This window comes from Dama dama, chromosome 2 (assembly GCF_033118175.1).
Source record: "Dama dama isolate Ldn47 chromosome 2, ASM3311817v1, whole genome shotgun sequence".
Classification (NCBI taxonomy): domain Eukaryota; kingdom Metazoa; phylum Chordata; class Mammalia; order Artiodactyla; family Cervidae; genus Dama; species Dama dama.
The window spans coordinates 22,533,064-22,661,901 of NC_083682.1; the positions used below are offsets into that span (position 1 = coordinate 22,533,064).

Here is a 128,838-nt window from a genome sequence, read left to right on the forward strand (position 1 = left end):
CTGGAGTTCTTAATACCTGAAGACCTCCAAGTCATACCTACCTATCTACATACACAAACACAGTTTCCTAGGTTGTAGGTGGTCTTGATATGTCAGGGAAAGAGAGACCAGAGGCATTCTATTAGTTAATATCTGAGCTAAGGCCCTGCAGATGGTGGGGTTCCAGTTCAGTCAGAGGGCTCTGTGATGAGATCAGCTTTGGGGTGGCTGCTTTCCAAGTGGGAGGAGGCAGGGAAACAGGTCAAGATCGTGAGGGGGCGTGAGTACCACACAGAGGTAGACTCCAGACTAAGGTAAATCGAGTTGAGTATTTCAAGCAGGCAGCTCTCAAGTGAACCAGAGACTTGGTCAAGGGGTGAGAGCTTGTCCCAAAACACCTCCCTCAGTCCTTAGGGCAAATGAACAAATGTTTGGGTGTCTTCCTATCGCAGTCCCCTCCCTCTCCCCCAGCTCTGCCCCAAGCACGAGGTGCAGAGGTGGGGGATGGGGGAGAGAAGGTCACTCCCCCACACACCCGCCAATCGGAGGCTGCACCCTCGGAACTGTTCTTTCAGCACCCCATCTGCCCTTGCTGGACTACGGATCTGGGGCCCCCCATATGACTTAAATCCGAGCCGACCTTGAGATGGGGTAGGTGGGAGAGGGGCTGGTGACACATTCATTCGAAAGCACTGGATACTAAGAGATAGGATCAGGTCCTTGCTCCAGGGCGAAGTTGCATTCAGATAAGAGAAGTGGTAAGGGATAGATTTTTCCTTCGGAAATCAACCCCTTCAGGAATGACAAACCCAAATACAATGCTGTATTTGCCTATGGAAAGACTTCACACTCCGGACCTGTCTGCTGGTCTGTTCAGGAGAAATTGGACCACTAGCCCTGCTCTGATGCTTCAGGAGCCCTCTGCTCCCACTCCTGTGGACGCACCCAGGTCACCTGGGTTCCATCACACCAGAGGCTGAGCTGGGACAGGAATCTAGCTTCCTGGCCCCAATCCTGCTCCAGGGTGGGGAGGGCTGCGGCAGACAGGAATCCACATCCCGCCATGTGGCTCCTGCCCTATCCTAATCCCCTGATTTGCTCCCGGTCGGCCTCTCAGCAAACACAGGGCCTGCCAGCGTCTGGGGGCTTGTCACCCTGTTAGCGGATTTGTTCCCGGAGACAGCACAGTTAATTGGCCCTTTATGTGGGGATCAGGACTATTTGCTCAGGGTTCCCTGAGCGGAGGCTGTGACTCAGCCCATGGGCAAGGCTGCCTCCTAATGCCTCGCATCCTAGGTGTGGAGGCTGGACAAAGTGGGGCCACTCTCTTCCTTTCCCAGACTCTCCTGGCCCAAACCTCCTGGCCCTCTTCTACACCTCACCTCTTCTCCATACCCCTTTCTCTCTCTCCCAACTTTTTGTTCTTGTTTCTCTCTGCTCTTTTCCTCCTTGTACTTCTTTGTATCTCTAGAATATGCTCCCTTTGAATCAGCTCAACTGAATACCAAGAGGGTGCAGTACTCAGCTGGGGTGTACTGAAGAATAAATACTTCCCAACCACAGCCTAATTCCCAGCCCCTCCAGGCAGGGTCCCTAGAGCCATGGACGTAGTGGAGGGTGGGGCAGAGGGTGGGCAGAAAAAAGCTCAGCCTCCGTTTCTTAAGGTCAGATGGACAGCCTTGACAGTAGCCCTGCACCATTTTTTCCCTTTTTTTCTTTTTTGGCCACCCTTCATGGTACATGGGATCATAGTTCCCTGACCATCCGATCGAACCTTGGCCCCTGCAGTGGGAGCTCAGAGCCTTAACCACTTGACCACCAGCCAAGTCTCTGCCCTGTGCCTTTTCAGCTGTTCCCACAGGCAGTTCTGGAAGGAGCTGGCCTCCTCTCTGTCTCCTCACTGCTTGTGCCCCACCACCTCGCCCCGCACACGACCAATACAATTCTGGTTTCTACCTCTTTCTTAGAGAGAGTAGGTAACTCACTGCATCTGTCTCTGTTTCCTAACCTATAGTACATGGGCACTGGGACAGCATCTAAAGCACTCCAAAAGCTGGTAAAAAGAAGAGAGAGTGGCAAGAAGCAGGGAGTGTGGGGACAGCAGAGACTATGGAGAGAGAGGGTAAGTTTCCTCTGATGGGTTATGGCAGCTGGTGGGAAGAAATGCGTGTCTGGGGCAGGGGTGCGTGGCCATGGCCGTGGGTGTCTATGGAGAGAACAGCTACCCCAGGCCAACCTCCTTGGCCTCGTGCCATCACATGAGGCCGGAGAATGTAGCTGGGGGTTTTCAGCGACTGAGCTGGGGGCTGCATGGGAAGCTTCTTGGAGGTTCAAAGCCTGAATGCCAGCTGGTCGTGGATGAGCTGCTGGCATGTAATTGTCCTCAGAGTGCCCTCCTCTCTCACACTGATTACTGCCCCTGCCTCCCTCTCCCCAGTACACACACACACACACACACACACACACACACACACACACACGCCCAGTCCATTTACATCCCCCCAGAGCCTGTAGCCCCCCATCACTCTCTCTGCCTGGATCCCTTCCCGGGGCACTGATACTCAGTGAGCATATGTGTGTGTTTTGGTTGGGGGAGGGGGACAAGGATCGAACATCTGTCCCCCACCCCTACCAGGCTATGCCTGTGAATGGCCCAGCAGGCTTGCTGGCTTCAGAGCAGTGATGCCAGGGGGCAGTGACCCAGCCAGCAGGGTCCAGAGGGCCAAACAGGAGGGGGGATCAGAGAGCAAAGAACAGGCCCCCGGCTGGAAAGCAGACAGCAGGAGCCTTCCCCCGCCAGGAGCTAGGGTCTGTTGGCTCAGCCCCTGGAGTTGCTGAGATAATAGGCCGGGGCCCCCTGTCCTAGAGCGCCCCCGCCCCCCCACCCCCAGGGTTCCAGTGGAGGAGCCTGATGGGAGTTTACTGTGCAACGCATACCACCAGGTCTGGAAATCTGGAGGCAACTGGGTAGAAATGTCCACATCCCAGTGCAGGTGGAACAAAGGCTAGGGAGGACAAGAGCTTCCCTGGTTCCTGTTGTTAAACTTGGTACAGAGCAAGCACTCCATAAATATTTGTTTAGTGACTAAATCCAATAAACAAATATTTGTTTAGTAATTCCTCATAACAACTGCCCCCTCAGAGCCCACTAACCTGCTCTCTCTGCCTCCCATTCATTCTCATTCTCCTTCTCTCCCCTCAGCCTTTCTCCCTCTCATTTTCCTAGGGCTGGTATAACAGGAAACCACAAACTGGGTGCAGTCGTAACAGTGAAAGTCGTGTCCAACTTTTGCGACCCCATGGACTGTAGCCCACCAGGATTCTCTGTCCATGGGATTCTCCAGGCCAGAAAACTGGAATGGGTTGCCATTCCCTTCTCCAGGGGAGCTTCCTGACCTAGGGATTGAACCTGGGTCTCCTGCATTGCAGGCAGATTCTTGACCAGATGTCTGAGCCACCTAGGAAGCCCTAGGTAGACTACAGCAACACAAATTTATTCTCTTTCGCAGGCTGCAAGTCTGAGCTCAAGGGCTGTGCTCATTCTGAAGGCTCTTAGGAAGATTTCTTTCTTGTCTTTTCCAGCTCTGATAGTTGCAGGTAGTCATTGGCATTCTTCAGTTTGCTTATGCATCACTCCAACCTCTTCCTTTTTCTTCACATGGCATTCTGCCCTGTGTGTGTATGTCTAAGGACACCAGTTACTGGATTAGAGCCCAGCCCAATCCACTGTGACCTCTTCTTAACCACTGCAAAGTCCTATTTCCAAATAAGGTCACGTTCTGAAATTTAACCTAATACACCTTCTTTTTCTGTTTTTCTTCCAATAGTAACCCACTCCAGTATTCTTGCCTGGGAAATCACATGGACAGAGGAGCATGGCAGGTTACAGTCCATGGGGTCACAAAGAGTCGGACTCAACCGAGCAACTAACACTTTCACTTTCGCCACTCTATTATTCCTGATACTCTCCCAGGAACCCTATTTTGCTAGTTTAAGATATCAGTTCAGTCGCTCAGTCGTGTCCAAGTCTTTGCAACCCCATGGACTGCAGCACATCAGCCTTCCCTGTCCATCACCACCTCCCAGAGCTTGCTCAAACTCATGTCCATAGAGTCAGTGGTGCCATGCAACCATCTCATCCTCTGGCATCCCCTTCTCCTCCCGCCTTCAATCTCTGCCAGCATCAGGGTCTTTTCAAATGAGTCAGCTCTTCACATCAGGTGGCCAAAGTATTGGAGTTTCAGCTTCAGCATCAGTCCTTCCAATGAATATTCAGGACTGATTTCCTTTAGGATGGACTGGTTGGATCTCCTTGCAGTCCAAGGGACTCTCAAGAGTCTTCTCCAACACCATAGTTCAAAAGCATCAGTTCTTCCGCACTCAGCTTTCTTTATAGTCCAACTCTCACAACCATACATGACTACTGGAAAAACCATAGCTTTGACTAGACGGACCTTTGTTGGCAAAGTAATGTCTTTGCTTCTTAATATGCTGTCTATGTTGGTCATAGCTTTTCTTTCAAGCAGAAAGCGTCTTTTAATTTCATGGCTGCAGTCGCCATCTGCAGTGATTTTGAGCCCCCTAAAATAAAGTCTCTCACTGTTTCCATTGTTTTCCCATCTATTTGCCATGAAGTGATGGGACCAGATGCCATGATCTTAGTTTTCTGAATGTTGAGTGCCAACTTTTTCACTCTCCTCTTTCACTTTCATCAAGAAACTCTTTAGTTCTTGCTTTCTTCCATAAGGGTGGAGTCATCTGCATATCTGAGGCTATTGATATTTCTCCCGGCAATCTTGATTCCAGCTTGTGCTTCATCTAGCCTGGCATTTCGCATGATGTACTCTGCACATAAGTTAAATCAGCAGGGTGACAATATACAGCCTTGACATATTCCTTTCTCAATTTGGAACCAATCTGTTGTTCCATGTCCAATTCTAACTGTTGCTTCTTGACCTGCATACAGATTTCTCAGGAGGCAGGTAAGGCGGTCTGGTATTCCCATCTCTTGAAGAATTTTCCACAGTTTGTTGTGGTCCACACAGTCAAAGGCTTTGGTGTAGTCAATAAAGCAGAAGTAGATATTTTTCTGGAACTCTCTTACTTTCTCGATGATCCAACAGATGTTGGCAGTTTGATCTCTGGTTCCTCTGGCTTTTCTAAATCCAGCTTGAACATCTGGAAGTTCACGGTTCACATACTGTTGAAGCCTGGCTTGGAGAATTTTGAGCGTTACTTTGCTAGCGTGTGAGATGACGAATGCAATTGTGCAGTAGTTTGAATATTCTTTGGCATTGCCTTTCTTTGGGATTGGAAAGAAAACTGACCTTTTCCAGTCCTGTGGCCACTGCTGAGTTTTCCAAATTTGCTGACATATTGAGTGCGGCACTTTCACAGCATCATCTAATAGGATTTGAAATAGCTCAACTGGAATTCCATCACCTCCACTAGCTTTGTTCGTAGTGATGTTTCCTAAGGCCCACTTGACTTCACATTCCAGGATGTCTGGCTCTAGGTGAGTGATCACACCATCATGGTTATCTGGGTCATGAAGATCTTTTTTGTATAGTTCTGTTTATTCTATTTTTTTTTTTTTAGTTCTTTTTTTTAGTTGTGTTTATTCTTGCCACCTCTTCTTAATAGCTTCTGCTTCTGTTAGGTCCATACCATTTCTGTCCTTTATTGTGCCCATCTTTGCATGAAATGTTCCCTTGGTATCTCTAATTTTCTTGAAGAGATGTCTAGTCTTTCCCCTATTTTCCCCTATTTTCCTCTTTCTTTGCACTGATCACTGAGGAAGGCTTTCTTATCTTTCCTTGCTATTCTTTGGAACTCTGAATTCAAATGGGTATATGTGTCCTTTTCTCCTTTGCCTTTAGCGTCTCTTCTTTTCTCAGCTATTTGTAAGACCTCCTCAGAAAACCATTTTGCCTCTTTGCATTTCTTTTTCTTGGGGATGGCCTTGATCACTGCCTCCTATACAATGTCAGGAACCTCTGTCCATAGTTCTTCAGGCACTCTATCAGATCTAATCCCTTGAATCTATTTGTCACTTCCACTCTATAATCGTAAGGGATTTGAATATAGTTTAAAATATTGTTTTATTATTGTAGGCATAATACATGCTCATGGGGCTTCCCAGGTGGCGCAATGGTAAAGAGTCTGCCTGCCAATGCAGGAGATGCAAGAGATGTGAGTTCAACCCTTGGGTCAGGAGGTTCCTCTGACCCACTCCAGTATTCTTGTCTGGAGAATCCAATGGACAGAGGAGCCTAGCAGGGTACAGTCCATGGAGCCACAAAGAGTCAGACAGAACTGAGCGACTGAGTGCACACACACACACACACACACATACACACACATACAATACGTGCTCATGCAAAAATATTCAAGCAGAATAAAAGAGTATAAGGTGAACAAAGTGCTCACACCATTCTTATCCTTCTTTAGCCTGGGGTAACCACAGATGGCTTCTTGTGTATCCTTCCAGATTTTATTTTACTTTTTAAATATTTGTTTCTTTGGCTGTACTGGGTCTTAGATGTGGAACCCTGAATCTCCGATTTTCCTTGCCTCAAGCGGGATCTTTAGCTGCAGCATGCAAACTCTTAGTTGTGGCATGTGGGATCTAGTTCCCTGACCAGGGATTGAACCTAGGCTCCTTCGCATTGAGAATGCAGAGTCTTAGTCACTGGAACATCAGGGAAGTCTCCAGATTTTAAAAAGCTTATATATAATATATATATACACACATATATATATATCCTTCTTAAAACACAAACATGATCATATTATTTGTTCTGTTTTGCAGCCTTTTATTTTTAGCTTACCAATATATTTAGGGTATCCTTTCACATCAGTATATATATATAGTCTCCATCTTTTTTACTTGAATGACTGCCTAATATTGGTCATTGCATAAATTTATCACACACTTGTAATCAGATCCTTATTTATGGAAATTTGGGTTGCTTCTCAATTTTTCGTATAAACAATGCTACAAATAAACAATATATATATATATATATATATATTTGCACATATGTGTACCTGTAAGCTAAAGTCTTAGAAGTGGAAGTATAGAGGTGACTAACAGCTAATGTTTACTGAGTGGTTCTCTTCATTCATCTGTCTAGCAGATGTTCTTGCATGCATGGTAAGTCGCTTCCATCGTGTCTGACTCTGTGCAACCCTATGGACTGTAGCCCACCAGGCTCCTCTGTCTCTGGGATTCTCCAGGCAAGAATACTGGAGTGGGTTCCCATGCCCTCCTCCAGGGAATCTTTCCCACCCAAGGGTGGAACCCGAGTAACCTGCTTGGCAGGCATATTCTTTACTGCTGAGTCACCTGGGAAGCCGCCTTTCTAACCTCCTTATATCCCCCCTCGTAAGTCCTGATCCTGAGCATGCTCGGCCAGTGAGTCTCTGAGCTACTTCACCAGCTCTGTCCCTCCGGCCCATCTCCACGGCCACTGCCTGAGTCTAGGTTCTCACCATCTTTCACTCTGACTCCTGCAAAGTAACTCTGCGTTCAGTCTCCTACTGGGAATCCATCACCTACACTGCTGCTTTGGGGAGCTGTCATCTATTTGTTCAACCCCCATTTAGTAAGCAACTGCCAAGTGCCAGATACTGAGCTATGTGCTCATCTCTGATGTCTAAATCTGATCATGTCAGTTGTCTACTTAAAAATTATAATCCCTAGAGGAAGTGGCAACAAGTGTTGCCATAGTTCAGATAATGTCTGCTGTGTCCTGGTCTTCTCTGTTACCCCTCCCCTCACTCTATCCCTCTGGCCATCTACATCCCACCACCAAGCAGCCTTTTTCCTTTCGCGAACGTCCCCTTCGAGAGCTGGAGCTACATCTTACTCATCCTTGAGCCCTGGGTGCCTAACATAATGTGTAGCATGGCATTTATTGTGAACTTAAAATTGCCAGGTCTGTTCTAGGTGCTTTTTTCGTATAATTCTCCTATTAACTCAATAAATAGGTGCTGTCATTACCTTCATTTTACAGACAGGGAGACGTAGGCACTGATTCAGTTGAGTAACTTGCCCGAAGTTACTTAGGTGGCTACTAAATGGAGGATCCAGAATTTAAACTCAGGCTGTTCCTACACCTGTGTGATTGGTACATCACCTCTCTGTGAAAGACCTACATCTGAGAATAGCGAAGGAAGTCTCCCCTGCTCCCCACCCCCACGTGCTTATGTATAATTCATAATTCTAGTAACAGAATGGCCTCTACAATCACAGCGCTGAGTATAATCCACTAAGACCTCCAGATCTTTTTCTACCGTTCTGTTTTTAGTTCTGAAATCCCTTAGTCCCTGGTATCTATCAGTCTTAAACGTGCTGTTCTTTGTGTTCACGCATCTCTATAATTCCTGGAACTTTTGCAGTTTCAGGGAAGTCAGAAATGGACTATGTTCTTTATCACTATCTGTCTTAATTTCCCAGTCTCAACCTTTCTCCGTCTCTCTCTCTGCCTCTCCCTCTCCCGCTGTCCCTGTGTGTGTGTGTGTCTACATGAGCATAAAATGCACAAAGAAAGAGACCAATTAAGATCTTCATATCCCCTGCCTCCAAGAGAGGGTGTCTCATTTTTCAATTAAAGAGGACTATTCCCCGGCCTCTAATGATTTACATTCAGAGGGAAATGCTTTTGCATTAAATACATGAGAAGGCTTTCCACTTTACCTCACTGGGTCTTTAGTCTCTGTATTCCTTGGGTTGCTACCTGTGTTCATAGATTTCTTCCAATTCATTGTGAATAACAGACTGATTTCCAGTGTCTTCAGGGCTCCCTCTGCCTTGGACCCCTACCTGCCACTGCTCTCCATTGATTTTTGGTTTCCTATGCCAGAAAAGCCTCTGTTTCACCGACATATCCTGGAGCTCAATTCCTTGGAATGAAGATGACTACTAGATCTCTCTCGGCTTCCATGGTAAAGCCATGGAAAAGTCATTGTGATCTCATTCCCCATTTATAAATGCAGAGAAGTCACTATTCTGACAAGTTAGAGGAGTCTAGTCTTCCTTCTCTATGTCCTTCTCCTTTACCATGGCTTTTCTTCCATATCTCTCTCTCCTTCCATCTTCCCTACCCCCATCCTGCTGCCCGTTTATTTTTAAAGCCTTACCTCCTAGTCCTGCTTGCAAGGCTTATAAATATTCAACATTTCCTAGAAGCAGTCCCTGAATGATATTTCACTACTCAGTGTTGTTAACCCATCCAATCAGAAATGGAGCTAGACTTTCCTCAGGGTCGCTTCCCTCCACTCCCTTGAGCCTGCACTACCAGCATGGGGGCCTTATTTTCCTCTCCAAGGTCTTCATCATAAAGGGACGACCCACTGTGACTTTGGAGCCCTTTATGGATTCCAACCTTGACAGGCGCTGAGACCCCCATCTCTAAATGTGAGAATTTCCAAATAGTCCCTCACGAGACGGTTTACTTATTCCAGAGCAATAATCCTGGCATTTAAGGAGGAGAAGGAAAAATAGGTCTGGAGTTATAATCCAGGTAGAAAAACTGTAAGCCCTGAGCCTGGTGCACAGAAGACATTCAGTAAATATTTTAGTTGTGTTGAGTGATTTCTATGCATATGAAAAAAAAGAAAAAAAACTAAACCAAGCTATAAGCAATGGTTGGTTGGGAACGAGGGAACATATGCAAATTTTCATCTTTCTTTCATTTAAAAATATTTTGTTAATAATGGAAAATATGAAATTGTCATTTTTTAAGTTATTTTTTAAATAATTGTATTTATTTACTTATTTTTATTTTTGGCTGTACCAAGTCTTCCTTGCTGCACAGGCTTTTCTCTAGTTATGGCAAGTGGGAGCTACTCTCTCATTGTGGTGCTCCGGCTTCTCATTGCAGTAGCTTCTCTAGTTGCAGAGCATGGGCTATAGTAGCTGCAACATGTGGGCTTGGTAGTTTGGGCTTGCTGGCTTAGTTGCTCTGAGGCATGTGGGATCTTCCGAGATCAGGGATTGAACTCATGTCTCCTGCATTGGCAGGCAGATTCTTTACCACTGAGCCATCAGGGCAGCCCTGAAATTGTCATTTTTAAAAATCTTTATTTTTTGGTAACACCCACGCAGCGTGTGGGATCTTAGTTCCCTGACTGGGGATCGAACCTGCAGCCCTGCCTTAGGAGTGTGGAGTCTTAACCACTGCAACCCCCAGGGAAGTCCCATAAAATGGTCATTTTAAAGGGTTCAGTGCCCAAACCCAGGCAGCAGCCAATCTCTTCTTACTTGCACTGGTTTGGAGAAAGGCTCAGCAAACCCACAGCTCTTTCTATTGGAGGGAAGAGAAATGTGGAAACAGAAAGCAAGTGCAGGGAGTCAGAGAATGGTAGGTCCCTTTGCAAAGATCCTCCCTAAACTTTTCTGCTCATCCAGGCTTGGCTTGAATCCCTCTAGCAACAGGGAGCTCAAAACCTGATGGGAGGGGTTTCCCTGGTGGTCCAGTGGTTAAGAATCTGCCTTGTAATGCAGGGGACACCCGTTCGATTCCTGGCCTGGGAAGATCTCAAATGCTGCAGAGCAACTGCGGCTATGTGCCGCACCTAATGAGCCTGCGCTCTGAAGCCTGCGAGCCACAACTGCTGAGCCCATGCACCACAACTCCTGAAGCTGGCACGCACTGGAGTCTGTGCTCTGCTGCAGGAGAAGCCACTGCAGTGAGAAGCCCATGTACCACAACGAGAGAAAGCCTGCGAGCAGCAATGAAGCCCCAGCACAGCTCAAAATAAATAAATAAAATATTAAAAAAAAAAAAACCCAAAACACCTGATGGGATACCTAGGCCAAGACAGATGGCTCCAACAGAGAGAAGGGCTCTGGTCTGTAGACGCCTGCCTCATCTTTGGGGCTGTGTTCTAGCTCAGCCTCTAACGAAAGAATTGTCTGGGAAATGGGTAGGAAGAGAAGTGAAGTGAGGTGAAATTCGTTCAGTCGTGTCCAACTCTTTGCGACCTCACGGACTATACAGTCCATGGAATTCTCCAGGCCAGAATACTGGAGTGGGTAGCCTTTCCCTTCTCCAGGGAATCTTCCCGACCCAGGGATCGAACCCAGGTCTCCTGCATTGCAGGCAGATTCTTCACCAGCTGAGCCACAGGGGAAGCCCAGGGTAGGAAGAGAAGTAGAACTGAAAAACAGAGATTTAAGTATTTAAGGAAAAGAAAATAGCTCGGTGAGATCCCAACATTAGCTGAGTTAAGCTCATCTTTTAACGCTGTCTTGACCTGTCTTTGCCCAAGACCCACATGGGGACTTAGGTTGGCAGGGGTTGGGGATGGGCTGGGCAGTAATGACTTGTGCCAGCGTCCGAAGAAACAGCTTTTCAGCACAGCTTAGAGGGAGACGGAAGCAGGGAATATTCCACAGGGCTATTTCAGAAGGCCAGGGCAGCTGTCAGAGGAAGCTGCAAAAGTGCGTGTGTGTGGGAGGGGGAGGGTCGGTGTGGGGACAGGGCTCATGTGTTTGGGGCTCTATTAACTAACTCCCTCCCATCCATCACAGCCCCCCTCCCAGGTTGCTGCAGCCCTGGCAGCTGGGCTACCCCGGGGAGGCTGGGCTGAGGGTCCCTAAAGGGAGCCAGGCTTCAGGCAGAGCAGCGGAGACACATGTGTGCCTGGTCGGGTTGGGGCTGGCGCCTCATTGAGAAGGGGGCTCTCCAAGCTGGGCTTCATTAGGGCAGTGGCACTAATAGGGGAGGGGGTGCAGGGGGCTGGGCTGACAGCCAATTACTTGCTCGTCTGCATTATGGATTAACCCATCTGGGTCTGGGAGATTGGCTCTGAAAGGGGCACAAAAGGGGGGGCGTGACCACAATCACACACCGAATTATCCAGTCTGAGCGCAATTGTCGGCCAACAAACGGGGCCTCAGGATGGGTGACCCCCTTGGGTTCTCCCCGTCCCCCACCCCTCACCCTACAGGAAGAGTCAGAGATAAACTGCCGGCTAGTTAAAAGGCAGGATCTGAAAAAAAAAAAAAAAGGCAGGATCTGGCATGAGAAGGAGCAAGGATGCCCCTCCCGAGAAGGAGGGGATTTAGGGGAGACAGGCCAAGTTTGAGATGAAGCCAGAGAAGTCAGAAGCCAAACAAAACTTCTCCCAACAGACTTGATAACTTCAGTTCTCTAGTTCAGAGACAAAGGATGACGTAAGGAACTTGCCCATCTGAAATACCAGACAGAATCAGAGAGCAGAGGGCCTTAGCCAAGTCTAGGGGAAAAGACAGAAGGACTCTCAGAGTCGGGGGTCTCCATCTCACCCATCACCCTTTCTGAGGCTAATTGATTCCAGAGATGAATAAGGGGCTCTCAGACGGGGTCTTGGAGGACCCCTGCCCTGCTCTGGCATCTCTGATGCTCTCCCAGTGGGAGTGCCCTGCACCCTCCCCCACACCTCCTTCTCTAGGAATAAGCCCACCATGCAGGGTGATGGAGGGAAAGATGGGAGGGGGCGGCAGGTAGGGGGGCTCTCTATTCTGGCTAATCCCCTCATTACCATCTCATAATCAGAACCACGCTTTCAATGTAAATGGGGATGTTAAATATTGGTTTCTCTAGACACAAGCTCCTTTGGAAAAAATTATTGATGCTCCTTCTTTTGCCAGCGCTGGCTGGCTCCCACAGTGAGGGGGGTGGTGGTGGCAGCGAGAACTAGTGAGGGCTGGGGACTTCCGAGTCTGGTTGGTGGGGAAGGTGAAGGTGAATGATGAGCAGGGGTGGAATGACTTGGTTTTGGTTGATCTGGGCAGCCTCCATTTTCCTGATTTGGCAGAAGAAACTCACCAGGAGGAAACTGGCTCATTTTGAATCCATCAAGACTTTGTCGGGGCTGATTGGCTTCTGGTCTCCAATCACTCTAGACTGGAGATCAATACGGAGTTGTAGATCCCAAAGTCAGATTACTGAGGGAACAGGAGTGTAGTCATTGGGCAGTTTAGGCACCTTGCCCTTTGCCCATTGCTAGAAACCCCTGGCACACCCCTGGACAGTGACCTGGACTCCCCTTCCAGCCATTTCTAGATAGAAAGCACAACGTAAGGTGACAATGACTTTTCACATGCAAAGGTTCATGCTTGTCCCTTTCCAAGCAGTCCTGTGAAACAGCTATGGCTGTCATCATCCCAACTGGCAGATGGAGTTCGGGGTCACCAAGTGACTCACCGAGGCCCACGTGGCTGCTCAATGGCAGATTCATACTGGAACATGCTTCATCCAGGTCCAAACTCAGCCCCATCCCCTTGTGCATGCTCTAGCCTTTAAAATCAAGACAACTATTCCTGTGCCATTTGTGGGGACACGGAGAGCATTTGGTGTGTCTGCAGTCTGACCATAGAAGTGTGAGCATTGAGAGGTGGGTATGGGGGCTCTGGGCTTCCTCGGTGGCTCAGTGATAAAGAATTTGCCTGCCTGTGCAGGAGACGCAGGAGACAGGGGTACGATCCCTGGGTCAAGAAGATCCCCTGGAGAAGGAAATGGCAACCCACTCCAGTATTCACCCACCTGGAGAATTCCATGGACAGAGGAGCCCGGTGGGCTCTCTGCAGAGTCAAACACGACTGAGTGATTGAGCGCGCATGCACTCATGCGGGCTCTGCCAGTGCAGTTAGGACACAACGCTGCAGGCTGTTGGCAAGGCCATTCACCCCCTGTTCTCTCTCTCTGGTCAGGCGCCCCATCCCTCATGGACCTGTCCCTCTCCTGGGTCCAAAACCGAGTGTGAAAAGAATAATGATGACAACAACAGGGGCTTCTTTTCCCATTTGCTTAGCATCTTACAGTTCGCAGATCTTTTCCACGTGTTATGCGGTTAGACCCTCACAACCGCCTTCAAACTAGCACCGGTGCTTGATGCTAAGGACCCGGGCTCCGTAATCACATGGTAGGTTCACTGCCCAGCAGCACTTAGTAGCTGGGTGGCCTTGGGCAAGTCACCTCAGGTTTCCCGCCCCCATGTCCTTCTCTGTGGAATACGAAGAAAAGACCTGCCTCCTAGAGTCTGGGGGAGCAATAAAGATTACACATGCCATGCGTTTCACCACCTGCTTCCCTGAGCTGCTAACTGGTTTCTTCCCACCTAAAGCAGCAGGAATGTACCTTCAGCTACTGCTTCCTCTTCACGACCATATTCCTATTCTACACATTTCTCTTCCCCAAAGTAGCATCTTTCTTCCCTCTTATTGTAAAGCTGTATTGGAAGGAAACAGACTCACAGACATAGGGAAGAGACTTGTGGTGGTCAAGGGGGAGGAGATGGGGGGAGGTTCAGATTGGGAGTCTGGGGTTAGCAGATGCAAACTATTGCACATAGGATGGATAAACAAGGTCCTACTGTGTAGCACAGGGGACTATATTCAGTACCCTGTGATGAACTGTAATGGAAAAGAACATGAAAAAGAATGTACATATGTAGAGCCATACATCAGCTTTTCCCGTACAGCATAAGCTAACACAACATTTTAAATCAAATATACTTGAATAAAATAAATTTTTTAAAAAAATTATACATGCCGGATGCTTACAGGAGTGTCAGGTACATACTATTAATAAGATCTCAATCAACCTTAGCCATTTTGTGGTGGGGTAGGTAAGGAGTATGATCCCATTTTACAGATGCAGAAACAGAGGCTCACCGGACTAAGTAATTTGTCTACTGGTTTAGTTCAGTCGCTCAGTCACGTCCGACTCTTTGCGACCCCAGGAACCACAGCACGCCAGGCCTCTACTGGTTACTCGGTAAGGGCAGAGCTGGTTCTTAATTCGGGTCCGGAAGGAGACCTGCCGGTGGTCTGGGACTCCTGCCAGACAATGAAAAGGACGGCGTCCCGAGGTCCTTTGTTGGGTTTTAGACAGGAAGGGCAGTTTCTCTCTCAGTTGAGCGAGGCTGGGCACACGCGGAGGAAGGAGAAACGAGTTCTCCAGGGCAGCGACCCCTCCTTTTCCCCCCGGAGGAGCGAGTGGAGCCCGGGGCGCGCTGCGCCTTCCCTGAAAAGAGGGGGTGGGAGATGCCTTCGGAAGCCCCCTCCTCCCTAGGGCCTCAGACGGCTTCCGCTGCTCGGCTCCCTCCGTTTAGCTTTCTTCTCATTAACTCCCCGGCCTCATTAATCAGCCCGGATGAAATGCGCCCCCGGGAACACTGCCCGCCCGCTCCGCCGTTTGGCGCTTTAATTATCCTCCCAGCGGGATGAGGCAGGGTGGGCGACGACCGTGTGGGTACACACATACACCACACACACACACACACACACACCACACACACACACACCACACACACACACACACACACACACCCCTCCAGTCCAGGACCCCGCACACACACACACACACACACACACACACACTCCGGTCCAGGACCCCGCACACATACACACACACACACCACACACACACACACACACACACACACACACACACACACACACACACACACCCTCCGGTCCAGGACCCCGCCGCATCAGCCCCAGGCCCCTCCAGTACGCACGCACACACACACACACACACACACACACACACACACACACACCCCTCCAGTCCAGGACCCCGCACACACACCCACACACACACACACACACACCCACTCCGGTCCAGGACCCCGCACACATACACACACACCCCCCCCCCCCCACACACACACACACACCCCCGACTCCGGTCCAGGACCCCGCCGCATCAGCCCACCACACACACACACACACACACACACACACAGGTCCAGGACCCCGTGGCATCAGCCCCAGGCCCCTCCGGTACACACACACACACACACACATACCCTCCAGTCCAGGACCCTGCCGCATCAGCCCCAGGCCCCTCCAGTACACACACACACACACACACACACACACACACACACCTCCAGTCCAGGACCCCGCACACACACACACACACACACACACACACACTCCGGTCCAGGACCCCGCACACATACACACACACACACCACACACACACACACACACACACACTCCGGTCCAGGACTCCGCTGCATCAGCCCACCACACACACACACACACACACACACACTCCGGTCCAGGACCCCGCCGCATCAGCCCCAGGCCACCCTAGCCTCTGCTTAGCATCTGTCAGTTTACTATCACATAGTGTCATTTGCATCCAGCCCCCTCCTTACTGGAGAAGGGGGAACTTCCTTCTGTCCAAACAACTCCACAAAGCTTCATCTCTCTGATCTAATTTCATTTTCTAACCAAATCCTTGCTGACCTGCCTACTGAGTGCTGCGCTTCTAGTGTTGGAGGTACAGACGTACCGCCTGTGAGGCCTCAGGAAGCGCCCACATCCTCCAGGTGGCAGACAAGTGGAAGGAAAAAACAACCTAACTTAAAAAAGAAAATAGGAAAATAAAAAACCCACACAGGGGCCACATAAGTGCAGAGCAGGACAGTGAATGGAGTCAGGGCCTGCCCAAAGCAGGTTTCCAAAAAGACCAAAGCTTGAAGGGAAACCTAAAAAAAAAAAAAAAAAAAACTTTTTATTTTGTATTGGCGTATGGTGGCTCAGATGGTAAAGAATCTTGCCTGCAATACAGGAGACCCAGGTTTGATACCTGGGTTGGGAAGATCCCCTGGAGTAGGAAATGGCTACTCCCTCCAGTATTCTTGCCTAGAGAATCCCATGAACAGAGTCTGGCAGGCCCATGGGGTCCCCAAGAGTCGGGACACAGAGTGACTAACACTTTCATAGCTGATTAACACTGTGATAGTTTCCAGTGAACAGACAGCAAAGGGACTCAGCCATACATATCCATGTATCCACTCTCCCTCCAAATCCCCTCCCATCCAGGCTGCCACATAACATTGAGCAGAGTTCCGTGTGTTCTACAGTAGGTCCTTGTTGGTTATCCATTTTAAATATAGCAGTGTGCCCATGTCCATCCCAACTTGAAGGGAGACTTTTTTTTTAAATGATTTTATTATCCTTATTTATTTTTATTTTTTGGTCATGCTGCGGGGCATGTGGGATCTTTTCCACTGAACCTGCACCCCCTGCATTGGAAGCATGGACTGTTAACCACTGAACTGCCAGGGAACTCGCCTGAAGGGAGACAAACTATAAAAGAGAATTAGCTGGGGAAGGAATGGGTGCTTAAAGAAGCAAATAGAAAACGCAGAGGACAAAGTACAGACTGCACTGTGTGTGCAAAGTCCTGTGGGTAATTCCCTCTGGCTGGAGGATGGGGTCGTGACAAGGGAATAGCATGTGGTAAGACACAACTCATGGGGAGCCTTGTATGGCATGCAGAGGAGGCTGGCTTGTATCTAACCTGAAGGCAATGGAAGTTACTGACAGATCTTTAAGCCAGAGAATGACATGATTAGATTTATGGTTTGGAACATCCTCTTTTTGATGAGGAGGACAAATGGAGGAGACAGGAATGGAGGCAGGAAGGCTAATTAGCAGGTTAGGTGACTGACTGGGTGTGGGAGGCAAGAAAGAGAGAGAAGGATTTGGAATAGTATCAAGTTTCCTCTGCAAAGTGTGTTTTGGGAATTGGGAGGGAGGTTGTCTTGAGGTGTTTCAAGGTCTCTGACTCAGCTCAAGTGAAAGGTAAGGCAGAGAATTCCCTGGTGGTCCAGTGGTTGAGACTTCACCTTCCATGTAGTGGGTGTGGGTTCAATCCCTGGTCAGGGTGCTAAGATGCCACATGCCTTGTGGCCAAAACATAAAACAGAAGCAATATTGTTGCTAAGTTCTGCCTTACTCTTTGCATCCTCATGAACTGCAGCACCCAGGCTTCCCTGTCCTTCACTATCTCCCAGATTTTGCTCAAACTCATGTCCATTGAGTCAGTGGTGCTATCTAACCATCTCATCCTCTGGCGCCCCCTTCTCCTTTTGCCTTCAATCTTTCCCAGTATCAGGGCCAGGAGACTTGTCTTTTCCTCCTAGGTAGGTAAATTACTTCACCAGCTCTCTCATCTGTAAGATGAAATACAGATTGAATCTGATTTACAAACCCACACCCTCAGTGTCCAGGCAGGTAACAGAAGAGATCCGAGCAGATAAGGAGAAGAACAAATGTCCACTAAGTCTGGATGGAAGGGGAGTTTGGCAAAGGATGGATACATGCCCTTCAACCACAGATTAGCCGTGTTGGGAAAGAGCTCAGGATTGCCATATCATCCTCAGGAGAAGACAGAGCTTGGTATTTTTATTATGGTGTCTCCTAATTTAAAAATACTCATGTAATAAAAAACATACTCGCTGTAAAGTCCATCAAATATATTTAAAGTCTTGAGTTTATAATGAGTTTTTAAAATCTTGCTTACCTTTAGAGGATGCTAAGGAATTGGCTCATTATTTTGAGAAATAATAGGCAAACGAAAAGAATCGAGAATTTATCCTACCTTTTCTATTTGGATATACCCCAACATAAAGAAATAGTTGATGACAGGTTTTCTTTAGAGAAGTATTCCAGCTAATAAATGAAGATGGAATTACAGAATTAGAATGTCACAATTTGGCAACCCCTAATGAAATAGTGGATCCAGGCAATGATTCTTGCTAGATGGTGATATATCACAACAACAAACAAAACAGACAAGCAGACATGACTGCTGTCACAATTACACAATATTGCCTATGAAGTATTCTAGTGAAAAAATATCAAGCATTAATTGATCAAGCCTCTATATCTAACAACCAATTTACAGGAAATATAGGGGCATAAGAACATGTTAAATGACACCATGGGGATACATTCAACAAAATTCAGAGTGTGGAAAAATTTTCAGAACAAATGACCCAGTTTTGTCAACAGATAAATTGCAAAGAAAAAAGAGATAAAGAGGTGGAACATCCAGTTAAAAGAGACATGACACTGTATAGTCTCATCTGGATCCTCATTTGAACAACAATAATGAATAAACATAAAACAGTTGGGGAAGATTCAGTGTTGATTATATATTGGATGATATATTTCAGGTGTGCCAATATTATTATGTTATTTAATGAGACCTTACCTTTTAAGACTACACCAAAATATTTACAGAAGAAATATGATTTCTCACATTTGCTTCAAAATTATGAAGGGAGAGAGATGGGGCCAGATCAAGGAAGACTCTTCAAATGGATAAGTGCTAAAGCTGGGTAATGGGTTCATGGGGTCTCATTCTATTTTTCTAATTTTGTGTCTATTTATTATACAGAATATGCAACTTATCCATAATAGGATGCTGAAAAATACTTAAAGGGTCAAAACGTGTCTGTCCTCTCGATTTGGCCCAGCATCTGCCAGATTGTGGCCTCTATATCTAATGAGCTTCAGCCTCCACTCAACTCTGCCTTCACCCCCCAACCCTAAGTGGTAAGGCCCTTTATCACTAAACCTGGCTGTCCCAACCTTTCTCTGGCCCCTTTTCAGGTCCTTTCCCAGAGACGCCCATCTCCCAGCGACGGTGACATCCTGGCAAAGAGGACCATGAAACAAAGCCACAAAGACCAGGGCGGGTTCCCTGAGACGGAAGACACCCCAGAATTAGGGAGCTGGGTGTCACGGGCCATCACAACCTAGCGCCCTTCTTTCAGTTCCCAACTCCTCTGTCCAATTCTTTAGCCTCAACATCAAAGGTACACACACATCTGTCCAGATCGCCCACCTTTTCCTTCAGCATTCCAAAGCCCAGACAAAGGTATCGACCGACCAGGAAAATCAAATAAAAAGAGGGCATCTCTCCCGGAACAGTTCGGGTTAGAGAAGAGAGTCGTAATCTGGGGAGATGGAGCCTTTGAAGCGTGGGAGGGGAGCGGGTCCCCTGACCCGCAGGCATGAGTCACAGACCGCGTTGGAGACAGGCCGGTACTTTTTTGTGTAGCCTCGGCTAGGTGCATCCCCTCCCCACCCCTCCCCAGGCTCCCTCCTTGAAAGACCCTTCCCCCGGCGCTCCCCACGGCCCTAGCTGCTCATTTCGAACCCACGAGGCCAGCAGAGAGAAGGCTGTTACTCCGGCAGAGCGCGGGGGGCGCAGAGCCGACGCGGACAATGGGCAATCTGCGAACCCGCTGGGCGCGCGCTACTCGGGCGCGCCCGTCTCTGCCCAGCCCCGGAGGGCCTCTCGTGGTTCCCTGGCTCCTCCTCCCGCCAGGCCCTGGGGGCCCAGATTGGCTCAGGCGTCGGGGGTTTGGCTGGGGTCGTAGATCGGCTGTAACTGGACGGGCGTCCACCGTGCAGGCCTCGCCCCTCCACCCTCGCGCGCTCCGGCCCGGGGCTCTGGCGGCCCGCCCTCCCCCGAACCCCCCCTCTTTCCACACCCGCTCCCCGGCCGATCGGGGTAATGAGCCGCCCTCGGCCTGGCCCCCGCCCCATTGTGTACAATATGGGGGTGAAGCCGGGTCTCCGCGTGCGATGGAGGGTGACCGCGCGCGCGGCTGCGACCCCCGCTTCACACCTGCTCCCCGCCCCCAGCCCGGGGCCGCCGGGGGTGTGTCCTCTCCCTCCCCGCGGGAGGGGCCTCAGCTGGGGCTGCACTTGGTAAAGAGGCCGTGGAGAGGCCGGCGGCGGCCCTAGGAGGGGCTATAAATTTGGAACAGATGCGACCTGACAGCCCCCAGCCCGGGGAGGTGGCGGGGGGCGGTGCTCCTGTTCCCCTCCCAGGTCCCATCTTGTCGTCTGCTGCTGAGTTAGACTGCGGACGAGGTGACCCGGGAATTTGGAAGTACGGAGGCCTTCTCCCCCTCAACTACCCACCCCGGCCCCCGTCCGTGTCACCCCTCTTCCGCTCTTTGTGCCCACGTGTGGGGAGGAGGAATGGAAAGCAGGGAGGTGCCTGAATCACCATTGCTTTCCGCTTTAAAAGAGTGACTTCTGCTTAAGAGATTGACAAAGTCTGGCTCTGGCCTGGCACGTTTTGGCAGCAGCTAGAGAAAAATACGGCAGACAGCAGAGCATGCTTCGCCTGTTCATTCCACACCATTTGAAGGCCCGTTTTGGCTTCCCTGGTGGCTCGGCTGGTAAAGAATCCGCCTGCAATGCGGGCAACCTGGGTTCCACCCCTGGGTTGGGAGGATCGCCTGGAGAAGGGAGCCACTCTAGTATTCTGGCCTGGCCATGGGGTTGCAAAGAGTTGGACACGACTAAGCGACTTTCACTTTGTGCTAAAAAACCCAAGGTAGGGAGGCACAGGCAGCCGGGATGCCCGGAGAGTAGGAACCAAGGTCAGAAAAATGCTAAGGAATAATGCCTGCCCCGAGGGCTTCCTAGGTGGCTCATTGTTAAGAATCCTCTGACATTGTCAGGGGATGTGGATTTCATCCCTGAGTGGGGAAGATCCCCTGGGGAAGGAAATGGCAAGGAACTCCAGCATTCTTTCTTGGGAAAGCCCATGGACAGAGAGGCCTGGCAGGCTTCAGCCTATGGGGTCACAAAAGAGTCGGACAAGACTGAGCAACAATGCCTGTCCTGCTCTAGGGACTTTAGGTGATTCGTTGTGTACGTTTAAATAGCATTTCCCTTTGGTAAGTACAGTCCTCCCTGGATATCCTCTGGGGACTGGCTCCAGTACCCCCATATCAAAAATCTGACACTCAAGTCCCTTATATAAAATGTCCTAGTATTTGCATATCGCCTATGCACATCCTCTTATATACTTTAAATTATCTCTAGACTACAACTAATACAACAACTCCTGTATGCACGCATGCTAAGTCACTTCAGTCATGTCCGACTCTTTGAGACGCTATGGACTGTAGCCAACCCTGCCCCCCCCCCCCCCCCCCCCCCCGCCGCGACTCCTCTGTCCATGGGGATTCTCCAGGCAAGAATACTGGAGTGGGTTGCCATGCCCGCCTCCAGGAGATCTTCCTGACCCAGGGATCCAACCTACATCTCTTATGTCTCCTGCACTGGCGGTCGGGTTCTTTACCACTAGTACCACTTGGGAAGCCCACAACAACCCCTACTACAGTGTAAACGCTATGTAAGTATATAGTTGCTTTCCTGCAGCAAATCCAAGGTTTGGTTTTTAGAAATTTTTTTTTCTGAATATTTTCAATCCAGGACTGATGGACTCTGCAACTGCAGAATCAGCCGATCCAGAGGACCCACTGTAGTATTCTCCCCACGCAACAGAGGAGGGAACAAGGTGCTGGTGCTGCTTGGGGTTTAATGGAGTTCGTTTTCAATCCAGGTATCCCAGCCCCACGCGGTGGAGGTGAGGGGGGTGCTGCCTGGGGCCTGCCAGTACATCACACTGCCCAGGAGGTGAGGTGCGCCTGTCATGGATCCGGACGGAAGTGGAGAGAGTTGAAACTGAGTGTCAGTTGGCCCAGCCCTTGCTTATCTTATCAGTCCTGAACACCGTGCAGCTACTATTCTGGAGTAGCATGATTTGAAGGCTGAGCCCATGTCTAAGGATTGTGGTATAGTCACCAATCTGACCTAGGGTAAATTTGGGGGTTAGTGTTTACAACAATGGTGCCAAGCTGAGCTGGCAAAAGGCACTGCGGTGCAGTGTCATCTCCCTTTACAGATGTTCTCTGCTTCCTCTCCTCTTGCAGGAACCATCACTTCTCTTCCACCCCACTAGTCTCCCTGGTCCATACCCACATGGTTTTGTAGACTCAAGGCTCTCAAACTTTGGCATGCATCAAAATCACTTGGAGAAAAGTAATTAGCCTCCAACTAATAAAAATAAATGGAAAAAAAAAATCACCTGGAGAGCTTGTTAAAAACACTCCCAGGGGGAAAAAAAAAAAACACTCCCAGAGGGACTTCCCTGGTGGTTCAGTGGTTGAGAGTCTGCTGGCCAATGCAGGGGACATAGGTTTGATTTCTATGGTCTGGAAAGATCCCACATGCCTCAGAGCAACTAAGCCCAGGAGCCTCAACTACTGAGCCCCTGCCCTAGAGCCCCAGAGCTGCAACTACTGAGCCTGTGTACTTTAGAACCTCTGCTCAGCAGCAAGAGAAGCCACTGCAAGAAGAAGCCTGTGCACCACATCTAGACAGTAGCCCCGGCTTGCCACAACCAGAGAAAGCCCCCATAGAGCAATGATACACAGCAGCTGAAAATAATAAATAAATAGTTTTTTTTTTTAATTGCCAGAGATTCTGATGTATTTAGTCTGGGAAGTCACGGGACCTGGGAATTTGCATTTCTATAAGTTTCCCAGGTGAGGGCAGTGGGGATGCCTGGGGCTGCAATTTGAGAGCACTGGCCTGGGTGGAAGGAAAAGTATGGGCTGGTGAAAGAGGAAAGAAGTGATACATGTGCAGTGCTGGAGGATATTATTGAAAGTTCAAGGTCCCCAGAATCCTGGGGTATCTTTACTTTCTGTGAGGGACAGATAGACTGAAATCCTCAAGCAATCCTGGGCATATTCCAGAATTAGCCTAGGGCATGTGTGTTTTGTCTGGAGATTTAGCACTCCCCCTAATGGACTCAAACAACTCTGCACCCTCCAGTGAAAACCAAAATTACCTAATTTATTTTCCCAACCTAACTTGGTCATCTATTCATCTCTTTGGCACTAAAGGTGCAGGGATGTGATCTTACACATTTTTGTTTCCAAACTGATTTGCATGTTTTTCTTTCCGTGGAAAGGCATTTTATTTTGATGAGCATGGTTTTTGGTGCTCAATGGTGCTCAACTCCATGGATGATGGTGTATGCATGAATGAATGCTTTCTTCTTTAGGAGAAGCCTAACACCTACCAGTCCCCTCCTTCTTACCTTTGCTTCTTCTCCCGGCTGTTCTAAAATACTCTGAAAGTGATTTAAGATCCAGATATTTGCTGAAAAATTCTCCTCAATATGTCAGCATCATTATCAAGGTAGGAGAATTTGACTGGTGGCTAAGCAAGCCCAAGTTAGAGGCTGAGGATGGGTTCTGTAAAAATATGTGTTAAGTCGCCTTAGTCATGTCTGACTCTTTGCGACCCTGTGGACTAAACAGTCCACAGAATTCTCCAGGCCAGAATACTGGAGTGGGTAGCCTTTCCCTTCTTCAGGAGATCTTCCCAACCCAGGTCTCCTGCATTGCAGGCGGATTCATCATCAGCTGAGCCACAAGGGAAGCCCTTGTAAAATATATGATTGCTCAGTTCAGTTCAGTCGTTCAGTCTTGTCTGACTCTGCGACCCCATGAATCGCAGCATGCCAGGCCTCCCTGTCCATCACCAACTCCCGGAGTTTACTCAAATTCATGTCTGTCAAGTTGGTGATGCCATCCAGCCATCTCATCCTCTGTCGTCCCCTTCTCCTTCTTCCCCCAATCCCTCCCAGCATCAGGGTCTTTTCCAATGAGTCAACTCTTCGCATGAGGTGGCCAAAGTATTGGAGTTTCAGCTTCAGCATTGTATATGATTTTAAATATGTATAATTAAAAAAAAAAATCAGTATAGCAAGAAATTAGATGAGAAAAGCAGGTGACATTTTATTTCTTCCCACCAGGTGGCAGACCTTGCCCAATCAATGAGAATTAACCCTGCACTTGGAGCCTGGCCTATACTCTACATTTTTCCACTCAGAACCAGAACAAAGGGCTGTTTCTTTACTTAAATGACTTGGGAATTGAAGCAGGAAGAGCTGTTATTGGAAAATACCTCTGTAACAGCTGCCGAGGTACTTGGTGATCCCTTGAGTTTTCCTCAAGGGCTCTCTGAGACGTCTTAGTTTTTCCTTCTGGGAAAGAGGTCCACCCTGCTCTAGATGTAAGAAAATGGGTTACTTAACTAAGAAAAATGCAAAGAATGTAACTTCAGACCAGAGGTTTCTACATACGAAGCAGCCCTGAACCACTTTAAGGCCCAGGGCTTGGCTTCTTCTTCCCAGGACCCTCGGGCAGTCAGCCTCTATTTCTTACCACCCATGAGTTCTTTGTTCTCTTGCTGGTATTGAATCTTCCTCAAATTATTAATAAAAATGACCGCTTTATTTCAACTCTAAAGTCCACTCTGGGACCTTTTCTTACTAAATTCCAGTTTTCCATCTAATGGACACAAGCATGTTCTCTAATATACACCCAAGTGATCATGACCCTCCCTCAGATGATACTCAACATGTTACAAAACCTAAATCATACAGTAACTTTAGCAAAGTACATGCTCATAGCAAGAATATACATTGTTATTATTGTCCAGTCACTAAGTCCTGTCTGACTCTTTGAGATCTCAAGGACTGTAGCCCACCAGGCTCCTCTGTCCATGGGATTTCCCAGGCAAGAATACTGGTGTGGGTGGCCATGTCTCCTCTAAGGGATCCCTGACCCAAGGATCGAACCCCACATCTCCTACATTGACAGGTGGATTCTTTACCACTCAGCCACCAGGGAAGCCCAAGAATATTCATATGTGTGTTAAAATATATACACAGTGTCTTACAGGAGAACTCAATGAATGCTTTGGGAGATGAGCAGATGAAGATTCTGTTTTATGCACTGTTTTTATCTCAGTTGTATGTGCAACAGATACTGAGAATATAATAGTACCCACTCCAGGGCCAGAGTCAGAGCAGATCAATACCTACACAGGAAACAGGAAATTATGAGGTTGGAATTGACACATATATACTATTGATACTATGTATGAAGTAGATAACCAATGAGAACCTACCCTCTAGCACAGGGAGCTCTACTTAATGCTTTGTGGTGACCTGCAGGGGAAGGAAATCCAAAGAGGAGGGGGATGTATGTACATGTACCACTGATTGATCCTGTTGTATAGTAGAAACTAACACAGCGTCCTAAAGCAGCCACACTCCAATAAAAATTAACTTAAAAAAGAAAGAAAACAGGAAGTTGCCTATACCATTGTCATGTTCTCAAACACAGGTGGGACTCAGCTCATCAGCTTGAAGCACTGTTGTTCCATCGCCAAGTCATGTCTGACTCTTTGTGACCCCATGAACTGCAGCACTCCAGGCTTCCCTGTCCTTCACTATCTCCCTGAGCTTGCCCAAGCTCATGTCCATTGGGTCAGTGATGCCACCTAACCATCTCATCCTCTGTCATCCCCTTCTCCATTTGCCCTCAGTCTCCCACCATCAGGGTCTTTTCTAATGAGTCAAGTCTCCTCATCAGGTGGCCAAAGTATTGGAGCTTCAGCTTCAGCATCAGTCTTTCCAGTGAATATTCAGGGTTGATTCCCTTTAGGGTTGACTGGTTTGATCTCCTTGCAGTCCAAGGCTTGGGGATGTGTAAATCCCAGGTAATAGTGACCACTTTAACTAAAACTCAGCCCAGAAAGCTTCAGTGGGCAGTTCCCTGATTCTGCAGAAGCTCCCTTGGTCATCTTAAATGTTTATAGAAATCTTGCGCTAAAGACAGAGACTATGAGGGAAGAAATTAGATAATTGAAATAGTACCCATTTGGGTTTTTTTCTCTGTGGATTGTTAACAGAGTCCGTCAAACCCATGTTTATGGAATGCCCACAGGGCATATAGTAGAGTACTTCACCCCTCATTGAAAATCCATTAAAACAATTAGTAGACCATGCTTAGAAACTTTTTCTCCACAAAGAAATTTGCTTTAGTTGCTGGGGTAGCAGGAACTAATTTGAGATGTAAAACTAACAACCCCCTTTTGCACTAGGAAGGCTTTATGTAAACTGTCACATACTACAAATTATATATGTGAATTTATTTGTACCTGTGTCTTTGTATATGGACCTAAAAGCTACAAACGTAATAGGATATTGACATAAGGGGAAAACAATGTTAAAAGTTAGTGAATCATCTTCTACTAATGCTCCAAAGTTAAATGTTTACCTGGGAGGTTATGCCCTGGTTATAAGCCATTAATAACCATCAGTAAATAAGATTGTGTTCACATCTACACTTATGGAATGTCATATTGTCTTGACTCACACACAAAAACTAGACTCAAAGAAAACCCACTTTGGGGCTTCCCTGGTGGTCTGTCTAGTGGTTGAGAATCCACCTGCCAATTCAGAGGGCACGGGTTCCATCCCTGGTCTGGGAAGATCCCACATGCCTCAGAGCAACTAAGCCCGGGAACCACAACTACTGAAGCCCACGTGCCCTAGAGCCCATGCTCCCCAACAGTAGAAGCCACCACAAAGAGAAGCCCGAAACTAGAGAGTAGCCCCTGCTCACTACAACTAGAGAAGATCCACGCAGCAAGGAAAACCCAGCACCGCCAAAAATAAATAAATCTTCTTTTAAAAATCCACTTTTACCAAGATACTGTTGATCAATGCAAATGGCTAGACTCATTCAAACCAACATTGGATCATTGAAATTAATTTATAAACATAAGGAGATTTCGTAAGGTTGTTTGTTGCCTTTTCCCACTGCTAACTTTAGCAACCTTTATTAACATATGTACACGTACACAGTTGGTTCTGCCTTTTTTCAATTAGTTCAACAAGGAATTTCCATCACATACTTAGGGCACTGAAACAGAACTTGTTGCAGGGAGGAAACCAATTCTGACTCCACTTGGAACTGTCTCCTTGACTTGCTTTTCGTTGCTTTTGTTTTTATAATCATACAGAATGGTTTGCCTCAGAGAATCCTGCCCCTCCGCCTGACTGTTAAAGTGCCCTTGTTCAGAACCTTGTCCACCTGTGGGTGGCAGGAAGGAAGAAATTAACACATCCCCTGTCTGAGGCTTGCCATTCTAGGAGATGTCTGCAAGATTAATGGCCTTTTTACTTTGCTTCCTCACCTCCCCTCTTCTCTAATCTATAAAAGAACCTGGCATCCAGACCCCATACGATGGTTATTTTGAGGTGCTACCCTGCCATCTTCTTGGTCTGCCAGCTCCCCTATTAAAGTCTCTTCCTTGCCTCAACCCCTGTCTCTTGGATTCATTGGCCTGTCCTGCAGCGAGCAGAGCAAGCTTGGAGTCGGTAACAGACTTACCCCCATATCCTGCAAAGCCCGAGTTATCTAGTAGAGCGTTTCGACTTGAGGGAGATGTGGAGTCTTATTGATGGTGCCTGGTCACAGTAGGGTCCCTCCATGGCTACTCCTGTCCCATGTTCTAGTCCCAAATCTTCTCTGCAAACAGCATCCGACCCAAGATTCTCTACAGAATTCCCTAGATTCTTTAGGGAAGAAGGAGAAAGAAAGCAGACGTGGGCAGAGGGCCTTAGAATTTATTCAAAAAATGTATCCACATGTGAGTGTAAGGATATCTGCTGTATGTATTGAAAACATTGTCATGATATAACTCTTTCCATTAAGAGATGAGTCTCTTTTTTAATACTTTTATTTATTTATTTGTGGCTGCACCGGGTCTTCGTTGCTGTGTGGGCTTTCCTCTAGCTGTGGTAGGGGGGGCTCCTGTCTAGTTGTGGTGCTTGGAGTTCTCATTGTGGTGGCTTCTGTTATTTCGGGGCGCAGGCTCTTGGGCATTCGGGCTTCAACAGTTGTGGCAGGTGGGCTCAGTGGTTGGGGCTCCCGGGCCCTAGAGCACAGGCTCAGTAGTTGTAGCACACTGGATTAGTTGTTCCTCAGCATGTGGGATCCTCTAGGACCAGGGATCAAACCCATCTCTCCTGCATTGGCAGGTGGATTCTTTACCACTGATCCACCAGGGAAGCCCCCAAGAGATGAGTCTTAAAAGTGAAAAGAATACACTTTCCATCAAGTGGTAGAACTGCAGTGACAGACATATGGAAAAGAATATAGGTTTAGAGCATAAGCTGAGGTCAGACAGTCCCAGCATCAAAGTTGAGATTTATCACTTACCAGTGATCTCCTTTTGGAAAAGTGACAACTTCTCTGACCTAAGGCTGAACTTCTCACTTGTTACATGAGGCTTCAATTAGACAAATACGTAAAATGCATAGTATAGTATCCACCAGAACGCATCAGTGAGTGGAAGTTCTAGGCATCCTGCAAAGCTCCATGAGAGTCGAAGCCTACTTCACTTCTGATACTTCAGGTGGCTTCTGGTTGATCTTCACCTCTGATCAAGAAACTATTGGGTTGGCCAAAAGTTCGTTTGGGTTTTCCATGACATCTTATGGCCAAACTTTGTGGCCAACCCACTGTGCATGCAGCATATCAGAAAGCTCACTGATCTGCCAGTAAGTCAGCCTACCCCATCATAGAATTTTCTATTTGGGGAGAAACTCTGTGTGGGATAGGTGTCATAGGTGAGCAAGATCCTTTCCTTTTTTGGTAGGGAAATTATTGGTAAGTTAGATTGGATCTCTCAGAGATAGATGCTGAGATAAGGATTAGAGTGCAAGCAGTTTATCTGGGGAAGACAGTCACCAGCAGGGAAATGGAGGTGTTTGAAAGAAAGGAAGGAGGCAATAAGGGTGAGTGTGGACAACTGGGGTTTAATCCCATCAGGGAGCCCTGGGAGACAGTGTAGGACACACTTTGGAGCTGCTCCACCAGGAAGAGCAAGGAAGTTGGGATATTTATTTACCGACTTCTCATCATCAGTTACGATCTGCTTTCAGGAGCATTATCTGTTGCAGCAGCGCCATGCAGCAAAACCCTGAAGGTCTACACGATAGTTTTCCCAGTGGAGCTTGCAAAAGACTCTACATGGCATACAGCTACAACTAACACCACTAGCACCAAGGAATCTACTGGTCATAGGGCCAGGCAGCAAGGCCACTGAAACTGCTCTCAGGACCTGCTGAAGGTCTGCTCTCGCTCTGGCCCCCCTCCTAGTGTGTGGTCTTCAAAGTCACCTAATACATGGAATGGAGCAGGATTCCCAAACGTGGTACATGTTGTCTCTACAATCCGAAGAAGCCTACCCTTACTGCACCCCCACATGGTATAAGGAGCAAGTCCTCAAGCTTGGAGTGGATCTCTTGGGGATGCCCAAGACAACTGAAACTTAAAAACTTCACTGACGTGGCAGACCTGCCAATCATTTTAGGGCTTATTTCCTCCCTGCTGGTATTCAAGTGATTAACATGCTGCTATCAAAATAGGGGAACTTGGGACTTCCCTGCTGGCCCAGTGGTTAAGAACCCACCTGTCAATGCAGGGGACACAGGTTCGATCCCTGGTCTGGGAACTAGGATCCCACATGCCATGGGGCAAGCCAAAACTACTGAAGCCTGTGCACCCTAGAGCATGTGCTCTGCAACAAGAGAAGCCACCGCAATCAGAAGCCCAATCACCACAGCCCCTGCTCACCGCAACGAGAGAAAGCCCTCAGGCAGCAGCAAAGACGCAGTGACGTCAAAAATAAAAAATTTTTAAAAATATAGGGGAATTTGATGATGTTTTTTGTCATATGTACCAAGACAATCAAGGTCTTTGGGGTAATAATTTGGAGGTGCTGTGGGAAAACATCGTTAGGATTCTCAGAAGCCCTCCATGAGAGGGCATTTATCTTAAATCATTCAGGAGTCTTCCCAGAGGTCCTTCCAGCCATACCCTTGATTTGATATTTGGCCTCGGACTCCTTCAATGCTGAGAAATATTTACCAGCTGGTGAACTGGGAATAACAGTCAGTTCTATCAGCCAAACCAGCCAGTCCTGGCGCTTCTGTGTCTCCTTCAGATTCTGCTTACAAATTGCACGATGCCTTCTCTCGCTCATCCCTCTCTTACTGCATGTTATCAGACTCCGTTAGAAGAAACCAAATGGCACTTTCAACATTCTGTCTGGAAAACTCCTTATCATCTATTTTAAAGTTTACTAGGTACATTTTCTATCTTCCAAGTTGCCACATGCAACATTTCACCAATTATTCCATCACACTTAACACGTGTTGTCCTTTCTCCAGCCTCTAATAACTTTTCTCGCTGCTTCTCAGCCTCCAGCAACTGTTTGCTCACCATCCCTCCAGGCTTTGCTAACAACCTCTTTGGTGTTTTTCCAGCTTCTAACCACCAACTGGTCCAAGGGCAGAATTCCAAGAGCAGGAGAGTGGAAGATACAAGCCTCTTGAGGTTAGGCTCTGGAACACTTCTGCTACATTTTATTGCAAGCAAGCCCCTGGGGCCATTCCAGATTCAAGGAGTGGGGGAAACAGACTCATCTAGTAATGGAAAGAGTTATAAAATATTGTGACAATGTTTTTAGGTATACAGCAGACATCATTACGCATGTATCCATCCACAGGTATCCAACATGTGGATACATCTTTGGAATACATTCCCAAAAGTGAACTTGCTGAGTCAAAGGCTAGTATGCATTTGTGAAGTGTTGCCTAGCCACCCTTCATAGAGGTTATACCAGTTTTGAATTTCACCAGCAAACTAGGAGGATGCCAGATGAGGTTTCCTCAGATTTTCCAAGACAAGGTATTATCCAACTTTTTTTCCCCTGCCATTATAACAGGTAAAAATGACATCTTTGGACTTCCTTGGCAGTAGTACAGTGGATAGGAATCTGCCTGCCAATGCAGGGGACACCGGTTCAGTTCCTGGTCCAAGATTCCACATGCCGCAGAGCAAAGGCCCGTGGGCCTCAACTATTGAAGCCCGCGAGCCTAGAACCTGTGCTCTGCAATAAGAGACATCACAGCAATGAGAAGCCTGTGAACCACAACAAAGAGTAGTCCCCTCTTGCTGCAACTAGAGAGAGCCCCCATGCAGCAATGAAAGACCCAGTGCAACCAAAAATAAAAATTAAAAATAAACAAATAAATAATTTTAAATGACCTCTTATAGTTTTGATTTCTATTTGCATATTATAAGTGTGATTAGAAATATTTTATAAATTTACTTAAGAGCCAATTGCGTTTTCTCCTTGAAACCGGCTACATTTGCAATTTCCTCTTGGTTTGTAAGCTTGGCTTATCATCTTTCAACGCACTCAAGAACTTGCATATGTCAGTAGTGAAATACAATTCTGGAACAGGCTCTCTTGAGTCTCTGAACTGTTTTCTTATATATCTGGTTTTGATCTTTCTAAGGGAAACAAATTCTCTCCTCCCTGGGAAAAGCTAATAGTATGAGACCACAATGAGCTCTAAGGGAATATGTGGTTCTCTAACTGGAGAAGACCTGGGTTTCTAGATATTTTCCCCCAAATTTCACTGTTCCCAAAAGAGAAAGTCACATAGATAGAGGAGAATCCTAAGTCTGGAGGGACCTAATTGCCTTCAATTTCCTAATGGAGGCTTAGGGAGAAGTGATCATAGATATCCGTGTTTATGTGTTATAATTGACTTCTGTACTTCATGCACGCTGCTATAAAGAGTTCTGCACTGGGCTTCCTAGGTGGCACTAGTGGTGAAGAACCCACTTGCCAGTGCAGGAGACATAAGAGATGTGGGTTCAACCCCTGGATCAGGAAGATTCCTTGGAGGAGGCCTGGCACTCCAGTATTCTTGTCTGGGGAATCCCATGGACAGAGGAGCCTGGCGGGCTACAGTCCATAGGGTTGCAAAGAGTCAGACACATCTGAAGCAATGCATGCCCACTAGTGGATGAAAATAGAAATGCCTTAAGGAGTTCTACATTGAAGTAGAACATGAGTCTAGTGACCTTGAACAAGCGTCTCCCTTTCACTTCAGTTTCTTTGCTTGTAAAAGGAGGATGATGTTACCTGTCTAGAAACTCAAAATTGCAATTTGCAAAGGTAAATTTTACAAATATATGGTGTTAGGATGTTCACCTAAAGGTACTGGCTACCATCCAGGATCTAATGCAGGCTGTGGAAACTCAGTGGTGTTTTCAAGGAGTGGGGGAAACAGACTCATCTAGTAATGGAAAGAGTTATAAAATATTGTGATGATGTTTTTCGGTATACAGCAGACATCATTACACATGTATCCATACACATGTATCCAACATGTGGATATGTCTTTGGAATACATTCCTAAAAGTGAACTTGCTGAGTCAAAGGCTAGTATGCATTTGTGAAACATTGCCTAGCCACCCTTCATAGAGGTTATACCAATTTGAATTTCACCAGCAAGGTTAAGAGCGCAGACCCTCTGCCTGAGACTTGAGGCACGGACTGCAAGTTCAGAGATCCCTAGGGCCACCCCCAATTCAGACCAGCTGGTTACAAATTAGGAAGCTCCTATGACCACCTTCAGGTTCCATCCTTTGTTAAAACGACTCAGAGAACTCAGGACTCATGATTGTATAATTTTGTTATAATAAAAGGATACAAATTAGAACCAGCCAAAAGATGCAATACATATGGCAGAATGTAGAATGGAGTGGGTCCCAAATGTGAAATTCTGTGTCTTCAAGAATGTGTTTCCCTCCTGGTATCTGTGTATGGTAATATGCAGATTATTGCCAACCCAAGAAGCTCATCCGCATGCTTTTTATATTCAAGAAACAGCAAGAAGGCCAGTGTGACTGTAGGGAACAGCGATGTGAGATGAGGTCAGAGAGGCAACTGGATGGGAGCAGAACTTAAGCAGCTCTTCAATCTAGGCAAGAAATAATGGTGACTTGGAACTAATACTACTGAAATATTAATATTCTTTGATGTCTGTAGTTTACATTAGCATTGACTTTTTGTACTGTAGAGTTGTATGGGTTTTAACAAATGTATAATGCCATGTATCCTTGTGTGAATGTCAGTATCACAGAGAATAGTTTCAAAGCCCTAAAAATCGGTCACGCTCCACCCATTCATCCCTCCCTCCCTTCCTGCCCCACCTCTGGCTACCACTGACCCTTTTTTTTACTGTCTCCATAGTTTTGACTTTTCCAAAACATCATATAGTTGGAGTCACACTGTATGTAGCTTTTCAGACTGGCTTCCCTCACTTAGCAGTATGCATTCCTCTGTGCCTGTTCATGGTTTGATAACTCACTTCCTTTATTTGTTAAATAATATTCCATCATGTGGATGTACCAGTTTGTTTTTCCATTAACCTATTGAAGGACATTCTGGTTGCTTCCTGTTTTTGGCAATTATAAATAAAGCTGTTACAAACATTCATATCTGAGCGACTAAGCAGAGAGGCACGCACGCAGGTTTCTGTGTGGACGTAAGCACCATTGTTGGACCAGGCAGCAAAAATACATTTAGCTTTGTAAGTGGTTGAATCAATTTGCATTCCCACAAAAAATGAATCAGAGTGCCTGTTGCTCCATAACCTTGTCAGCATTTGGCATTGTCAGTGTTTTAGATTTTAACTATTTTAGTAGGTGTCTGGAGGTATGTTGTCATTGTTTCAATTTGCAGTTCCTCAAAATATATGACATTAAGGATATTATCTGATGCGAAGAGCTGACTCATTTGAAAAGAACCTGATGCTGGGAAAGATTGAGGGCAGGAGGAGAAAGGGATGACAGAGGATGAGATGGTTGGATGGTATCACCGACTCGATGGACATGGGTTTGGGTGAGCTCCGGGAGTTGGTGATGAACAGGGAGGCCTGGCGTGCTGTGGTTCATGGGGTTGCAAAGAGTTGGACATGACTGAGTGACTGAACTGAAGGATATTTTAATGTGCATTTCCATCCATATATCTTCTGTAGTGAGGTGTCCATTCAGGTCATTTGCCCATTTTTTAATTGGGTTGTTTTCTTGTTAAGTTTTAAGTGATCATTGTATATTTTAGATGAATCCTTTATTAAATATTAGATTTATAAATATTTCCTCTCAGCCTTTGGCTTGTCATTTCATTTTCTAGAGCCTATTACTCTTGATTAACAAGGCATACTGTGAACATCTAAGTTAACTTATTTACTACAATACTTTTCTTGTCAGAATAGTATTTCATGGAATGATTATAGCAGTGTTCATTTAGCCAGTATCTTACTGCTGGCTAAATGAACGTCCATTTATACGTCCATTCTAATTGTTGGTATTGCACACCATGTAGTGGCAAACCATCTTGTAACTAAATCTTTGCGTACAATCTTATTTTCTCAGTATATATATTTAGAAGTGGAATAGCTAGCTGGATTAAGGAGTTCTTATTTTTTTTCAAGCTCTTGTAATTTATTTATTTATTGGCTGCCCCATGCAGCACATGGGATCTTAGTTCCCTGATCAGGGATGGAACTCAGGCCCCCCCTGCAGTGGAAGCAGTTTTAACCACTGAACCACCAGGAAAGTACATATTTATTACAACTGCCCAACAGAAAATTTCTCCCAGTGTACATGCTTATCAGCAGTACAGAGAAAGCATCTATTTCCCCAGGCTTTTAAGGAGGTATTACAAAATGCTTCAGAATTTGAAATAGCTTTCTTTTTCCTTCTGGATACAAAAATAACTCATCCTTATGTTATCATTTAAAACTATTTGCAAATTAAAAAGTTAAAACTAGTATTTTATGCCTTTAATTTGTATTTCTTTGATAACTAAGTTAAACATTTGGTCAAGCAAAACATCTTTAGTCCCACTTAAATGACATTAATATAATGGGTATGTAATAAATGTGCCATGATAATATTTATACAGCATCATTTGAATACTTGATATTCAACATGGTACTTTGCTGGTTATTACTAAACATGTATAGAAGAATGAATCCCTAACCACTGTGGTGTTGGGAAAACTAGACAGTTACATGTAAAAGAATGAAATTAGAACATACCCTGACACCATACACAAAAATAAAATAAAAATGGATTAAATACCTGAATGTAAGGCCAAACACTATAAAACTCTTAGAGGAAAATATAGGCAGAACATTCTTTGACATAAATCACAGCAAGATCTTTTTTTGACCTACCTCTTAGAGTAATGAAAATAAACACAAAAAATAAGAAAATGGGACCTAATTAAACTTAAAAACTTTTGAACAGTAAAGGAAACCATAAACAAAATGAAAAGACAGCCTGCAGAATGGGAGAGAATAATTGCAAAGAAAGCAACTAACAAAGGATTAATCTCCAAAATATATAAGCAGCTCATGAAGCTCAATATCAGGAAAAGTGAAGAACCCAATCAAAAAATGGGCAGAAGACCTAAATAGTTATTTCTCCAAAGAAGACATGCAAATGCCCAACAAATACATGAAAAGATGCTCAACATTGCTAATTATTAGAGAAATGCAAATCAAAACTATTATGAGTTATCACCTCACACCAGTCAGAATGGCCATCATCAAAAATCTACAAATAATAAGTGCCGGAGAGAGTGTGGAGAAACAGGAACCCTCATACACTGTTCCTGGGAGTGTAAATTGACACAGCCATTATGGAGAACAGTACGGAGGTTCCTTCAAAACTAAAAACAGAACTGCCATATGACCCAGCAACCCCACTCCTTGGCACAGATACATGCACCCCAAGCTTCATGGCAGCACTGTTTACAACAGCCAGGACATGGGAGCAACCTAGATGTCTATCAACAGGGGAATGGGTAAAGAAGATGTGGTGCAGCTATGCAATGGAATATTACTCAGCCATTAAGGGGAATAAAATTGAGTTACTTGTAGAGACATGGATAGACCTAGAGTGTCATACAGAGTGAAGTAAGTCAGAAAAACAAACATCGTATATTAATGCATGTGTGTGGAATCCAGAAAATGGTGTAGATGATCCTATCTGCAAAGCAGAAGTAGAGACACAGACATAGAGAACAAATGTATGGATCCTAAGGGGGGAAGGGGGTGGGAGGAGTTGGGAGCTTGGGCCTGACACCTGCATGTTATTGATACTATGTATAAAATAGATAACTAACGAGAACATACGTACCGCACAAGGAACTCTACTTAATTCTCCGCGATGACCTGAGCAGTAAGGGAGGCCAACAGAGGGGATACACGTACAAGTATGACTGATTCGTTCTGCTGAACAGTGGGAGCTGATACAACACTGTAAAGCAACCATACTCCAATAAAAATTAATTTAAAAAAATCCCTAACTTCTATGGAATCACAGTCTGAGAAAACCAACAGTCACTCAATAAATGTCTATTGTCTTTCTGGAACTATATTTTCATAGCAACTTTACTGAGATATAATCAACATACAATGAACTGTGCACAATTAAGTGTACGATTTGATAATCACGAACATATGCATGCTCCAGTATTCTTGCCTGGAAAATTCCACGGACAGAGGAGCCTGGTGGTCTACAGTCCACGGGGCCACAAAGAGTCAGACACGACTGAGCGGCTAGGCACACGCACACAAGGAATGCACGCACCTGTGAAACCATCCCCGCAGTCACCTTGTTTGTTTCCCATCTCTTAGGTTCACTGTCCTTTGTTTTCTGATGTCCTTTGTCTCGAAAGCCATTGTTCCATATGTTTTGTCTGGTTTTCTAGTGATTCAAGGGAGGAGGGTGTATCTGGTTCCGGCTGTTCATCTTGGTTGATTATGAAAGCCTGCCTGGACTCTTTTAAGTGCTGGATCCAGTAGGAAGGAACAAAATGGATAAAATCCTTGGTTTCAAACAGCCTACATTCCAGACCGCAGTGACAGTAAGTATATGAAAGAAAAGTAAATTTGCATAAATAAATGATTTCAGAAAATGTGTGTCGATAAAATAAGATGGTAATGTGATAGAGATGCAGAAAGGTTTCTCTCAGGAGGCAACATTTGAGGAGATGACTTATGAGAAACAGGCTGTCACTTGAAGAGCTAAGAGTGTGTTCTAAGATAAGGAGATGTGACAAGTCCAAACAGAAATAAGCTCGGCTTATTTCAGAGGGCAAATACAAGGCCAGTGTGGCTGGAGTGTATTTGAGATGGAAGATGAAGTTGGGGCCGTAGGTAGATTGTTGTTGTTCAGTTGCTCCGTTGTGTCTGACTCTTTGTGATCCTGTGGACTGCAGCACGCCAGTCTTTCCTGTCCTTCACCATCTCCTGGAGCTTGCTCAAAGTCCTGTCCATTGAGTCAGTGATACCATCCAACAATCTTCGTTCTCTGTCGTCCCCTTTTCCTCCTGCCTTCAATCTTTCTCAGCAACAGGGTCTTGAGCTTAGAGTAGAAGAGTCTTGTAGATCAGTGTTCCAACTACCAACTGCTGCATAACATAGAACAACAATCATGAGCTTTATTCATGAATCTAGGGGTGCTTGAGGTCAGCTAAGTGACTTTTGTTATGGGTCTCTTTGGTTGCAATCAAGTCATGGGTGGGACTGGAGTCATCTCAAAGATTCCTCATCCCCCTATTTAGAACCTGGGCTACTTAGACAAATAACTAAAGGATAGAACATTTCTAGTTCCTTGGCGCTCTCTCTCTTAACTTACGTTAGCCCAATTTTTTACATGGTGGCTAAAGGTTTTCAGAGCAGAAACTGGCAAGAGCTTCAGGGTGTTTCCAAACCTAGCCTTAAAGTCACACAATGTCATTCCCACCACATTTGGTTTGTCAAGGTAGTCACAAAGATTCACCCAGGTCCAAGGGGAAGGAACAAAAATTCAACTTCTTATTGGAAGAGCATCAAATAATATGTGGATATGTTTTAAAACTGGGATTCCCAGGTGGCGCTAGTGGTGAAGAACCTGCCTGCCAATGCATGAGACATAAGAGACACAGGTTCAATTCCTGGGTCGGGAAGATCTCCTAGAGGAGGACATGGTAACCCACTCCTGTATTCTTGCCTGAAGAATCCCATGGACAGAGGAGCCTGGTGGGTTACAGTTCATAGGGTTGCAAAGAGTTGGGATACAACTGAAGCAACTTAGAATGCATGCATGTTTTAAAACCATCATACTCATGGCAAAGACTTTGGGTCATATTTTTATAATAGGAAGCCATTGGTGGGTTTTTAACAAGGGAATGATACAAAATGATTTGCAATTTTAAAAGGTCAGTTTGTCAGGATTACTAAGATGCCAAATCAACATGCAAGCATCAATTGTGTTATTATATAACAGCAAAAACAATTAGCAAATTAAGTGTTTAAAATGATACAAGAGTGTTTTGAAAATACCAACTAAAAAAAAGTGAAGTTGCTCAGTCGTGTCCGACTATTTGTGACCCCATGGACTGTAGCCTACCAGGCTTCTCCGTCCATGGAATTTTTGAGGCAAGGGTACTGGAGTGGGTTGCTATTTCCTTCTCCAGGGGATCTTCCTGACCCAGGAATCAAACCTGGGTTTCCTGCATTGCAGGCAGACGCTTTACCCTCTGAGCCACCAGGGAAGCCAACTACCTAGAAATAAATCCAACAAAAATACATGTAAGACTTTTATGCAGAAAACTACAAACCTCTGTTGAGAGAACCTAGAGACTGAATAGATGGATTTACTATTTTCCGGGATTGTGTGACCAATTATTATAAAGATGTCAGTTTTTCTTAAATTGGTCCATAGTTTCAGTGCAATGCCAATCAAAATATCCACAGCTTTTTTCTGTAGAACTTGACAAGCTAATTCTAACAATGTATATGGTAATGTGAAGGATCAAGAATAGTAAGCCACTCTTGAAGGAGGAAGAAGAAAAGTGGAAGAGGGATTTTCTGTCCTTGATATAAGACTTATCATAAAGCCTGTGTCATCTGCTATTAAGGCAGTGTGATACTGCCATGAGGAACACAGATAGAAAAATAAACAGACCAGCGTAATAGAAGAACCCAGAAATAGACTCATGCACATATGGACACTTGATTTATGTCAAAGATAGCATTGTAAAAGAAGGAAAGGATGGTCTTTTCAGTAAATGGAGTTGGAGTAATTATGTATCCACATGGAAAGAAAGAAGGAAAGAAGGGAGGGGGAGGTATATAGTCTGCAGAAATACTTGCGCATATGCACTGGGAGACATGTACAAGAATGTTTGTAGCGGCATTATTCATAATATCCTAATTTAGAGACAACCCAAAGATTCAGCAGTAGGATGGATAAATAAAATGTGATATATTCATAAAACAGAGTATTTTACAGCAACAAAAATGAATAAACTGCAGCCTCATACAGACTAGATGAATCTTAATTGAAAACATAATATTGAATGAAAGAAGCCAGACACAGAATACATGTGATTTCATTTCCAAAAATTTCAAAACTGGGGAAAACTTTTAGCGATGCATAACCATGGACAGAGGAGCATGGTGGGCTAAGTCCATGGGACGCAAAGAGTCAGACACTACTGAGTGACTAACGCTTTCACTTTTTTCAATCATTCGATAAACTGTAAAGAAGGGCAAGCCTGCATAGTGGTTATTTTTATGAGGAAGATAGAGTTTAACATTGGGAAGGGGTTGTAGGGTAGAGCTTCTAGAGTGCTGGCTATATTCTATTTACTGTCTTGGATGTGGTCATATAGTATCAGTTTTATAAAAATTCATTTAGTAGTTGTATATGCATGCTTTATGTACTTCTCTATACATTATATTTCACAAGAAAAAAGTTTTAAAATACCAAGTTCACTCTGGCTACTGTGTGAGCATGCAAGTATGTAAGCAGGAAGTCCAGTTGTCCAGTAAAGACAAGATAGAGGCTTGGACCAGGGTCGAGAAGTAGTCAGATATAGGAAATAGTTTAGAATTAGAGGTAACAGGACTTGATGTGGAATATGAAGGGCAAAAAATACAGCAACAAACACACTGAGTCATAAAACACAGTGAGAGAACGCAACGGAATTAACTAAGCTTCTGAAACAGAAAACGTTAATGTGAAGTGCCAAGTTGTGTGAATGGGTATCAGATGGAGGACTTCTGTCTGACACATTAGGGAAAGCTTCATAGAAAAGCTGGGAAGGAACTTCCCTGGTGGTCCAGTGGCTAAGACTCCGAGCTCCAAAGGTAGCGACCGGCCAGGGTTCCATCCCTGGTCAGGGAACTAGATCCCACATGCCACATCCGAGAGAGTTCACACGCTGCAACTAACACCCGGCACAGCCAAATAATTAAAAATAAATATAGTAAGTATTTTTTAAAAAGCTGGGAAAACAAACAGTTGAGGAAATGGATGAGGGGTTATACAGTTAAAGGAGATTAGTGGATCGCTTACAGGCAGGAGTTTTGTATTGTCCTGTACTCTTTTGCACATTATTTTATTTTTGAGGCATTTCATGCATTATCTCTCAAATAAGTTTTTATCTACTTATGACTACCATTTAGATCCACAATAAAAGGTGTTAGCAAATTACTTCAAAGGCAGCAGCCATTCCACAAGTCCTGATTGAACCATGAAGTCTTGAACAAGTATATTACACAACTCCTAGAAGCCAACACCACGGTCACATGATCCTAGTGATCATATGGCAGTGCTTCTACACTATAGAATGGAATATGTATTAATAGCTTTTACATTATTGGCTTCATTTTACCTTCAAGATGTTACTGGAAGTTTTATTTTTGATACAAGCTTTTCTCATTGGATAGACTGATGGGTGTTGGAATAAAAGGTGGGGGGGATATATAGAAATAATGTCTAAAACAGAAATTAGTGGGAAGGGAGACTTCTCAGTCAACCCACTTTATCTAGGAAGGCTTCCTGCATGAGTCAGAGTGATTTGAGGATCATCCAGAATTAACAATAGGAGGGAACTTTTTTTTTTTCAGGCTTGTGGAAAAATAAGAGTGGGAGAAGCAATGATTTTAAAACTCTGTGGCGTTTCTGATTTCATGTACGATTTTAGGCACATCACTCTCTTTCATCAGGGCTTCCCTGGTGGCTTAGCTGGTAAAGAATCCGCCTGCAATGAAGGAGACCTGGGTTTGATCCCTAGGTTGGAAAGATCCCCTGGAGAAGGGAACAGCTACCCACTGCAGAATCCTGGCCTGGAGAATTTCATGGACTGTATAGTCCATGGGGTCGCAGAGTCAGGCATGACTGAGCAACTTTCACTCACTCTTTCTCTTTCATACACACGATACACCTTGACATTAAAAAAAATTACTGTTGGGCTAAATGAGAGTGAGTTTTACTTTCATAGGTGTCTAAGATTCCACTAGAGCCCATGAGGGAGTTGGGAATGAGAACACTGAAAACCAGAAGTAGGAAGTGAAGGGGGAAGATTAGATTAACTAGAGTACAAGCAAAGTGATGTGACAGCCAGTGCTCACACATGCTTGTGAGAACCAGGAACCGTTGGCAGAGTTTTATCTGTATTAATGCATTTACTCTCATGACAATGCTGTGAGGTCATCCTCACTTTACAGTTGGAGATACCATGACACCAAAAGGTTGGGCAAATAAGTTGGCTGAGGTTACAGAACTGGAATTTGAAGCCAGGCTTTCTGAGTCTAGAATTCATACTCTTAACTGTGGTGCTAGACTATATATATATATATATATATATATATATATATATACTTTGAAAGATGTGAAAAATTTATTGCTTTGAATTTTTTAATTGGAGGATAATTGCTTTACAACATTGTGTTGGTTTCCGTCCTATAACAGCAGGAGTCAGCCAGGAGTATACATACTTCCCCTCCCTCTTGAGCCTCCCTCCCATCCACCCCAGTTTTGAATTTTTATTGGAGGAGAGTTGATTTACATTGTTGTGTTAGTTGCAGGTGTAGAGCAAAAGGAATCAGTTATACATCTACTAGACTGTAACTTTTTCTTAGAAAAAAAGGAAGAGATAGCATAAATGAATTTGTTTCTTCATATTCCTATCTTATGAAGTACAGTGACATTTTAAAATGGCATACAGAGACAATTATCTCCTCTACTTTGTCCCTGTTGCTTATTCCTTTGGCTTTCCAATGACAACCCTGTCATTCTCTGGGGTGATTCTGAGCTTGTTTTTGGCTGTGCTCAGGTCTTCCTTGCTGTACTACTTTTCTCTAGTTGCCAGGAGCCCAGGAGGTCTAGTTGGCCGTGTGTGGGCTTCTCATTCCGGTGGCGTCTCTTGTGGCACACAGGATCTAGAGGCCCTGGCTTCAGTAACAGTGGCAGGTTGGCCTAGCTGCTCCACAGCATGTGGGATCTTCCCCCATCAGGGATTGAACCCACGGCTCCTGCATTGGCAGGTGGATTCTTTACCACTGAGCCACAAAGGGAAGCCCTGATTTTAAGTTTAAAATGAAGTTGACCTCAGCTTTTTTTTTTTTTTTAAACCTAACATATATTTGCCATTAAAAGAAAAAAAAAAAAAAAACCATTGCATAGCTTACTTATATTTGAAAAACAACAACAACAACCAGCTGGGGCCTTCAAGTTTAGCATCTAAGATTAGATGTTTGGCTTTGAAGAGTACTGAAATAGCTAACAGCGATGTATTGGGCTCGGGGTGTTTAACGTTCATTAAACTGCAGCACTCTATGGAACGATTACCACTAATTACTGGAGGTCACAAGAGCCATCATAACTGACAGTCTTTTTTTCGTCGCCTTACCCTGGAGAGTATGAAAAACTGTAGGAAAAACGATGTAACTTCCCAATTAGGGAGATGGAGAACGGTATGGGAAAGTAACTTTTCTGCTGAGGCTGGGAGTTCATACTCATTTAAGCTGTAGACAGATCGTGCAAGCGCAATAAAGACGTCTAACTGTTCTACAAACCGTCACCCCCATCCAGACTAACTGGAAAATAGAACTGGAATAGGAGTTGCTCTTCAAATACTGCGCTTGGGAGTCTCGAAAAGCTATAGAGCACAAACCAAGCCTGGTTCCCAGATGCTTTTTAAAAGTCTTCCCCAGGAATGCTCTCCCAGCAGCCTCGGCGCCTTCCTGGCTGAGCCTGGCGCGGGGCTCCCCAGCCTCCGCCCGGGGCGTCAGCCCCTGCACCCCGAGGCCAGTTCCGAAGAGGGGAGCGGCAGAGCCGAGGGAGGAGAACGAGAGAGCGAAATGGTCAAGTCCTCCTTAACTCCGGGCCCCCTCGCGGGCCTCACCCCTCCTCCCGGGGGCTGAGATTGGAGAGGAAGTGGGAAGGTTTCAATCTGTTCCTCACACCGGCGCCCTCATGCCCCCACCCTTCTCCTCCGCTCGGGGATCCGGCGAGCCTCATTCCCGCCCCTCGCCCCGGGAGAGGAGCGCGCGCCGCAGCCAGGTGCGCGGAGAAAGGCCGGGGACGGCGGGCGGCCTCCAAGCGGCCGCCGGGGCCCGCAGCCGCCCGCCAGCCAGCAAGCCAGGCCCGAGGGCAGCCCCGGAGTCCGGGGCGGCCGGATGTGAGGGCGCGTCACTTCCGGGCGGTGCAGCGGCGGCCGCTTGGAAGATGGCTGCGCCCTGTGGCTCGGAGCTGCCCGCCAACTCGCCGCTAAAAATCCCGAAGATGGAGGTGCTCTCCCCGGCTTCTCCTGGTGGCCTGAGCGACGGAAACCCATCGCTGTCCGACCCTTCCACGCCTCGGGGTGCCTCCCCGCTCGGGCCGGGCAGTGCGGCGGGCTCGGGGGCAGCGGCGTCCGGGGGTCTCGGGCTGGGGCTGGGGGGCCGCAGCGCCGCCTCGTCCTCGGTCTCCTTCTCCCCTGGTGGCGGCGGTGGTGGCGGGGCTGCGGCAGCCGCCGCCGCCGCCTGCCGGGGCATGTCGTGGACGCCGGCAGAGACGAACGCGCTCATCGCAGTGTGGGGCAACGAGCGGCTGGTGGAGGCACGGTACCAGCAGCTGGAGGGAGCCGGCACGGTGTTCGGCAGCAAGGCCCCCGGGCCGGCCATGTACGAGCGCGTGTCCCGGGCCCTGGCCGAGCTGGGCTACGAGCGGACCCCGTCCCAGTGCCGGGAGCGCATCAAGGTAACCGGCCGCCCGGCCTGGGGCAGCAAACCAGAGGCAGAGAGAAGGCGGGGAAGCGGGCCTCGGGGGCGGGGGCCGGTCTGAGCGCAGGGCTCCCCTCCGGGGCCCGGTGGGCCATTCGCATCTCCTCCGCTTTTTTTCTTCTCTCCCTGGGAAGGGGGGGCTTTTTTTTCCAGATGGCCGCCAGCCCGTAGGTTTTCTGAGTTTGAAGTTGGGCGTGCCTGCCGCCGCCCCTCTCTCTTGCCAATCGAGGATGTTCTTGCGCTCTGAAGTTGGTAGTTTCGCATTGTGCTCCCGGCGGCGGTCCCATGCAGCCGGCGCCTCTCGCCCCCGCCGCCCGGGCCCCTCGCTTTGTTCCAGGCCGGGGGGCTCCCAGGCTGAGGCTTACCGTCCGGGGCGGGATGGAGCAGGGATAGACGCGGGGGGGGGGGGGGGTGCTGAGCTCCCCCCGCTACCCCCCAGTTTAGGAATTTTCAAGTGAGTGGCAGGGGCAGAGCCGTACGAAAGGCGCCTTCAGACGATGGCCTTTGTGTCAGTTGTCTTGCTTCTGCCTTGAGCTTGCTTCTAACTCGAAGGGCGATCAAGTCTTGAGATGCTTTGGAGAATTGGAAAGGCTCGGTTGTAGCCAGATACTGTATTGTTTTTGTGGAGTTAGGGCACAGTTAAAGTTGGTCTGGCTGATACTTGGTCCGAAATTTGAGTGTGTTGCCTCCAGAGTTACGTTGGCTTGAGGCCCTGCAGTGTTTCTGACGAAGCTCCTTCTTGAAAGCCTGTGTTTCCCTGCCTTAGCTGTTGTGCCGGATGTGGTGACAAGTGAAGCTCTCACTGTGCGTCTGGCCATCCTTGTGTACCTGAAGGTTTCAGTACAGAGACTTAATTTGGGCTGGAAATGTTACCTCCAGTCGGTTACTGTTTTCTGTTCCTGCTGACTTTTAATCTGGGAGTTCAGGTTTGTAGTATTGGCAGATATCGAGTTGTTTTTTAGGTAAGTTGGTTGGTGCCCTCCTCGCAGTGTCTGCTAAAAGATTCTGGTAGAAGACTTACCCCTTGTTCACGGAACTACTACTTGTTCAGAGTTACAGGATCAGTGTGCTTCGTTTCTGGCAGGGCTGACACTTTTTTGGAACTCCATGGTGGGGTAAAAAACCCAGTAGGAACTGTCATACTCACACTGGAGAAGGAGATGGCTCCAAAATTCTGGAGATCTTGTCTCAAGTGTTCATTTGAGGACATTGTGGCTTAGAAACTTTGGTCCAGAAACCAAGATATTTCAAACCTATTAACTATTTTTAGGGAATCTTGACACCCGTTTCTCAATTAGAAAATTAGATTGGTTTACCTGATAACATGTTATCTTTGGGCTCCCCTCCCTCTCCATTTTAGACAAGGATGTCATGAAAGTAATAGTTTATAGATAGGATAAATAGTAGCTAATAGTAGCCACTGTTCTCTGAATCTCATTCCTTGTTCTATTCAAGGTTGTTAAGGTTAAGTTTAGGGGAGTTTTTGCATTGTGTTGTTTAGCCTCTATCCATGAACTTTTTTGGGTTTAGAAGTGCCCTTTAGGCGTTTGTAATTGTTTTAGCTTCATTGATTTTTTTTTTTTTTTGTCCATAGAAATTTCCCAATCAGAAGGACAAAGGGTGTTATCCAAAGCTGCTTATGAATCTCACTGATTATAAAATTGTTTCTCAAAAAGCCAGGAAATCTCTAGTTGGGTTGCGTCTTTGTCCAGTTATGAGAAGCATAACCTAAAGCAAAGAAAGGAGACTGGGCTTCTCTGAAGAATTTTCAAAAGTGGATGGTTTTCTTTGTCTCCAAGCAGATAAGATCAGATTGACCTCAAGCTCTTAGAATATTTTGAGACTATATGGATGTTGATGATGGATTCTCTAATCCACAGTAGCAGTTGGTGAGGCGACCAGATCACTGTTTTTTGTTTTCTTTTTTAAGTAAACAATTCCTTAAGTGTGATTTCAACCAAGGAACCAGACTTCTTTAATAGCATTGGTCTTTCCTATCGGAATTATAAGCTCCATAAAGACAAGTTCTGATCTCTTATTCCCAATAGTATGTCCAGTGCCTAGGACATAAGTAGGCACTGGATACATATTAAATTCACCAAATAAACAAAGCCTTGAAGGATAATGTTGGAAAGTATAAAAATCTAGAGCAGTGTTCAGATTTTAACCTCAAAACATAGACTTTGAAACCCAATTTGAGAAATACTTCCTTAAAAACTAAACTCTGTCCCTCTTGGAGACTTAAGATGAATGTAATCTTAAACATAGATACACACGTGGTCACTGAAATCATAGGCTTACACAGTTATGAGGTGGATGTTTATGATTATGTTCCGGATTATGATTATGAAAATCAAAAGGCAACCTTAGGAAATTCTCAGAGAATCATCCCAAACCCCTGAAATAAATCTTTCAATCCCAGTTTCAGAAATGCCAATTTAGAACAAGTAATTCAGAGATCTCTTTCACTTGATTCTGTTAATGAGAACCACAAAAAGAAATTCAACAATCCTTTTTGCTTTGGAATTTGCAAAATAGAAACAAAGTAGTTCAGTGAGATATGGACGTGGAGGTATATCTTGTCCAGAATAATGCAGCTCAGTTAAATGTGAACTCACATCAGAGGCTCCTGGGGAGGAGCGCCATGTGCATCAGTTACATTTCTGGTCCAATGGATTTATTTAAATAGCTATCAAGATTCAACTATGAAGACCCAGTAAATAATTTCTTCTAAGTTTGAAAGGAAGGATGATATATAGTAACTTCAGTTTTTCCCTGAAACTTCCCCTGAATCATAGTTTCAATATGTTGATGTAACAACCTTGTCATATGGTGACTCTTGGATTTTGCTGGCAAAGTACTATTTTTAAATACTATCCAAGCGAATATATATATTTCTAAGTGCACAGGATTTTAACTTAAAGTCAGATATAAACTTTTTTTTTTTAATTGCTGCAAAGTCTGACATGTCCTGTTTCTGGTATTTGTTCAGTTTTTTGGATAAAATGGGTGTGTTTGAGACTGGCTTGCTACACATGTTTGGTATCGTTTGGTTCTGAAGTTTTGTTGCTTTCTGTTTGTTTGCCAGGAGAAAATGAATCTGCTAACAATTCCAGCCTAATTTTGGAGTCAGATAAACAAATGGGTGGTTTTCTCTCCTTTTCTTTGCCTTGTCGTCATCTCCATTTTCTAAATGCTTCAGTGTTTACTGTCTGCTTGGTGGAGAGAAGAACTGTAATACAGAGTCCAAGAGCTTTCAGTGTAGTTGAAATTTGTATACCCACACCTAAGAGTTAAAAAGCTGTACCAGACAACACAGGGGGTGGTATGCAGTGTAGTACTTAGTCTCGAATGACAGAAGCAGACCGTAAGTGTGATGACTTACTTCAAAGGAGGAAGAGGGCTCAGCACAGCCCATACTGTAGTAGTTGAGAGACCTACTTGGAATTCGGAGCCAGATGCCGGATTCACACTTAAGTCAGTTAATCGATGCCCTGTAAAACTCGTTCTCAAGTCCCATATTTTTGGGTGTTCTCCAAAAATTTGGCTCTTGAGAGTTGGCTTTTTGTCTCTCAAACAGATGCTTTAGTCTGGCTCTACCTGAAGATGAAATGCAAGGTGATCATATGACCTAAAGAACTTGTCTTTGCTGGGTCAGTGCTGGTTGTTTATCAGATAAACTTATAAGTGGTGGGGAGTCTTCTGCCTAGCAAGCAAGATGATGAACTTTTTAGGGACATTGTCTTGATCTATATTCATCAGTAATTCATCGTAATCTTTGGAACAAATATTGTACTTAGGAGACAAATCACAGTGTGGTATATTTGAACTTTCGCTGTAACTATCAAGACTTGTCATTATCTGTCCTGTGAGAACAAATAGGGCAAAGATAACTTGGAGCCCGCAAATACTGTTGTCCGTGTGTGAACATTTTAAGACTGCCTGTCTCTAAGGACTTTTCTGATGTTAGCACACCAGACTTTCTGCATTATCGTTGAAAGGTTTTTCAGAATGTGGTCTGCCACTCAAAAGTATTCATATGAAAGATTTAGTCAGATTTATCTCCTTCCATTTCTTTCATTCCCAAGCCCTTGCCACCAGAAAACTTGTGTGTTCCAGTTTTCTTGTCTGCTTTTGAATCTGATGAAGATTTGATATATATACTGAAAGAATAGACTCCCAGCCATACAAACGTATATTTAGGCTTTTGGTTTTGGAGGTGAGGACTCCAGTAAGCACATCTTAAAACTGTGCGTGAATAGGCACCTGAGTTTATTTCCTGGCATTTTGGGAGATCTGGAAAGTAGAGTGAAATATTCTGGATCCTTCATTAAGAGGATATGTAAAAAAAGGAAAAAAAAAAAATGAGGAGATCCATAGTATAAAGCGGTGCTGTTCAATAAAACTTTCTGTAATGAGGAAGTGTTCTATATCTGCTGCAGTTCAAGGCAAGAACCACTAGCCAAAGGCTATTAAGCTTTTGGAATGTGGTTAGTGTGCTTGAGGAACTGAATTTTTAATTGTGTTTCATTTTAATTAATTACATTTTAAATTATAAATAGCAACGTGTGGCTAGTGGCTACCATATTGAACAATATAGGTAAAAGTTGTTATTCAGAATATTAAAGAAGGCTTTATTTTATGAAAGGATTCTCTTGGCTACACCCTCAGACCTCCTAGGGGGCGGGGGTCTTGTTGGAAGTTCTTTCTTCTTGCCCTTCCTGTTGCTTTACCCCTGAGTAGGAGGAACCTTGACCAGTCAAGAGATATGGTTCACCATTGTAGGAGGAGGAGCTTTTCCTGTAAGGAATAAAGTATTATAATCTCAGTTGACTGGGGCAAAACATATCTACACTGTCTAGCAGCGACTGTGCAATAGCTGCTGGTCACAGGCAGTAATTGAACACCTGAAAAGTGACCAATGTGACTGTGCCACTGGATTTTTAATCTCAATTTTAATTCATTTATATTTAACTAATACAACATTGTAAAGCAACTATAATCCAATAAAAATTAACTTAACAAAATAAGTAAGTTTAGTGGCTATTACATTGACCAGAACAGCTTTGGGATTATAGTGTTCAGTTTTTTTGCTGTGTACTCCCAAAAGAGTTTTGAAATCCATGCGATCTCTTGAACATTTGAAAGCTGACATTAATATTTTTTCATCATGTGTTTTAAAATTTATGGGACGTTAATGGGAGCTTCCCTGGTGGCTCAGATGGTAAAGAATCTGCCTGCAACGCGGGAGACTCAGGTTCAATTCCTGGGTGGGGAAGATCCCCTGGGGAAGGGAATGGCAACCCACTCCAGTATTCTTGCCTAGAAAATTCTGTGGACAGAGGAGCCTGGTGGGCTACAGTCCATGGGGTCGAAAAGAGTCGGACATGACTGAGCAAATAACAGGACAGAACAGGATATAGGACGTATTAAATCTAGTGTGAGTGAGATGAGATTGATGTGACACTTACTGAATAATGTACTCTGACTCTGAAGGATTCACCCCAAATTCTTATCGGTTCAGTCAGTTCAGTCACTCAGTCCTGTCCGACTCTTTGCGACCCCATGAATTGCAGCACGCCAGGCCTCCCTGTCCATCACCAACTCCCGGAGTTTACTCAAACTCATGTCCGTCAAGTTGGTGATGCCATCCAGCCAGCTCATCCTCTGTCACCCCCTTCTCCTCCTGCCTCCAATCCCTCCCAGCATCAGGGTCTTTTCCAATGAGTCAACTCTTCGCATGAGGTGGCCAAAGTATTGGAGTTTCAGCTTCAGCATCAGTCCTTCCTTCCAATGAACACCCAGGACTGATCTCTTTTAGGATGGACTGGTATCTATAGGTTTTATCAACTATATCTTGAAAATGTTGATGATCCCACAATATTCCACTTATACTTAAACAGTATGATTAACCTGTATTCCTTTGACTATTCTAAATTCAGCAGCCAAGCTTCGTGCCTAAAAAACATATACAAGACAGAATGACAGGAGTCCCTAAGGTTTAAGGTGCCTTGATCAATCATTAAAGAAGGCATATGGGCACTACAATTAAAGACCCCTAATTTAGAACTTTGAGCATCTTTTCTGTTTCTTTCTTGGCTGATGTAGAGCTCCCAGGCCCTTGAAATTCCACTGCCCGGAGGAGCCAGGAGAGATTTGGAACTTAACTCTTGGCTAAAGGCCAGGCATCTGGGGAGGACTTGGAAATCTTACCCATTCCCTTTCATCACACTCATCTGACAGATTCATCACAGGGTTTCTTTAAATACTAAGGTCTGAAATAAGAACTTTCTTTTGTTTTTTCTTGTTATTCATCAACAGATACTTGAGGGCTTTCTGTGTGAGGCTGTTGACTTAGCGCAGTATATCATTTACCGTCAGAGTCTCCTTCCCAGGGAAGAAGGAGTCAGGATACTAGAGCACCAGTTCCAGTATTGTGAGCATGGTCTATGGATTGTGTGGACGTTAAGCTCCTGGTGCTACAACCTGTTTAAAAAGTCATGCCTTTCACTTGAAAAACCATTTGCTGTAGTGCATGAAGGTATGCCCTAGACCCCACATGCGACTGGTGGGGGGGTGTCATCCAGGACCAGGTCAAAGGGTGGAGTCACTGGTTTGGGACAACAGCAGATGTACCAGTTCTAGAAATTTATGTTTCCATAAGTAACTTTTTTATAGTTTGAATTGCAGTTATATCCATTATATATCTCATTCCTTAATTTATATACTAGAGAGAAAAACCAAAGCCACTCCTCTTTTTGAACATACCAGAAGAAATGTATTTTACCCTGTGGCCTGGTACTCACATGGCATACACATATGAGCATAAATAGATGTTTGTGTATGTGTAACCAAAGCACATTTCACAAAACAGTAATGCTGATATTGCATCTAGAGTGTGTCTGCACTGTTCTAAGCGCTTTACAAATACTAACTTAATTAACTCACATAGTGACGCTATACTTAACTGTGCAACACACTCTGGTTGGTTCTTTTCTACTTGAACCCAGATCTTCCAGCCCCAGCACCTCTTGAGTGGCATAGTCTACAGCATGTGTCTGTACCTGGAAGGTCTCTCTTTTCAGCCCCCTCCCCACACCCTCCTTCCCCTGCCCCCCCACCACAGTGCTTTTCAGCATCGCCTCCCCTTGCACCCCAGTCCCTCTGGTCCTCATCTTTCCTCTACCCCAGCCACACTCTCATTTGTCTCCAGAAATTCCCTCACCTAAATCAGGTGCCAAGAAAACCTGGGAGGATGGGGGTGACCACTCCCACTGGACTGGGTAGCAGGCTTACTCCTTGGGGACTGGCCGCTCAGGGTCACATTGGTCCCTACGCCGGCCACACCGCTGAGGTGGCAGGATGGAGGAGCTGGGGGAAGGGGAGACAGGCTAAATACTCACTTCCAGGGGACCAACAGCTCACAGAATAGAGGTAGGGCCTGGAGTCTTTCTCCTACAGGTTCCACAGCTGCAGTGACATGTTCTGGGAGGGTATGGGTGGACCAGGGATGATTTAGGTTTGTTGACATGACCTCACTGAGGTGTGCCAACACCTGGTGGGGGCAGCAACACCTCCCCATTATCACGTGCGTGCACTGTGCCTAGGGCTCAGCTAGTACCCCTCCCCCAAACTGGGGGTCCTCAAACATCCCTTACCTGCACCGTCCCCTCTAACCTGTAGCAGCTCTGCATCCACCCTTGTCTCCCTTGTCACCCTCTCACTGCCCCAAATCCTCTGCACCAGAACAGGTCCTGTTCCCCTGATTGGTTATCCCTTCATCTCCCATGTGGGGTGTTGAGAAAGGTGCCCACAACTCATTAAAATTGATTACCAACCTGCTAATGGGCCAGAACCTGCAGTTAGATAGAAGAGGAATAGAAGAGAATGAGGTGACATTTAGTTTTTTCAGTCATTGTGCTACTTTAGACTCAAGGTATCAAAACTCCAGAAACATCATTTGGGACAGGTCATGTCCCAGATGTTCTCGTGAAATGTTTTATCTTGTGTAGTTCTAGAGACCTAGAACCTGTGGCTTGAGGGGAAGGTGAAAGGAGGTGGGAAGTGGTAAGAAATCAGACTGGAGACAAACAAGAGGTCAGAGGATGGGCCAAGGAGTTTGGACTTTGTTCTAACTTAATAGAGAGTTTTCAGCTGGGGAGTAACATGGTTTCCCTCAGGTTCTCGAACTAGCTGTCAGGTGGAAAATGAATTGGAAAGGCTAAGACTGAAAGTACTAAGATATTTTAGAGGCTCCTTGCAGAAACCTACACAGGAGGTGAAGTAGTAGTGTTATAGCCACGCTTTCCGGGAAGCAAACTCACTCAGAAGGACAATGCAGATAGTGGAGTGCAGTTTATTACACCGGCAGGCCCAGGGCAGAGTCTCCTCTTAGCCAAGGACCCTGACCAGCATTTGTGAAAATCTTTTATACCCCATGTGTACGCGTCCAAACCCACTACCCCAATTCCCTTAAGACTTACATAAACAAAGGAAGGGTAAATACAACTACAATAACCCCATCATTCACGTGTTATGTGTTCAAACAGTCAGTAATCAATAAGCCCGCAGTTACATTGCAAATAGTTAATAACCGATAGGCCTGTGCTTACATTCTGATAGATAGTGTCCGGAGGCAGGGGTGATTAGTGTCTGTTTTCTCTTCTTCAGGATTCCCCTGCCCAGAGGGGGGTCTTATCCTTCCATTGTCATTCCCACAGGCGCTAAGCACAGAGTTCAGAGTCCACTGGAGAGGTGGCCGCACATGATCAGCACAGACAGGCCTGAGATGGAGTCCAGGCCCTATGAATTCCTTCTTCATTCCCCTCTCTTGATGCTCTTAGTTTCCATAACGAGCATCATTCATTGAGATATATTGTACCTTAGCCCTCCTGCCACCCACATGAGAGAATGCTATCAACTTCTGGGTTACAAAATTCACGAGGCATTGTAGGAAGCAGGGCCCACAAAGCAGTATGATCAAGATTACTATAACAACAGTTCATTAGACATGGCTTTCACTTGATTTTGCATATCCTCCAAGGCAGCAGATACATCTTCAGACAGGTCAGGGATGTGCACACCATTCGCCAAAGTCCCTCCTTGGGCTGCTGTGAGTATGTCTAATGCCATCCTAATTTGAATTACTGCCTTCCTCATCTGAATCTGTTCTTCGTTCAAAGCTTGAATGGCTTTAGTACTGTCTAAGAGGGCCTGTTTAATGAAATTAGTTAAGGCCTCTACCTTAACCATGATATCCGTTGTCCCTACAGAGGGTATAAACAAGGCAGCAACATAGTCATACCATTGGAACACAGATCGTGTCCATCTTGCATGCAGATAAGGCAGGTTTACTGGAGGCTGGTGTAGGCTAGGCCTAATTCTGCCATGGGCGAAAGCAAATCCTAATGTGCAACGCCGCACCCAGCCAACTGGTAACCATGGCCATAAGTTAAGCCCACAGAGCCACTGGGTCCCATTGGGGGCTACCCAGCGGATTCCAGGATTATATTTCCAGTCGGAACCGGGCCACTGAGCAGACTGATTGGGGTGATAGGTAACTTCCAAGATTTGTTTACTTTGTTCAGCGGACAAATAACAATTCTTTTGGGTCTAGGGGATGGTCTCCAAATCCAACTTTCTGTTCTTTTTGTTCCCAGCAAATAGTAGCAGGGGCAATCAACTGTCCTTTCTCAGGAGTCATCCAGAAATATTCATCCCAGACCTGGTAGTATTGCTCAAGGCACCGGGAGGCCTGTCCCCCTTTTGTAAGGGAGCCCTTTTCCTCCTTAATTCTCATATATGAGGTATAAGCCTTTGTTATCTCCATAAGGCTGGTGTTCATGTTAAATGTAACCCTATGTCCCTGGCCCATTGATGGCTTCTTCTAACACCAGAGGGCAAAGAAAGGTTATGGTTGGTGAGAGAGAGGAAAGTTCCTTTCTGTTGTTAAAGTCCCCATAACGGAGTGACGATACCCACCAGGGGAGTCTGTCTATTACTGACAGGGGCATAGCCCCACATACTCAAGTTCAGAATTGCATTGGTGAGGCCGAGCAGCAGGAGTCATTTACCCAGCTCCATCCTGTAGAGGGCTCGTCTGGGACCTAGTTTTCTTCTTCCTCCTCAGAATGATCTTGGTTTCCCGTGGGTCAGTGGGGTCCTTCTGGGTGGTCCACTCGGCGTCCTCCGGGTCAGGGTCAGCGTGGTATGCCTTCTTTGCTCTGGTGTGATGGATCAAGGGACAATACCTGCAACTTTAACTGCAGTAGGGGTAGTTAGAATAACATAAGGGCCCTTTCACCAAAGGGCTAGCAAATCATGTTTCCAATCTTTGACCCATACTTGGTCACCACGTGTAAACTCATGAATCTGTTCCCCAAGGGGGAACGGCACCCTTTCTTGTACAAACTTAGTTACCCGATTTATTACCTTACCCAGTTCCATCTGCTGTGAAATCCTATCCCCCCTTACCTGAGGCAAATTTGTTGACACCTGTTTTCTTATGGGAGGAGGCCTCCCATACACAATTTCGTGTGGAGAATAGTCTTGGGACTGTGGGGTCATCCTGAGTCTGAGCAGAGCCATTGGGAGCAAGTCCACTCAGGAGCAGTCAGTCTCTCTGATCCACTTGGAGAGTCTCTTTAAGTGTCCGGTTGGTTCATTCCACCATCTCAGAACTCTGGGCCTATATGCAGTGTGCGGTTTAAAGTTTTGCTTACTTGTTATACTAAATCAGCTACAAAAGCCAGGCCATTGCCTGATCCAATGCTGGTAGGAATTCCAAATCTAGGAACCATTTCCCTAATCAGGCACCGGGATACTTCTGATTCTCTTTCAGTCCAGGTAGGAAAAGCTTTTACCCATCTCAAGAATGCACATACCATGACCAGCAGGTAACGGTAGTGTCGGTGAGGTTTCATTTCAGTGAAGTCCACTCCCAGGTGTTCAAGGGGCAGTGTGCCTTTCAGTTGAATACCCGGAGGTTTTTGTCTGAATACCCAAGAGGCAGCATTAACCTGTGAGCAGGCAGCATAGCCTAGGTGGGTCGCTTGGTGTGTTTGGCTTACCAGAGTGTGTGCCAGCTCCTCCAGTACCAATAATTTGCCACTTGGCAATTCCCACCCTCTCTTTTCAGTCTTGATGGCCCCTTCCGCTTTGGAATACCCGAGAGCTGTTGTCCCTGTTTTATCAGGCTAGTGCCATCAGTATATAGGACCCAGTTAGGGTCTGGAACCTTGAGCCCTTTAAAACAAACCCCAGATACCTTACCTCCTCTTTGTAGATCTGTGCCTTCTTCTTCGACACCCGGTAACCTGCTTCCATCAACAGCTGGAGCAGTGCATTTGTCCCTTTCCAGCATTTTTCCTTGGTCTCAGGCAGCCAGCAGCAGGTCATCCCCCTATTGTAGGAGCTGACATCCACACTCTTCTGGATGGAATGAGTCCAGATCAGAAGCCAAGGCTTCCCCAAAGATGGCTGGGAAGTTTTTAAACCCTTGTGGGGGAGTCCAGATGAGCTGTTGTTTGGTGCTCCCCACTGGATCTTCCCATTCAAAGGCAAAGATGGGCTGTGGGCTGGGGCGAGGCGTATGCAGAAGAAGGCATCCTTGAGATCTAGGCAAGTGTAAACTTTAGTCCTTGGTGGGAGGAGGCTAAGTAAGGTATAGGGGTTTGGAACAGTGGGATGTAAAGTCACAGTAGCCTGGTTGACTAGCCTGAGATCTTGTACAGGCCTATAGTCCTGTCCTCCTTCCCTTTTGACTGGCAGGATTGGCGTATTCCAAGCCAACTGGCACTCTACCAGAATGCCTGCTTGTTTCAATCTATTGATGTTGGGCAATATGCCGGTTCAGTCCTCCATCCATAGGGGGTACTGGCACCCTCTAACCAGGATGGTGCCTGGTTTGAGTTCCATTATCACTGGGGCATGATGTTTAGCCAGCCTGGGGGCAGGGGGTGTTGTCTTCCACCCAGACCTCAGGGAATAATTGAGTTAGCTCCCTCATGCTCTTCTGGCCCACCCGGTTCTGCCTTCAGAGGCTCATGCAACCTCCACTCATCTTGGGGTGGTATTGAGAGAGAGGGCAAATAAGTCATAGAGTCCGTCCAGAAGGTGGGCCTCTCCTCAGGGGAGAAAGTCACTTGTGCTCCTAGTTTGGAGAGCAAGTCTCTTCCCAACAGGGGTACTGGGCACTCAGGAATGTAGAGGAATTCATGAATCACTTGGTGCGCCCCCCCCCCCCCCCACCATCTGATATTTTCTGGGCTGGCAAAACGATTTAATCATCTCTTCTTTCGATACCCCAGTTACAGCGGTAGTCTTTGTGGACAGAGGTGCCACAGGTTTTGTTACTACTGACAGTTCTCCTGTATCCACCATGAAGTCAATGTTTTGGTCCCCCACTTTTACGGTTACCATGGGCTCTCAGGGACCTGATATCTCTGAGCCCTAGCAGCCCTAGTTAATTTCCAGGTCAGCAAGCCCCACAACTGCGGGAGCTTCCTCTTCCTTGCCTTAGGGCATTCATTCTTCCAGTGGCCAAAAGCTCGGCGCCAGGCACACTGGTTTGGCTGTAACAGGCCCAGGGCCTCCCTTGGGACCGGCTGAAGGACTGTCCTGTCCCTGGGGCAGATGAGGTTTTCCGGAGGGCCCGAGATAGACTTTTCCCGAGCAGCAGCTAGCACTGTAAGTCTCTTGTCTGTTCTCTTTTATTCCCTCCGGCTCTCTGGCAGAGCGCAGTCTCTGCTTAATTCCAACATCTCCCTCCCCTTCTTGTCAGTACTCACCAGGAGAGGCGGGTATAGCTTGGGCAGTTCGGTTGGAGCCGGATCCTGGAAGTGTTGCCCAGAGGCTTCTGTCACCGGGATCAGAGCCTGCCCAAACGGCGGCTCTACGAACTCCGGGAAAGCTGGCAGAGGAGCAGTGGCTGTTGCAGAAACTTCACCTGGCCCTGGATCGGGCATTAAGGCGGCCTCCAGTCCTGGTGAAGCACTGGGAGGCAGGCGTGTCATTATCCAGCATGGGGGAGGGGTCAGGTCATCCCCGTCCAAATCCTGTAGAATTTCCTTTTTTATCATTAGTCAATTTTTGTGCCATTAATATTTTTCCCTTTCCCTTCTGGATACAGAACCTTGTCCAAGTAGGAGGGTCTCAAGCTAACCCTAGCCATGAGTCAATAGATGGATATAGATCCAGGTGTCCTGGCTCTCCTGTGACTACTGTATAGATTGCTTCCACTATTTTTAAGTTCACGGTGTTCTCTGGTGGCCATCCTGCTCCCATAGGGGGCCATTCGACCTCACAGAGTATGTGGAGGCAGTTAGGCTTCATCTTCACCCCATAGTCTCTTCCTAATCCCTTCTTTAAATTTTTAATCATGCACTCCAATACAGTTGCCTTAGATTCACTTTCCCCCATCTTGCTTACCTTCTCGGACCTTCTTCTACTTTTCCTTTTCGTTCTGTCTACGAAGTTCTCAGTACCCTATGTACTTCTGATATTTCCACTCAGTGACACTTAAATTGCCATTGTGCCTTCTTCCTAATTGGGGCGAGAAGAGCCTTACCTGCCAGACCCCAGAGGGAGAAGGGGGATCGGCGTGTCTTCACCTGCCAGTCAGCATAGCTGAACCAGACATCACATGGTCCAAGACTGTTTCTCCCTTAAAGTCCATTCTTCCTTGGTGGGCTTGATCAGGTGCGAATGAAAACACAGATGGGTTAAATACCCCATGTCCCAGGCCATCCTCAGAAAAGCCAATTCATACTCACTTCGGTATCCCCCTCTTTCTAGCCCAACAATTCCGAGGGGGTCAAGAATTTCACAGCAGACAGGACACCTCCTGGGGGAGGGCAGAATACGAGCATACCTATAGGACCAGTTTCCTATCCTAAGAATCCCCTGGCGATAGCTTGGTAATAATTTTCCCCGAGACGGCGTGGACACACCTCCTAAATGACCTTCACAAATTTCCTTCCTAAACCCTAGCACGCTCGTCGACCTGTGTACCAAGCAATCGCCGCCTGCCTATTCCAGGCTCCTGTGGGTCCCCGCTCCTTCTAGTCCCTCCCAGGGGGGTGTCAGGCCCCCTCCTCCACCCTGCCGGGTGGGTTCCTCCTCACCTGAGCGCTCAGTTCCCCTGCTGCCGTCCACTACCTGCTGACGTGAAAGGTCCGGGCGTTGAGAAGCAGAATCCTTCCAGAGGGGCAAGGCGCCTTCCCCCTTCTAGGAGATTCAAGCTACAAAGCCTCGGGGTGGCCTCAAATGAGACCTGTCTCCTCAAAGCGAGGAGTTTCCCGGCCAATGCACCAAATGTTATAGCCACGCTTTGCGGGAAACAAACTCACTCAGAAGGACAATGCAGATAGTGGATGCAGTTTATTACACCGGCAGGCCCAGGGCAGAGTCTCCTCTTAGCCAAGGACCCTGACCAGCATTTGTGAAAATCTTTTATACCCCATGTGTACGCGTCCAAACCCACTACCCCAATTCCCTTAAGACTTACATAAACAAAGGAAGGGTAAATACAACTACAATAACCCCATCATTCACGTGTTATGTGTTCAAACAGTCAATAATCAATAAGCCCGCAGTTACATTGCAAATAGTTAATAACCGATAAGCCTGTGCTTACATTCTGATAGATAGTGTCCGGAGGCAGGGGTGATTAGTGTCTGTTTTCTCTTCTTCAAGATTCCCCTGCCCAGAGGGGGGTCTTATCCTTCCATTGTCATTCCCACAGGCGCTAAGCACAGAGTTCAGAGTCCACTGGAGAGGTGGCCGCACATGATCAGCACAGACAGGCCTGAGATGGAGTCCAGGCCCTATGAATTTCTTCTTCAGTGGCAGTGAAAAGGGAGAGAACATAACAGATTTCAGACATAATCAAAAGTAGTGGAGCTGTTTTGGAGAATCTGAAAATTTAGATTTGCTAGATCTTAACCTGGATACACAACTCACTGTGTGCTTCTCTACCATTGTACACAGAGGATGCTAATTGCAGTCCTCAGAGGTCATCACAGTACTTCATTGCTTAAGTTTTAAGCTTTAAGTTGGTTCTTTTTTTTTTTTTTTTTTTTAAGCCGTGCTACGTGGCAGGGGGTCTTAGTTCTCCCCACAGGGGGTGGGCAGAGTCCTAATCACTGGATCACCAGGGGATTCTCTAGGTTTGGTTCTCAAACCCAATGGAAGTGTTAGTCATTCAGCCCTGTCTGACTCTTTTGTGAGTCAGTGGGCTGTAGCCTGCCAGGCTCCTCTGTCCACAGAATTCTCCAGGCAAGACTGTTGGACTGAGTTGTCATTTCCTTCTTCAGGGGATCTTCCTGACCCAGGGATTGAACTCAGGTCTCCTGCATTGCAGGCAGATTCATTACCATCTGAGGCACTAGGGGAGCCCAGAACCCAATGAGATCCAGCTAAATAAAACACTGCTTTAGGACAGTCCTGTCTGTGTTATCCAGACTCCCTTGGGTTCTGATCTGCTCCCCAGGCTTCTTAAGTGATGGTCCTGCCTTCTTTTTTCCTAACATTACCAGAGGGCAAGAACTAAAATCAGACCTAAAATTTCAAATGTAAATTATCATGCATTCTCTCAGAAGTATGCTCATGTCACTAGGATGACGTAAAATAGCAGCCCCCCCCCCCGCCCCCCTACACTTTGGATGGTTGTATCTGTGCCATGTTTGCAAAATGTTTTTTAAGAAAAGGGGGGTGGGGAGGAAAAACTTCCTGAGTTTCAAAAACAAATACCAGTACCATTTTTTAGATAGTCGATTGTTAGGATTGCCCATTGATTATTAGGTTCTGTTTAATTTTATTTCTGTTGTGGGGTTTATGCAGTGTGTTCTGTCTACTATTTACCATTGCAAAAACTTCCTTCAGTGTTGAAAATGAATGCTCAATGAATCTGTGCCTCCTATACTGCATATGTTACAAGTTATCTGGGGTTTGTAATCTATGTGGAGTCTTCCCCGCTATTGTTCTGAAGAATTGAAAAATGCCTGCATACTGGAATAAGGTGTATGTTTAAGTCTGTATAATTCTTAACCTATCTGTAGTTGAGAGAGTCCTTGAGAGCCAATGAAAATACCTTTTCTCTTGGCGATAATCAAATGAGTGCTACTTTGTCACTTAGTGGGTGGGGTGTGATGTTATTTCCTAATAGAATACAGACCTGTGTTTATTCTCAGACATTTTAGGAATAACAGCCATCATCTTATTTTTATATATGTGTTCTTGGCTGTATTCATAAATTACATTTCTTGAGCTACCAAATAATAACTTCATTCATTATAAAGTGATGAAATAGAATGGAAGTTATTTACCTAGATTTATTTTCTAGTAGCATTTTCTCAGCCTGTGTAAGATGACTTTGTTGTAACAGCCTGAATTTTTGAAACCCACAATGTTGTTTCTCTAATATCTACCTTTAGATTACTACATTTATCCAAATAAGTCAATTATGTTTGTACTTGATATTAATAAAACCAGAATAAAGTTCATATCTACCAAAACCTGCTCTTATCATTATTATTTAAAATTTACAAATACTTTTCTCTAAATGGCTGGAGCTGCTTAATGACTTAGAAAAAGGAGTGTGATAGGCCAGAAAGTACCTTGACCTTGTAACTCTCAGCTGCCACATACAATCTTAGGAGTTTCTGTCATTTACTCATCCCTTTAGCAAAAATATATTGAGCTGCTTCTGTGTGCCAAATATTTGATTTAGGTTCTAAGAATACGTCAAAGAATAAAACGGGGGGGGGGGGGGGGGGACAAAGACAAACCCACCTGCCTTCAAAGAGGTTATATCCAGTAGAAAACAATATGAATACTTTAAATATGTTACTTCAAAACTATTAACACAATCAGAAAAACCCTCAAATAAGATATTCTTTTATATTAGCCTTATTGACCTTAGAAGGTTTCAGCTCTCAACCTTCCACTATGCATGGGAAATAGAAATTCCTTTGCTTTGGCTTTATTAAAAATGATCTACATGATTTTTATATTATGACTTCTTACTGTGATATGTCCTGTTGAGTCTTGCCCCTCCAAGCAGCAAAGTGCCATGCTGCCTGGTATTCATGCTGTCATTAGATAATGAGCACATCTGTGCTGGTCCTGGTGGTACAGCCTTCAGCAGAAATAGATAATGTTCCTTCTCTCTTGTATAAATTAGGAAATATGGTTAATAGTTGGATTTGAGAAATCAGAGTTTTGCCAGTTTTAGAACAGTATAAAATAATTTTTGACATAAGTTATATAAACCACATTATAAAACTAAGAGGGAAAAGCAAGGGAAAGTTTAACTCTTCTTCATAATAGCATATCTATAAGTCTGTGAGATGTTATTTTTCAAGAAGTGGTGGTGAAGCTTATTTTAATTCCAGTAAAATTTCCACTGGAGAAGGAAATGGCAGCCCACTCCAATATTCTTGCCTGGAAAATCCCATGGACAGAGGAGCCTGGTGGGTTACAGTCCATGGGGTTGCAAAGAGTTGGACATGACTGAGCACACATGCAAAATTTCCATGCACCAAAGAAGAAATGAGAAATCTACATGCTTTTTGTTTTATTGAGCTCCGAGAAAGTATATATAGGTCATTCATGCTTCTTTCTTGATTCATGCCTGCCTCCTACTTCTTGCAAACAGGTTGCCCAGTGAGTGAGGCTAAGTTCTCACTCTGGGTGGGTATCGAGGATTCCTTTTTTCCCCTTGTTTATATGTCACTGTGTTAGTCACCATATTCTTGCTCAGAGTATAAACCTTTGAAAATGGCTAAATGATTGGCTTTTAGCCATAGAAGAATGAATATGAGCGAAGTTATGATGACATAGCCAGGTGTTGGTGAAATTTGAATAATGTATGGGCAATAACATACTCATTTAACAATGTTACCTAATATGTAACAAACCTAAATCTAGGTATAAGCACCTTTTATTAATACTTAAAGATTTCACATGTTGTCAAACAAAACTTGATACAACACTTTAAGTACTAATAAAGAAGTGAGCATTCTTTTAATATTGGGTGATGTTTAGCTGAAAGTTACTTACTTTTCTAAACAAGGTTCTGACACTGATCGCTACAGTAAGGTTCTTTTGAGTTTGTTATTCTTATCATGTGCTTAATGATAAAGCTTCACTGCTACTTTTTCTTTCCTTGAACTAACCTTCACATAAGGCACCTTGGTTTCCAGGTGGCGTGACTATTCTTGTTGTAATAATAAGAAATATTTAACATTTACTGAGTACAAGCTACTAAGCAAACACTGTTTTAAATTCTCTACTTGAATTTTTTTATTTAACACAAATCTATGATGGAGGTAATGGTCGCATACTCCAGTATTCTTGCCTGGGAAATCCCACGGACAGAGAAGCCTGTCAGGATACAGTCCATGGGGTCGAAAAGAGTCGGACATGACTGAGCAACTATGACTTTCACTTCATGATGGAGGTACTGTTACCAGCTCCACCTTACAGATAGAGAAATTGAGGTACAGAGCGATTAATTTTTCTAATTCACAGAGCTAGCAGGTGGTGAAGCTAGACTAAGTCTGACTCTGCACTCTTAATCACTTGATTATGTATTGCCCCATTGTGAATTATCAGTCCACCTTTATTAAAATTTGACAGTTGAAACAGTATTTAGGCAACAATGAAATCATAAATTCATAAATGCCAAAATCACACAGCAACACACAGATGGACCTCATAGGGCTCATATATGTGTCTTGGCATAAAAATGGAAAGAGAAATTTAAAAAATCCTTGCAGATAATTCATGGTGTCCTAAGATTATAAACATAATGAGAAACATTGATTTGAAAGTCCCAAGAATTTAAAACAAAGTGTCGAAACATAAATAAGACTTTTATTGTAGACAGCTCATTCAGTCGTTCATTCAGGTCTTTATATATGTGATGGTATTTGTTGGACTACCAACTCTTCTTAAAGAAATTAAGTTTGAGGCTAAAGAAGGAGAAACATTTACAAGGTAGGAAGAACTTTTTGACGGTAAAAGTGGGTAAGGATGTGGCTTACTGAAGGAGACCGCAGAGTGACCGTTACTTTATGCCTGTGCTTGTTCGCCTAATGTGTAAATGACTGGGTACTCTTCTCCTCAGAGGCGATGAGGGTGAGGTGGACTGTTTGGTAATGCGTGATATAAATATACGAAAAGGAGACCATGCAGATGAAGAAAGCTCAAAATAGAATCAAGCAGTGAGAAATCAAGAGAGTGCAGGGAGTATAGCAGTAACCCAGGTAAATGTGGTTACTTCAGCTAAATATGAAAATGAGCTATGAACTTCCTGGCAACTATGGCAAAAAGGTAAATACAGTGATTTTTCTGTACTTTCATTGCCTGCAGAAGAGAAACACACAAGGTCCTCGTTTTGAAACCTAAGATGAATTTTCATTAAGGGCACTCTGATGGCGACCTTGGATATGCTCTTGCCTTTCTCTTCATTCTCTTTTCTGTTAAATAGGGCAACATGACGTATCTTCTGTGTATATGTAATACCCTGCCCGGACCCCTCCCCCGGGGAATGAGACTGGCGCGTCCCCACCAGCTGCCTGAGTGGTGATGGCTTCAGGAATCCTCCTGAAGGAATCCTCCTAGGAATGTCTGGCTGTCCATGGCTAGGCTCCCTCTCCCCTGGCAGCCTGGACCCAGTGACTGGTCAGTGCTGAAATTCAAAAGTCCAGTCGCCTTGCCTTAAGTCAAGGGAGCTCTAAGTATTACTTTCAGATTCCATACTTCACTTTAGGATTGACCAAGACCTGCGAGGCAGCCATGAGTTACTTCACCTCTGTCTTCCCCATCCCGTGCTCACAAATGCTGTTCTGAAGAGCTCTCCGCTATAAACGTCCTGCACAGCCTCCTCAGTGTCTCTCCTGGGACCCTCTCTTTTAGCATCATTGTAAAAATTAGAAATAATAAATGAAAACTGCTGACCCCAACTCTCAGCACATGGTAGAGACTGAGAAGATGTTAGTTATGGTTTACTTTCATTGCATGGGACATTGAGCCACCTATGGAAAATGTCTGATTTCTGTAGAAGGTACAGACATTTTTTCATATGGTAATTCCTTTTAGCAGTCCTCATAAAGGTAAGAATAAAATATTAAAATGCTACCAACTGAGCTATAAAAAGTGTTACGGTAGATTTTCTGAGTTTCCAGCAACCTTCTCAGTAAGTTCAGGTTGCTCAAAGACAGGTGCATAAACTTAAAGCAGGCTTATTTTCAGATTTTTCATAGAAAGTTTATATGTCAAGATACAAAAATATTTTATTTTCATGCTTATACCCTGTAAATGCAGAAAGAAAAAACCCTTTTGAAATCACTTAATATTTACCAGGTTTTAATAGTCAACTGAATCTTAACCTAATGCTTGTACCCAGGTATCTCTGGAGGATTTCTAATCTTACTATTTAGGTGATTTTGTCTCAATGTTCAAATTATTATTTTTTTTCACAACCAAATACCTAAAATTTACTAATGGGAAAAAAAAACTATTTTAAGTTATCTTTGCATCATAGATGGTAGTTTTCAGTAAGAAGATAACTACAAAATTGAGAATCACATGGTCACCCTATGAAACAAAATCAAGTGGCCTTTTTCAGAGGGGAGCCTGGTCTGCCTAAACCTGGTCTCATGAATCAAAGAAAGTACCTCTGTGTTTGGAAGCAGTACAATATTGTAATGATGATGCTCCGAGGATGTTTGGAACACGTTCATGTGTGGTGCTTAACTTTTAGACACTGTTGATTATGGAGTTGTCAGTGTTTAATGCAGGATGTTTGTATGAGAGAGGACTTTAAATATGAGTGGCTCTCACCGCTATCCTAGATAGATTTTAGATAATTCTCTTGAATGTGTTTTTTAGTTATCACATACTAATAAAAGCTGCCATTTTAACATCATCCAAATACTGCTTTTAGGTGGTGCCCTGGGATGTGACGTACTGAGAAAAGATTCAACAGAGATGCTAATGTAGCAACGTCAGCGCTGACATAGGAGGTCAGATGAAAATAACCTCTCATCCAAGTCAGTGCTTTTCGAAACAACTGATTTTTTTCCCTTTCAAGTGGTGGGTGGGGGTGGGGGAAGTTCTAGATACATAATGTTATCTGACTGGGTTTGATGACTGTTTGACTGCTGCCTACATCTGAAATAATTAAGTAGTTCAGTAAACTCTAGTTTGTTTGTTTTTTTTTACTTGTCTTAAATAGAGAAACCCTTGAGGATTCCATATCTAGAAAGACTCTTGTATCCCAAAGAAGCCCTTGAACCTGACCATGCACACTAGGTATGGTTTATCTAGTATTGTGACCAAGATGAGATTTTGTATGAGTATGATTTATAGACAGTGTAGAGTTAAAAGCTTTATGGCCATATGAGTTTAGTTTCTTGAGCAATGGAAGATGTTTAATTTTGACAATTAGTATTGTCCTCCTCGAGGGCTTTTTTTCTTCGTTTTTTTTTTATTCCATTTATTTGTATTAGTTGTAGGCTAATCATTTTACAGTATTGTAGTGGTTTTTGCCATAAACTGACATGAAGCAGCCATCGATCCACACGTGTTCCCCATCCTGTTGCCCCCTCCCGCCTGGCTTTTTTCTTCTTACTCGGAATGGGTAAGACCCTCAGCTGCTAGCATGGAGGAAGCTAGAAAGCTTAGAATATGCGCTGAGAAAATTTCCTGAATGATTTGTTCTATGCAAGAATTTCTCCCTCATAAAGACACACTGATCAGATACAGACATAAGTGAATCACTGATAGCCAGATTTGGGATGAAGTGCAGCTGATAGAACTCGATCCTGGGCAGTTCCCCACAAAGACTGGGGCCCTAGAGAGGTAAGAGCTCTTGGTTTCTGGTGGTCATTCTTGGGTTTGACCCTGTTAACATCCAGGAAGCAATCAAGTCTTTTTTCCTTTTGTATCTTTAACTGAACTACTGTCAAAGAATATTCTTCACTATTTAATTTGTAAGGCATAAGAAATAATTCGGACAGGGTTTACAGAGCTCTGTTTGGCAGGTAATCCGTCCTCCCCCACCACCCCCCATTCCCCGCCAAAGGAAAGTGTGATAGGAATGGTAGATATTTTAAAATAGCCTTGCCCTCTGCAGTTAGTCCTCCTGTATTACAAAGAAATTAATTTGCTCTGCTAATGATGGTGGTATCTGTGTTAATACCTTTTGCCACTCCTGCTCTTTTCAAAAGGTTTTAGGACTCCTACCTACCTTGGATTTATTGACTTTAATACATTTAATGCATTGTATGCTTAAATAGTGAGTTTCCCCATTTTCTTTGCTAAGAAGATTTTCACCTTCTTGCAAGTGATTTAATACTTTAAAATTACCTTAATTCGTTTAATAAACATATATTGAACAATCCTTACATGACAGGCACTGTTCCGGGCTCCAGGAAACAGGGAACAAGGCAGACAGCCTTTGCCCCTTGAAGTTTACAATCTAGCGAAATAACTTTTTTAGGATACAGTAACATTTTAGAGTGTCATTTGGTAATTTTTACAAGCCAAATCCCTTCTGAAGGAACACTTGTCTTGGGGTCTTGACTCCTCATTTGTTAAGTGAGGAAGTTGGACTAGATGATCTTGAGTTCTTTTCCATTCAAAACTTCTGTAATGTTTTGGAAGTTGGAACCTGGTTTTCTCTGAGAGCCTTGGGCAGCCCCACCTACTCTCTGTTAATCATTATATTAGGGACGATTTTACAGAAGAGGCACTTGGCAAGAGTAGTGACAGGTATAGGTAACGAATAGTGCAAGAAAGTCAAGATGAGTTAAGGACAAAGTTTGAGGACCATTGTTCTTAGTAATTAGAAAGGCATTGCTGACCATGATGGTTTCAGTGGAATAACAGATCAACTTTGATCCCATGGAGTTAAGGATTGAGTTCCCATAGACATTGCCTATTCCTTGGAGTCCCTTTAGTCTTTAGGCTGTTAAAGTGGGGAGATGTTAAGGCTTAGCCATTGTCCACTAAGGAAGGTAGTCAAGACTTAACGTTCCTATACTTGGTTCTAGGTGTGTGAATTTCCCTGGTCTAAGTGGTTACCTTAGGTGATTTACCTAGAATCTCAATTGATATGTTAATCAGATAGTGAATGATCAAGTACTTTGTGATACTGCTGGAACAGATAACTTATGAATCATTTATTACTGTTTCATTGCCACTACAGAAAAACATTTCTTTCCCAGTAGGTAGGAAAAAAGTGCTATATTTTTGTGAAGAGTAAGTTGATACCTTTGTATGCTTTTACCTATAGAAATTGTTTCTTTCAGGAAATGGGAATTTTGCTAATTTACGTCTTAAAGAAAGTAGTAAGGCTGCTTTATCTAAATGAGTAGGATTCTGAGGAAGCTGGGGAAATTGTATTTGAATTGGTCCCAGTCTTCAGCCTGTCTTGTAAAATGTAAGACACAGACTAAGTCTACCTTATTTTAGGATTTCTGACTAATATGTTACATATTCTTTTGTGGAAGAAAAAAAACCACGTGGCATAGAGCAGTTTCTTAACCCAGGGTTCTTGTGTGAGCTCTTCAGGGAGTCCAGGTTCCCCTTGACATTGTATGGAACAGTTTTGTACAGGTATTCTTCTGGGGAGGGGATCCAGGACCCAAAAAAGCACCTTTGCTCTAGAGAGGAAAAGGGCGTCTTGAGAGTAAAGATTTCTCACTTGCCAGATCTTCTGTAGTGCTAAGAACCAGGGGGTGTGAAACAAGTGCTGTGTTTTTTGGATTTCTTTTGTTGGGGTTTTTGGTAGATTGGTTGGTTTTAAATGACTTAGGTTGATTTGAAGGATTAGGTGATTGGCAAGTCAATTTGCCAAATTTTAACGTACAGAAAACCTAAGGAAATAGTAAAAATTACACTGACCTTAGATGGATTTTGCTTTAACTGATTTCTTCATCATTAGTTATAATTCTGTCTATATATATATATATACACACACATATATATATATAAATTTATGCTATATTCTTAATATTCCTTTTACTGTGTGCAGAAATGTTTTTACAGTTGTTTGCCATTTCAGGCTTCCCCCCACCACCTTTGTGCTCACAGTAAGAAAATTAAACTAATTTAAGACATTCTGAATCTTTCTTAGAAGTATTGAAATAAACTCAATATTGTTCTGTTGCCTCAATTAACTAAGAGCAACTAATTGTAACACAGTAAAGCAGCAGCTTTAGTTTAAAAGATGGACAGATCTGTTTCTTTTGCTTTACAGTACACATCAGCTTAGGCTGAAGTATTGTTTTTCTCACTTTTTATAAACAATCACTAGAGATTTGTACCTAGTGTAATTTCAGCTATTGCTTGTGGAAATATAGTATGTGATTTTTAAGACTTTGTTTCCAAATAAGTGTATCCTTTATTTAATCATTTGGGTTAAAGAGTCTTAAATTTATCATATTTAGTTGGCAGAGGGTTAAGATAAACTGTAAGCCATTTCTAGTATGGCTAATTTGACAACCACGTTTGAAAATCTGTTTCACTGCTTGTTTTTTTCTTATAACATTGTTTCCTGCTGTTACAACTAAGCTGTCCTCCCTGCAATTTGACTATTTTTCATCTGACATCTTAGACTGATCATGCCAGTGTTTTCTAAACAAAACATTGTATGGCAGTTATGCCTTATCTCTATTCCTCCCTGTTATATACCCTGTTCCAGTTATAGACAGTTGTGTTAGAACAGTGGTTTTGTCATGGTGATGATTTTATGATTGTATGAAATGGGGCACATTTTGAGAAAATGCTGGAGCCAGTAGCAGAATTAGGTGGCGTATGCCCATGTAATTTATTGAGCTTGCTTCCTACTCTGCCATACCAGGGAAGAGTTCTATTCTTCCCCCTTCCTGAAAGCCAAAGGAGGAATTGGAGGACATTGAAATAAAAAGAAGCCTTACTTTTTGACCCCCACAGTAGCTTATATAATGTCAGGAAGGGCTTTGATGAAACCACTGGCCCTACTTAAAGATCTTATTTTCCAAGCCTTTCATTATTTTATTTGCCCTTTTCTGAACTCTGCAATTTCCCTCTCTTGTAGCTGGTTCGATGCCCAGAACTGAATGCTGTGTTCCAGCTGTGGCCTCACCGGTGCTGAATAGAGAGGAAGAGCCACCTCCATAGCTTACATGTGATTCCTCTGCTTATACAACCCAATACTGGATTTACTTACTTTGGCAAGATAGCTGCATTGTGCACTGTATTTAATGTTACGTGTACTGTAACCCTGGGTCTCTCTCTGCATTGCTGCCGTTAAACCCCCAATCCTGCCAATCTTAAAGCTCCTGCCTTTGTTTACCTGCCCCGCTTCCCACCCCCCAGACTCCCCTTACATTCATCCACAATGAATGTCATCTTTTATTCTCTCATTTCCTCTCACTGTAATCTTAAACTTTGGCAAAACCTTCCCTCTGTCTATGAATTGTCAGTTGTCAGCCATCTGATTTTTTCTCCCTGCTTTGGTAATGGGACATCTCTCACTTCTCTCTGGTTTTCTTTTGTAGTCGTTCAACACTTGGCATGGTGGATGTATCAAGCATTCACTTGGCAGTTCTTCTGAATCAGATACCTTTGGATTTCTCTGATCTGACCACATGGTCAAGTTGTTTTAGTTCTTCTATCCAGGTTTTCTTGACTTCTATCCATGTGACTTCACTCAGGATATAGTATTATCTCATAACTCCTGGGGGAGACAGTAATAGAGACTTACCATGGACATTTCTAACAATAAAGGAAGTGTTCTTCTTCTTCACTGTGAATAGAATAGTCTTTAATAATTTTAAGCAAATTCTTTCCTCTCTGACGTCTTAATTTTTTGAAAAATGCTAGAGCCAAGTGACTATAAATTTGTAAGATGGGTGAGATAAAGGAAGAAAGGAAGGGAAACAAGGTTTCTCTGTAGAACAGGAAATGGTTCTTGAAGGAAGCGGAATTGAGGTTCTTGTTGGGCTTGGTACAGCTTTCCAAAATGGGAGGCAAGTTTTTCCTAGATACCATAGCATTATCTAATCTAAGATGCACAGTAGGTGTTTAGTTGGTTTATTGAGGACTGTTGTTACAGACATACAGACTTTGTGCTTTGGTTAATCATTTAGAGTGTGGAAAGTGTAACCTTTTCTGGTTTATTATGGATGATAAGAATTGGAAGGCCTCCATATGTCCTTTTTATGCATTTCTAAAGTCCCTCTAGCTTATCTAAATACCAGTGTTTGTTAGAGTAGCAGTCAAGCTGATGTTTCTTTCTTTGTTTTCTATCTCAGTTGATATATGCTATTTAAACAGCCTCTGCTTGGATCTGTGGTCTTCACTGAACCCAGAATGTACGTCTTTTGTGTATTTATGTCTCCAGAGAGTTGGAAATCTTTTTAACATTGTTTCGATACATCAAATTCCCATCTTATGGATTTAGATGTCACCAAACACTTTTCATTCAGACGCCTAATGGATATTTTACATTTCATCATATTACGCTACTAAAGTATATTTCAAAATTACACTGCAAAGTAAGAGTTGACAGGATCTGTTAGACTTTTTTTTGATGGAATATAAAATATATCATCTGACTGTTCTTCCATATCTAGAACCCTTAAATACTGCTGGTTTCCTTATTCATATACAGAAGTGAAATGTTAAGCTCGATTAGATGGTTTCAAAGAAAGTAAATCTTCTCTGTAGTTTCCCACCAAATGTAGTGTCAAAGATTGGTCGCTTTGCTCACGCCTTGGTCACATCTAAGTGTGGCACGTTCCTTCAGAGGAGTGTTAATTTCGCTCCCTGACTTCCAAAGTGACCCTCAGTGACAGATCCATGGGGGTTCTTTGTGTGCGGAGAGCCGTGCTTCCGGCAGCCAGCAAGTAGTGAGCGCTGAGTGGTGTGGTTTCCATCTCCATTTATGGCCTTGGAAGGGTGAGAGGGACAAGGCTGGAACTCTCCATTTACGGTCCTTGGAGGAGCTGAAAAGAGCAGTTGGGGTGTTCCTGGAGGCAGAAAGTAGACATTGTGAGATAAAAATAAATTGGCAGGAGATGTTTGCAATTCAAATTCCAGTTCCCGCAAGGAGGGCAGAGGGTGCCGGGTAATGGGGTATAGAATGTCACATGAGGTCAGCTGGAGGCATTTGTCCCCTCCCATTTGAAGAGTTGCCCATGACACATTTCCCAGGTTCATTTCCGATTTGTTCCAGAAAGTTATGTGTTATGTACTTGTGAGTATCCTTTACAAAGAGGAAGAAGGAACACTTTTAAAGAGTGTGTGATCAGAAACCTCACTTCTCTAAGGCATCCTTTCAGGCACCAAAAGAAATCTCCAGAAAGGAAGAGTGAGGCAGGTGCTTATGCAGGGGACAGGCTGGCTGGTTTCAGGGTGGACGACTCTTAATTGCTGCTCTGTGTCGGAGGAAGATTGTCGTGTGTGTTTTGTGTTTATTATTCTCTTTGCCTGTCTGGATTTCTGGCCTCAAGGGAGAGATCTGCAGTGTTTGACAGAGTGTCTTCCTGTAGTTTGTCAACTGAGATTTAACGGTACTGAACTTTCGAGGAGGCTCCATAAAGATTATTCAGAGTTGTTTTATTTTGGCGAGAGTAGGTGAGGTATTGGCTTATGGAAAGTCATCTCACATTCAGGAGAAATTTACAGTCTGGCTGATGTGTGTAAATTAAGTCTAAGGTAAGCTAGTTTGGCACAGTTGAGTTTGAAAGCATTTGGAGAAAAAGAGTCTTGTCTGCCGTGAAAAGTCTCAAGAGTAAAACCCAGTAAAGTAGAAAGGAGATTAAAAGGAACGAAAGGAGGCAGAGATGGGACAGAGAATAAATATAATTAAACTAAATTTGGAACTGAGGCGCAAGGCCTGGGACTAAATCCTTGATTTATCTTTTGAAATACCATGTAAGATAGCATAAGATATACCATTAAACTAAGGAAACTGGGTTGATTATCAGAAATATGCATTAGAAGACCATGAAGCAGGTTGAAGGGTTGTGCAGGGTAATAAAATTATACAGGTTTTGTCTGTGGACTTGCATAAGGATATGTTACTTGCTGTGTACCACGAAGCAGAAAAAGAAGTGAAATAACACCCTTCCACCTCACTTTCTGTGACCCCACCCCAGAAGAAATGATTGGCATCTCTTGTTGGTGTTTGGTTGGCAGTTTGAGTTGGTAGAATAGGCTAGTATTATCATTGGCTGATTTTTAGATGTTGGTATCAGTGTCTTGTTGTTTCTTGATGATTGAGACAGCATCTGTAGCGTTATTGATTTGATCTCTTTTAAATTCAATTCTAGCAACTGCCCCAAAGTCAGAGTGAGTTAGTAAGGAGTATGGACTATGTAAGTAGTTTGTTTTACTAGCTAATTCGTTTAGGCAATTGTGTTAACCCTATATTCTTTCTTAATCAAGAGTAAGGAAGGGTACATTCTTTGCTTTGGGAAATTCTTCTTTCTGTCCTCCCTCCCCTCACTTTTTCCAAATTCTGGGCACAACAGCAGCTCTTCCTTTTCTGTGGCAGGTGTGCATCCTATTGGCTGGCTGGTATTTCTTGTTTTCTTTTTTTTTTCCTTATTCTTTTAAAAATGGGGGTGGGGGTATAAAAATATGTGTATGGGATACATGCAATAATGTTGTAATGTTTCTTGTTGTTTAATGGATAATTAATTGCAAAATAATTGTTTGAATTATAACATGTTTGAGTAAATGCTAAATTAGTCATTTTTTTCTAATATAATAATGAATTTAAAATCTAGCATTCCTGTAACAATGTGTCTGTGTTTGTCTGTCCGTGTCTGTCTAATAGTAATTAATATCTGTGGTCCGTACCTGGAAGAGGAAGTACAGCTTTAAAGGAATAACAAAAGACTTTGTGTCTTAGACCCTTCGCAGGTGTTACAGTCGGGTGAAAGAACATGGTGTTGGGAAAAGAAAGAGCAGTTACACATTTGAACAGTTGGAACAGGTGTTTGGTCAGGGAGGATGGGATGCTCAGCCCTGCCAGCCTGTACTTATTAACAGTAGTGGCTTGTACCAGGAGCTGGAGTCAGATGGCAGCACTATGGAGGAGTATTCACAGGAGGACTGGGGAAACCACAGTCAGGATCTCCATGGCTACCCCACAGATCAGGAATTGGGTAAGAAAGCCAGTATCTATGATACTTGTGGTGTGTGTGTGTGTCTGTACCTGTCTTCACATGTGCTCAGGTGTTTCATATCTGTAACGCCTTTTTTTACCATTCCCACTGATAGCACAGCACATGTAACCAGTGTCTGTCTGGGGTGACTTGGGGATCCTTCGATTAGCCTTAGACTGCCAGCTGGCGCCTGGTGCCTGGGGTTCCACAAAGTCCCTAAAGACACAGAAGAATTCCTGATGCTGGGCTGCAGAGGGAAGCTCAGTGACAGGCTATGCAATTAAAAATACCCTGCACCTCTGTGTTCTAAGATGACTGCTAAGAGTATTGACTCCTGGCTCAGCTGGTATAGATATAACTGTCATTTCCTTCCTTTATCCCCAATAATTTTCCTCCACCCCTGTTTGTAATTTGGCAAAGGTCCCTTCCCAGGCTTCAGTCTGAACAATAAATGAAGGAAAGCCTTGGTTTGAAAGGAGCTGATAATTGAACTTCATCAGGGATCATACTCCTTCCAACTTCTTAAAGGCTCACATCCCAACAATAGCTGGAATGATTTATTCACTGTCTTCACATTAAAAATGGAAAATAAAACTCCTGGCCATCAAATCTAAACTTGTATGGACTAATTAAGAGAGTATATATATGTAGTTGGATTGGTTTTGGTTTTTTTTTTTTTTGTTTTGCAATAAATGTTCTGGTTTTAGTTTTCATAATTTGCCAGTACTAATCAAGTGTCTGCTGCAGCCTTTGTACATTCATAGCAAGTTGTGTAATGAGTGCTCACTTGTAAGTGAATGTTCTTACTCTAGTGAAGCACTCGGGCAGCCCCCAAGGAAGGATAAGTAGAATTGGCTCTATAAATATGCCTCCCCAGCTTAAGACAAAAGCCCACGGGCACTGTTTTACAGATCTCCTATGACAGAGAAATGTTGATTCAAAAGAAAAAGGATTAAATGCTAGTACTGAGTTGGCCAAAACATGCATTTGGATTATTTCATAAAATTGTATGGAAAACCCAAAAGAACTTTTTGACTGACCCAATATTTCTTGCAAATGCTGTTTCTAAAAAAAAAAAAAAAACTCTCAAATATTGAAAAAGAGAAGGAGCGAAAAAAGTGGTTATACCATAAGACTAACACTATGTAAGAGAATTGATTACTGGAAGAATAAAAAGGTTAGATGCTAAGTGATCACTGCCTCTTAATTTCAAAACAGTTCTAAGGTCTCAATTACTTTGGCATCCTGTAACTCTGGTTTTGCTGGAGAGAGTTAAGTCACCCAAACCTTTAGGACAAAAAAAATAACATGTAGAGCATATTGATCCTGATATTGGGCTGGGGGAGAATAATTGCTCTATAAAACCTACATAGAAAATCTAAATAGAAGAGAATGATTTTCATTCTCATTCCTTTAAAAATCATGTTTGCCATGAAATTAAGCTTTAAGCTCCTAGCTAGAAATCCACTAGTGACCTTGAAGAATTTTATACTCATAGAGCTGGTTTCTGATCTTGCATATAAATATATGCATCTCATTATATATGAGTTACATCTACAAGTCTGACATTGGACAGTGTTAGACACTAGAATTAAGTTCTCACATTGGAAAGTATGGAACAAACAGTAAACTTACAGCTACTCATCTACATAAATACATGTCACCACTTAGGAAAATATAATGTTTCCAAAACCTCTGTTTTTCAGATGAAATACCTGTCACAAAGAGAACATTAAAAATAAAACAAGAGTCTTCTGAAGAAGCACAGTAAGTAGATGTCCCCCGTTTCTAAAAAGTGTAACTACCTAAGTTTAATGTCAAAAGTCTTGCTGTAATTAGATGTGCTCTGAAAGTTAGGGGCTCCCCTGGCGGCCCAGACAGTAAAGGACCTGCTGTGCCGCCGAGGGAGCATGTCTCCTTCTTCTTCATCTTCTTGCCCAAGTTTCCCAGGGCTTAATCCAGAAATGCTGAGAATTTTGTGTATGACGAGAAGAAAGAGATATATGAAAATAAGTGTGTTTATGGTATTTGTGTGGATATGGCACTTGGATGTTTAAATATGATACAGAGATAAGGTTTAGGGCCCAGAGACTGTCTGGGGTTAAGTGAAATGATAGTGGGGCCAGAGGAACACTTAAATTACAGCTGTCCCCAACCTTTTTGGCACCAGGGACCAGTCTTGTGGAAGATAACTTTTCCACGGACCAGGATGTACAGGATGGTTTTGGGATGATTCAAGCGCATTACATTTATTGTGCACCTTATTTCTATTATTATTACATCAGCTCCACCTCAGATCATCAGGCATTAGCTCCCAGAAGTTAGGGACCCCAGATTATAACATTCCATTTTGGGAATCAAAAAGTAAGTTCTTAGGAACTACACAGTAGGCCAACTGATGTAACTGGAAATGAACTCAAGCTTCACAGAATTGGTGTCACCAGTCTCAGACCCCCCTGAACTTTTCCCAGTTGGAACTTCAGAAATACAGCAGACAGTTCTCAGGAACTGTTTAAATAGCTGGGTATAGTTCTCACTGTGTTCCACAGCTGTCAAAAGCTGGTCTGAGGCTTGAGCCCAGGGAGCTTCAGGCTGAGGTCAGATCAGTGGGGCAGGAAACTGGCAGACTCTGCAGAAATGCCCAGCATGGCTGCCTCTTCTCCAATCAGCTCACAGGGTGAGTGGGTCCTAAGAGGCGACTCATTTCCCAGTGTACCAGTTTCCTAAGAACTGTTCCTTATTGCTGACTTAGGGCTGTGACAGTGCCAAATATGATAACTTCATTTGGGCACTAGATTTTTTCACTCTTAAGTTTAGGTGGAATTCACCTGAACTAACTGATGGATTCTTTTACACCAGTCAATTATACCATCCTTCACCCAGGAAGAAGAGTCATCACTTATTTATCAAATACCTACTGTGTGTCAGGCATTGGGATACGGCAGTGAACAGAACAGACAAAAGTCTCTGCCCTCCATCCCATCTCCTTAGCCTAGTCTTCCTTGAGATCAGTAAAATATTTTAAAAGAGGACAAGGAAGAATGATAGCGTTGAACAATGATTTCTTTTTTAAAGCATCGACCCGTGCAGAAACATGGTCCTATATCTTAGCCTCACAGACACCACATCCTCAACATTAACAAAGTGACTGAGTGCCTGTGTGCACTCTGAGAAGAGGCACAGTCCCCAGAAATGCAGTGATTTCATCTGCATGGTCACTCAAGTACTTGAGTAGCTTTCTAGACAAACGAAAGTGCAGAGGGTGAGTCCAGGACAGTCACTGGACCAAGAAAACTGACAACAAGACATTCGCTCTTTGTCAGCTTGAAAAGAAAGTAAAGGAAAGTAAGAGAATGGCTATGTGGAAGATCCCCCAGTTTGTTGCAAAAGCTCTTCTAGAAGATTTGAGAATTTAAGAGGAAAGTGTACAATCTGTCTTCTACCAAGAAGCTGTTCACAAACCACCATTACACCCTCTTATCTTGCCTGCATTTGATTATATGTGAGTGTGGTAGTTGAGTACTTTTGTAGTTTAAACCTGTGATTGTTTGCTGCCAAGTTACCATTTAACAAACTTCAGTCTTCTGATATCAGAGTTGTGCCCTGAGAAACAAATATCTTCATTATCTATATAAGTCATTTATGAAGTGTCAGTTGGAATTACTTGAATTAAGCAGCATGTGAAACAAGAATTTCCATGCACTTTGTCTTATTCTGTTAACTGTCCAAATCAAAACTGAAATAATTTCTATGCTTTTGCTTCCCTTTATAAAAATATATTTTAGGACAATCTCAATTCATTATCTGGAATTTTTCTTTCTTAAAATAGAAGCTTAGTAATGAAACTTTTCCATCTGAATTCTCAGATCTTAATTCTGTGCTAAACTGTTCTTTTAAATTTGGGAGTAGTAATGTATTTTAGACAAATAGAGGAAAATATCCTTTTTTCATGTTTTTGAATCAGATCAATTCAGTTCAGTCGCTTAGTCGTATCCGACTCTGCGACCCCATGGACTGCAGCACGCCAGGCCTCCCTGTCCATCACCAGCTCCCAGAGCTTGCTCATACTCACATCCATTGCGTCGGTGATGCCATCCAACCACCTCATCCTCTGTCGTCCCCCTCTCCTCCTCCCTTCAATCTTTCCCAGCAACAGGGTCTTTTCCGATGAGCTGGTTCTTCGAGTCAGGTGACCACTACTGGAGTTTCAGCTTCAGCATCAGTCCTTCCAGTGAACACCCAGGACTGATCTCCTTTAGGATAGACTGGTTGGATCTCCTTGCAGTCCAAGGGACTCTCAAGAGTCTTCTCCAACACCACACTTTAAAAGCATCAATTCTTCGGTGCTCAGCTTTCTTTATAGTCCAACTCTCACATCCATACATGACTACTGGAAAAATCATAGCTGTGACTAGATGGACCTTTGTTGGTAATGTAATGTCTCTGCTTTTTAATATGCTGTTTAGGTTGGTCATAGCTTTTCTTTGAAGGAGCAAGCGTCTTTTAATTTCATGGCTGCAGTCAACCATCTGCAGTGATTCTGAAGCCCAAAAAAATAAAGTCTGACACTGTTTCCACTGTTTCCTCATCTATTTGCCATGAAGTGATGGGACCAGATGCCATGATCTTAGTTTTCTGAATGTTGAGTTTTAAGCCAGCTTTGTCACTCTCTTCTTTCACTCTCATCAAGAGGCTCTTTAGTTCTTCGTCACTTTCTGCCATAAGGGTGGTGTCATCTGCGTATCTGAGGTTATTGATATTTCTCCCTGCAGTCTTGATTCCAGCTTGTGCTTCATTCAGCCTGGCATTTCACATGATGTACTCTGCATATAAGTTAAATAAGCAGGGTGACAATATACAGCCTTGACATACTCCTTTCCCTGTTTGGAACCAGTCTGTTGTTCCATGCCCAGTTCTAACTGTTGCTTCTTGACCTGCATACAGATTTCTCAAGAGGCAGGTCAGGTGGTCGGTGTTCCCATCCCTTGAAGAATTTTCCTCAGTTTGTTGTGATCCACACGGTCAAAGGCTTTGGCATAGTCAATAAAGCAAATGTAGATGTTTTTCTGGAACTCTCTTGCTTTTTTGATGATCCAAAGGATGTTGGCAATTTGATTTCTGGTTCCTCTGAGTTTTCTAAATCCAGCTTGAACATCTGGAAGTTCACGGTTCACGTACTGCTGAAGCCTGGTTTGGAGAATTCAGATCAATAGTCGTAATCAATTTCATGTTTTCCTATGGCCAGTATGTATGGGCCAAACTTATTTGACTTTCAGAATTTCCAGGTTAGAAATTAATCTGTTCATTCTTTTAAGTGATTCTGATTACCTTTCTGAATACAGCAATCTTCACCTAATCTTGATAGGTCTAAAGGCCATCATATGCACTATTATACACAAACACACACCACACATTATTCTTGAGTTTCTGAAATCCTAGGGTCTTATGTATCAATAGTTACTAAGTGTAATACAACTAGACTATAGAATAATGGAAAGCAGTTCATCACTAGTTCCTAGAAACTTCCTAGGGGTAAGCATGTCTCAGATTTTAATACTATGATTATCTGGACCTGCACAGTCCAATGTGGTAGCCACTAGCCATCTGTGGCTATTTAAATGTAATTTTAAGTTAATTAAGAACTTAATACCTCACTCACAGTAGCCACATATCAGTGCAATGGCTAACATACTGGACAGCACAGACACAGAACATTTCCACCATTGCAGAGAGTTCTGTCGGACAGTGCTCATCTAAACACCTGAGGAATCTGACTTTTATCTCTCTTTCTAGGAAAAGAGACATCATGCAGAATATTGTACAAATCTTGGAGTCAGTACAGTTGAAATGGGAACTGTTTCAGAGCTGGACAGACTTTTCAAGGCTTCACCTTTCTAATAAACTGGCCATTTTTGGAATCGGTTACAACACCCGTTGGAAAGAGGATATCCGTTACCATTACGCTGAGATCAGCTCCCAGGTGCCCCTTGGCAAGCGACTCCGGGAGTACTTCAATTCTGAGAAACCCGAGGGCCGGATCATCATGACCCGAGTGCAGAAAATGAACTGGAAGAATGTATACTACAAATTTCTAGAGATCACTATTAGCGAAGCTAGGTGCCTGGAGCTGCACATGGAAATTGACTGGATCCCCATCGCCCACTCAAAACCAACTGGTGGGAATGTGGTTCAGTATTTATTGCCAGGAGGCATTCCCAAAAGCCCGGGTCTCTATGCCATTGGCTACGAGGAGTGTATTGAGAGGCCTCCCTCCCCCCATGTGGAGCAACGTACCCTGGACCCCGGAAAGGAGGGCCGGGTTGACTTGGAAACCCTTTCAGCACAAGCCTCACTGCAGGTGGAGATAGAACCCACTCGAATTATCTATTGCTACCTCGGGATCGCTGAGGTCAGGACTCTGCAGCAATGCTTGTTTTTACATTTCCAAGCAAATACCAAAACCTTCAGCAAGGATTGGGTTGGTATAAATGGGTTTTTGTCTCAGAACTGTATTGTGGATCCCGGTGTGTCCCCCAAATCCATCTACATCAAATTTGTAGAAGTCGAGAGGGATTTTCTTTCTGCTGGCTCGTTAGTTGAGTGCCTGGAAAAAGCCATCGGGTACCCCTTAAAATATAACAACTGAATGTCATCCTTCATAAGGATCTGGGCTCTTACCTCTCTCTTCTCTACCCCTGTCCCATGACCCAGACTGTCCCTCATCCAGATGCTGCCATCGACTCTTCATGGAAACTCTTTCCACGATCAGGCCAGTACAACTAAGAAACCCTAGTAGACCTTGGGCAGAAAACACAGACCTCACCTGAAAAATGCTCATTTTGAGCAAACAAGCTACACAGCAGACTTGCGTGGTGGGTCAGCTGTTTTCTTTTTTAAAAACAACAAAAAAACAATTTTTAAATGAATTTTAGAGCCCTAATGTAAACAAATGTAGGTACATTCCATATTGGACAAAACTTATACTTTGAGTTTCATATGAAATTGAAAAATTGTATTTTTTTCACGATGTTTCATTTTTACACATCTCTATGTCTCTATATAAGTATTATTTACAACCTTGAATAAATAAGCAATAGATAATGGCAAGTAAAATCTTGAGTCACAGTGAGTAAGACTGTTTTTCAATATTACCCTTTAGCTACTATTGTATATAATTTAGTTTCCTTTTTTTTCACCAACCAAGTGTTTTGCTCTTCCCAGTCAGTGTTGCCTGCAAAGCCCTCTGTTTCTGTGATGTACCAACTTTTGGTTGTGTTGCCATTTAAAACTTTTTTAAAAAAAATATTAAAGTAATTCCTGGCCTCTTGGCATTGTAGTAGTGGAGCTTTTTGTAGCGGAGTGTGGTCACACTGGCAGTGGGACTGGTCTCTGACTTTACTGCAAGAGATGAACAAAACAGAGCAGGGTAGTAGCTTTACTTCCTTACTCAACTTCACTGTCTGTACCTCACTGGCCAATGTCATTATCCATTTTCCGAATCCCGAAGCTCACTGGGACATTTCATTTTGTGCTACTTTTTAAAAAGATACAAAAGGGGAAAAAAAAAAACTACAAAAGGATATTCCTTTTGGCCCTCGGTACATAATACTTGCAAGAGATTTTCATTCCTCATCTTTATACTCAGTAATCAGGGGCAGCTCTCTCAAGAGCACGGGTGGAGGACTGACATCATACTGCCTAGAAAAGGAGAGAAGATCTAAGAGAAACGCTCATATAAAAATTTTAAGTGGTCCATAGGATAGGAAATAGTAAAGTGTTGATTCATTAGGAGGTAACTATTATGTTCAGATCTTTCAGAGATTTCTGTGCACTCCACATAGAGGTTAGTACTCTCACCTAAGAACTAGCTTACCAGTAGTGTTGTGAAGGGTTACTTTAGTCTCTAGGAAGGGATTTGTTAGATTTATTTACCTTTAATGAGTCCCCCAACATCTCTCAGGTTTTCTACTTTAAGTGGTCTCCAGGTCCAAGTAAGAGCTATAATTCTCCCCATTTTTCTTGAAGATAAAATTGCATATTGATAAAAAAAAATGTTTCTTTCTTGTAGCCTGAGTGGCCTTACAGCAGTAATTTTTCTCATTCTGGTTGTGAAAATTGCTCAGTCGTGTCCGACTAGTTGTGACCCCCATCGGCTATACAGTCCATGGAATTCTGGCCAGAATCCTGGAGTAGGTAGCTGTTCCTTTCTCCAGGGTATCTGCCCAACCCAGGGATCAAACCCAGGTCTCCCACATTGCAGGTGTATTCTTTACCAACTGAGCCACCTTGGAAGCCCTCTTTCTGGCTGGTCAGTGCTTATTTATTTGTCTAATGACTAGAGAGCTTATGATCAATGAGATGACTCTTATTAATGTCATTTGAGGCTAGCTTTATGGAGTTGGCTGTTTCCCGACATGAGATGCTAAAATGGGTGCTAGTTCAGGGAGTGTATAAATAGTCTGGAATGTTTGAATGCAGCACATCTTGCCAGGCATAGGCTGTAGGAATGGGCCTTAGGAAATTCTCATGAGTTAGCTCTTCTTTGGAACTTGGAATTGTCCTGAAGACCAAGGCTACACTGACCATTTTGTGGCAATAATGTCATAATATCAGTGCCAAGTGCTGCCGGAAAAAGCGTTATTGCCAGGAGTAGTACATGGCATTCCCCAAGCTGCCACTGGTCAACCCTAAAATTAACATTACACATTTTCTCCCCATCCCAATTCTCACTGCTGTTGGTTACGTAGCAGGGGTAGAACATTTGGGAACATTTAGAGAGGATGTTTGAGATTTACCTACTGTTACTAAGAACAGGGCACTGCCTGACCACTGTGAGCAGCATGGAGAATGTGGCGAAGGCCGATCTTGTTTGTGTTTTCACCATGTGGCTTGAGATGGATGAGGAGTCGGGGCAAGAGGACAAAGCTGAGCATTGGGAAATGGAGACTTGAAAGTACCTTGCTGATCCTGAATATCCATTCTTTTTGGCCGGAACAATCCAGAAAAAGGGACAGCAGGGTGTCACATAACTATGAGTATTCCTAAAAACAAAAAGTGGACTATTTAGACCTTAATGAAGCCTTATAACTGATTCCAAGGGAATGGAGACACTATATTCAAATATAAAAATCAGCATTAAAAAAAGTACTGTAGAGACTTTCCAGGCGATCCAGGATTTAAGACTTCGTCTTCCAATGCAGGGGGTGTGGGTTTGATCCCTGGTTTGGGAGCTAAGATCTCACATTCCTTGGGGCCAAAAAAATCAAAACAGAAGCAATACTGTAACAAATTCAATAAAGACTAAAAATGGTCCGCATTAAAAAAAAATCTTAAAAAAATATACTGTAGAGGTAAAAGATGTACGGCTGGGAGAAACACTAGTGAACTACAAATCTCTAACATACAAACTTAGCTCGTGCAGATAACCTGTTGTGCAAGCAGCTCCCAGATCACTCACAGATCATCTTCTAATATTCCCATTTTACACAAGGGTAAAGAGAAATGTTCACCCTAAATTACTGCATCTCAGCAAAAACTCAGGAAGTAGAACTGCTCTGCTAACTTCTACACTTGACCCCCTCAGGTTCAGCAGGAAAAAAAAAAGTGGTTGGAATAGGAGATAGTGTAGAAAATTCTTCTATTGGGTGAGAACAGTGAGAGTCCTGAAAGCACTGTTTCTGTGTCACTTGGAGAGGATCACTGACTATGAATCTTTATTTGTATTTTTACATCTTTTTTTCCCTTAAGAAACTTTTTATTGAATTAATTTGGGATTTATAAAATATTGTATAAAGAGTACAAAGTATTCCCCTATGTATTCACTTGTTCCCATAATATTAATATTCTTGCCTGTAACAATTATTACTGTGGTAGTTGCCAGACAAGTAATGTTTGTGTCTTTACTTCTGATGTAAATTACTGGGGGTGCAAATTCTGAAAAGTTAGCTACTGAGAGTGAACGTTGAGGTTCTAACTTACGTAGCACTTGATTACAGCCTGTAAGCAGATGCTTTAGTGCACCTGAGACAACCAAGAGCTCTGTACTGCTCTTCTTGGAAGGAGTTATTTGGGATAACCTAGCCCTGACCTGGAAGTAAAGGAGGGATGTTTGCAAGAGGTGCTTTGCAATGAAGACTAAAGTTAAAAAAAAGAAAAAAAAAAAAAAATGACTGTGATAGACTAGAAAAACTAAACCAACAGCACCCCACTACACACACACACACACACACACACACACACACACACACACAATCTAGTTGACCGTTTCAAGCCTGTAGCCCTTGCATAAGGGTATAAGACTAGCAGTTACCTATTACTACTGCCTTTGCTGTCACTAAGCTGCCGAGTACTAGATTCCAGGGATTGCATGAGCAGTCTAGTGTTTGCATAGCCATTTCTCAACGCCACTGCATGGCAGGTATTTAAAGAGTAGTCACGCAGGTCATACTAGGAAGAAAGAGCTGAGGGTCAGTGTATTCAAAACAAAACAAAACCTTCGTGAGCGCAGGCTCAAAGACCACCCTGAGAACCATGTGGAGTAAATGGAATCCAGGAGACCTGGCATCTTTTCTGCCCAGTCGGTTATCACCCGGAGCAGGCAACGCCAGGGATTCGTTGTTATGGTTTCTGTCCTCGGTGACCTTGACTCGGTGGTTGAGCTGTGCCGGGACGTTTGAAGCATCTTTATTTTGGCTGTCCGACAGAGAAGCCAGAACAGGTGCGTGCCCTTCTCTAAGAGAGCTGCGGCCGCCAGAGGGTGCAGAGGAACATTTGATCGACCGGCGCGGGGAGATGGGGGCGGGGAAGGGACGGTTAAATTAAATTTCACTAGAACATGATCTCGCCCCGGGAATTAAAAGATCAGAACGCGCTGGGGGCGGGATGGGAGGCAGCGGAGACAGAGGCAGAAATAAACCGAGGGACTCCGTCCAGTCTACCTTCCCGCAGCTGCCCCCTCCTCCCCGGTCTGCCTAAGGCTTTTCAGAGTTGAGAGGGGAACTTGGCTTTCTCCTGTTTCCCGCTCAGAACCTGGGGTTCCTTGCGCCAATCGTTTCCCTGCTTGGGTTTGCGGCACAAGGTCCGAATGACCCTGGGGTCTGCCTTTTAGGGAGCCTCGGGGAACCTGCTGAGAGGTCCGATCTACGCCCGCAGGTCCTCGCATCCTGCCCCGCAGCCTACGGATCCCGCGGCACCTGCAGGGATGGGCGGGGGCGGCCGCGGCCGCATCCCTTCGCCGCCGCTCTCCCGGCCGGCTCCGGCGGCCAGCCCGCCGCTGGCACTGGAAAACTGATCGTTTCGGGCAGCAGGACCGCGCCCGCGAGGCCGGCACTCTGGCCCCTTCCTGCCGCCCCGACCCCCACACCGTGAGCCCCAGTGGCCCCGGGGAAACGAGGCTGAGGACGCGGTACCCGCAAGCTCCCCCAGTGGGTTTGTGGGGCGGGAACCCCAGCCGCTTAGGGTGGCCCCTGGACGTCGGACAATCCCCAAACCTCCCTTCCTTCCTGGCCCTCCTTCCTAGCTCACGCAGCGGACGGGAGAGGGTATGGCGTGGTCTGAGAGGTCAGGACCCTCTCTTCTGCCCTGGACCCCCGTGGGCTGCGAGGGCCCCACGACTCACTGACCCCACCCTTTGTCCTGACCGGGTGGAGGCCGCCGGATCTGGCCGTCGGAGCGCGAGGATCGCCCCGCTGCGGCGGGTCACCCTGGAGCCCCGCCCGGGAGGACGGCGACCTCTCCGCCCCCTCGAATGCCCCGCCCCCCAGTCCCCGTCGGTCCCCACCCCGCCACCGGCACACACACGCAGAGACTCTGGCCAGAGCCGCCCTTGGTACCAGTGGTCCGATTCCTGCGTCCGCTCCAGCTGCCGGGCAGCCCGAACACCTGTCTGTCGGTGTGTCCCGGAGCCCGCGCCCCTGACTCCGTCGGGGCCAGGGAAGGCCATGATTTCTTTGCCCGGGTCTCCTGCGACCAGCTTGCTGCGGGTTTTGTTCCTGGGGCTGACTACTCTCGGTGAGTGAAAGCCTGGACATGGAGGGGACATGAGATGGGAGATGGGATGAATCCCACCCTAGGCGGGTGGTTTGGGGCGCTGATGAGGAGCTGGGTGGGACAGGATTCCCGCCTCGGCTCCTTCCCTCCCAGCACTTATTCTTTCCCCTAGGCTGGGTGTCACTGGTGGGTGCTGATTTCTGTCCCCTGTGTTGGGGAACAGCCACCACTTTGGGCGCAGTGTGTTTGTGGCAGGGGAGACCATTTGTTGCAACCATTCCTCAGCCCCACTCCCCACCTCCACCCGGCAGAGCCAGATGAGCTGGGCTGCTGCAGGAGACACTGGCTAAAGAGCTTAAGGACTTAACTCCAGCCCCCTCCCAGCCCCCCACCCCACACACAAGCTGATGTACTAGAGCCCCTGGGGAGTTCCCTGGTACCCCAGCTTGACACATGCACGAACTTCACCTCAATTCCCAAGCCTAGATCCTCCCGCTGGCCCCCTCCTCCTGCTTCCTGCCCTGGGAATCAAGGGAGGTGCCCCCAAAGCTTGACCGTGAGGTCATGTAGGACACAGGAAGTGGAGGAGGGGTTTGAATGCCTAGAGGAGCAGAATTGTGACACCCCCCCCCCCAAAGGTCCATCACCCACCCGTTGGTTCCCTGAGCCAAAGGGACAAAGGAAATAGGAGGAGGGCCTCAGAGAGTCAGAGAGGAAGGCCACCTCCTTGGGGCAAGTGCTTGAGGCCTATGTGAAGGCCTCCAGGAGCACCCAGAAGCTGGGGTGGCCTGGTGCAACATTTGGGAGAAAAGGACCCACAGGAACGAAGCTCATTATAAACCATTTCTCATGCTGCCTCCCAGGCTTTCTTGCTATACTTCAAGGATCCCGAATGAGGGTGAAGGGTGGGTTTGTCCAGCTCAGCTTTAACTCCTCATTTCTCTCAGGCTGGAAGTCTCCAGGACATGTAAGGCTTGGAAAGAACCACAGTGATGGAGACTGAGATGGGGACCATCTAAATCTCACCCAGATGATCTTTAGCCCAATCTGTGCTGCAAGGGTGTCAAGGCAGGACCTATTAGGGTCCCCAGACAAAGTAGGACTCAAGACCAGACTGCCAGCCCCTCTAGGCTTGGTGGGCCTGCTGCAGGATCCCTCCACTTCTCAGCACCCCCTCTCCCAACTTCAACATCCACTGTCTCTTTTCCTGCATTCTATCCTCAATTTCCCCATCCCCCTTCTTGCTGGGGAACTCTGAAGCAAGGCAGAAAAATTCAAGTTAGTGTCCAGGGCATCATCTGATCATCTGTGGCTCTCCTGCAACCCATCCTCTTTCTATCCGAGCTCTGATAACTCTGAGCTTCAGTTTTCACACCCAAGGTCCAGACTTCAGCATCCCTACCTCTCCCCACCCCTACCCCCCACCCACCACACCCCACCCCACCCCCGCTGGAGGATTGCTGAACTCTCTCTGGTCACTTGAGGGTTAAATGGTCCTCTGGATGGTCAGCACTTTGGGAGATACCGGCTCCACTGGTCTCTGCCCGCCCGGGTTCTACCCGGAGGCCCTTATGCTCCCTCGCGGCTCAGCGATGCTGCCCCTGGGGCGTGAGAAGCCCGCGGGGGGAGTTTCTCAGAGAAAGAGGGAGACTAAAAATAGTAGCCCTGGGGAGCCAGCCCAGAGCCCATTTTCGCTCTCCTTAGCTCTTGCCTGCTCCACAAGTTGGTCTGGAGAGGCCCAGAAGGGTCCCTTCCCTGCCCGGGGTTCCTTCACTCAGACCACCCGGCCCCTTTCCTCTCCCTGTGGCACCTGGGAACAAAAAGGGCCTAAGAGTTGAGGGGTTGCTGGTCCGGGGGACACTCAGGATCAGAGCAGTGAAGCCTGGGGCCCTCTCCAGCTCCTAGCTGACCCGTGTCCAGGCCCCAGGGTGTCCAACTTACTACTGACTTACCCTGCCCACCCCCCTTTGTAAAGTGACTTTATAAATGCAGGACCTGAGCGAGGGGCGCCTAGGGCGGAGGCGGCTCACTCTTCTCCTGGGACCCCGGCAGGTTTCCGGCGGGAACTGTGTCTGGCCGCTGGGAGTGAGCGGCAGGAAGGCCCGACCAGGGCCTGCGCCCCCCGTAGGCCTCTCTGGTGTCCCGGCCAGCCGGTCGGTCCTCAGCGGGCGGCGGGCTCCTTGAGGCGGACGTTGTTTTCGCCTGCAGAGCCTCCGGTCCAGCGGCGCCCTCCGCATTGTCTCCTGGCTTATCACCGGGCACAAGTTTCCTGCTCAGCCCTCAGGGACCCCGCCAGGAAATGGGGAGGGGGGTGCTAAGAAGGCCAAGGAATTGGGGTGAGGGTTCTGTAAAGACGCGCAACCAGGAAGCGGAGGGGGGTGGCGCGCATCCTGGCCGGATCCGCTCCTGGGTCCTCAGAGGCCTTCAGCCGGCCTCTAGGAGGGTGGACCGCCCGGCCTGTGCGCGGCCTTTGTCCGCTCGGCGGCCCCCTGACCACCGCGCAGAGATGCCATCTCAGACTCCAGTGCAGACCGTTGAGGCCGAGGACTCACAAGAGCCTCAGCAAGAGCTGGGTGAAGGTCTAGAGCCGCCAGCATCCTCAGGCCTGGCTTCGGACAAGCCCAAGGTTATTCCCCCAAAGGACTTTTGATTGGGCCTCTCCACTGCCTCTGCAAAGGGCAGGAAGGGAGTGCCTGTGGACGCCATGAGGCAAGCTCCGATTCGTCAGTCCCCTCCCTGAAACCTATACCCCCGGCCACCTCCTGAAGGACAGCCACAGGCAGATGGAAGCTCTGTGCTTGATCGTTTTGTACCTGGGGACTTTCCTTCTCCTCCTAGCTCTGCAGAGGTTCCCAGCGACTTCAGAGCACCCCCCCCCCATCTCCCCTGGGCCCCCAAAGCGCCTGTGGGAGGTTTCCTGGGGGGAGCCCACGTGTGGAGCCCAGCAGTCACTGGGCCGCACTGGGCACTGGCCGCTCCAGACTCTGGCTCAGAGTAGTTCTGAAGCAGCCGCGGGGTTAATCGGTAAACGATTAACCCTCCCGCTCCCCTCTGCCCATCTGGTGGAGGATCTGCAGGAGATGGAAACGCTGTTGATCCTGACCCTTGTCTTTCCTTCTTGGCTCATGCCCCGGGGAAATTGCGGGAGCAAGTGGCTTAAGTAGAGTGTAGATTAAAGGTATTAAATCCGCCCTTCCTCTTGGGTGTCTTCCCCTTCTCGCTGGAAATCTGCCCCCCTCCACTTGGTGCTCTGAAATCTGTGCCTCTGAATACAAATAAATGCACAGACACGGGTCCTATCCTTGCTACAAGCCGGCGGGGCTGAGGCTGGGGAGAAGACGCGCTGATGGAATCGACCAACGTGGGATCACAGGCCAGCGGGCCCTGGGCAGTCTTGGGAGAGACCCAGGAGAGGTTTGTCCTCAGCTGCTGCTGCGCTCGGCAGGGTCCCCGGACTCCGCGCTCACCCCCTCTTCTCTCCTCCCCAGCGTCCCCCTCACGGGCCCAGCTGGAGGTGCACGTGTCCGCCAGCCTCACGAAGCTGCAGGCGGTGGAGGGAGCGGAAGTGGTGCTCTCAGCGTGGTACAGCCTGCATGGGGAGCTGTCTCCGACCAAGCCCAAGCCTTGGGAGGTGCCCACCGTGATGTGGTTCTTCCTAGAAGGGAAGGATAAGAATATGAGCCAGGTGAGGGAACGTCTGGGCAGGAGGCTAGCTACCTACTCCAGGCGGGGCTGGGGGGTGCAGAGTGGGAGAGGGTTAGGGGGAGGGAGCGGAGAGGGGTGGGGGAGTGGATTGGGAAGAGCTGGCGACGGTGGGAGGGGTGGCCAGGTATGTTAGGGAAATGCAAGCTCCCTGTCACGGTTCAAGTTTTGTTTTGATCTTGGAGGCTTCCCCCCACCCACTCATTTCTCCTTTTCCTAGGGTTCCCTAGAAACCCAGCACACCAAACACTGCCAACTGGACAAGCCTTTTACTTTGCTGGGTGAGGGGGAAAGTGGGGACTGAGGATACGGGAAGCAGGAAGCTTAGGGCAGGTGTCATACAACTTTTAAAAGTTGAGCATCTTCCTATTTTCACATTATCTGTCCTTTGGACGTAGCCACAGGTCACAGTAAGCCCACTCCCAGATGACTATCTGTCCCCCCCCACCACCACCCCTTTATAACCTCCTTGAGAGGCAAGGGTGGGTCTCTTCCTACAGTTTCTCACCTGTCCTCCTTTCCTAACATCAGAGGCAGATTTACCCAGAAGCCAGTGAAATGTCATTTTCAGAGCACCTTTCTTGCATGGGCTCCCTGCAAGGGCTAGGAAGAGTGTTGAGGGGGGAGTCATTTGATAAATAGGGGATGAAAGCATATGAAATATGCAAGCAACTTAGATTGCAGGAGGGGGCTGGGATTTATACACTGGAGGGGAGGGTCTTCAAGAAAAAGAAAATTTTATAAGATATTTTTTCTTTTTGACTCTCCCCCTGCAGCCTGTTTCTTTCATACGTTCTCCCCTTGTTTATATGATCCCCTCCTGGTGGCTCAGATGGTAAAGAACCTGCATGTGATGCAGGAGACCCAGGTTCGATCCCTGAGTTGAGAAGATCCCTTGGAGAAGGGAATATCTACCCACTCCAGGATTCTTGTCTGGAGAAGTCCGTGGACACAGCAGCCTGACGGGCTACAGTCCAGGAGATCTCAAAGAGTAGGACATGACTGAGCAACTAACACACATCCATTTTTACCACTTTCTAAACACCCAAGTGGGAGATGAAGAAACAGTGTCCAGGGGAAGAGGACCTGTTCTGATGCAGAGGATTTGGGGCAGTGAGAGAGTGGCTAGGGAGACAGAGGTGGATGGGGAGCTGCTACAGGTTAGAGGGGACAGTGCAGGTTAGGGGTATTTGAGGACCCCCAGTTTGGGGGAGGGGCACTAGCTGAGCCCTGGGCACAGAGCAGGCACGTGATAATGGGGAGGTGTTGCTGCCCCGCCCCCCCCAGGTGTTGGTGTACATGAATCAGGTCACAGCAACAGATGAGCCTCGAGCATCCCTGGTCTACTCCATGCCCTCCCGGAACGTGTCACTGCGGCTGCGGAACCTGCAGGAGAAAGACTCCGGGTCCTACTTCTGTTTTGTGACCTTGCAAGACAATCAAGGCACTGTTAAAGGTCAAAGCAGCAAACATTTAGAGCTCAATGTGCTGGGTGAGCGAGAGGCACCGGTGGGAGGTCGGGCAGGCCTCTCCCCCAAATGACTGAGGGAGGAGGCTGGGGGAGGGGCAGAGTGACGAGGGTCCCTGTGTGGGAGGGGGAGGGGGAGCTCCTGGTCCCCTGATGTGCGTGTTTAACCTGTCTCCCCTCCCCCAGTCCCTCCAGCTCCTCCGTCCTGCCATCTCCGGGGTGTGGCCCACGTGGGGACCAACGTGACCCTGAGCTGCCAGTCCCCGAGGAGTAAGCCTGCTGCCCAGTACCAGTGGGAGCGTTCACCCCCCTCCTCCCAGGTCTTCTTTGCACCTGTTTTAGGTGAGGGAACTTCCAGAGGCAACTGAGAGTGTGGCTGGGGTAGAGGAAAGATGAGGGCCAGAGGGACTGGGGTGCTAGGGGAGGCGATGCTGAAAAGCACCGTGGTGGGGGGCGGGGAAGGAGGATGTGGGGAGGGGGCTGAAGAAAGAGGCCTGCCAGGTGCAGACAGGTGCTGAAGACTATGCCACTCAAGAGACGCTGGGGCTAGAGGATCTGCCATTCACTACATGTGTGACTTTGTGACTGTTTCCTCATCGGTAAAACGGGAGTATCAATAGCCCTGAATTAGTACTCCAGCTGGCTCAGTGGTAAAGAATCTGCTGGCCAGTGCAGGAGACGCAGGAGAATGGGGGTTTGATCCCTAGGTCTGGAAGGTCCTCTGGAGGAGGAAATGGCAACCCACTCCAGTATTCTTGCCTGAAGAATCCCACGGACAGAGGAGCCTGGCGGGCTACAGTCCATGGGATTGCAAAGAGTCGTACATGATTGAGCATGCACGCATGAATACCACTATAAAAAACACTTGGAGGCAGCTGGAACTTTTTTTTTTTCAATTTTATTAAGATTATTGATGGAACAATTTTAATATTGTATACCAGATACTTTGGAAGAATTACTCTTAATTTATCAGCTGTGGTAAAGGTATTGCAGTTATGTGGGACAGTATCCTTCTGTTTTGGAATTTCATGCTGAAATGTTTATTATAAAATGTCTTGAGAAAAAGAGAAATGAAATAAGTGTAGCAAAATGTTAGCAACTGTGGGTATATGGGTTGTCATTTTGTTCCTCCTTCTACTTTTTATTTGACCATTTTTATAATAAAACTTTTTTAAAATTTTTTTTTACATAGAGCTTACATAGTAGGTTTGTTGTGAGACTTTTATAAATTAGTACATGTAAAGAACTTAGTCTTTGGTGAAGAGTAAGCAGCCAATAAACTTTAACTGTTAAAATCATTAGATTATTTCATACATTCCTTTCAATACCATCAATTAGGTCATATCACCCCATTTTATAGATGAATAAACTGGGACCCAGAGATAGCAAGTAACTTTCTTAAAGTCCCATGGACTGTTCTGGATGCCATGTTTTCTAATTCCTCACTCTGTGTTTTTTCTCTCTCACTCCTCAGAAATAAAAATAAAAATTGGGTTTTGGTTTTCTTGGGCATCACTTTCTCTTTAGCCTTCTTTCAGATATCACTTGGGAACACTGAGCAGTGGAAATGAAAAAGGATAGTGAGCTAGCAGTTTGGCAACTGACTGTCATACCTTTATCTTTCATTGGGGATTCAGATAGCTAAGTCTCCCAGAGAGTCAAAATAGACATTCCAGAGGAAGGGTAGGGTGATTTTTTATGGGAAAGGGGATCGATCCTTGGACTGATGGCCAAATTGTGTCCACAGATGCCATCCATGGGTCTTTAAGCCTCAAAAACCTGTCCACTTCCATGTCTGGAGTGTACATCTGCAAGGCCCACAATGAGGTGGGCAGTGCCCAGTGCAATGTGACCCTGACTGTGAGCACAGGTCAGTGAGGGGTAAGTGTGGTCAAGGAGAAGATTGATCAGTGGTTGGAGTGGGTCAGCAAGAGAGGGGAGGAGGGCTGTCTGCTGAGGCCTCTCGTTATAACAAGACAAGGTGGTTGTCTTGGTTACGCATTTGTGCAGGTGTTTGGTCAGTGACCACTTACTGCTTGACAATCACCTTCCTCTTAACAAAGAGAGAAACTGGGTATGGTGGCGGTGGGGTGGAGGGGCAGTGGGATTGGAAAGGACTGGGGAATGGCTGAGAGTCCGCCTCTGACAGTAAGGTTTTTCCAGGACCCAGGGCTACGGTGGTTGCCGGGGCTGTCGTGGGCACCATGGTTGGACTGGGGCTGCTGGCAGGGCTGGTGCTCTTGTACCAACGCCGGGGCAAGGCCCTAGAGGAGCCGGCCAATGATATCAAGTAAGTGTCCCTGGTCTCTGCCAAGATGAGGGCTCTCCTTGGGGATTCAGGCAGCTCCCATCTAAGGTATGGATGGGCAGTGGCTGAGACATCACTTCTATGGGCAGATTTTAAGGGAGGAGAGTGGAGAAGAGGAGAGGCAAGAATAAGACAAAACATATGGAAACTCTCCCCTCCTCCCCCTTCCACCTTCTGACCCCTTATCACTTCTTTGATGACTAGGGAGGACGCCATCGCTCCCCGGACGCTGCCCTGGCCCAAGGGCTCAGACACAATTTCCAAGAATGGGACCCTTTCCTCTGTTACCTCGGCGCGAGCCCTCCGGCCACCCCAGGGCCCTTCCAGGCTTGGTGCATTGACCCCCACACCCAGCCTCTCCAGTCAGGTCCTGCCCTCGCCAAGACTGCCTAGGACAGATGGGGCCCACCCTCAGCCTATACCGCCCGGCCCTGGTGGAGTCTCTTCCTCTGCTCTGAGCCGCATGGGTGCTGTCCCCGTGATGGTTCCTGCCCAGAGTCAGGCTGGGTCTCTGGTGTGATGGCCCAGCCACTTGGTGGCTAAGCCATTTGGTTCCTCTCCTTCCTGCAAGGTTCGGACACCCCTGGCACAGAGGCCTGAGATGGGGAGGGTGGCCGCCTTCTAGATCTGTAGTCCTCCACCCTCACCTTTCTTTACTATGGGAAAACTGAGCCTCAGTTGAAACCCAAGTTTCCAGGAAGTAGGAGAAGAGGAAGTGGACCTGGGATTAGGAAGCGCTCCCAGCCCGGGCTGTCTCTAAGTCTGCAGTGGGATGCTGCTGAAATTGCTACCGCTGCCTCCCCCCCCCCCACAACCCCCAGGCCTGGTGGGGACCACCAGTCAACCAGTCCTCCAGGCCCCCTTGGTCTGTACCCCACCCCACCTAACCTCATCCGTCACTCCCCTCTCCAGCTCCTTGCATTAATATAACCTACCCTGCTGGCTTGGTTGGGTTTTGTTAGGACAGGGGATAAGGAAGATATTTTCTTCAACTAACTTGAAATGCATGATTTTGTTTTTATTTTTCCAACTTCAATAAAGATACATTGTGTTTGTATGGAAAGTGAGAGTCCAGTCGCCTTTTCAAAGTTGGAATTCCCAGGGAGAAGCTGACTCTCAGGATGATGCAAAGAGGATGGTACCCGGATTGTGGACCCAGCCAGGGCTTCACACAGCCTCCGACTTGGCTTATTGGCTCAGGATGGCTCTTCTAGAGTCTTTACAAGGGTCATGTGTTGTCAGGCGGTGGTGATGGAGAGGAACAAGAACCTGGGGCAGGGAGATCCTAACTCACTTTGAGCAGCAAGGGGATGACATTGGTGACTTTCTGCTGGAGCTCACAGCTTGGGTGCCTGGGCACTTAATCTTCTGCTTCCTCCTCGAGGGCAGGGCCTGAAGAAACTGACCTCTCCTGCCCTCTCCCAGACCACTGAATCCTTCCTGTCCATGTCCATCCAGCAGTGATCCCCCTGTGCTGAGGCAGAGCCAGGCACAGGATGTGGGGCTGGTGTGTCCACACCAATCCTGCTACACCCTTTCCTACCAAGGGTGGGGGCTTCTCTAGACCTCAGTTTCTCTGCCCATGTAATGGTGTGGCTCTGGGAAGGGGGCAGGGTTATAGTTTCCATGGAGACTCCTTTCTCAACAAGGGATGCCAAAAGGGCCAAAGAAAGGGTCTCAGGGGAGAAAGGGATCTCTGAGGGGCTCAGAAGGAACAAGACTCTGTGAAGGGAGTGGAAGGGGATGGTGGGGTTTTAGCCTGGGGTTCAGGCTCACAGTGTGAGACCCCAAAGTGGAGACATCATCTCAGGTTATCAGAATGCATCTCTTTTCCTCCAGGGTCACTCTTTCCCTGCAGAGCTCCCTTTCTGATCCCTCCCCTTCCCTGGAGTGTCTACCCCATCCCAAACCCAGCCCTCTCACTGACCCCCACACCTGACAGCTTCAGACATTGCGGGGAAAGGGACAACACAAGGGGGTTAGGGTGAAAATGAGTCCCATATTGGGCCTGGAGGAGGGAGGAGCCCTTCCTTACCTGAGGGCCTGGCCTCTCCCCTTGTTTGCTCTGAGATAGCCAGTCTCGCTCGGCCCAGCACCAGCAGGCTGCCCGGTGGGCACTCCCTTCCTTCTCCCAGACCCAGACGGACCAAGAGTTGGCAGGATGATGACCTGGCTCCCCGGGCGTTTCCTCTGCAGGTTCCTGCTGGGCTGGGTCGGCCTGAGCGGTGAGGAGGGGGCTGGCAGATAGGGGTGAGAGCCAGCGGACCACGGACTGGGAGGGGACATGGAAGGCTGCTGGGAGGGTCGAGGACAGAGGCTGGAGGACAAGTTGGGCCTCTCTCGGGAGGGTTTAACCACCACCTGACTTCTGTTTTTCTTTGCCTGACAAACACACCCTGGGACCTGGCCCAGCCTTAGTCCTTTCACCCACCAACCTGGTGGGGACGTGGGCTCCTCCCTCCCGGAAACCTCAGGTTTCAGAAAGGGAGGGATGGAGAGGAGGGAGCTGAGCTCTGGCGGAGGGAGGGCACCCAGACCGGGTCATCTGAGCCCTTCCCCCGCCGGCCTCTGGCACCCCCAGCCCCCGGGTTGGCCGTGGAGGTGAAGGTGCCCTCCGAGCCCCTGAGCGCACCGGTGGGCAAGACCGCAGAGCTGGCCTGCAGCTACAGCACCTCGGTGGGAGACAACTTTGCCCTGGAGTGGAGCTTCGTGCAGCCTGGGAGGCCAGTCTCCATGTCCCAACCGGTGAGCTGGGGGCACCTTCGCGAGTGGGGGGCCTTCCTGCCTTTGGTGGACTTGACAAGGAGAGGCAGGACCAGGGGACCATCCTAGAATGAAGGCATGGGGTCAGAGAGAGGGCATTTGGGGATGAAAACACTTGGATGAAAAAAAATCAGTGGATTCTTTCTAGATCTTCTTAGGAACACAGTCTGCATGACCCTGTATCACATACACAGTCCTGCAGTTTGTAACTTCCTCCTCCATAGCTGGACTTCCCTGGTGGCTCAGTGGTAAAGAATCTGCCCGCTAATGCAGGAGATCGTGGTGCGATCCCTGGGCTGGGAAGATCCCCTGGAGGAGGAAATGGTGCCCACTCCAGTATTCTTGCCTGGGAAATCCCGTGGTCAGAGGAGCCTGGTGGGCTATAGTTCATGGGGTCACGAAGAGTCAGATACGACTTAGGCTTCCCTATGTGAATGCAGCTGCAGTGTCAGTTCACAAACTCATTAAGGCTAAGCTGCTGTGATTAAAAGCAGGATAAAATGCTGCCCCTTCCAAGAATATTTGCTCTCCCTCCCTGCCCCCCCACCCCTGCATTGAGAGCTTGCGTAGCTGAAAGCAATGAGTCTAGTTCATTCAGCCCCTGGGAAGGGATGATATCTGGGGACAGACAGATTCTAGCTACAGGGTATCAGCTTCCCTGGCTGCTTTAAGGGAGGGTCTCTTATACCTGCTTTGAAGGACTGTAGAGTTGACGCCAGGTGGCAAAAGGCACATTCTGCTTCTCCACAGATCCTGTACTTCACCAATGGCCAGCTGTATCCAACTGGTTCTAAGGCAGAGAGGGCCAGCCTGCTTCAGAACCCTCCCACAGGAGGAGTGGCCACTCTGAAACTGACCGATGTCCGCCCCTCGGACACTGGAACCTACCTCTGCCATGTTAACAACCCGCCAGATTTCTACACCAATGGATTGGGGCTAATCAACCTTACTGTGCTGGGTAAGGCAGGCTAGGGACCCACCAGCCACCCACATTACCTGAAAGATTGCACTGGCCTTGCTAAATCGCCCCTCTCCTGCTTTCTAGCCCAAGCACCTAACTGCACCAGAGACCTTGAAGGAAAATACCCCCTTCCCAAAGCTGTCTAATCTTACCCTTGCTCCACCCTCCACAAAGAATGCCTCCTTCCTCAGTCCCTAGTAAACCTCTCCCACAGATAGGGATCTGAGTCAACCCCCAACAGCTCCCTCTTTAGGGGAACCTCCCATTTGCAGCTGGATTCTGTTCCTCTTTAGCAGAGAAAAGGTACGGCCAATTAAAGGAAGAAGGCACTCCATCACTAAGCACTGACTTCCTGTTCAGAGCATCCATCTCACCCCAAACTAGAGCCTGATTGGAGATGGGCAAACAGAAGAAACTATTAAAGGGGCTGGGGATGTTGAGATGGAAAAGAGAAGACTTAGGTGGTGGTGTGTAACAGCTGTAATCAAATATCTGAAGAGCTGTCTTACGGAGGAGAGATTTTTTTTCTTTTTTCTTTGTGGGCCCATAGGGCAGGAATTGGGACCAATGGGTGGATATCATATTAACACAGATTTGGCTTGACATATGAGGAAGAATTTCCTAACAATCAGAATTTCCAATAGTGGACATCACTTCCTGGAGATGATGTTGTGTGTGAACAGAAGTGGTCCGCTAGGTGGTAGAGTATTAAAGCAGGAAACCTAACGCTTCATGGAGGCGGGGCTAGAAGAAAGCTAAGGTACTTCTTGTGATTTTTGCAGTGCCCCCCAGTAGACCCTCATGCAGTCAGAGTGGTCAGACCTCCGTGGGGGGCTCTGCTGCCCTCAGATGCAGCTCTTCCACGGGAGCCCCCAAGCCAGTATACAACTGGATCCGCCTTGGAGCTTCTCCTACACCTTCTCCTGGCAGCATGGTGCAAGGTAAGGGTGTAGGCCATCAAGGAAGACGGGACTCAGAGCCTGGGCAAATCTGACCTCTAAACTCCACACACCCACAGTACAAGTTCCATGCCTGCAGGTACGAGACACATGGCTATATCTTTCCCCTGCTTCTTCCTTGGCTGCCTTTACTGTTCCCCCTGTCTTCCTGTACCATCTGCATCTGTGTGGTCCTGGGAGCATTTCTCAAGCTAAATGTATTTCTGATATCCTGGAAGACAGTGGAAGGCAGGGGGTATTCTGTGACTTCCACTTGTCTGTTTTGGGGCTTGGGGTTCCTTGTAGATATCTTAATGGTCATGAATCATTTCCAAACTTCCTAGCGAGGAAGCCAAGGCAGAGTAGCAAGGACTGGCTTGAATCTTCTTCAGGGGATCACATAGCTGGCTAAAGGCCTTGGCTTCTTAGCCTCCTCATGCTGGCTCCAGTGCCCTGGCTACCGTTTCAACCCCCAGCAGAGCCCTTTACCAATCCAGAGAGCCCCCAGGCCACCTCCCGATGTATACTCCTCCTTGTAAAGGGAAGGTAAGCAGCTTAGAAGAGCATTTGGGTCAGCTTAGAGCCCGCTCCAGAGGACACAATTTCTAGCAATCAAACCCTTTCCACCAACCAAGAAGCTGACATCAGCCAGTAGGCAGCCCACCGCAATTCCATTGCGGTTTCTGAACCTTTCATCTGTGCCGTTTCCCCTTCCCTGAAAAGGCAGCTGTGTAGGGTGGAAAGAGTACAGAACTTGCAGTGGTTTGACACCTCCTCTCTGGATCACCTCGGGCAATTACTTTCCTTCTCTGAGCCAGTTTGCCCACTTATAGAACGAGGTTAGTTCCTTCCTGATGGGATTGTGGTAAGGATGAAGTGAGATACGCTTTGGTCATAGTGTAGCTCCTTGCGAGTTGAATGAGTGATGGACACTTCTTCTTTACCCTTTAGATGAGGTGTCTGGCCAGCTCATTCTCACCAATCTCTCCCTGGCTTCCTCGGGCACCTACCGCTGTGTGGCCACCAACCAGATGGGCAGTGCGTCCTGTGAGCTGACCCTCTCTGTGACTGGTAGGGGATGCTGGGCAAAGGCTGGGTTGGTCTGCCTGGGTTGGGGGTCGGTGTGAAGCCATCTGGGGCATCAAGGAAGGTCTGCTGCTCTGACGATCATGTGTCTCCTTGTGTATGTGCTAAGTTACTTCAGTTGTATCCGACTCTGCGACCCTATGGACTGTAGCCCCCCCAGGCTCCTCTGTCCATGGGATTCTCCAGGCAAGAATACTGGAGTGGATTGCCATGCTCTCCTCCAGGGGGTCTTCCTGACCCAGCGATCGAACCCAGGTCTTCTGCACTGCAGGCAGATTCTTTACCATCTGAGCCACCAGGCATTTATCTCCTTATGTGTCTCCTTAGACCCTTCCAAAGGCCGAGTGGCTGGGACTGTGATTGGGGTATTGCTGGGCGTGCTGTTCCTATCCGTGGCTGTGTTCTGCCTGATAAGGTTCCAGAAAGAGAGGAGGAAGAGACCCAAGGAGACATTTGGGGGGAGTGACCTACGGTGAGCAGGAGGGCTGAGGGCTGGTCAGGGTGGGAGGAAAGGGCTTAGGTTAACAGTTGGTGACTGCAACTCTCAAACTGACACCTTAAGAGGTGTTTCAGGGTGAGGGGCATGGCTCAGCCCTGGGCTTTGATTGTGCTGTGGGTAAAGTGTGGCTTGTGTATTTCAGCATGTGAGTGAAGTGTGCTGGGTGGAGGGCTTGGTTCATGAGCTGCTCTCTCCCTCCTAACACTTAGAATGTTTTACTTTTCACTTTTAAGGAACTTTTACATACATCCACAGGCCGTGGACGGTGGGAATTGTTTGTTCTGAGCTCTCAGCTGAGTCTAGTTCTTCTGTATGGGGAAGAGACAGGTAGTAAGGAAAGGAGACGCAAAAGCTGCCTGTCATCAACTTCAGCTGTCAGCTGTGGGGTCCAGAATCGGGCATCATTTCTCCAAGTGTGGTCCTCACATTGGGAGAGTGCCTATGTGCTAAGCTGCTTTAGTCCTGTCCAACTCTTTGTGACCCTATGGACTGAAGCCTGCCAGTCTATCCTCTCCAATCCCTCCTCTGTCCATGGGATTCTCCAGGCAAGAATACTGGAGTGGGTTGCCATGCTCTCCTTCAGGGGATCTTCCCAACCCAGGAATGAAACCTGTTTCTCTTATATAAGTCTCCTGCATTGGCAGGTGGGTTCTTTTACCACTAGCGCCACCTGGGAAGCCCAGTCCTCAGATTACCTGAACTAGGAGCTTGTTAAACAGTCAGATTCAAACCACTTTATATTCCTCCTGAAGCAGAATCTCTGTGTGTGTGTGTGTGTGTGTGTGTGTGTGTGTGTGTGTGTGTGTGTGTGTGTGTGTGTGTGTTGGGGGAAGCGATGGGGCCAGGAATCGTCATTTCAACCAAAATTCCACGAGGATTCCTACGCACACTAAAAATGAGAAGTCTCTGGGTTAGAGGATGGGTGTGCTCTGAGGGATGCGCCCAGCTTTCACTAAGAATTGCCTGTATCCCATCAGGGAGGACGCCATGGCACCTGGGATTTCTGAGCAACCTTCGGAAAGAGCAGATTCTAGCAATGGGCTCCTGGAGAGGCCCCCGTCTGCCAGCACGGTGACGACCAAGTCCAAGCTCCCTATGGTTGTCTGATTTCTCTCCTGATCCCCCAGGGGGAATATCAGAAATTAAAAGTTTGGCTACCATACTGTCTCCCTCTTCGTTCTGCCGGTTTAGCAAATTCCTCTAGGCGGCCCAGAGTATTCCCAGAAGGGATGCTGTAGGCGGGAAGTTTGATTCCCAAGGTACCTTCTAACCTTGGTTTCCCTCCTCCCTTCACCGTTCCGCCTCCACTTTTTGGTTTGGTCAAAGGAGACTTGTTCAGATTGCCATTGGTGGCCTCATGCACCCAAACTCCCTCCCTTCTGGCACCCTCTGAACACTTGGACATTCCTCTTTATTGTTCACATTCCAACCCAGCACAGTCACATGCACACACGGAGATAAAAACCCTCCCGGCCACAGCCCCAGGAGCCCGTGGGGGCGGGGCCAGCAGGAGCAGGGGCGGGGCCGCGGAAGACTCCTCCTACCGAGCCGCCCCCCGCTCTCGGCGTTCGCGTAAACAAGCTGAGAACTGGAGAGGAGGCTCTCGGGGTACGCTGGGGAGAGGGGAGGGTTGATTACAGGCAGGCGTGGGGTTGGGGTGTGACAGGGCAACTTCCCTTCTGATCACCGCCAGGGGCATCCGACATCAGAAAAACCGTCCTCCCCTCTCTCCTCGCCCCGAAGTTCTGGACTAGGCTGGGGCGTGAGCTGCGCAGCAGAGACGCAGGGGTGCTCCCTGTAGCTGCGCGCGGAACTAAAGGATTTCTTTTTTCTTTTTTGGAGTGTTCTTGGGCCACGCTTAGGGCGCCCTCCGCAGTGCGCGAAGGGAAGCACGCGGAGGCTGCGGAGAGAGAGCTGCATGCTGGGTGTGGGGAGAGGTGGGCGAGAAGCTAAAGAAGAAAGGTTTGGGCGCGCGAGGATGGGGGGGTCAGGGTGGGGAGGAAGGGCGAACGGGGACCATACTAGACTGGAGAGCTAACTAAAAGGGCACGGCCTTAGCGACTGATGGACGAAGTGTTCCTGGGAGAGGGAGTCTCTGGGGGAAGCAGAGAGGGCTCCTGAAGCTGGCAGGTTGGTGGAAAGGAGAGGATCACAGACACGGCAGGGAAGTCTCGTCACTGCGAAGGGGACGCGGCATCCATCTGTCTCGGGAAACTGAGCAGAGAGAAGGGGTGAGCACCTGCCCGCTCCCAGTACTTTATTCTCTCCCCTCCGTCCTGAACCGGGGCACCCAGGGCGGGGAGCATCGGGGACCCCGGATCACCCGGGACTGCCCACCCGGAGTCACTGGGCTGAAATGAGCCCGCGGCCGGAAGGTGTGCGAGCCGCGGGGTGTTTGTGACGCCCGGGCCCGACTGGTGCAGTCCAGTGCGGGTGGCAGGCGTGTCGGTCCAGGGGCGCCCCGTCGCAGCGTCAGGTGTCACCAAGCGTTAGAAAGCCCGCAGGCGCAGGGGCATTTTCCCTGGCTGGGAGGAGGGTGGGGGCGGTCGAAGGGAAGGTGTGGGTCTGGGGCTTTTCTTTCACCCAGGGGTCCCACCCCGCTGCGTCGGAGTCGCATCCATTACCTTCGAAACTGCTCAGTCCTTCGGTCCGGGGCGAGGCAGAATGGAGGATGGAGATAGAAACAGGTGAGCTCGCGAGCCCGCAGCCTCCTCCCCACCATGCGCCCCCACCCCACATCACCAATTTCCTTGGCTCCCTCCACTCCCTTCTCCATCCCCCAGTGCCCTTAGTCATCCTTGCACCTTCGGAGGAAGGGGCCCGATGTCGGGAAGGAGAGCCTGCGGCCCGCCTCACCTGGCCTAGTCTCCGCTGGGACCGCCGCCCGCGCCTCCCCGGGCGCCCCCAGCTCCGCCTGGTCCCCCGGGGCCCGGGCCCTTCCGGCCGCGCTCTCCGCTCTTTATCTTCTTCCTCGCCATGTGGCCCCGGAAACTCGCCTGGATTTTGGCAGCGGCCGCGTTGGCACCCGGATCGTCCAGAGGGATGTCTAGAATGTCGTCGTCCGGCTTGGAGCAGGCGCTCTCCTGGGGGGCGGGGTAGCGGGGGGGGGTGGTGTCTTGTGGGGTGACCCGGCCGAGATCCCCGAGAGGGTGGGGTAGGAGGAGAGACTTGGGGGACTGAGGCCAGGACGACGCGGGAGTGGGAAGCGCAAGAGGGGCTAAGGCAGACCCCGCACTGGGGCGGGGGGAGGGGACGGAGTGTGTGTGTGTGCGTGTTTGTCTTGGGCAGCGGCAGACAAAAAGGAAGGTTCGGGGTCAGGTGAACACAGTTGTGTTCCCAACTCAGGAAAAAGAAGCGCACAGTAGATGTGCTACAAGACAGCCAGGTAGCTGTGAGTGAGCCAAGGCCCCAGCCAGCAGCCCAGTGAAGGGGGCCGGCTGGCTGTCTGGAGGGTGCACACAATTACTGGAGAAAAGCAAAGTAAACCAGGCCGGGACTCCGGGACATGGCTGCCTTTCCCCCATCCTCAGAGGGTGCCTCTGGCTCAGAAGGGTCCCTGCTGAGTCCAGGATTCCCTGGGAGAGGGTTTAGAAGAATCAGCAGGCTGTCCCTTCGCTAAGTAAAAATCACCCCAGAGCTCAAAGCTGGGATGAGGGTGAAGATGGGGCTTACCCTGCAGTGGGGTAGGCCCCCCCCCCCAACCCAGGGCTAGAGGCCAGAGACTGTTCCCCCATTCACACTCCATTCTGCACTGCTCCAAACACAGGAGAGAGGGAATCGTCTGCAAGAAGCTACAGAGAAAAGGCTTCACTTCAAAAAAGGACAAAGGAAAGATAAGCAGGAGCAAGAAGCCCTTTCCATGAGGTGCTCAAGAGAAAGAAAAGAATCATGACAATGGTTCCTAATACCATCGAAGCACTGCCCTTGTTCCAGGCATGGCAACACAAGGTTTTACAGATGTTATTTTATTTAGCCCTGGCAACAACGCTATGACGTACCTTTTACTGTTATCACAGTTGACCCCTAATCAAACTGAGTTAAGTGTTGAAAACCTACCTGAGGTTGTGCAGGTAGTTATCAGGACCAAAGAGTCAAGCCTTTTGTATGTCAGAGTCCAGAGTCTATTTTTAACCCCTGCCTGTGTGTATGCTAAGTCACTTTAGTCCTGTCCGACTCTGTGACCCAATGGACCATTGCCCGCCAGGCTCTTCTGTCCATGGGACTCTCCAGGCAAGAACACTGGAGTGGATTGCCCTGCCCTCCTCCAGGGGATCTTCCCGACCCAGGGATGGAACCTGGGTCTCATGTGTCTCCCGGTTCTTTACCACTAGTGCCACCTAGGAAGCCCCTTTTAACTCCTACTCTGCAGATAAGCAAAGGCAGTCAAGAAAATGAACGATGCTCTACCACTTGCTAATTGAGTGGTTTGGGGCAAGTTTTCTAATCTTTTCCTATCTCCATTCCTTCATCTGAAATCAGGTTCCTCTGGGTCATGGGGAAGAATAAACACTGTGATATGCAGAAAGTTTCTGGCACAATCTAGTCACTCAATTAATGGTAGCTATTATGATTCTTTTAAATAATGGTAAGTTGATGCAAGATAGTTGTTTCTGTAGGTTGAAGCAGTCATGTAAAAACAATTTCACAGGGAGCAACCGAAAAATAAGACCCAACCCAACAGCTTTGAGGTGAGGTGGGAAGCTTAAGGTTAACTATGGAGTTAAAAGGGCATTTCTCCTTCGAACTGACCCTCTAGCTTCTAGGAATTTGTCTTTTTTTTTTGGCCTGAGGACTTCCACTAGTTTCGCTGTGTTTTTGTTTCTCTGGCAGGAGATGACCAAGGTCTCACGTACTAAGAGTAATTCAGTTCCATTCCTTTCTCTTCCCTCCATCACGCGTCCAGTTCACGGAATTAAGATGAGTGTGAGTGGGACCTCACCAGATCTCACCTCAGGACTTGCTTAGGTTTCAATCCCAGATGCCTAAGTCCAGGTTTACAAATGGCTTCCTCTCATCATGGTCCCCAAGGTTGTCTGCATTTTATGGGCTTCAGAGATCTTTGGTTTGTGCTCAAGATGTCCACAGTTGAGTTAAATATGGGTGAACGATGTTATCAAGGACTGGGGTGGCTGTGGAGGGGCCCAACACACTCTTTTTGTCTTTCCTGGGCCTACCACTCTCTCCCTGACATCTCATTCCCCACTTACAAACAGAAACCACTCTTTTGGATCCTCGATTCTCAGAACTCAAACCTTTCTTGGGGATATTCTTAGGGAACGGTGAAAGTTTCTTCTCCAAAGAGGACAGTGATCAAAAACGCATGCCCAACGCCCTCCCCTGAGCCAGCAGCTGTAGAGGTTGAGCGGAGGAAGGGGTATCTTCCCCCAGACATGCTCAGACCCACCTGCTGTCACCACCCACCCCAGCTGCATCCAGAATGGAACAACAGGCAGAGCCACCCCCAACTCACTGCTCCTCCCCAGAGTCCACTCCCTCTCCCTCCAGCTGAGTTCTCAGGGCAGAGCTGGAGGGACAGTAAAAAGACCTAGGAAGGGTGCCCAGGTTGGTGCCTTCCAAAAACCAAGATCTGATGGTGTGTGCCTGAGAGCTCTGCATGAACTAAGGGGCTTCTGGGAGGGGGAGGCGGGCAGCTGTGGGCAAAACACAAGTCATGGCTCTTGGTCCCAAACATCACTTCAGCTCTGAGGGTCTCAATATCTTCAGCCACATCTAGAAGTTGGCCCCAGTTAATGCAGTCTCCTTCAGCTCCCCTGTCCTAAAGGTTTTAAGAATTATCCCTGCCTACTGCTTGTCATATGCTGGGCCCTGTGCTAAGCACTTTGCACCCGTTGGTGGTGGTGATGGTTTAGTCAATCAGTCCTGTCCGACTCTTGCAACCCCATGGAGCCCACCAGGCTCCTCTGTCCGTGGGATTTCCCAGGCAAGAATACTGGAATGGGCTGCTGTTTCTCACTCCAGGGGATCTTCCCGACCCAGGGATTGAACACGCGTCATCCGCATTGCAGGCGGATTCCTTACTGCTGAGCCACCAGGGATGCCCTCATTTAATCTCTATTTTACAGGTCAAGAAACATCCAAGACATTTTGCAAATTACCCAAGGTCACAGAGCCAACAAGTAGTGATGGGACTCAGAAACCTGTGACGTGAAACCACTGCCTCAGGGCAGGTAATTATTTCTAAGAGCTGGATCAAGTCAACTAGACTAAGTGAAAAAAAAAAGTCCAAAACTGTTTCTTTGCCTTTTTATATTAAGTGATTCAGGAAAAGTCAGATATTTGTGACTATGTAAATTGGCAACTGGTACATCTGAATCAACAGCTCTTGCTCTTTAAAAAAAAAAAAAGCAGGACTGTTTTCTTCTCATTTCTGTTTGAGCCTCCTTACCAAGGAGGAAGAAGGGAGTAAGGGAGGACTAGGTGTTGCCCAAACACCAGGTTGGACAGTCAGCAGTGAGGGCCCAGGATGGAAGGTGAAGAGGGGCGGGTTCCCAGCCTCCCAGATGTGCTCTGTTCACTATGCATATGCTAGCTTCCTCCCAGCACAGAGCCCAGCCCTGCACAGAATGGAGATGGGTAGGAAGACGCTCAGCCCAGCCCTGCCCCAACCCTCAGCCCTGTCACCTCTTCTTGGCCCCCCTGCTCAGCCTGGCAGAGAGTTATCTCTTGCTCAGCCTGCACACCTAGGACACGACCTGAAAGGGGGAAGGCGCCTGTGTACAGAATGCACTGGAGGAGGTGACCCAGAATGTGGGGCCACTGGGATAACTGTGTTTGCCTCTGCTGTACTATTTGAGTGAGCAGCTTCTTTTTTAGGGGATACTTATTCCAGCCATGCCCACCAGCCCCTCAGCATGGCTTTCTGGGCACTCAGGAGCATGGTCCAGGGCAGACCAGAGTCCACAGGCAGGCACCCGACATCCAACTCTAATTAGTCCTGCAGGTGCCAGTGGGGACAAGTTACTCTCCTCTGGCTTTTTGGAGTCTTTGCTCTCGCATTTCTTTCCATTGACCATGCTTCCTGACTTATCGTCCCCACCATTCTTACCATCTGGGCAATATTTCCTCTCCCCCACAGACATACCCAGAACCCACCATGCATTTATTTTCTCTGTTTTGTAAAACACCACTGTGGGGTGAGGAGCCCAGGAACCTCCATTAAGAGCCCAGTTCTCCTTTCACAACCAAAAACTGCTTCCAGGAGAACAACAGAGTGGAAAGGCTGGAAGAAAATATGTTATCAGAGCTTTCTCCAGGGGTGGGATTGTAGATGATTGACATGTTTCTTTTTTTATACTTTTCTTCAGTTTAAATTTTTTTTTTCTGTTATGAGCATATTACCTTTATAATGAAATATTGGAAATATTTATAGGAGAGGTTAAATTACAGCTGTTGGAATCAGACAAGTCTAGTGTTCCACTTCCACACTTAGAAGCTGTACATCCATGGGCAAGTCATTTAATCTTTCTAAACCTCACTTTGCACATCTATAAAATGGAAAAATATCTACCTCACAGGGTTGTCGTGATGGTTAAATATAAAGTGTTAGGTACATGGTAAGCATTCACAAATTGACAACAATTATTTGTATTAATAAGAGCTAAACATCATAACAACAACCACAACCACTTGCCCCTAAGTTCTTTCTGCCTCTTGGTACTCAGACATAGGGAAACCTCACCTCTTCTAAATTGGGCTATTCCTTCCATCCAAACCTAATTTTTCCCCTTTTCTAAGCCATACGGTGGAGGGTGGGGAGCAGGCAAAGTCATAACTTCTTGTGTCATTAGCTGGGTTGACCAAATGGCTGAGAATACAAGGACTTTGAAGTCGTACTTTCTCCATATGTAAGGACTAAAAATAAATAAATAAAAGTAACAAGTAAATAAACACAAACATATCGTATACACGTATGATCACCACTCCTCGGGTGTACCAGGAGCCTGGTCCTGTGCGAGGCGCTTTCATGCCCGCACCTGAACAGCAACCTGCTTTGGCGTCAGGTCTCCTTGTGGGCGCTGACAAATTGCAGACACTTCCTTCCCTCGCCAGCAGGGCTCTCTCGCGGTCACTTCACCCAGCCCCCTCCAGAGCTAGAAAGCGTTGGAGGCCGGGCCAATCCCTCCCCAGGACCACACGGACTAGGCTTTCCGCTGCCCACCATCAGTACTAAGGTAACCACTATGAATTGACTATCTCACCCGGCGCTGCACAGGACGCCAGGGTCACCAAGGTCATCCTGTCCGCTCACCGACGGCGGCAGTAGTAGGACGGGGATTGGGGCGGGGGCCGAAAGCCAGGGGAAAGGAGTCGCGGTTGCTTCGCTAGGCGACGGTTTCCAGCGTCTCCCTGGGGAAGTTCCGCTTCTCATCTAACCTGCAGCTTTCCTATTGCAGAGCCTTGTCGAGCTCCGGGTCCAACCTAGACTGCTTGGCGGATGGGCGCTCAGACGCCCCCGCGAGTTGGGGAGCATTTTTCCTAGGGCTTCCCAGTCAGGCGGGCGCCTTCCACCACCCACCATTCGCTCCTAGGTCTTCTGCACCCACTTCCATCCCCTCACTCCCCACTCCCCCTCCCGGAGCTTCTCAGTAGCCCCTTCCCCAGACCAAGCTGAGTGCCCGCCCCCCAGGCCCGCTCACTTACGGTGCAGCAGTCCATGTTTGATGTCGGGGGTCCTTGGCTGGGACGGAGGCTGGCGCAGGGGTTCTGCGCGGTGACGGGTGGGGACCCTGGGGCGGTGGCGAGGCAGCCGATCCGCGCCGAACCAGCCGCTCAGCTCTCGGGTCCTCTCTCCCGCGCTCCGCTCTGCAGGAGAAAGTATCCTGAGCCCTGCGGAAGAGAAGCCAATCAGGAGAAGCCCTCGGTAGAGTGGGCGGGGGGATTGGAGGCAGGGCCACGCCCCCTCGCGGCTCCCTCCTCCTCGCCCCGCCTCCTGCCCCAGCCCGTCTGCCTACACACTTCCATCCATTCCTCCTACACACCTCAGCCTGCCAAACTCACCACCAACACTGCTGCCGAGGCGGCAGACTGCCAAGCAGATGTATGCCGCCGCACGCAGAAGGAGGACCCCGACATCCCGGGCACAAAAACACTAGCATCTGGGCACAACACTCCTCCCACCCACAGAGAGAAAATCATGCACCCCTCACCCACACTTCCACAAACTAGCTAGAGTCCCAGATATGGTTCCCTCTACCTTCCCTCCCCCCTCAGGTCTCAAAGAAATAAATGCACCCCTAGGACGTGCGGTTTAAAGGTGTCGTCATCACTCTGCGGTGGAATGGGGAAGGTGTGGGTACACAACCCGGTGGTGGGCACACGGAAACACAAAAGTTCACACCAGAGCCCCACACGCCCATATATGATACTCCCCAGGCTCACTAAAACGTGCACTTCGACATGCAGACACAGCCTGCAAAAATAACTACACAGGCCTTGTACACAGGCTGTGCAGATACACGCAGACTCCCTGTTATGTGCAACCACCAGCACACATGTACACGGCAATCACTCTACTGGAAATGTCTGCATTACGTATCTATCTATCTATCTATCCATCCATCCATTCCGTCTACATGTCCTGCACTAACAAGACAAAATCATATATGCACAACACCCATTTGGTGTGTGTGTATACATATATATATTATATATGGATATACACACTCTTCCTTCTCATTCCCCAAACCACACCTCCCCAACATCTTGTTCCATTGCTTCTGAATAAGACAAATACTGGCTATGCTCACCCTTGCACCTGGGAGGGGAAGAAAATACTCTCAACCCCAGTGTAGGGAAATATCTGAAGTCATCAGTTCTTTGGGTCCATGGTGGAGGAAGGATGTGGGCTTTGTGAGAGGCTTGGGAAGGGAGATATGGGAGGAGGAGCCTCGTGGGAGAACAGCCTGGTGGGGGAACAGCTTGCCAACCTCCCCCAACCGGTCAGGGTACCAGAGCTAGCAGCGTGGCATGCTAGTGAAGAGGTTGGGCCACCTCCGAGAAAACTGGGAGGTCCTTCTCAGCTGAGGTCCCAGAGGAGGGAAGGAAGCAAGGATGCCTGCTCTTCAGGTGTGTGGACTGGAGCCAAGGGGAGGAAGGGGAAAATGCTCTGTGGCTCTGGCTGCGACAGGGGATGCTGAAACAGAACTGATGTGACCCCACAGCCCCTCGCCTGTCCTAGCACGACTGTTGCATGCTTCCTTCCTACCTGAACATTTGGGCTTTGCTTGCCAAAGGGAAAATGAGTGGGAGGGAAATTCTGGTAGTCACTCAGGTTGGGGACAGGTTTAGCCAGCTTGTCCCCCAAGCTGAGCTGGATGCCGGCTGGGATTCCAGGCCCTGGGGTGTAGGGATGTCTCTCAGCAGGTTTGGGACTCACCCACCCTTGTAACTGAAAATCTGTTCCCCAGTCTGTCTCTGGCACATCCTTCATTCCCCCCCCTGCCCCCCCCCCCCCACCTCCACCAAATGACAGAAAGTCCTGGGAACTCGGGCCCTTGACTACATGAGGGCCTCGGGTTGTGTCAGTTCCCGTTAGTTTTCAACTCTGGGTTCCAGAGGAGAGAGGAAAGGAGGACCTGGGGGGCACACTGGATATCAGGCCTGGACTCCATGCTTATCTCTTCCCAAATTAGAGCTGAGGAATTCGGGATTGAGTGAGTTTGCAGTAAAGTCTCCCAAGTTGCTAGGCAACATCACTCTGCAGCCTGCATTGCCTCTGGGCCCTTCTTCCTGCTGGTCAGAGCTGAAGAGGGGGTATCTTACTAATGTACCCCCCTTCAGACCCCTGCACAGGCAGCACCCCTTTCCTCCTCCTGAACAACACCTTTGTGAGGAGGTGAGGGTCTCTGAACACCCGCAGGCCCAAGGGACAATGGCTACGCGACTGTGGTTCCACCCGGAAAACAACCATTTCAGCAACAGCCCACTTGAGGCGCCTACACAGAACTGGCCACAGTGCTTGTCAGGGGGATGGGCAGGCGCCGAGGTGAGGAAAAGGTAGACAGACAGGAAGGCAGAGACAGGAATAGGAAGGCAGACACCCACAGACTCAAGTATCCAGAGGGGAGCAGCACCACGGATGTCCCCATGTAATGACACCTCCACGCACACACACACACACACACACACACACACACACACACACTGGTCACACATCTGCAGAGACATGTACTGTGGGCTCCTTGCCACATGGGCACATCCAAAGACACGCACAGAAGTGGACCCCTCCACCAGCTCACATCGAGGGCACGCACATCCTCTGGTGAGGGGTTCCTCTTCTGGACTAGGTGACTTAGGTTGTCGGCAAGTCTGGCTGGATGGATCTGTGAGCCTCTGATTCTCGAATCAATGAGAAGGAAAGGAGACAGGAGCAGTGAGAACTGAGGTATCCCGAGACTTTGAGGACCTGGCGAGATCAGGTGACACTCCCCATAGAGAACTGCCTGGCCTGGGGCCTGGGGCCAAGGCCAGCCTTTGGAGTGTTACCTGTTAACCCACTGGGCTTGGCCCTGCATTTACCGTCCTCGACTCTTCACATTTCAAAAACTCCCCTGTTTTCACTGACTCCCACTGCTATTGAAGGAGAAGGACTGCAGGCCTAGAAAGGAGAAGAAGTCTGCAAGGGCCTGGTTTGAGGGTGAGCTGGGGCCCGTGGGTGCTGGACTCAGCCGGGAGTAGGGAGGTGGAGGGCACAGAATAGAAGGCAAAGCTGGCAGAGGAGGAGATGGTTCGACACAAGAGAGGATAAAAGATGGATTAGTGGGAAGCTTCTAGGGTCCAGTACAGATCCTTCTTGGGACAGATGGAGGGGGATTTGGAGAGAGCTGGTCCTCGTAAGCAGAGACAAACGCCAAGGCACATGGCAAGCTATTTGCCAAGACTTGTGGCTTCCCCGCCTTGGAGTGGGCACTTTTTGAACATAACATCCTAGCTCTAACCCACAGCGGGACTCCACGATAAGACGAGGGTGGGACGTGGGAGGCTGTGCCTTTGGTGAAGCCGAGCTGGGGGCTTCTTAGGTCAGGATTTTGAGTGGAAGGGGTGAGGGTAGCAGGAAATTCAGTTTTCTCAGCAAATATTTCAGCTTTTGCTGTGGTAGTATTTTTAGCGACTTGGTTGGCAGAGGAGGAGCCCGGGTACATTTTTAAAGGGGCCTCTACCAGACTGAAGGTCTCCTCCCACCCTCCCCCCACATGTCAGAAAGGCAAGGAGGAGAAGGCACAAGGGATTCAAATCTAAAAGTCGGTTTTGCTGGCGTTAGGCCACCGCGAAGGCATCTTCGCGGGCAGTCGTTGTCTGTTTTCATCAACATCATTCTCAAGAGTATCCTTATCAAGAGTAAATATTTCTCGAACTTCTGCCGTGTGCAGGGTGCTGCTCCAGACAGGATAGGGAAAGCTTACCAGGATACACTTGGTAAGACAGGGAAGGGAGCAAGACTTCCAAGTGAGTGCTGGGCGCTGTGTGTCTTGCTAGCCATGCTGTAAATGTGATTTCGTTTAATTCTGGTAACAACCCTGCAAGTTAGGACTTATCTTTCCTATTTTACAGATGAGGATGCGAAGACTTTCAGGGGTTGAAGAATTTACCCACGCTTCCACCGTCATGAAATGCAAGAGCCCGGATTTAAAACCCAGAAGAGAATGATAATATTATCCTAAATCTGAATAATGATTTACAAGGTGTTTCCACAATCATGATTTAATTTGGTGCTTTTGAGAACTGTGTGAGGAGGTATTAGTATTTTTAATCCATCTGAGCAGGAAGGGAGCCCTGGAGAGATTCAAGGGCTCGTGTCTTATTGATACGAGTCTGGTGCACTGCAGGACTAAGACTAAAAGGCAGGAATTCTATTAGAGCTTTGAATTCTGTGAGTGTTCACCTCTACGACTCCCAGTGCTTACTGGGCTCGAAAGATGGGTTACAGTGGTTAACAAATCGTGAGCTGCCTCTCTTCTCTTGACTCTCACAGTCTTACAGATAAAAGTGTATGTGTATGTGTGTGTATATATATCTGTGTGCATATATAGCTTATGATATGTAGATATAGATGTATATAAATATGTATCTACATGTACATGTATGAGATATATTTTTATTTCCTAAAGTAATAAATGATAGATGCCAAATGAATGATGTGGACAGTAAGTGTTATGAGAATTGAGATGGGGCAGAAATAATTGAAAATTTGGATGATCCAGGAAGGCTTCCTGGAGGAGGATGGTTTGGAGGAAGAATAGGACTCAAAGAACTAAAGGTCAGGGGACTTCCCTGGTGGTCCAGTGGTTAAGACTTCACCTTCCAGTGCGGGGAATGTGGGTTCAATCCCTGGTCTGGGAGCTAAGGTTCTACATGCCTCCTGGCCAGAAAACCAAAACAGAAACAATGTTATAACAATTTCAGTAAAGATTTTTTCAAAAAAAGTGAATAGGGCTAGAAGTAGGCAGAAGGACATTTCAGGTCTGCATTGCATTTGGTGTCACTGTTAGCTTAATGCAGTCTCCCCGTCTAGAAAGACTGTGAGGACAGCAATTCCATCTCCTGCCCCTCACGCAGGGTTCATGTCTAAATCAGTACCCTGACGACACACTGGGGCACTGCCAGACCTCGAGGTCACGTCAGCGGTGTGCTTTTGCCCGGTCAGCCGCCCACTGCTCCTCAGAGCTCTAACACACGCCTGCCCCCTTGCCCCTGTGCCAGGGGCCTGCCTCCTCCCCATCCATGCCCTGTTACTCTGGGTCTCGGTGTAGTTCTGAGTCCTGAATGTCGTTTGCTCCTTGTTGCTATATTGCCCCAAACATTTACTTATTCTCTAGCCTTCCATTTCCCTTTCCTCAGTTTGCTTCCCCGCATTTCCTGATGAATAAAAGTCAGCGATGGCCTAGCAACACGTGTACCTGCGGAGCCTCACATCCCACCTGCAAACATTGGACCAACAAAAGTATTCTTATAACAAGCAAACAACCATTCTGATAATATTTTAAACTCCCACACAAACCAAAGAACCACTTCAATTTTGGTCCAGATAATGCCTGTTTTGTTTGTTTGTTTTTACAAAAAGACTTATATGAGGTATGGTTTTGACCTTAGTCTGTTTGAAGACCCTTTCTCCTTTTGTGGTTCAGGTGGACAATGGATAAAAGAGATTCCTGGGACTTCCCTGGTAGTCCAGGGTTAAGACTCTGAGCTTCCAAGGCAGGGGGTATAGGTTCGATCCCTGATCAGGGAACTAAGATCCCGCATGCCTCATGGCATGGCCAAAAACTTAAAAAATTTTTTTAAAGTGAAAGAGGTTCCTTGTTCTTTCAGTAATGTGCGTCAGGTGAGATGCAGGCCGTTCTCCCTGCCATTGTCTACCTTAGGGAAGGAGGGGAAACATCCAGGAGATGGAGACTCTTGAAGTCACACAGAATGGGCATCTCTTGGAATGTGTGTGTAGCCAGCATTCCACGTTTAAGTTGCCCCTCGCTACACTCTCTAGTCTGAGAGCTTGGGTGGCGTGGTGGTTCATCTGGATCCAGAGGCCATGGATGTCATCCATTTGACATCTAGCCACTATTGCCTTGTATTAATACTTTAAAAAAAATAACCTTTTGTGTTACTTTAGAAAAAACACATGCAAAAGTAAATGGAGTTAATATATGAAGGAACTCCAAGTACCCATCACTCACTTTCAATAATTCTCAGGTCATCACCAAATTTACCAATATTCCTCATGACTCCCCCATTATCATTTTATTTATAAATATTCAAGTATATGGGCTCCCTGGTGACTCAGATGGTAAAGAATCTGCCTGCAATGTGGGAGACCTGGGTTCAATCCCTGAGCTGGGAAGATCACCTGGAGGAGGGCATGGCAACCCACTCCAGTATTCTTGTCTGGAGAATTCCATGGACAGAGGAGCCTGGTGGGCTACGAAGAGTCCATGGGGTCACAAAGAGCTGGACACGACTGCGTGACTAAGCACATATGTCCCTGAAATATCAGTTCAATCAGTTCAGTCACTCAGTTGTTCTGACTCTTTGGGACCCCACGGACTGCAGCATACCAGGCTTCCCTGTCCATCACCAACTCCCGGAGTTCGCTCAAACTCATGTCCATCGAGTCGGTGATGCCATCCAACCATCTCATCCTCTGTCGTCCCCTTCTCCTCCCGCCTTCAATCTTTCCCAGCATCAGGGTCTTTTCAAATGAGTCAGTTTTTCCCATCAGGTGGCCAAAGTATTGGAGTTTCAGCTTCAGCATCAGTCCTTCCAACGAATATTCAGGACTGATTTCCTTTAGGATGGGCTGATTGGATCTCCTTGCAGTCTAAGGGACTCTCAAGAGTCTTCTCCAACACCACGGTTCAAAAGCACCAATTCTTCCACGATCAGCTTTCTTTATAGTGACTCCTGCATCCATACATGACTACTGGAAAAACCATAGCCTTGACTAGACTGACACTTTGTTGGTAATGGCTCTGCTTTTTAATATGTTGTCTAGGTTGTTTTTAATATGTTATATAGGTTGTTTTAATATGTTGTCTAGGTTTTCTTCCAAGGAACAGGCATCTTTTAATTTCATGGCTGCAGTCACTATCTGCAGTGATTTTGGAGTCCAAAAAAATAAAGTCTGTCACTGTTTCCATTGTTTCCCCATCTATTTGCAATGAAGTGATGGGACCAGTTGCCATGATCTTAGTTTTTGAGTTGTTTTTTTTTTTTGAATGTTGAGTTTTAAGCCAGTTTTTTCACTCTCCTCTTTCACTTTCATCAAGAGGCTCTTTAGTTCTTCTTCACTTTCTGTCATAAGGGTGGTGTCATCTGCATATCTGAGGTTATTGATATTTCTCCCTGCAATCTTGATTCCAGCTTGTGCTTCATCCAGCCCAGCATTTCACATGATGTACTCTGCATATAAGTTAAATAAGCAGGGTGACAATATATAGCCTTGACGTACTCCTTTCCCAATTTGGAACCAGTCTGTTTTTCCATGTTCAGTTCTAACTGTTGCTTCTTGACCTGCATACAGATTTCTCAGGAGGCAGGTAAAGTGGTCTGGTATTCCCATCTTTAAGAATTTTCCACAGTTTGTGGTGATCCACACAGTCAAAGGCTTTGGCATAGTCAATAAAGCAGAAATAGATGGTTTTCTGGAACTCTCTTGCTTTTTTGATGATCCAACAGATGTTGGCAGTTTGATCTCTGGTTCCTCTGGTTTTTCTAAATCCAGCTTGAACATCTTGAAGTTCATGGTTCACATACTGTTGAAGCCTGGCTTGGAGAATTTTGAGCATTACTTTCCTAGCATGTGAGATGAGTGCAATTGTGTGGTAGTTTGAACATTCTTTGGCATTGCCTTTCTCTGGGACTGGAATGAAAATTGACTTTTTCCAGTCCTGTGGCCACTGCTGAGTTTTCCAAATTTGCTGGTATATTGAGTGCAGCACTTTCACAGCATCATCTTTTAGGATCTGAAATAGTTCAACTGGAATTCCATCACCTCTACTAGTTTTGTTTGTAGTGATGCTTCCTAAGGCCCACTTGACTTCACATTCCAGGATGTCTGGCTCTAGGTGAGTGATCACACCATCGTGATTATCTGGGTTGTGAAGATCTTTTTTGTACAGTTCTTCTGTGTATTCTCGCCACCTCTTCTTAATATCTTCTGCTTCTGTTAGGTCCAAACCATTTCTGTCCTTTATTGAGCCCATCTTTGCATGAAATGTTCCCTTGGTATCTCTAATTTTCTTGAAGAGATCTCTAGTCTTTCCCATTCTATTGTTTTCCTCTATTTCTTTGCACTGATCACTGAGGAAGGCTTTCTTATATCTCCTTATTGTTCTTTGGAACTCTGCATTCATATGGGTATATCTTCCCTTTTCTCCTTTGCCTTTAGCTTCTCGGAAAAATAGGGACCCTTTAATCCTTATTTTTAAAGAATATATTCTTTAGACTGAAAGCTCCATAAAGAAAGAAAATAGCTTTTTTAACCACTCTAACCTTATCTCGATGTATGGGACATAGTGGATACTTCATAAATTCTTTTTTTGGAATGATTGAAAAGGGGTGAAAGAATATTATCAACATGAAGTAAGGGGTAAAGGAAAGTGCGTACCTCTGTGGTCAGGCATGATCTAATTTGCAGTGGGCATAGATTCTGTTGGGAGCTTCCCAGGTGGTTCATGTGTAACCCACCTGCCTGCCAACGCAGGAGACACAGGTTCCATCCCTGGGTTGGGAAGATCCCCTGGAGAAGGAAATGGCAACCCACTCTAGTATTCTTGCCTGGGAAATCCCATGGACAGAGGAGCCTGGCGGGCTATAGTCCACGGAGTTGCAAAGAGTTGGACACGACTGAGACTCAGCATACACACACACACACACACACACATAGACATACACATATGATTCTGGTGGAGGCCCAAGTATGTCTTCAGCAAGAATGTAGTAGGTGGGCCTTAAATAGGGAGGCGACTCCTCCACTCTCCGAGATTCAGCCTCAGGGTTTCCACTCTGAGCAGCCGAGACTTTTGGATCTGTGTTCCATGGAAGTCCTTGCTGAGATCCCCCCCTCCCCTCCCCTTCATGGGAGGAGTGTGGGAGACAGAACATGACCGGGCCTGAGAGCCTGAGAAGGAACTTTGCCTACAACCAGTTTATCTAGTTTCATGTTTCTCTTGCTGTTTTATGGTTTCCTTCCTTTAGCTTGGTGGAGCATTTCAGCTTTGTCTCAGCTATGCAAAAGGACATCGAAGGAAGCAGGACACACCCCAGGGCTGGAGGTCCAAAGGCCAGCTGGGTGGCAGCATCCGCGAGTAAGAGAGCTTAAGAGGAAATTCGCTGTCAGGGGATCAGAGGCTGACTTTGTGGCCTTGCTGTCCTTTTTTTTTTGAAAAAAAAAAAAAACAACTTTTTGGCCACACCCCTCCACCTGTGGGATCTTAGTTCATTGACCAGGAGTCGAAAACACACCGTCTGCATTGAAAGGCAAAGTTTTAACCACAGGAACGTGAGGGAAGTCCGCTGTCCTTTTTCAATTTGGAGATTTTCTTTCCAGTGATAAGCTTGGAGGGTTTTCTTTTCATTTTAAAAGGTGGGATGTTTCTTTCATCTGGTGGTCTGATGCAGCTGATCCCTATTCCCCTGAACAATTTTCTGTGTTAATGATTTCTGCCTACCAGGCCAAACCAAAGGCTGGTTAGATGGATGAAGATCAGCCTGCCACTGCCATTTATAGGAAAGCAAGGATCTACCTGGTGGCTTTACCCTGTGGCTCAGATGGTAAAGAATTTGCCTGTAATACAGGAGACTCGGGTTCGATCGTTGGGTTGGGAAGGTCCCCTGGAGAAGGGAATGGCAACCCACTCCAATATTCTTGCCTGGAGAATTCCACGGACAGAGGAGCCTGGTGGGCTACAGTCCATGGGGTTGCAAAGAGTCGGACATGACTTAGCGACTAACACTTTCACTTTTCAAGGGCCTACCATGGTCACTTTTGTTGAACCAATACAGATCAGCCATCTGGCTGGAGATGGTGTTATCAACAATCATCTACTGAATTTTCATACAAGCTTGTGAGAGGACAGTTAGTGTTGGTATGGAAAGGTTTCTTACCTAGACTTCACAAGGAAGGGAACACGGGCAGATTTGTCCTCAGACTGCCAGACTATTGGATGGCATATTTGGCCCAGACATAGGAGAACAGATACTAGAATTCAGCCATTGTAGGGTCTAGATGGCAGCCCTTCTATGAGAAAAAGCTTCCTCAAGGGCTTCCCTGGTGGCTCAGTGGTAATGAGATCGCCTGCCAATGCAGGAGACACTGGTTCGATCCCTGGTCTGAGAAGATCCCACTACCATGGAGCAACTAAGCCTGTGCACCCCAGCTATTGAGCCTGTGCTGTAGAGCCGGGGAGCTGCAAATACTTAGCCCACCTGCTGCAACTACTGAAGCCCATGCATCCTAGAGCCGTGCTCTGCAACAAGAAAAGCCCCCTCAATGAGAAGCGCACCACAAGCAGAGAGCAGCCCTCGCTCGCCTCAACGAGAGAAAAAGACCTGTGCAGCAACAAAGACCCGGCACAGCCAAAGATAAATACATTTTTTAAATTATTAAAAAGAAAAAGAAAAAACTTCCTCAAGTGCACCACCCAATATGAAAAGCATGTCACACACCCCTCAGGTTAGATCATGACACAGGAATTTGATCATTTGGTCAAACGCCTTTCCCTATGTAAAGATGACAGACGTTCTACCCAGAGTAACCCTGACTCTGACTTTGGTGATGTTTCTTTGGTTTGACTTTTTCTTTTTTCCTCTTTTTGGTCGGACCGAAGCACTGGAAAGTAAAGGATTATTAACTACAAGCTTTTGTTATTCTGCTGTTTGGGTGGAGTGTTTGCATTTAAGGAGGCAAGAACTGATCGTTATTTGGGTTGATATACTTTTGTTATTTTTGCTTTGCCTGCTGTGGGTTCGTGTGTTGGAGTGGAATGAGGGTGGGGAGTGCTGGAACATGAGTTGTTTTGAGGTTGGGTTGTTAGTGGAAATGTTCCTACTGCTTAGCAGAGAAGGCATGTTAGGTAAAACCACTCTGTCCCTTTGACCCTGAAGTCTTAAGGTATTTACATAGCCTTTCCATCGGTGTTCAGTGTTCACACATGCCTAGGAGACGGAGTCAACAATCTGTACAGTAGACATAATCTTGTAACAGATGTTCCTTGTAAGTGAGACTATAAAGCTTGGTTCTTTTTTTAAAAAATTATTTTATTGTGGTTGATTTACAATTTTGTGTTAGCTTCCAGTGTATGGCAAACTGATTCAGTTATATGTATGCACATAAATACTTACATATATATACACACATACATATATATATGTATGTGCTTAGCTGCTCAGTTGTGTCTGACACAATCTTTTTCATATTTTTTCCAATATAGTTTATTACAGGATATTGAATATAGTTCCCTGTCCTATACAGTAGAACCTTATTGTTTATCCAACCTATATATACTACTTTGCATCTGTTAATCCCAAACTCCCAACCCATCCCTCCCCTGCTAACCTTTCCCTTGGCAACCACAAGTCTATTCTTTGTGAGTCTGCTTCTGTCTTGTAGATAAGTTCATTTGTGTCAATTTTAAATTCCACATATATGTGATATCATAGGATACTTGTCTTTCTCTTTCCGTCTCACTTCACTCAGTATGATAATCTCCGGGTCCATCCGTGTTGCTGCAGATGGCATTATTTCATTCTTTTTTATAGCTGAGTAGTACTTCATGGCATATATGTGGGTATATATTTATATCACATCTTCTTTATTCATTCATTTGTTGATGGACATTTAGCTTGCTTACTTATCTTGGCTATTGTGAATCATGTTGCTGTGAACATAGGGATGCATGTATTTTTTTGAATTATAGTTTTGTCCAGATATAGTCTTAGGAGTGGGACTGCTGTATTATAATGATAACTCTATTTTTAGTTTTTCTTAAACAATTTTTTAAAGTGTTTATTGAATTTGTTACAATATTGTTTCCGCTTTACATGTTTTTTTGTTTGTTTGTTTGTTTGTTTCTTTGGCCCCAAGGCAAGTGGTTTCCTAGACCCCGACCAGAGATTGAACTGGCAACCCCAGCATTGGAGATGAAGCCTTAACCATTGGACTACCAGAGAAGTTCCCTATTTTTAGCTTTTTGAGGAAATTCCATACTGGCTGCACCAATTTACCTTCCTCCCAACAGTGTACAAAGGTTTCCTTTTCTCCACAGATTCTCCAGCATTTATTGTTTGTGGGCTTTTTAATGATGGCCATTCTGACTTGTGTGAGGAGATATCTCATGGTGGTTTTGATTGCATTTCTCTAATAATTTAATGTGCTTAGTCATTCAGTCATGTCCGACTCTTTGCGTCCCCATGGACTGTAACCCGCCAGGCTCCTCTGTCCTTGGAGTTCTCCAGGCAAGAATACTGGAGTGGGTTGCCATGCCCTTCTCTAGGAGATCTTCTTGACCCAGGGATCGAAACTGGGTCTCCTGCATTGCAGGCAAATTCTTTACTAATGGAGCCACCAGGAAAGCCCAGTACTTTAAAGCCTGGTTCTTAGAGAAAAGAGAGCACCGTCTGTTCTCTTGGGAACAGAACAGAAGAATTGAGCTATGTTATGATTTGCTAAACATATGTCAGATCATCACAACAGGAAAGGGACCCTCCCCCCAATCCCCACCCCCGTGGCCCAATGGCTGGGATTTCACCTTGCATTGCAGAGGGTGCAGGTTCAAACACTGGTTGGGGAGCTAGTATCCCACATACCTCGTGGCCCAAAAACTGAAACATAAAACAGAAGCTATGTTGTAACACATTCAATAAAGACTTTAAAAATGGTTCACATCAAAAATGTCTTAAGAAAAAAATAACAACAGGAAAGTTCCACATTTGGGATATTATGTGAGGATGTGTAGATCTTAATCAAACCATCATGGCAGAAGCTATTGGTTACCTAGCCAACAACCATGCACTTCCCCCTACTTGCTTCCTAACAGAACGGCAGTTTTATTGGAGCCTGTCATGGGTCCGGACCTGACAATGCGTCATAATCGGTCTAAACCTATTTCCACTTTCACAGCTTTTATGACAGCTAAGGCTGATCACACAGCCCAGATATGGCCAATGAGATATGAGCAGATTTCTGCTGAGAAATCTGGGAAAGCTCTTGCTCTCCAGATAGGAGGAGGCAGAGGCAGCTGGCATCATCAGTTCCTCTTCTTCCTGCCTTGAATACAGACCTGAAGTTCAGAGCTGCGTCAGCTGTCTTTTGACCATAAAGCAACATGCTAAAATCATGAGGAGACAACTTCTTATATAGTTAAGCCACTATCAATTCAGGCTTTCTATAAGATATACACGAATGAATCTCTAATATGCTGTAATAATACAAGAGATGTTTGAGTGCCTCACATTAACGTACCCAGCATTCTGACAGGACGGGGGCAGCAAGTGTGAGTTATTTCCAGGGATTCTTTGATGACAGACCTGAAGATTCTAAGTCGGAACAGCTAACATTTCAGACATGAGTTTATTCGATCTTGCGCAGCTGGGCTTTCTCATGTGCTGTCCTAGATTGGCTCTGCTCGGTTGAGGAACCATTGTAGGATTCTGGGTGACCATTTATAGTTCCTCTAGTCACGCTCAAAGCCTTTGTCCCCTGGTCTGTCTCAGCACCTCTCTCCCTTGTCCCAAGTCTGTTGTGTGGGCTTGCTATACATAGACTTACTGGAGAGTCAGGAAAATTCCTTTAAGACAGAGACAAGAACCCAAAGATAGAAGAGGACTGGATGGGTTCAGGCATTTTTTCTCTAGTTAGATGGCTGATCTTTATTGGTTTTTAAAAATTGACAGGTCGGAGACCCTTTGTATGCATCTGTGTGCCCAGTCACATCCAATCCTTTGCGACCCCGTGTCCTGCAGCATGCCAGGCTTCCCTGTCCTTCACTGCCTCCCAGAGTTTGCTCAGATTGATGTCCGTTGAGTTGATGATGCCATCCAACCATCTCATCCTCTGTCGTCCCCTTCTCCTGCCCTCAGTCTTTCCCAGGATCAGGGTCTTTGCCAGTGAGTTGGCTCTTCACATGAGGTAGGCAAAGTATTGGAGCTTCAACTTCAGCTACTGTCCTTTCAATGAATATTCAGTGATGATTTCCTTTAGGATGGACTGGTTTGATCTCCTTTCTGTCCAAGGGACTCTCAAGAGTCTTCTCCAGTGCCACAATTTGAAACCATCAATTCTTCAGTGCTCAGTCTTTATGGCCCGGCTCTCACATCTGTACATGACTATAGTGCAATGAAGCAACTACCGTTATCCATGTTTTACCAGCAAGGAACTTGTGGGGAAAAAGAGAGGTTAGGTAACTTGAATAAATCACATAAGCTGTAGGCAGCAGAACTGGGATTCCACTCAAATCTGTCTCACCACAAAGCTCTTCCATTATGGTGCCACCTCTCCTGTCTTCGGGGCTTCCCTGGTAGCTCAGCTGGTAAAGAATCCGATTGCAATGCGGGTGACCTGGGTTCAATCCCTGGGTTGGGATGATCCCCTGGAGAAGAGAACGGCTGGCTACCCACTCCATTCTCCATTCTGGCCTGGAGAATTCTGTGGACTGTATAGTCCATGGGGTCACAAAGAGTCAGACACAACTGAGCGACTTTCACTCACTCTCCTGTCTAGATGAATTTCTCCCCTACCCATGTATCTTTCAGTCATGGAGCCATGTAGCCAAATTGCTCTAAGTTTGCAGATTAGGCAACCACCTTCTGCTCCCCTCTAGGAAAGGATCTTGGTTCTGAGGGCTCTTGTCAGGCTTCGGTTTCCTTCTGGAGTTACTAGTTTCAACAAAATCAAGAATTTTATTGGACCACTTTCCTGGGTTGTCATGGGTAGACCTGGGGGTTTAGAATGGTGCTGTCAAGTCTGTTTCCCTTGCCATCTTTCAGCAGTGCTTCTCTTAGAGTCTCTCTGTGTTAGACTGACCCTCACATTGGTGAAGAGGCTGCAGACAGGCACCAAACTGCAAAATTAAAAAAAAGAGAGAGAGAGAGAGGGAAAGACCATTCTCTGTATGAATCCATATACCAAATTTTGAAAGGGTTCTGTGCAGTCCTTCTTGGGTATTTCTCCACAATACTGACAAGCACTCCAGGAAAACGCAGACTGGACCAAGCCTAGGATGGGATGCTGGCAGCCATAAACACATCCATATCAATGCCTAGCAAGGTGGAATCATAGAGTGGGGAACTGTGGTCTGTTTCCTCCTTCTCAATATTACACCAGCACTTTATTAGCAGTTACCACCCTACCTAGAAGCCTCAGGGGTTCCCAGGTGGTGCAGTGGTAAAGAATCTGCCTGCCAATGAAGGAGACTCAAGAGACTTGTGTTCCATCCCTGGGTGGGGAAGATCCTCTGGAGAAGGGAATGGCAACCCACTCCAGTATTCTTGCCTGGAGAATCCCATGGACAGAGGAGCCTGGCAGGCTACAGTCCATGGGGTCGCAGAGTCGGACATGACTGAGCCCAGCACACAAGCCCTGCCTAGGAATTATTTACATCTCATCTTCCTCACTAGGCTGTGAATACCTGTGGAACCAGGATTCCATCTTTCATTTTGACCTCTCAGAATCCAGCATATTGCCTGAGATAGAGGAACTCAAAACATATTTACAGAATATAATACAGGATAATGCTATGGTTTGCAATGTTGTGGTTAAGAAAATATTCTCCAGAGGTCTGGCAGGCACCACAAGAATAAAAGCCACTCCTTAGAGGCCTTGCATAATTTACAAAGTAAACGATAGCTACTTTCCTAAAAACTTTTATATGTGCATCTCATTTAAACCTGAACACAATGAGAATGCATGTACCAGTACTTAGAAGCCTTGCAGTTAGCGGGTGTAGAGGAGGGTGAGGGAGGTGGTAGAGGCGGAGGATGTGCTCTGTGAGAAGACAGTGGTCCTGAGGATAACTAAGGCAATGAGAAAATCACTAAGACAGTGGGGAACTAATTCCTTCATTCAAATGGATGCTCAGGTGCTCCCTGGCGAAGGCCCAGAGTCAGCTCAGGTTCCAAGGAGGAACTTCGGGATCTATTCAGAGTGGAGTTAGAAGGGTGACAAGAAGATGAGCTAAAAAAACATGACATGTATGGAAAGGTTAAAGGAACTGGGATGACTCAGGTTGAGAGGAGAAGGCCAAGAGGAAACTGAGTCATTTTCTTCAAGACAAAGAAGGGATCTCTCGCTGGGGGCTGGTGACCAGCTGTCCTCCGTTGCCTCTGCATGTGGAGCAAGGGGAAACGGGCTTAGACCGAAGGCAGGGCTAAGATTAGAGACAAGGAAGAACTTGGCAGTAAGGGATGTTGTATAACCTACTTTACAGACACTTGGGGACTGAGGAGACTCCCACATTCCTGGTCCCGGCCCAGTGGACTGGATGTGGGGATGGTCTGGCAGGCTGGCGGGGAACGGAGGAGGAAGGGATCCTGGGGGCCCTCCGTCCGTGGCCTGATCTTCCTCAGTGTCCTCAATTTCCCGTTGGAAAATTCAGTTCCCCAGTTTTGGAGCTGGCAAGGCAGCACCTCCCCCCCCGCCCCCCCACCACGCACTGCACCAGTGTTCTGGGCTGGGTAATAATGCCTGTCATTTCCTCTCCCGGGGGAGTGGGGCTGCAACCGCCCTGACAGCCCCAAGGGATTGAAGGCAACTAAAAATAGTGCATTAAATATAATCTGTTGAGGGGCACGTTTGCATTGCTTTTCTTTCCCTCTCTGGTCTTTTTATCCTGCTGGGCAGGCCAGGCCCAGGGCCAGCTCGGGGACCCTGGGAATCAGGTTTTGAGCTCCAGCAGCTCTCATTTTGTCACAGAAGGATTCTCTCGACAAGAGATTTGAGGGAGCAAATCCACAAAGTACAACCGGAGATCCTCAGGGGCCACCCCTCCTCACTTCCCAGGGGGCCCTCTGGGTCCTTCAGGGCCCGAAGGTACAAGGAGAGAAGCTGGAAGTGGGGGAGGCAGTGTTGAGAAGGAGAGCCAGCTCCGGCTTTGTTCTCCCATCAGCCACTTCCGTCTGCTGCATAATCTCTCTGAGGTTAAATATTAATTAAGAGCAGAATGACAGTGAGCGCTGAGCAGTGTCACTTTCTGTCCCAACACAAATGCTAATTTCCTTCCCGGTATGAAGTGACTTTGGAGTGGGATTGGCAGCACAAGGAGAAAAGCTGGTGGGGGGGGGGGAGGGGAGGAGGAGAGGGGAGGAGAGATGGGTAGCCCAGCTTTAGAGAACTAAGAGGAATGATTCGAGGGAGGGGGGAGAAAAGGGCTGTCAGGTAACAAAATGTGGTCCTGATGCCAGCAGGGCCCTGTGGGACTCCTGGGCATGGATGCCTTTTGTCCCCCATCCCTTGCAGGCAAGATTCCAGCCTCCATGACCTTCTCTGAGTTCCAGAAGGGAGAACAGTTTCTAATCAAAGGGGAAGAAACCCTGAGCCAGAGGCTCATCCAGAGTAGGAGTTGGCCCAACTAGGACCCTGCACACACCCTAATCTGTCAGCAACCCCACCCTTTTGAAACTGCAGAAGAAAGGAGAATGCAAGATAGTTGCTGCCTTGATCCTTATCCCATCCTCCTGCCTGACTATATAACCTTTCCCTACTCACCAGGAAAGAGAGCACAGTTCTTGAGGCGCGAGCCTAATTACTGTGTTCCCCCTTTGCCTGGCAAAGTAATAAAGCCACTCTTTCTTTCTCCTCCATAACTCTGTCTCCGTATTTCTGTCTGGCATTGGTGCACAGAGAACCAAGATTTTGGCAACAGTCACAACACAATCCTAGACTTTCTCCACTTTGTTTTTTTAAAAAGCTTTAAATTTTGTATTGGAGTATAGCCGATGAACAATGTTGTGATAGCTTCAGGTGGACAGCGAAGGGACTCAGCCATACATATCCATGTATCCATTCCCTCCCAAACTCCCCTCCTGTCCGGGCTGCCACATGACATTGCGCAGAGTCCCCGTGCTCCACCATAGGTCCTTGATGATTATCCATTTTAAATATAGAAGTTGTGCATGTCCATGCCTAACTCCCTAACTATCCCTTCCCCCGTCATTCCCCCTGGCAATCATAAGTTCATTCTCTTAAGTCTGTGAATTTCCTTCTGTTTTCTAAATAAGTTCATTTGTATCATTTCTTTTTAGATTCTGCATATAAGGGATGTCATATGATATTTCTCCTTTCCTGTCTGATTTACTTCACTCAGTATGATCACTTTAAACTGATGATCTAGGTCAGGAAGATCTGCTGGAGAAGGAAATGGTTACCCACTCTAGCCTTCTTGCCTGGAGAATCCCATGGACAGAGGAGCCTGGCAGGCTACAATCCATAGAGTTGCAAAGAGTTGGACAGAATGAAGCAGCTGAGCACGGGAGCACCGGGAGAGGTTAGTAGAAGAGAGAGGGATCTAGGGAGGAATACTGATTTGTGTGAGGCCTTAAGGCAAAATCAAGCCCCCATTTTTAGGGCAGCACCTGGGAAGGAAGGGGCAGGAGGAAGAGAAAACATAATCTTTGCAGATCAGGTGTTTTGGCAGGGCTGGAGAGTTCCTTTGGGAATCTAGAAGTGTTTCTATTTGTTTTCACATGGGAAAACTATGCTCTCTGCGTTGGGTTGAGTACAAGGCTTGACTTTTTTTTCTGGAAGGAGACTGTGTTGTTCTTTTTTATTTTATTAAAAAAAATTCTTTTTGCATTTGCTTATTTGGCTGCCTACGGTCTTAGTTTTGGCATGTGGCATCTTAGTTCCCCAACTGGGTATCAAACCTGCAGCCCCTGCATTGCAAGGCAGAGTCTTAACCACTGGACCATAAGGTAAGTCCCTCTTATTCTTATATAGCTTGAAGGTACTGGTCAAGGTGTCAGGACAGCGAGATGGAGGTGTTCAAGGAGAGGAGGCGAGAGGCCAGGGTGGGGGCTGGGGTGGGGGCCACCTTGGTCCGAGTGTCTTGCAGGCCTCTGGGAAGGAGATCCCATGCTAGGTCCTTCCCTCGCCCTTCCTTTTTCTGTCTTTCTTAAAATACCCTGTGTCTCTGCAGCAGTGCGGCTGCTAATCTAAAATAAAAACAGCAGGAAATGCAAATGGTCAGGTTCTCCTAGCAACAGGAGCCAACCCACGCAGGGCGCGTGGAGCAGAGAAAACTGTCCTGAGGCTGAGATGTGGGTGGCTGGGCCGAGAAGCAAGTCTCCTCTGACAGTCTCGCCCCTGTCACTGTCTGGGGGGCAGCCACCTGTTGTGCAAAGAAGCCCTCTGTGAACTGGACGGGGGCAAAGGATCATGTGCTGGGGAGAAGGTGTGAGGGTAGGGAGACAGCAGCAGCCTTGGTTTGCTTAAGACATCTCCTAACCAACACAGCACAAAATGTAAAGCCATTTTCCTCTGATTAAAAAAAAAAAAGACATCTCTTGATGACAGTGGCTGGTGTAGCCTCTTAGAACCTGACAGAGGGGGGTCTAACTAGGTGTGTGAGTGGGAAGGGCCTTGATTTATGAACATGTTCCTATACGTCCATTTGAGTCAACACTTGGAGCCTTGCCATTCCTATAGTTATGAAATAAGGAAGGAGAAAACGGCTCAGATGCTTAGGTAAGGGGACCAAAACCAGGAGACTGCAAAGACTCTTAGAGACACCTGGTTTAGGGACTTACTTGGTGGCCCAGTGGTTAAGAGTCAGCCTGCAATGCAGGGGACATGGGTTTGATCCCTGCTCAGGGATGATCCCATGAATGGTGAAGCAACTAAGCCTGAGAGCCACAGTTACTGAGCCAGCCCTCTAGAGCCCATGCTCCGCAGCGGGCTTAGGCAACTGACTCAGGTTCTGAGAATTGGATTCTTTATCTGTAAAGCAAGAGCAATTGTGTCTGTTTCACAGTCACATCTCGCAGAGGTATGTGAGGTGCTAGCACCGCCAGGCAGACAGTAGGCCCTCAGCAGATACTGGTTTTTGCGCCTCTTACTTGTGGTTGCGGTTGCTCAAGGGACCAGGTGGGAGCTTCGACTGCTATTGCCAAGGCAGGGAATGCTATTTTCCAGGTAGCCCGAGATGGAGCTCAAAATGGAATTCTCCCCCCGCCCCACACACACAAAGGAGCTTGCCTTTATTATTGATTAAATGGCTTTTTAATAGATAGATCTGAGACCATAATGCCTATGTCTGTTTTTCATCATCGTGTCCTCAGCACCTGATACTCAGTAAACAATTTGTTGAGTGAATGAACCAATGTGTTGTTCCCGTGAGGAAAGGCATTTTAAATACGAGATAGCCAGCTTACAAAAGAATATTGAAGCATACGGATCCTGAGTTTGATCTGCTTAGGAAACCTCTCTGAGGCCAGGTCCAGAGAAGACAGGTCATGGTCCAGGGTGGGGACCTGACCTGCTAGTGGGTTTACCAAGCCATGACCTGCAACCCTGCTCTGTGCAGTTTCCTGGCTCAGATAAGACAACAAGCTGTACTGATTCATATAAATGGCTGATGAGGGGGTAAGTCTTTTCAGGAGCTCTCTGATGGGCTGTTGGGGTCAGAAAAGTGGGTCATCACCCTTAGCCTTGGCAACTCCATCCTCCACCCCACTTTTCTAGCAGATGAGGGGCATATGAGGCTGAGGTCACCTCCAAGAAGGGGTTTGCTCTTCCATCTTATTTGTAAACATCTCCCTGACCCTACACCACTGTCTCGGTCCCTGTCTGTGTTTTTTTTTTCTTTTTAATTAATTAATTTGTTTGGTTGCGCCGAGTCTTAGTTATGGCAGGCCAGAATTTTGATCCTCATTGTGGCATGTGAAATCTTCAGTTGCTGCCTGTGGGATCTTAGTTCTCTGACCAGGGATCAAACCCAGGCCTCTTGCATTGGGAGCAGGAGTATTAGCCACTGGACCACCAGGCACATCCCCTTTTTCACTTTCTTTTCTATCGAACA

The 128,838-nt window shown here is 46.7% G+C and overlaps 4 protein-coding genes across 20 annotated transcripts; 3 read left to right on the plus strand and 1 right to left on the minus strand.

Annotated features, from left to right (window-relative positions):
- The first annotated feature begins 43,824 nt into the window (after positions 1 to 43,824).
- On the plus strand, positions 43,825 to 80,934 carry MSANTD2 (Myb/SANT DNA binding domain containing 2). 17 transcript variants are annotated; one of them, XM_061167475.1, is made up of 6 exons: positions 61,316 to 62,895; positions 65,386 to 65,464; positions 69,523 to 69,612; positions 73,504 to 73,603; positions 75,310 to 75,370; positions 79,397 to 80,934. In XM_061167475.1, exons 4-6 carry the CDS (start codon positions 73,528 to 73,530, stop codon positions 80,247 to 80,249), a joined length of 990 nt encoding a protein of 329 aa, XP_061023458.1. In that variant the 5' UTR covers positions 61,316 to 62,895; positions 65,386 to 65,464; positions 69,523 to 69,612; positions 73,504 to 73,527; the 3' UTR covers positions 80,250 to 80,934. The 17 variants fall into 17 exon arrangements, 12 of the variants coding, with proteins under 12 accessions (XP_061023510.1, XP_061023490.1, XP_061023499.1 ...); XM_061167443.1 differs by having other exon boundaries at positions 61,317 to 62,895; positions 69,523 to 73,603; XM_061167459.1 differs by lacking the exons at positions 61,316 to 62,895; positions 65,386 to 65,464 and adding an exon at positions 65,677 to 65,753.
- Positions 80,935 to 85,382: 4,448 nt separating this feature from the next.
- ESAM (endothelial cell adhesion molecule) lies at positions 85,383 to 94,086 on the plus strand. Its single transcript, XM_061167554.1, has 7 exons — positions 85,383 to 85,612; positions 89,080 to 89,276; positions 90,581 to 90,785; positions 90,948 to 91,103; positions 92,509 to 92,631; positions 92,925 to 93,051; positions 93,274 to 94,086. Exons 1-7 carry the CDS (start codon positions 85,543 to 85,545, stop codon positions 93,587 to 93,589), a joined length of 1,194 nt encoding a protein of 397 aa, XP_061023537.1. The 5' UTR covers positions 85,383 to 85,542; the 3' UTR covers positions 93,590 to 94,086.
- A 176-nt stretch (positions 94,087 to 94,262) lies between these two features.
- Positions 94,263 to 100,612, plus strand: VSIG2 (V-set and immunoglobulin domain containing 2). Its single transcript, XM_061167578.1, has 7 exons — positions 94,263 to 95,294; positions 95,651 to 95,814; positions 96,583 to 96,790; positions 97,576 to 97,734; positions 98,683 to 98,802; positions 99,145 to 99,289; positions 100,294 to 100,612. Exons 1-7 carry the CDS (start codon positions 95,231 to 95,233, stop codon positions 100,421 to 100,423), a joined length of 990 nt encoding a protein of 329 aa, XP_061023561.1. The 5' UTR covers positions 94,263 to 95,230; the 3' UTR covers positions 100,424 to 100,612.
- A 96-nt stretch (positions 100,613 to 100,708) lies between these two features.
- Positions 100,709 to 108,153, minus strand: NRGN (neurogranin). Its single transcript, XM_061167566.1, has 4 exons — positions 107,978 to 108,153; positions 102,173 to 102,399; positions 101,941 to 101,958; positions 100,709 to 101,530 (listed from the first exon to the last, which is right to left on the minus strand). Exons 1-2 carry the CDS (start codon positions 107,990 to 107,992, stop codon positions 102,178 to 102,180), a joined length of 237 nt encoding a protein of 78 aa, XP_061023549.1. The 5' UTR covers positions 107,993 to 108,153; the 3' UTR covers positions 100,709 to 101,530; positions 101,941 to 101,958; positions 102,173 to 102,177.
- Positions 108,154 to 128,838: the final 20,685 nt, after the last annotated feature.

Excerpts from the sequence above, each read along its gene's own strand:
- MSANTD2 (XM_061167424.1), top strand. The coding sequence starts at position 43,900 with ATGGCTGCGCCCTGTGGCTCGGAGCTGCCCGCCAACTCGCCGCTAAAA. Across the intron at positions 44,413-73,347 it reads AGTGCCGGGAGCGCATCAAG|ACCCTTCGCAGGTGTTACAG; the intron begins GTAACCGGCCGC and ends TTTGTGTCTTAG. Across the intron at positions 73,604-75,309 it reads CCCCACAGATCAGGAATTGG|ATGAAATACCTGTCACAAAG; the intron begins GTAAGAAAGCCA and ends TCTGTTTTTCAG.
- ESAM (XM_061167554.1), top strand. The coding sequence starts at position 85,543 with ATGATTTCTTTGCCCGGGTCTCCTGCGACCAGCTTGCTGCGGGTTTTG. Across the intron at positions 85,613-89,079 it reads CCTGGGGCTGACTACTCTCG|CGTCCCCCTCACGGGCCCAG; the intron begins GTGAGTGAAAGC and ends TCTCCTCCCCAG. Across the intron at positions 90,786-90,947 it reads TTTAGAGCTCAATGTGCTGG|TCCCTCCAGCTCCTCCGTCC; the intron begins GTGAGCGAGAGG and ends CCCCTCCCCCAG.
- VSIG2 (XM_061167578.1), top strand. The coding sequence starts at position 95,231 with ATGATGACCTGGCTCCCCGGGCGTTTCCTCTGCAGGTTCCTGCTGGGC. Across the intron at positions 96,791-97,575 it reads AATCAACCTTACTGTGCTGG|TGCCCCCCAGTAGACCCTCA; the intron begins GTAAGGCAGGCT and ends TGATTTTTGCAG. Across the intron at positions 99,290-100,293 it reads TTTGGGGGGAGTGACCTACG|GGAGGACGCCATGGCACCTG; the intron begins GTGAGCAGGAGG and ends GTATCCCATCAG.